Source organism: Helianthus annuus, chromosome 11 (genome assembly GCF_002127325.2).
Source record: "Helianthus annuus cultivar XRQ/B chromosome 11, HanXRQr2.0-SUNRISE, whole genome shotgun sequence".
NCBI classification, from domain to species: domain Eukaryota; kingdom Viridiplantae; phylum Streptophyta; class Magnoliopsida; order Asterales; family Asteraceae; genus Helianthus; species Helianthus annuus.
In genome coordinates this window covers 176546695-176690873 of record NC_035443.2, presented here as the reverse complement: position 1 = coordinate 176690873, position 144179 = coordinate 176546695, and the positions used below count along the sequence as shown (strand labels likewise).

The 144179-nt window shown below is 36.3% G+C and overlaps 7 protein-coding genes, 4 long non-coding RNA genes and 1 pseudogene across 31 annotated transcripts; 3 read left to right on the top strand and 9 right to left on the bottom strand.

The window, feature by feature from the left end:
* Positions 1–24995: 24995 nt before the first annotated feature.
* Positions 24996–40547, bottom strand: LOC110891200. 5 transcript variants are annotated; one of them, XM_035980120.1, is made up of 4 exons: positions 40206–40545; positions 30810–31229; positions 26451–30718; positions 24996–26240 (listed from the first exon to the last, which is right to left on the bottom strand). In XM_035980120.1, exon 3 carries the CDS (start codon positions 27556–27558, stop codon positions 26482–26484), a length of 1077 nt encoding a protein of 358 aa, XP_035836013.1. In that variant the 5' UTR covers positions 27559–30718; positions 30810–31229; positions 40206–40545; the 3' UTR covers positions 24996–26240; positions 26451–26481. The 5 variants fall into 5 exon arrangements, 3 of the variants coding, with proteins under 3 accessions (XP_035836013.1, XP_021994588.1, XP_021994587.1); XR_004873010.1 differs by lacking the exons at positions 24996–26240; positions 26451–30718; positions 30810–31229 and adding exons at positions 35426–35939; positions 36081–36701; positions 36791–36936 and having other exon boundaries at positions 40206–40540; XM_022138896.2 differs by having other exon boundaries at positions 24996–30718.
* Positions 40548–42553: 2006 nt separating this feature from the next.
* LOC110891205 lies at positions 42554–45525 on the top strand. The gene is made up of 3 exons (XR_002565134.1): positions 42554–42681; positions 43865–43948; positions 45390–45525. It is a non-coding gene; the product is annotated as an uncharacterized LOC110891205 (long non-coding RNA).
* Positions 45526–65607: 20082 nt separating this feature from the next.
* LOC110891206 lies at positions 65608–68302 on the top strand. The gene is made up of 3 exons (XR_002565135.2): positions 65608–65758; positions 66756–66844; positions 68145–68302. It is a non-coding gene; the product is annotated as an uncharacterized LOC110891206 (long non-coding RNA).
* Positions 68303–77177: 8875 nt separating this feature from the next.
* LOC110891204 lies at positions 77178–77613 on the bottom strand. Its single transcript, XR_002565133.2, has 2 exons — positions 77503–77613; positions 77178–77413 (listed from the first exon to the last, which is right to left on the bottom strand). It is a non-coding gene; the product is annotated as an uncharacterized LOC110891204 (long non-coding RNA).
* A 5071-nt stretch (positions 77614–82684) lies between these two features.
* Positions 82685–89978, bottom strand: LOC110891203. 6 transcript variants are annotated; one of them, XM_022138900.2, is made up of 6 exons: positions 89593–89978; positions 86425–86467; positions 84961–85023; positions 84786–84874; positions 83474–83615; positions 82685–83353 (listed from the first exon to the last, which is right to left on the bottom strand). In XM_022138900.2, the coding sequence occupies exons 1-6, from the start codon at positions 89625–89627 to the stop codon at positions 83297–83299; spliced, it is 429 nt and encodes a 142-aa protein (XP_021994592.1). In that variant the 5' UTR covers positions 89628–89978; the 3' UTR covers positions 82685–83296. The 6 variants fall into 6 exon arrangements, 3 of the variants coding, with proteins under 3 accessions (XP_021994592.1, XP_021994593.1, XP_021994591.1); XM_022138901.2 differs by having other exon boundaries at positions 89608–89976; XM_022138899.2 differs by lacking the exon at positions 86425–86467 and having other exon boundaries at positions 89608–89976.
* A 4514-nt stretch (positions 89979–94492) lies between these two features.
* On the bottom strand, positions 94493–114026 carry LOC110891198 (WAT1-related protein At2g37460). 12 transcript variants are annotated; one of them, XM_035980118.1, is made up of 11 exons: positions 113719–114026; positions 112563–112589; positions 111582–111735; positions 100173–100199; positions 99191–99344; positions 95904–96001; positions 95809–95831; positions 95621–95719; positions 95292–95526; positions 94949–95223; positions 94493–94881 (listed from the first exon to the last, which is right to left on the bottom strand). In XM_035980118.1, exons 5-11 carry the CDS (start codon positions 99231–99233, stop codon positions 94653–94655), a joined length of 1002 nt encoding a protein of 333 aa, XP_035836011.1. In that variant the 5' UTR covers positions 99234–99344; positions 100173–100199; positions 111582–111735; positions 112563–112589; positions 113719–114026; the 3' UTR covers positions 94493–94652. The 12 variants fall into 12 exon arrangements, with proteins under 12 accessions (XP_035836011.1, XP_035836012.1, XP_021994575.1 ...); XM_035980119.1 differs by having other exon boundaries at positions 95904–95992; XM_022138883.2 differs by lacking the exon at positions 95904–96001 and having other exon boundaries at positions 95809–95871; positions 113704–114026.
* Positions 104462–106390, bottom strand: LOC110891538 (annotated as a pseudogene).
* On the bottom strand, positions 109839–111385 carry LOC118484162. Its single transcript, XR_004873014.1, has 2 exons — positions 111152–111385; positions 109839–110496 (listed from the first exon to the last, which is right to left on the bottom strand). It is a non-coding gene; the product is annotated as an uncharacterized LOC118484162 (long non-coding RNA).
* Positions 114027–117862: 3836 nt separating the features above from the next.
* On the bottom strand, positions 117863–121050 carry LOC110891199 (WAT1-related protein At2g37460). The gene is made up of 7 exons (XM_022138890.2): positions 120794–121050; positions 120631–120693; positions 120432–120548; positions 119285–119528; positions 119039–119200; positions 118359–118510; positions 117863–118279 (listed from the first exon to the last, which is right to left on the bottom strand). The coding sequence occupies exons 1-7, from the start codon at positions 120988–120990 to the stop codon at positions 118081–118083; spliced, it is 1134 nt and encodes a 377-aa protein (XP_021994582.1). The 5' UTR covers positions 120991–121050; the 3' UTR covers positions 117863–118080.
* Positions 121051–132948: 11898 nt separating this feature from the next.
* On the top strand, positions 132949–133539 carry LOC110887390. The gene is made up of 2 exons (XM_022135056.2): positions 132949–133127; positions 133190–133539. Exons 1-2 carry the CDS (start codon positions 133035–133037, stop codon positions 133427–133429), a joined length of 333 nt encoding a protein of 110 aa, XP_021990748.1. The 5' UTR covers positions 132949–133034; the 3' UTR covers positions 133430–133539.
* Positions 133540–133843: 304 nt separating this feature from the next.
* Positions 133844–137627, bottom strand: LOC110888863. The gene is made up of 5 exons (XM_022136363.2): positions 137282–137627; positions 134886–137186; positions 134748–134813; positions 134312–134652; positions 133844–134236 (listed from the first exon to the last, which is right to left on the bottom strand). The coding sequence occupies exons 1-5, from the start codon at positions 137331–137333 to the stop codon at positions 133907–133909; spliced, it is 3090 nt and encodes a 1029-aa protein (XP_021992055.1). The 5' UTR covers positions 137334–137627; the 3' UTR covers positions 133844–133906.
* Positions 137628–138844: 1217 nt separating this feature from the next.
* Positions 138845–139582, bottom strand: LOC110888862. The gene has a single exon (XM_022136362.1). The coding sequence runs from the start codon at positions 139580–139582 to the stop codon at positions 138845–138847; it is 738 nt and encodes a 245-aa protein (XP_021992054.1).
* Positions 139583–144179: the final 4597 nt, after the last annotated feature.

Below are 144179 nucleotides of genomic sequence, written 5' to 3'. Positions count from 1 at the left end.
TAAGATAACTAAACCCTTAACTAAGCTAACCTGTAAAATAGTTAAGTTTGAGTGGACCTAGACAAGAAGAAGCTCTTAAGATATTAAATCAAAGGTTAACAAGTGCTTCAATTTTTGCATTGCCAAAAGAAACTGAAGATTTTGAAGTATATGGTGATACTTCAAAATTAGGAATAGAATGTGTGTTGATGCAACGCAAAAAGGTAATTGCGTATGCCTTCAGACACTTGAAAAAGCACGAGGAAAATTTTACAACTCATGATTGAGAATTAGGAACTATAATTTTGCCCTTAAAGATTTAGATACAAAAGCTAAAGGTACGTATTTGGGCAAAACAAACTAAACATGAGGCAAAGAAGATGGATGGAAATCCTAAATGAGAACAACTGTGATATCCAGTATCACGAAGAAAAGCAAATGTAGTTGCAGATGCTTTAAGTCATAAGTATCATAAAAAGCAAAGGCGAGTCCACGCTCTTAGATTAAATCTACGATTAGATTTAATGGAGCAACTAAAGAAAGTTCAAGAAACAGCAATCGAAGACGATGCTGAAGGAATAAAAGGACAAGCCAAAGAATTAAAACGAGGAAGTGATAGAATTTGGAGATTCCCTAAGAAAACAATTGGGTACCTAAGCAGGGAAAATTAAGAAGTAAGATCCTAAAGAAATCCCATAGATCTAGGTATACTATGTAACCAGGTAACAATAAGATATACCAAGATTTAAGAAATAACTTTTGGTAGATAGGAATAAAAAAATGGACATAGCCAGTCATGTATCTAAGTGTCTTACTTGTTCACAAGTTAAGACAGAGCACTAGAAACCTTCAGGATTACTCCAACAATTAGAAATGCCTATATGGAAATAGGAACTCTTAACAATAGATTTTGTTACTAAGTTACCCAAAACCAGAAAAGGTAATAATGCGATTTGAGTAATCATGGATTGATTTACCCAAATCAGCTCATCTTCTAAACTATAAAAGAAACCTTTAGCATGGAAAGGTTAACCAAGTTGTACGTAGATGCAACAGTATCCTTACATGGAGTTCCACTCTCCATTGTATCGGACAGAGATAGTCGTTTCACTTCTCATTTCTGGACAAGTTTCCAAATAGCAATGAGAACACGACTAAATTTAAGTACAGCTTATCATCCCCAAACAGACGGACAAAGTAAAAGAACCATTCAAAACCTTGGAAGACATGCTGCGAGCATGTGTGATAACCATTCAAGTAGGATAACCATTTACCCTTAATTAAATTCTCCTATAACAATAATTATCATTCAAGTATCGAAACTGTTCCATTCAAAGCACTGTACAGACGCAAGTGCAAAACTCCAGTTTGTTAAGCAAAAATAGGAGAAAGTTAATTATCAGATCCTAAAATTTTACAAGAAACCCCTGACAAAATAACCCAAATCAAGAAAAGACTAAAAACGGCCCGAGATCGCCAGAAAAGCTATGCGGACAATCGCTGCAAGCCATTAAAGTTTCAAGTCGGAGACAAAGTACTTCTGAAAGTTTCTCTTTGGAAATAAATAGTACGATTCGGTAAGAAAGGAAAACTGAGTCCAAAAGTACATAGGACTATTTCCAGTAATTCAACGTATAGGACCAGTTGCCTATCGTTCACGACTACCAGAAGAATTAGCCAGAATACATGACATATTTCATGTCTCCAATCTCAAGAAATGATTAATCTCTGGTAGTACCTCTTCAAGATATAGAGGTAAATGAAAAGTTAAACTTTGTTGAGAAACCCCTTCAAATGAAAGATCGAAGGATGAAATTTCTCAAACACAAACGCCTAGTATTAAGTCAAAGTCAAGTGGGACCCCAAGGGAGGACCCTAATATATTTGAGAACTGGAAACAGAAATGAAGTGGAAATACCCTCATCTTTTTCAGTGAAATCTCGAGGACGAGATTTTTCTTAAGGTGGGGAGGATGTAACAACTGTCACGAAAATCCATAATTAGGATGGTAATTAGGTAATAAGGAAACCCTAATTGAGAAACCCAAGTAATTTCGCATAAACCCTAAAATTTTCATGACAATCAGAATCAGGATTAGGGCCCCTAAAACTCAAGGGGGTTAAACCCTAAATGATAGTTATCTTCGAAAATACGTTGTCTAAATATGATTTTCGTTGAACGTCGACTCAGCAGACCTATACCCACAGCAAGGCTACTCTAGGCTAGGTGGGTTTCCCAGGCGAGTCGCGACAGGGATCACAGCTTCTTCCGCGACACGCGGGGGAGTCCAATTTCACCTATAAATACCAGGCCTTGGGACTTGAAATCTGACACTAAAACGACGTAAAATTTCTGTTTGTACGTCGAGTTAAGACTGTTATATCACAATTAAACACACACTAATCGCGAGGTGCTGCCACAATCAGGGTAATAACTCGATCGCTATTACGATTCAACGTCCGATCGATTATAACTATCCAACGATAGTCCGGGTGCTGCTCAATTGAGCTTATACTTTGATTATTCGTCGTGATTTCGACTTGAATATTTGAGTGTTGTTCGAATTCGGACTATGCTCTGTTATTCGTTGTGAATCCGATTGAATTATCAAGTATTGCACTGATTAATCGTTGTGAGGGTTTAATCTCGTGAATTAACGTAACTGCTGTATTAAGTTACCTACCTAGTTGTGTGCACTAGGTTACAAAGCTAACTCAATAGGCTAAGCTCTACCTGTATAAATCTGCAATATATCAAGGCTTATCTGTAGACTAAACTTTGGCCGTATGAATCTGCATGATTATAATGTGAGTCATTCTTCTTTTTAAACTGTTTTCTCACAGTTTGTGAATAAGTATTACAATACCTCAAATTATTTTCAAGGTTATAATTACAGGGATTAAGTCTTTGTAATCACCAAATTACAGCTGGTATGTGGGGTATTGTGCACATTACTGTTATTATCACTCTATGTGAGTGAATATTACTCTATGTGAGTTATTATTACTCTGTGTGAGTACACCGTCACTATTTGGGCAACGAGACCCAATAGTGGTATGACCACAGTCACAGAAATGAATCGAGTGACAAATACCCATTCTTGATAATTGGTTGATAGAAACATTGTAATCGCTCTTAATACTGTGAATTATAACAAATCTGTTTTTATAAAACCTGAATGAACTCACTCAGTATTTCCCGCTGACAAAACCTTTTTAAAACGCTTTTCAGGTAATTACAGTAGATTGGAACAAATGATGAATCCGGCACAGAAAGGCATCAAGAAGTGGCTTATTCTTTTAATTAAATCAAATTAAGAAATATTGTTTTTATTAAAAGCTACCTTTGTAACAATGGAATTTATCCCATCTATTTAATAAATAAAATCCGGTGTTTCTAAACTCTGATATTTTTCCTAACTCACGATCCTGATGAAATTTCCGCTGCAATGATTTTCAAAATAATCACCGGTACCACGGGACTGCTCGCGGCTCCCGATTCCGTCCAGGGTGGGTCGGGGGTCGTGACACTCTCTCCTGAATAACACAGCCGACCACCACCGTGAACAATGGTGGCGCTGGATAATACCCCAACAGCCAGAAACCAGTCAACAGCTCTTGGTGGCGGCGGGAAACGTCACTCTGATGACACAGTGGTGTGGCGGTGGAGAACGGTGGCAGTGGAGGTCTCCGGCACCTCAATTCAAGCTGTATCGGTGGCAACATGGTATCTCTTCCCCCTCCCCCTGTCTCGAAGCCACTCGGTCAGCACATTTTGGTCAGTGTTTAGTGGTTCATAATTTATATGTGTTTTTGTTGCTTTATGATTTAGTTAATGTGATTGTAACCGTTTTGTGAATAGAGTAGGATTTTCTTTATGTGATGTTGTGTGTTTGAATTATGATAAGGTCAAATACATCTGCTGTTCATAATATGTTTGGTAGTGTTAAATGAAAACTGTCATGTTCATGATATTAGGATAATATTCACAAGAACAATAAGTAGAGGTTTAGGGAGTTGTGGGGTTATTGAAAACTGATGAATATACTAAAAGGGTGATATTGAGATCCGATGTAGATATATAAAAAAAAAATATAGGAGGTCCTTGTAACATGATATTGAAACATTAAATTGTGTTAGATGGTGCACATGATTCGGTGATGATGATGATAATAGGATGTATTCTTGTATTCTTTTCAGATCTAAATATAAGTGTGATGATATTGCCTTTGAGTTTCTCATATGTTGTACATTGGTTGCTAGAAAGGAAATTTAAAAGCATGATCAAAATGACCTGGCACCAACTGTCTTGTATACAGATTCAAAAGGAGGATATAAAGTGTATTGTTGAGATAGGTCTATGACATTTATGAGGATTCTTAATAGTAAATTGCTTATTGTTAGGTTAGATATTATATCTTCAGTGTTTTGAAAAGCATGTGTTTCTTCCTCAAAATCGATAAGTATGATGATTTAACTTAGTGCTTGGTAATGAAAACCTTGATGAATTGTTGAATGCTCTTGAGATATTTGAAATAATATGCTGTTGATCTGAATTGTGGGTGCACGATACATGAAAACATGTTAGTAGAATTTGATTGGATAGTACAGAGTTATGAAATCAGATTTGGGTAGTACTATTTCGTGCATTCTAGAAAGATTCCTCCATGGTCTCGACTCAATAGATGTTTCATCCCAGTTGCGACTCGAGATCAGCATGGTTTCGACTCGAGATCTCTTGATCTCAACTCGAGACCGGACTCGAAACACTGCTTGGTTGTGACTCATATGTGCACAACTCGAGACCGGGCCCGAGACCTAAGGGTCTCGACTCAAGAATGCACTACTCGAAATCTCCGGTTGCGACTCGAAAACGCTTGGTTGCGACTCGAGACCTCATAGTATCGAGTCGAGACTACCTAGTTTCGACTAGGCTGTTTGACTCCGTTATTGGGCCGCACTATGTGATAACCTGTTTTGGACTGTGTATTAATTGCCACTGCTTAACTGGATTATGTGCTGCTAGTGTTTAACTGCTCATATGTTAGGATAGGCCCAATAACGTATATGCTAGTGTGACTTACGTGCTATGTGTTAGATACGTGTAGTTTGTGCGTGACACTACTTGCATACGAACCTAATAAATATTTAATAACCATAATAGGGTATGGTTGACCAACGTAACACAAGTAAATTGACTACCGAGCAAAGCAAAGGTGAGTTCACTACTTTTTACTTAAAGCATGCGTTCCCGGTGGTTGGGAAACGGAACGAAACAACTTTTCCTGGTTTGGAATTGCTTACTATCTCCTTGTGCGGGATGCGGTATTTCTATCTCCTTGTGTGGGATACGGGTAACAACACTATCCCCTGTGAGGGATACAAACCTACTTTTCTTCCCTTGTTATTGGGAACCTTTAGTTAATTACTGTTTATACGGATTGCAACAAACAGCACTAAACGAAACTCTATCACTCAAGTCCCTACTACATAATACCGATTAGTCGCCGGGGCCAGGCGAACGGGTTATTAGTTGATAGCGCTATTTAGGTTTTACTAGCCTCACACCGTGCCCGTGTATGGGATCGGGCGTGAACTAATGGACTCAGGCATCCGTCAATGATGATAGAACATTGACATCGGGGCATTCTGCGGAAACGCAACGGTTACCTAGTGTTCGGTATTGGAAAAACAGTTTAGTCGCTTACTTATGGGGTAGCTCCCCATGGCATGTATAAACGAGTAAATTAACTGGTTAAAACAAGTTTTTGGAATTAAAACTGGAAAACTGCAAACACGTGAACTCGCCAACGTTATGTTGACACTCTACTGCATGCTTTGCAGGTTGCTCGATACAGCTTTGGACGGACATTGCAATCGGATGGAGTGCGTGGTTCGTAAGTAACATATTAATAAACTTGTGGTTTCGATTATGATGCGTTTTCTTCTCCTTTCCGCTGTGAACTTAAACTATGTTTTGAAAAATTTAAATTAGGTCACTAATTATGCTAATGTTTTTAACAATAACTAATCCGATCAAAATAATTAGTGGCTAAGATACTGGTCGTCACACGCCTCGCGGTAATACTCCGCGTGTGGATTTTTGAGGGTGTGACAGTTTTGTTTTAATATAGATAATAGATTAGTTTACTTACACGTATACATTCAAACAGAATTCAATTTCAATTGAATTTGTAAGTGGAATATTATTATTATTATTATATAATTATTATTTGGCTCATTTATTATTATAATTAATTCAGCTGCTTCATTTATTTGGCTCTTATAGCTTCTAAAATATGATGTTTTATAAAACAGTGAATATGTCTTTAGAATGAGAATAATCTTATCTACATTTTGAACCAGGTTTCATTAAAAACGGAGTAAGTTCAAATATAATTTATTTTTATTACTATAACTATTAAACGGTTCCTATGTTAAAATACATTCTATTTCTATTGGTCAACTTACCCATGACCTACTAGTGTAATACTTTATTTTAAATTTAGAAATTTTGGGAATGTTACAATGTTGCTCCAAGTGACTTGATTTTAGTTAATTGGAAATTTAAACACCCGAATTGAAGCGTCGTTTACATCGTTTGGAGCACCGTTTCGAGGCAAGTTTTACATCAATGGACTCGTATCGTCGTTCTAATCAAAAGCGATAAAAAATCTGTTTGTAATTTGGAAAAAAGCTTAACTCCATTAAGTTTTTGTAACAGGGGACTATTCTAGAAAAAATAGGTGAAAGGTGGGACTCGTGGAGGGAATATTCTGAGGTGAGATTATTAATGGCCAATAAAGTCTAGGTGGGATAATTACAGACCAATTTCCCTTATTATGGTGTAGAACATTTGGCAATTTTTATTGCACAGAGAAAATATAGAATATATTGACGTATGAGTTGGTACATTGATATTTTTTTATGTAACACAGTTTTGAGATTTTGAACCAAACACACCTTAAGAGACCGAAAAGTCTTTTTTATGATAGTTATATATTATTGAGTCAACGTTAGTTTACAACCCTATATTTGACCTCACTGACATTTAAGATGCCCCCAAGAAACCTTTGTCAATTTACACCATCAACATTTCCAGCACACTACACTTTACATCCTTCTGTTAGTTGACCTTCTTGTTGACCGATGTCTTTGTATTACCCACAGGGGTATTATCGTCCTTTCAGTACACCAAACCCTATCTTTTTCAAGAAGCTCCCAATCTGACGTTTGACCGGATGTATGCGACAGGGAATGTGGAAGCAGTGACTAGCGAAGAAGCGGGTAACGATCAAAACAATTTAAACCTTCGGACGAGGAATAACATGATCCGGCACGTCCCAAGTCAACCGAGGCCGTTTTCGCGGTCGTTTATCCAAATTTTGGTGCAGAAACTCGAGGATCCTTTGCGTCTCCATCACGTAACTTGATATAAGATGCTAGGGTTTGAAAACATGTATAGATACATATGAATTTAAGAGATTTGTGCAGGATTTGTTCGTTTGAGTTGCAGAAACCCTAGATTTAATTGAAATTTGGGGAAGAAAGGTAACAACGGAGGATGAGGCAGAAAGTAACCATGGTTAAACTAGTCTTAACCCCGTGTTACGGGGCGGGGCGTAAAAGAGTGATACCAGGCTTCCGGTGCGGGAGGTGTAAAATTGTGCTAACGCTAAGTAGTAATCAAATGACGACTAAAACCCAGGGTCGGCCCGAGCATAAGCGAAAACAAGCTAGGGCTTTGGGCCACTAAATTTTTAGGGTCTCATTCTAAAAACAATCAAAGCGTATAATGTGTATATTAATCTTGTTTTGACAATAACAACAATAAATTTGAATGTAGTATGGTGGAAAAGTTGCTTTGTTTTCCCACATAGGTCTGGGTTCGAATCCCAGGTTTGAGTACTGTGGCTATAATTTTTTTTTAATTTTCCTACATATGCATTAAAGTCCTTAAATTTTGAATTCTGTGTAAATTTCAAGAGCCACTGGAAATTTGGATTTATTCTTTTTTTTTGTCATCTATCCAAATTTCAATAATAAATTTATTTTATTTTAGTTTAAAACATTGGTTTTTCATCTGTTCAAGTTTCGATAACAAATTCATGAATATTTTAACATTACTTTAATAAATATTAATATTGTTTGTGTTAATTATAAAGAACAATAAAAAATGTATGAAAATATATAAAATATCAGACCACCCGTAGTAGGGCGTGGTTTTAAAAAAAATTGAAAAAAAAAACGCCCCAAAACGCCCCCTCCCCCACTAACCCGACATTATCCGACGTTTTTTTGGAAAAATTTGTTGTTGGCGTTTTATTTAAAACGCTGAATTTGGTTTGTGGTCTCTGACAATCACTTTTGTCCACCAATCACTTTTGAGCTACCCACATGGTCTCTGACAACTTTTGAAAATGGTTTGGAGTAGTGTGTATTTCGTGTGTGTTTTTTTTTGTATTAAAAATAATATGGGCGTTATTGGAATAATGCCCCACTACACCATTTTTGCAATAATGCCCCATGCTGACTGGGATGACACGTGTCGAATAATGCCCCATGGTGGGGGCATTATTTTGTTCCACCACTACACATGGTCTTAGAGAATGTTTATGTGTAGCCGGTTAAACCTATGATCCTCGTAGACTATAGCATATTTCGAGTAAGCGATTTGAATAACGTAAATAAAATAGTCTCTTAATACCTCTAAGTTTCCTCATACATAGTAATATTATCAAAGAAACACTCATAAGTTTATTTGATAAAAAAAACACTTAGTTTATAAATTCATTAGTAAGCCCAAAATATAAGTGAAAAAGGGGCCTCGGTTTTTTATTTCGTTCTAGGCCTTCAAATTGATTGAGCCGGCCTTGCTAAAACCGTAAAAAAACGTTAAAAAATCTCGAATTTTTAACGAGTGACTCACATGACGTAAAACATTGACGAAGTCGAATATATACCGACACGAATTAAAATTTTAAGAGGGTAAAAAACCTGAGGGACCAAATATGACATCAAACACCATGCTGATTAGCACCCAAACGATGACCAAACCTGAAAAAAAAAAAAAAAAAAAAAAAACTTAAAACAAAAACAACTGATTTGACTTTTCAAAACCAAAGTTTTATTTATAAAAATTAAAAATTTTAAAGCTTACTATATATGGAAATAAATAAATAGAAAATCATAAAAGACAAAACCAAAGGAAAACAAAAAAGATTACCATTCCTCGTTGTGTTATGTATTGTTATGAACTAGTAATGTTTCCCGTCGCGTTGCGACGAATCAAAACAAAGTAAACTTGTAATATACTATTGTGCTTTTAACAGTAACATTTGTTGCTTATATTTGCTTAATATAAATTCAAGGTAACAGAGCATTAAAGCAACCAGAATCACATAATATTAGTTAAGTTAACCAATATCACCGTCCTCAATGAACATACGACGCACGACTGATGTTGCTAAAGAAAACAAAACAAAACACAAATGCATATTTTCTTTCATATAGTTATGAATATACAGAAACAAAACATTATATGGCGGTCATGTTTGTGCAAAAAATAATTCCTTCAAATTAAGAATCACATTTGCTACACATTCCCAAACTGATGACCCCTTTGCTAAAGAAAACAAAACAAAACACAAATGCATATTTTCTTTCATATAGTTATGAATATACAGAAATAAAACATTATATTAATCTTCCATTTGTGTGTTTGATGAGAGATTATAACAAAAATTTCATCATGACAGGTTTTATGGCGGTCATGTTTGTGCAAAAAATAATCCCTTCAAATTAAGAATCACATTTGCTACACATTCCCAAACTGATGACCCCTTAAGGATACAAAGTATGCCTAATGTACAATGCTCGATACATAGAGTTCGACCCATATATGCTTCTAGCCTCATGAATCCATGATCTTTACAAAAGTTTGCATCTTTCCCATCAATCTATCTGTGTTTTCATTTTCCAAATATCAAAACTTTATTTAAGAAGGAAAACAAACACAGAAGGAAAACCACCCTAGAAAAATGCAACCTATCGAAACCCACATAAAGATACAACCTCGAGCTCTTAGATGTCATCATAGAGCATAAAATTGAACAATCAAAACGGAAAGTCAACAATCACAGTCACCGTGAAAAACATCTGTTAACGGTAGTTCCCGGCAACGGCTATTAACTGCCACCACCATGTGAAACCACACAGAGGATATTCGACTGGTGGCTGCAGGTGGCAGCAGTTCCGTATTTCTCAAGTAAGCAAGTGGTCATCATCATCGAGCCTTAGGGTGAAGTAGCGATTCAATCGGAGAGGCACCGCCTTCTTCACCGAGAGGCAAGGAGACGGTTGACGGCCCAACTTAAGCGTATACCACCGGAAACGCGATAAGGATACACCTCCACCATTGTCACCGGCAATGGTGGAAGAAAACAGAGCGACACAAATGAGAGCGATGTGGAGGAGAAGAGTTTCAAAACCCTAGGTGGGAACGTGTTAAGTAATTAAGAGAGGCAGAGAAACGTGTCTTATAAACACCAAGGGGCAAATGTGTACAACAAAGCAAACTCCGGTGACAAATCCCCAAATACCAGAATGTTGGTAGCCAAAACCAAAAGATCACAAAAGTTCCTGACGCAATACCCCGTTATCATTTGATATATAATATAATATAATATAATATAATATAATAATAATAATAATTAATTATAATATGAAAATAAATAAATAAATAGAAAACCATAATCTGTTTGGTATGGGGTAATGGAATGGACGAAGGAATGGAATGGACGAGGGAATGCAATGGATCATTACCATTTCATGTCTTGTTTGGTTACCATGTGAATGGAATGAATTATTTTTGTTTATTGTTCGGTAGGCAAGAAAAACGGAGTAATAAAATTAGCGGTGAGTGGTGGTGGTAGTCGGTGGTAGTGATTGTGGGTGGTTATAGGTGGCGGTGGTGGGTGTCGGCGGCGGCGATGGGTAGTGGTGGTGGCGGCGAGTGGCGGTGCGGCGGTGACGACGAGTGGTGGTGGCGACAAGGTGGCCGTTGGTGGTGGGTGGCAGCAAAGGTGGCGGTTGGTGGTGGTGGCGTCGACGATGGTGGTGGGCGGCGGCGACGAGTGGCGTTGGCGGTTGGTCGCAGCTGTGGGTGATAACGGTGGCGAGTGGGTGACGGCGGCGGCGGTGGCTATCGGGGTGAGGTGGTGGCAGGTGGCGTCGGTGGTGGGTGGTGTGTGGTGGTGGTGGTGGGTTGTGGCGAAGGTCGTGGGTTGTGATCAATGTTGTAGAAATCGGTTTTAGGCGGCGCCTAGGCGGCGATTAGTCGCTCTTCGGAGGTCTGCCGCCCATATTTTCCAAAATCGGTCTAATTAGGCGGTAAAAGTCAACATCGGTCAAAAGTCGGGAAAATTGGTGGAAATCGGCTGAAAATCGGACCTAGTCGGTCAAAATTAGGTCAAAACTGGTAGCAATTTAATCAGAATGGTTCAAGATTAGACCAAATCGTTCAAGGGAAGGGTGTTCTTACTAGAATTCGAACCAAAATCGGACCATCGAGTAAAAAATGAGCCTCCATTGTGCGAAATCAACATCAGCCAAGCGAGCGAAGAGATTCCTGATATGTCGCTGTATGAATGAAGGAGAATTTTGGGATTCTGATGAATGAAGGACAGGCGACGGCGTATGAAGAAGGATGGTGGGATTAGGGTTAATAAGGTTTGGGTGTTTTAACATTTAACCCCCTCTCTATTTTCACTAGTTTACACTTGGGCCCTAAACTTTCAATTTTGTAGATAAAAAGTATAAAATCAATGTTTTTTTATATATAAATTTATAAAATTATACATAAAAACTCAATCCGATTAATCCCTATTAATCCCGATTAATCCCTAGGCGGTACCCCACCGCCCGACTAGCGCCTGGCGCCTTCTACAACATTGGTTGTGATGTTGTTGATGATGATGCAAGAGGGGGTGAAATGGAAAAAAAACATGGGGGTGGAAAGAATGATTTTGAGGGAATGGAATGCCTTTTGAATTGAGTGATTCAATTCCATTAACAACCAAATACTGTTTTCTTCATTCCCTCGTAATCACTCATTCCATTCCACCTCTCATTTCTGCATACCAAACACTACCTAAAAGACAAAACCAAAGGAAAACAAAAAAGGAATTACCATTCCTCATTGTGTTATGTGTTGTTATGAATTAATTAATACATGTACAGAATTTAAACACCCTTTATAAAATAACAAAACACAAGACTTACGTTTGCATGGTTTGATTTGGCTTTATCTATTGCCAAATTATTATCGGAAGTTTTGGCTATTGAAAATGGACAACCAATTAGTTCAATAAATTTTTGGTTCCGTTGTGGTTCGGTTCAAATAGTTTAAAATATATTTGAATTCGACAAAAGTAGAATATTCTAGCGTATTTAATACATGCTGAAGAAATACTAAACCAAATGGGTTGTTTGTGTCAGTTTTGGAAAAGTTCTCCGTTGCTTTCATTCCTCACTGTTTGTTACAATATATAGAATACATAGGATCCTTAAAACTAGGTCAAAGCCTAACCGTATGCTATTGACTAGATACAAAACAATATATTCTGTTGATGCAACAAACACGAGACCAAAGATGGTAGCTGAGTTGGTTAGGCAAAGAGGTTGAAGGGTTCAACCTTGCCTAACGCAGGTAGCAGGGTCCCCCCACGTTTGCAAAACGTGGAAGGAGGTTCACTAGTATGTAATTGTTGTTTGCTGAGAGTTCTTTCTCCGAGACGTGCTCGAATCCAGAAGTGAAAGCAAACAGAATGTGTGTGGTGGATGTGATAAGGAGTAACTTGAGAGTGAGCAAGTACTCCACGAATGACCAGAAATGAGGGAATCTCAACTAATCGAAGAATGTCTTTTGGGGTGAATGAGTTGTCTTCTTATAGGGGAAGACATCTCCTCAAATAGTATGTACAAAACTAGTAAAACCTGTTTGCAGTGGAGGGTTTCCCCTTTTGGGGTTGAAGGCTTTTGTCCCCTGGATTATAGCATGTATTGTGCAGACCTGCTTTGCTTTTGCGAGCGTGGGTTGGTAAAGCGAGCTCGGATGTGATTGATTACTGTTCCCTCCTCGCTTTTCCCATTTCACAGCTTTTCAACCATTGAACCGTTTAACCCTTTAAGCACTTGCATGTTTAGTCACTTTATTTAGTCTTGGGCTACCCCCGTCATCAGCCCCCCAAGTCAGAGGCTTTTGGGTAGTATACTCAAAGACTTCTGACTTTTATGCATGTGTGTTATTGCTTGAAGGTTTCAATGGCTCGTTGCTTGATGGGTTGAAAGGCTGAAGGCAGTTAATATTTGAATTTGAATTTTAAATGATTGACAGTTGATTTGATTGATGTATGGCAGTAGATAGGGTGGCGGTTTTGCAGAAGACATTAATTACTTTTTTGCCCCTATATTAACTCGTTTTATATTTTCCTTTACTGCCGTTTCATTTTGCATCAAGTGTTTTCTGCAAATCTCTCCCCTTTCTTTCAAGGTTTAGTGTTTATTCATCCTTTGCTTTACTTTTGCTTCATAATTTTCTTTCAAAAATGGGTGCCCTTAAGGATTTAGCAAGATCCTTTTCTCGGTTAACCCAAGAGGAAGTAGAGTTGTTTTGTAAAGATTATGGCATTGGGACTGAATTTACACCTACTGCTCCTGCGTGTGATGCTTCGATTGATAAATGTCCGGCTGGTTCCATCGCCCTTTATTGCCGTCACTTTGAATTTTCAAACCTTCGCTATCCGTTTTCTCTGTTTGTTTTGAATTTGTTAGAGTATTATCGGGTTTCCTTTGGTCAGATTCATCCGAAGGGCATGGCTAGGGTTTTACACTTCGAGGTTTTGTGCCTTGCCCTCGGATATGATCCCTCTTTATTGTTATTCCGTCGTTTTTTCCGACTCGCCAAGAATGGTGATTGGTTTACTTTTGAAGCATCTAAGGTTGATTCTGGCCTTATTTCATCGATGGTTACCATGCTTGGAACTTGGAAGAATCGTTTTTTCTGGGTTTCAGACACTATTGTTCCGTTTAAAACTGTGTGGCGTCACCCGGATGCTGTTCTCAATGAACCGGAACCCCTTGAGTCTGATTTAAACGATGCTTTTCTGCAATGTATTCGTAAATGCCCTGCGAGGGTTCGTCCCTTTCCTGAGCATTTGCTGGTTCTATTAGGGGTTAGTAAGTTGTGGGAAAAAGTTGACCGAGATCCGGTTCTGATGAGAGATGGCACGGGTATGCATTTTTGTTTTCTTTTTTCTTTTATCTTTCAAATTTTTGTCTCATGTTTTGTCCGTTTGTTCTTTGCAGTTATGTCTGCCTTGGATTTCATCAAGAGTGATGACACTTCGGACGTTGTGTTTGAGGATGCTCCATCTGTTCCGGGTGAGAATGTTGTTGTTAGGACTGCTGAGCAAAGGTTTGAGGGTGGTGGGTATGTTAGTGTGTCGACTGTGAAAGGTTTATCTAAGCCTCTTGCTCCCAAGGCTTCAACTCGACGATCTACTCGTCGTTTGAAAGCTGCTCCTCAATCCACCTCTACTGAACCGGTGGATTTGAGTGATGATATTGAAGAGTCTGAGGACCAAGGTGTTGAGGCGGGTTCCGAAAGGGAAGGGAAGTTAGTTGTTCGTGACAAAAAGGATTCGGCCAGAAAGGTTGCTGCTACACCTGTTCAAGGTTCTTCGAGTATGGACGTTGAAGGGTTGAATCCTGATGCCGTTTATATGCCAAGCTGGTCGGTGAAGGTTGATGATAGCTTTAAAGATGCTTCTGTCTGTGAAGAGGCCCTTAGTCATATTGCTCCTCCTTCGGTTCACAAGACTATCTCTGAGATGGACGATGATGTGATGCTATCCCGGATGATTCTTAGTACTTGCAACCTTGCAGCCATGCTTCCTCAGGGGGTTGCTCGTTTTCGCCAAAGGATGCGAGAGTATGAAGACTTTTCCAAAAAGAAAGATAAAATGAAGTCTTCAATGGCGTCAATGAGAAAGGAGATAAGCAGCTTTGCTGAGAAGGAGGAGGCTTGGTCTAAGAAGGTTGAAGGCTTATCCAGGCAGCATGAAATTGAAATGACTGATTTTAAGAAGAACTTCGAGGCTGATCGGTTGAAGCTAAAGGCGGACAGGGAGGCTTTGTCTGTTGCCCAGAAAGCCTTTGATGAGGAGAAAAAGAGTTTGAAGGCTTCAGTGTCTCGTGCCACTAGCGATAACCAGTGGTTGATTGAGCAGGGCTTTCAACAGGTTGTCACTTACCTACTTCACTCTACTGAGTTTAATTCTGCTCTTGGTGAAGTGTATACAAAATTGCTCAACTTGGGAAAACACCAAGGTCTTGTTGCTGGTTATAAACTGCATGAAGCTGGGCATGCTCTGGAAAAGTCTCCCTTATTTCGCCCGGATTCTTCTGATGTATTCAAGAGCTCAGTTGAACAAATGGAGAGGCTAATCTATCCCTATGTTCATCAGGTTTCCTCTTGCTTTGGTAAGCCTTTATCTGTTTTACAGGATATGAAACCTGAGGGTCTGAATGAAAAGGTGTGTGCTGAGGTTTTGGGCTCCCTTTCAAAGAAGAGATCTTATTCCGGAGATAGTGATGATACCCTTTCCAGTCTGCCTGATGCTTCAAAGGATGTTGGTTTAGAGGCCTCCGCGGTTGGTGGTGGTGATGGCGCTAAGGCCAAGAAGTCTAAGAAAGCCAAGAAGTCCAAAGCTGAAGGTTCCAAGCCTTCTGCCATCTGACATTTATTCGTAGCTTTCTTAGCAAAACACTTTATGTCTGTAATGTTTTAAACAATATTAGGTTTTCAGGAACCCTTAAGGTTCCTGTTGGTGGTTTGTTGGGCCTGTATGGCCATTTGAACAATAGTTTCTCTTGCAAGTTACTAGAACTTGCTTTAACTCTTTTCTGAAGGTCTCTTATGACCTTCCTAGTTATGGTATGATGGTTATTATGTTACTTGTGTTATGTTTGTTTACTTGCTTTGCTTGATTTGTTCAGTAGGCTCTTAACCCTTCAAGCCTTTTGGTTAGCTGCTTTTGGGTTGAAGCCTTCAACGTTTCGAGCTTATTATCTGGGTGGCTTGAAGCCTTGATAGCTTTTGGTTTGGTTTGCATGTTTTATTGATGGGCCTGCTTATTTTCCCTTTGTCAATTATCATTCTTTCTTAGCCTTGTCTTTTGTTGAGTTTACTTTGTCTTTTGTTTTTTACACTTTAAAGGGTTCAGTGCTGCAGACACTTAGCCTTAGTGTTTATGAACAAGAAGACGTAGTATCTATCCTTTTCATTATTTCTTTGTGATTTACTTGATTTCGTAAGCCTATTTGTTGATTGTATTTCTAAGACTTAAGGAACGATTGGTGTAGGCTGTTCAAACCTGTCTATGAGACATTGTTATTTTCGCTTAATAAGTCTCATGGAGTTGTATTGATTTAGGAACTCACCCCTTATATAGGTTCATTCAACCCTTGAACCTATTGAGCGATATGGCCTGGGAGCTCATTCCCTTACATGGCCCTTGCCATGGAGTTTTTTGCTAGGTTCTCAACCTGATATTAGGATAGAAAGACAAGTTTGATAAATCAACTTCATTCATTCAAGCAGTACCTGCTTTTTACAAAAGGTTTTCATTTTGATACAAACTAAACTTTCTGTCTACACATAGAATTTTCTCAGGGTTTTTCCGTTCCAATGCCTTGGAAGCCTTTTGCCTTCTGAGTCTGCTAGCTTGTAGGATCCGCCCTTGTGTGCTTCGAGGATGGTATATGGACCTTCCCATTTTGGGCCTAGCTTCCCTTGATTTTCCTTTTTGCTAGCTTCATTGTTTCTGAGGACTAGATCCCCTGGTTTGAATCGTTCATTCTTAACCCTCTTGTTGTAGTAGGCTTCCATCTTTTGTTTGTATTTGGCTTCTTGTATTGCCGCTTGATCTCGGGCTTCCTCTAGGAGTTGTAAGTTCAACATGGTCTCATGTTGATTTGTTTCGGGATCCATGTTGACAATTCGTTGGGTTACAACTCCTATTTCAGCAGGGATTACGGCCTCGGATCCAAATACCAAACTATAAGGTGTTTTCTTGTGACTTGTTTTTTCGGTTGTTCTAATTGCCCATAGAACGCTAGGCAATTCTTCCAGCCAATTGCTTTCATATCTTCCCAATCTCGTCTTGATGCCTTCCACAATACTTCGGTTGGCTCTTTTGACCTGGCCGTTTGACTGCAGGTAAGCCACTGAGCTAAAGATCTGGTTGATCCTGTATTCCTTGCACCAAAGGCTGAAAGGTTTCTCAGCAAATTGCTTTCCATTGTCGGTGACAATTACCCCCGGCAACCCATAGCGGCAGATGATGTGTTCCCAAACGAAGTCTATGACTTGTTTTCCCGTGATCTTGGCAAGGGGTTTAACCTCTGGCCACTTGCTAAAGTAGTCGATTGCTACTAACAAGAATTTTACTCCCCCTTTGCTTGGAGGGAATGGCCCAACAATGTCCATTCCCCATTTATGGAATGGCCATGCCGAGATTATTAGAACAAGATCATGTTTGGGACTTCTTGGAATTGGGGCATGGATTTGACAGACATCACATTTCTTTAATTGTTCAACGGTGTCACAATGCATCGACGGCCAGAAATATCCAAGGTTCATGAGCTTTGCGACCACCGACCTAGCTCCAAAATGAGCTCCGCATATTCCTTCATGTATTTCCTTGATCAAATACTTGCTTTGTTCAGGACCAACACATCTTAGCAAGGAGGCAAGGTAACCTTTTTTGTAGAGGGTTTCTCCTTGCAACACATATTGTCTTGCTTTGATTTTAACCCTTTCGGCTTCTATTTGATCATTGGGTAGTTCATTACTTTGGAGGAATTTTTTGATGGGAGTCATCCAATTTGGATCTTCCTCGGTGACCACATCTTGTACTTCCAATTCATCGATCGATGGGGCCTTCAACACTTCAACCAACACCTTTTGAGTGAGGTGGGCGAAGGTGAGGGATGCTAATTTACTCAAGGCATCGGCCTTTTTATTTTGAGACCTTGGAATTTGCTTGATGCTGCATGTTTGGAAGGTGTTCATTAACTCCTTGGACTTCTCTTTATATCTCCTCATGTTGGGTTCTTTAGCAATATAGCTGTCGTTAACTTGGCTTGAGACTAGCAATGAATCTGTGAACACTTCAAGCTTCTGAACTTTCATTTCGTTGGCCAGTCTTAAACCAGCGATCAATGCCTCGTATTCAGCCTCGTTATTGGTGGTCTGAAAATTAAAACGGAGGGCATATGTAGATTCTAACCCTTCAGGGTTGATTAGAACTAAACCGGCTCCTGACCCTTCAACGCTTGAAGCCCCATCAGTGAATAATTTCCAGGCTTCAGGGTTGGAGGGTTCAGTGGTTGTGGTGTTTACTTCGTCAACTGTTTGGCTTGGGACTTCTACCAGGAAATCAGCCAGAACCTGAGCTTTAATGGCTTTTCGTGGGACATAGGTGATGTTGTGTTCACCTAGTTCCACTGCCCATTTTGCTAGCCTTCCAGAGTTTTCAGGTTTTTCAAGCACATTCTTGACAGGTTGGCCAGTGACCACTTGTATAGGATGTGCTTGGAAGTACCTCCTAAGCCTTCTAGCTGTTTGAACCAGAGCTAGGGCAAGTTTTTCGAGGGGAGGGTATTTGGTTTCAGCTAATTTTAGAGTTTTGCTGAAAAAATAAACGGGTACCTGAGCCTTGTCTCTTTCAATGGTAAGGACTGCGCTGATGGCTTCGTCAGCAATTGAAAGGTACACCGATATTACCTCCCCGGTTTCTGGTGCTGCAATATCTGGTAGGGAGGCCAAGTGCTGCTTCATTTGATTGAAAGCTTCTTCAGCTTCATCAGTCCATTTGAAATCCTTCTTGTCTGAGCAGTTCTTGAGCGTTTTGTAGAAGGGCAGAGATCTTTCGGCCAATTTTGAGGTAAAACGCTTCAAGGCTGCAAGCTTCCCATTTAAGCTTTCAACCTCTTTCTTGGTTCTTGGTGGTTTAGCTTCGAGGACAGCTTTTACCTTGTTAGGGTTGGCCTTGATGCTTTGCTTTCCGACGATGTGACCCAAGAATTTTCCTTCCTCAAATCCAAACGAGCATTTCTCCGGATTGAGCTTCATGTTTACCTTTCTGAGGTTCTTGAAAGTTTCTTGAATATCGTCAAGCATTTGGTGTTCCGTCTTGCTTTTAATAACCAAGTCATCAACGTATGCCTCCATGTTTTTGCCGATTTGGTTTTCGAAGGCCTTGTCGATGAGTCGTTGATAGGTGGCACCTGCATTTTTGAGGCCAAAAGGCATCTTTTGATAACAAAAGATACCTTTGTCTGTGTGAAAGGCTGTCTTTTCTTCATCCTCCTTCTTCATGAGGATTTGGTGATACCCTTTGTATGCATCAAGAAAGCATTTAAACGAATATCCTGTGAGGGAATCGACCTTGAGATCAATTTCCGGTAGCGGGTAACAATCTTTGGGACAAGCTTTGTTAAGATCTTTAAAATCTATGCACATTCTCCAAGAGTTGTCGGGTTTCTTGACCATAACCGGGTTTGCAACCCATGATTGGTACTTGACTTCTCGGAGAATGCCGGCCGACACAAGTTTTTCAACTTCTTAGCAAGCTGCCAGGCTTCTTTCGGGTGCCAGGCTTCTTTTCTTTTGGACCACCGGTTTGACATCCGGTGGTATTCTTAACTCGTGCTCGGCAATGTTCCGAGGGATCCCAGTCATATCTTCAGGACACCAAGCGAATACATCACTGTGATGTGTTAGCAGCTTTTCAAGGTATGAAAGGGTCTCCTGGGAAAGGTTTGGGTTGACCCTTATTCGTTGCTCAGGGTATTTAGGGTTTATGACCAACCCTTGCCTGTCTTCCTCACTGTTCGAGCTTTCACCCTCAATTATGTAAGCTTCCTGCGAGGGTTGAAGGGTTGCTATCCCCCTTTCAGTAGGGAATTTGACTGTGCCATGGCCAACAGACACTGCCATGTAAAATGCACATTGTCCGGGCCTCCCTTTGATTACGTCATAACTTGAGGGGATGTTGATAACCACAAAGGTTAATGATTGGGTTCTCTCTTTCGATCCTTCGCTGAAACGAACATCAAGGGTTAGCTGCCCCAGAGGCTTGAGGGGTATATCGGTGATACCCTTTATGGAGGCTCCGGAAGGTTGAAGCCTTGAACGTTCTTCATTGCTTAAACGGTTGAAGAACTTTTCGAACATGATTTCAGTGGCTGCCCCTGTATCTATGTATGCTTTACATGTTTGCAGTGTTCCCACTGTGGCTTCTACCACAAGGGGACTGGGAAGCGGGTTCTTCTTCGTAGGGGGGAAGCAAACACACTGAAGCTCCCAAGCTTCCAACCGCTGCCTTTTGTGAGGAACCTTCTCATCAGAGTACACCATATTGACTTCCTTCCCTTTGCTTTCAGCCATCTTGTCTCGAACTCCTTTTACCAAATGGGCGAGTTCTCCTGACTTAACAGCCTCTTCAATTCTCTTTTTTAGTTGGAAGCAATCGTTGGTGTCGTGTCCCTTTTCTTCATGAAACTCGCAGAATTGTGTGGAGTTCTCATTTTTTCTGCTTTTGGGGAGAGGCCTGGGGGGTCTAAAGTTTTGTTTAACTTCTTCTGTTGCCAGGATTTCCTGAGGGGTCTTGGTGAGGGGAGTGAAACTTGTGCCTTTGTCTCTGCTTGGAAGGTTTCGACCTTCAGTCCTTCGTGAGTCTGAACCCTTTAGGCGCCTGTCGTAGGAGTTGAAGTTTCCCCTTTTTCTAACCGGGCTATTGCTTCGCCAGCCGGACCCTCTTTTCCTTTGTTCCTTGATGTCTATAGCTTCCTCTCCCCGAATGTGAGATTCAGCCCTTTCAAGGGCTTCTTCCAGGGTTTTGGGCAGAGATTTGTTGAAATCTCGTGTGAGGTACTTAGAGGTTATGGCATTCATAAAGCCAGCCACTCTCATTTTCTCATCTGCCCCTACATAGGTCAGACCTTCCTTCTTATATCGTTCAATGAAGGCTTGAAGACTTTCATCATCACGTTGTTTTATCTGGAAAATTACTGTTGCGTCTTTGACATATCGCCTTTGCTGGGAGAAGTTTGCCAGAAAACCCCTGCTGAGATCATCAAAGCTTCGAATGCTTTGAGCAGGTAGGTCGTTGAACCAAATTCTGGCGGATCCAACAAGAGTCTGTATGAACATTAGGCAACATTCAGCGTTTGACCATTTTTCTATTCGAGCTGCACCGGTGAAGATCTGGAGATGGTCCTCGGGATCTTCAGTCCCATCATACGTCCTGATGTGGGTTGGCATCTTGATCTTTGATTGAAAATCATAATCGGCTATCTGCCTTGAGAAGCATGAGAGGTTGCTTGGCTTATAGGGTTTAGCCAAGTCCTCTTCAGGCCTTGTATCCACGTTGTTACTATTGCCGTGATTCCCCTGAGTGGCTAGCACTTGATTAATGAAGTGTTGCCACGGGAAGTTGGCCATCATCTGGGACATCATATTGGGTATGAGGTTGAAGCCTTGAAGGCTTCCTGGACCACCCGAGCAGTTTATTCCAAGAGGGGTGCTAGTAACAGCACTTCGTGCTAAAGGAAGCACGGACAGAGCTTGCTCCCATGTGGTAGTTAAAGAAGCTGGATAGCTTGTCACCGGGGACTGTAGGAGCTGGTCAAGCGTTAGCTCATGTCCCAGAGGAGTACCACTAGTAATTGGTTGGGAAGAGAGGATAGGATGTACCGTAGGATTTGTCATAGTGGACAGATAAGGGTGAGGGTTTGGAGGGTTGTTGGGACCAGCCTCACTTCTTGTGGTAAAAGGAGGTAGGGGTGGCCCGGGAGACAGCGTTGGCTCAGGTTTGTCATAATCTAAACGAATCCTTATACCCTTTTCCCTTTCTTTACTCACATGTTGGTTAAGAAGTGACCTTAACTCGAGGAAATTATTAGCGACCCCCTCGGGGGTAAGTTCAACACGCGACGGGGTGTCAGATACACCGACATTGGGGGATGGAGCCCCGGATCTGGATGGGGTTGGGGTGTTGAAGGTAAGGAACTCGGGTGTGCTCCCCGGAGTCGAGAAAGGTGTTGTTATAGTCGTATGAGCTTGGCCACTACCCGGGGTGGAAGTGTTAGGGATCTGGTTCACTTCTCCCGGAGATCCACTTTCAGACATGGTGACTTTGAGTGAAGAGAGCTACACTACTAGGTCTTTTTTGAGAAGAAATAGCGGTGTAGCCCCACAGTGGGCGCCAACTTGTTGATGCAACAAACACGAGACCAAAGATGGTAGCTGAGTTGGTTAGGCAAAGAGGTTGAAGGGTTCAACCTTGCCTAACGCAGGTCGCGGGGTCCCCCCACGTTTGCAAAACGTGGAAGGAGGTTCACTAGTATGTAATTGTTGTTTGCTGAGAGTTCTTTCTCCGAGACGTGCTCGAATCCAGAAGTGAAAGCAAACAGAATGTGTGTGGTGGATGTGATAAGGAGTAACTTGAGAGTGAGCAAGTACTCCACGAATGACCAGAAATGAGGGAATCTCAGCTGATCGAAGAATGTCTTTTGGGGTGAATGAGCTGTCTTCTTATAGGGGAAGACATCTCCTCAAATAGTATGTACAAGACTAGTAAAACCTGTTTGCAGTGGAGGGTTTCCCCTTTTGGGGTTGAAGGCTTTTGTCCCCTGGATAATAGCATGTATTGTGCAGACCTGCTTTGCTTTTGCGAGCGTGGGTTGGTGAAGCGAGCTCGGATGTGACTGATTACTGTTCCCTCCTCGCTTTTCCCATTTCACAGCTTTTCAACCATTGAACCGTTTAACCCTTTAAGCACTTGCATGTTTAGTCACTTTATTTAGTCTTGGGCTACCCCCGTCATCACATTCAAAATATTTACTAATACTCCCCCGTAGTCGAAACAGGCGGTTCACGGATGTTGAGAGTGGAACGGAAGTCATCAAAAAGAACCCTGGGTAGACCTTTTGTGAATATATCGGCTATTTGGTAGCAGGAGGGAACGTGCATAACTCGAACGTGACCTTTTGCAACTTTTTCGCGGACGAAATGTATGTCCATCTCGATATGTTTCGTACGCTGGTGTTGGACGGGGTTTCCAGCCAAGTAAATGGCGCTGACATTGTCACATTTAACCAAAGTTGCATGGTTTGGAGAATGATGCAGTTCTAGAAGTAGATTCCGGATCCAGCAGACTTCGGATACGACATTGGCAACGCCTCTATATTCCGCCTCAGCGCTCGACTGGGACAAGGTGGGTTGTCGCTTGGATGACCAAGATAAAAGGTTATCTCCCATGTAGACACAGTAACCCGAGGTTGAACGTCGTGTATCGGGGCAGCCGCCCCAGTCGGCGTCTGTGTAAGCCACTAAGGATGCTGTTGAAGATTTGCGAAGATGTAAACCAAAGTTCAATGTTCCCTTAATATATCTTAAAATCCGCTTCAAGGCATTCATGTGAGACGACATCGGGAAATGCATATGCAGGCAAATTTGTTGGAACGCATAAGAGATGTCCGGTCGTGTAAAGGTTAAGTATTGAAGAGCTCCGGCTAGACTTCTATATTCGGTGATGTTTTCCCAAGGAGTGCCCGAGTTCCGGCTCAGTTTTTGTTGGGTATCTACTGGTGTAGTTGCTGGATTGCAATTCGAGAGACCCGCTTTCTCGAGAATTTCACGTGCATATTTTTCTTGAGAAAGAAAAAGAGAGTCTGCATGTCGTGAAACGGATATACCGAGAAAGTATGTGAGTGGACCAAGGTCCTTCATTGCAAATTCCGTAGAGAGAAGAGACATGAACCGGTGGCGTAATGCATCTGATGACGTGATGAGAAGAATATCAACATAAAGTAAGATGAAAGCCATGTGAGAGCCACTATTGAAGATAAATAAGGAGTGATCGCATTGACTGTGTTTAAACCCGATGCTTGAAACGTAATCTACGAATCGTTGATACCATGCTCGCGGTGCTTGTTTAAGTCCGTATAACGACTTCTTAAGAAGGCAAACATGGTTAGGGTGTTGTGGATCCCTAAAACCCATGGGTTGGTGCATATAAACCGTCTCGTTCAAGTGGCCATGAAGAAAAGCGTTTTTAACGTCGAGTTGATGAATTGGCCATTTGTTTGTTAAAGCGATAGAAAGCACCGTTCTGATGGTGGTGGGTTTAACAACGGGGCTAAAGGTTTCCCCACAGTCAACTCCAATATGTTGAGAGCGACCGTCGCAAACAAGGCGTGCTTTGTATCTTTCTAGAGAACCGTCCGCTTTCTTTTTGTGCTTAAAAATCCACATGCTTCTTACTATGTTCATGTCCGGGTTTTTTGGTACTAAGTCCCACGTCTTATTAGTAATAAGTGCTCGGTATTCGTCAATCATGGCGTTTTTCCAGTCCACGTTGGAAAGTGCTTCAGTTGGGTTTTTGGGAATAGGAGAAATATTAGAAGATGTGGTGGTGTTAAGGTTGAAGTGAACTTTGGGTTTGACTATACCAGACATAGAGCGAGCATGGATAGATCTAGTGGGATGTTGTGGAGATGTATGATTAGGTGGAAGGTTGGGAGAATGTGATAAGTGAGGTATAGATGATGATGATGTAGAGGATGTACTGTGCGTATTAGGAAATGGGGAGGGAGGTTGGGAAGTAGGAATAGAAGGTGGGTCAGTGGAGGGGGAATTAAGTGGGGTAATGTTTGGAGAAGTGGGGTAATTTTGTGGTTGTTGGTGAGATGTAGGTGTGGAGGGGGAATTAAGTGGGGTAATGTTTGGAGAAGTGGGGTAATTTTGTGGTTGTTGGTGAGATGTAGGTGAGGAGGGGACATGCCAGAGAAGTGGATGAGGAGAATTAGTTAAAAAGTCATAGGAGGGTTGGGTAGTAGATAAGTTGGAAAAAGGGAAAATAAATTCATCAAATATAACATCACGAGATATAGAAATTTTGGAGGAGTTGAGATTGTAACATTTATATCCACGGTGACTTGATGGATAGCCAAGAAATACACAAGGAGTGGATCGATCCGCCAACTTATGAATCATTGACGAAGGTACTAATGGATAACAAAGACAACCGAAGATACGAAGATGATCATAAGTGGGTTGGCGATGATATAGAGAAAGAGTTGGGGTAGAATGATTTAAAACTTTGGTGGGTAAGATGTTTAGCAAATAGGTTGCATGTTCAAGGGCATGATGCCAAAAATTATGTGGGGTTGAGGATTGTGATAAAATGGTACGCATGATATTATTAATTGAGCATATTTTTCTTTCCGCTTTACCATTTTGAGAAAATACACAAGGAGTGGATCGATCCGCCAACTTATGAATCATTGACGAAGGTAGTAATGGATAACAAAGACAACCGAAGATACGAAGATGATCATAAGTGGGTTGGCGATGATATAGAGAAAGAGTTGGGGTAGAATGATTTAAAACTTTGGTGGGTAAGATGTTTAGCAAATAGGTTGCATGTTCAAGGGCATGATGCCAAAAATTATGTGGGGTTGAGGATTGTGATAAAATGGTACGCATGATATTATTAATTGAGCATATTTTTCTTTCCGCTTTACCATTTTGAGAAGAAGTATAGGGGCAAGAGAATCGAAAGGTGATGTCATGGGTTGCAAAATAATTGTGAAAAGAGGTATTGTTATATTCTTTTCCATTATCACATTGTAAGCATTTAATTGAAGCATTAAATTGGGTAGAAATGAGTCTGTGGAACTCTTGGAATTTAGAAAATACTTGTGCTTTGGATGACAAAGCATAAGTCCATAAAAATTTGTTTTGTCATCCAAGAAAAGAAGGTAGTAGCGATGTCCGTTGGAAGATAAAACTGGGGACGTCCACAAATCGCTATGTATAATGTCAAATGGTAAATAAGTGCAAGTAGTAGACATAGAAAAAGGAAATTTAATATGCTTGCCAAAAACACATGGTTCACATACATGAGACTTGGTTATATTACTGGAAATACTAGATAAACAAGGTTTCAAACAACTCAAAATATTATTAGAAGGGTGCCCAAGACGTCTATGCCAAGTGTCTTGAGACACTGCCAGAAATGTGGAGGCGGGAGAAGTGAAAACTTGAGCTGTTGAAGTGGAAGGTAGCGTCAATGGATAAAGGTCACCAGTGCTATCACATCGGAGAAGTGGCAGCCGTGTTTGGAGATCCTTCACATGAAAACCAAAGGGATCAAACTCAATGGAAACATTGTTGTAGGTGGTGAAACGACGTACCGAAATAAGATTTTTAACCAGATTAGGTGCATAAAGAATGTTTTTAAGTTTGAAATTAGGAAAGGGAGAGGGTAAGGTATGATTTCCAATCGCATGTATTGGAATTTTAGTGCCATCACCGAAGATAATGTTTCGAGCATTAACCTTATTAAAACAAGACGTAAGATTAGTAGGGTTATGCGTCATAATACATGTAGCACCGGTATCCATGTACCAAGTGTTGTCTGGAGGATGCAAAGATAAAGTGTTGAATGCTTGGTCTAATTCCGTTGGTGTGTAACCGGTGGCTGATGCATGGTAAGCCTGTGGAGTTTGGGGCTGCTGAGGACGTGGTCCTAACAGACCTGGTTGAGCGTTGGGAGGGGTAGGGCGAGGTGGTTGTGATGTGGGGTAGGGGCAAGGTGGAGGAGGCCAAAAGTATGTGGGAGATGATCCAAACCAAGGAGAAGATTGGACGGCAGAAGTTGGTTGAGGGTGGGCAGTCCACGGGTATTGAGGCCATTGTGGAGAAGGAGAAAGGGGTCCATGATGGGGAAGGGTTTCTGCCCCGGCCACGGCCGTGACCACGTCCGCGACCACGACCACGACCACGGGTGTAGGTGTGAACGGGAGGGGGTGAGGGGTTTGACGGCAATGATGGAGGAGAGGATTGATGAGAGGTATTTAAGGCTGTGTCATGAGAAACCCGGTTAGCCTTCGTGGTTTCTTCAAGAATGAGTTGAGATCTCGCTTCGTAAAAGGTTGGAAACGGTTTGGTATTTTGTAAAATGGAGGCAATACCACCGTATGCTTCATTCAAACCAGTAAGAAGTTGTATGACAAGAGTATGTTCAGTGACCGGCGATCCAACGTTCGCCAGTTGATCGGACAGAACCTTGACTTCTTGAACATACGCAGCCATGGATGGAAACGAGTCAAGTTTGACATTAACAAACTTCTGATGGAGAAGCACAGCCCGGGTGGCCTGGTTGTCGTGAAAGATGCTTTTCAGGGCAGTCCATGCATAGTGAGCCGTTGAATCTGGACGGATGATGGTGCTGAGAAGATCGGTCGATATGGTTCCGTAGATCCATTGTAGAACGATGGCGTCAAGCCTTTTCCAAACGTCGCCAGTGACAGGGGATGAAGACTGGTCATCGGGTTCTTTTCCTGCTTCTGTGGATGCAGCAGGAGGTTTGGTTTGAAGGCGAGGAGACAGGTGATCGATGACTTCATAAGCGCGGGAGTTTGAAGAGCTCAGCCCAAGAGGCATATTGGCTAGTTTCTACTTCAAGAGTGATGGGGATGAGGTTCTTTATGTTGTTGACAGTGATTGCTGGGTAAAGCTTAGGATCCATTGGAAGAAAGAAAGCAAGAATTGAAAAAAAAAATAGAAGTAGAGTAGGTTGCCGGCGCTGGAGAAGATGGTTACACTGATACCATGTCAGTTTTGGAAAAGTTCTCCGTTGCTTTCATTCCTCACTGTTTGTTACAATATATAGAATACATAGGATCCTTAAAACTAGGTCAAAGCCTAACCGTATGCTATTGACTAGATACAAAACAATACATTCAAAATATTTACTAATAGTTTGGACTAGGTTCAAAAAGTTGGGGAAACTTTTGATCACCGTGAGTTCTTGATAGTGATTCATTCTCAAAAACTGAAAACAACGTTAGGCTCGTCATGAAAATGAGAGATTAGGGGTTGTTTCTCGTAACTACCCTCCGGCGTGAGAATAACAATCTCTTTAGTGAGTAAAAGTGAGAGTGGGAGCACCGAGAATTGAATGAATTCACCTAATGGAGAACTGTGATAGCTGGGATAGTGAGAAGGTATTGGATGAGAAGTCGCTTTCAGGATATCCCTTTTGTCCCCCCTACGCTGGTCGTTAGTGACAGCAAATGAGGGTGTGTATTCGCGAAACGTCATTGGCTAGAAATCGCTATCAGGGTGTCCTTGTGGTCTCTTCTATAATAAGCGTTAGTGGAGGTTAAGAGGAGCAGGAATCCGTGAAACGTGATTGGTTAGACATTGCTATCAACTGTCCTTTTGTCTCTCATGCGATAATCACTAGTGGAGATTAAAGATGAAGTGATCCGTAGAACATCATTGGTCAAACATCACCGGATGTCCCTTTTTGTCTCCAATGTCTTGGTGTATGTGACGTGACGTGTGGTCGGTGGTCCCCGTGGGTTGTTTGTCCTTACTAGTTTTCTTGGTAAGTTTGGATTTGCCCTGAACCCACAAAGGATCTGAGCCCGTATCTCTTCACATGCATATTGATATTTCATGATCCCTCCCTTGTGTTACTAAAAAGATATGATACGTAGCTTGATTTGGTTACTTTTGTTTTGTAAATGTATATAACTAAAACCAACATTATATGATTGATGATAAAAAAAAAAAAAAACAATCTAAAAAAAAACATAACCGAACCATCAATTCTATTTTTTTAGTATCATATGTGGCGAGTTATCAAAATTGGTTGGTGATTGACTTTGCTTCAATGAATATATCCGATTCGGATGGTGTACATTGTTACTATTTCCTCAGCTTTGTAATAACTGGTGAGATTTTTAGTTTTGAATGTAGTGTAAAGATCAAATATAAAATACCTTTAACGTGAAAAGTGAAGGTGACTTTTTTTTTTTTTGACTTTTTTTTTCACATCTTATTAATCACTAAATAATGTCATGGGATGGTGAATATATGGTATAATCAACACGACTAACACCCTTATCTTCCATTAGGAAGCACTGAATAGTGGCTCTTAATGACCAATTGTGCACGCATTGCTTTTTCCAAATTCGTTAATGACCTATAGTAAAATGTGGTGTATAATATAATGTTTGGATGTGCTTTCACTTAAAATAATGACAAGTTTTGATCATATAAAGAAAATATAAAATTTATTTGTGTGACACATTTGAGAGACTGTGAACCAAGCACACCTTAAGAGACTTGACGCTCTCATGTTTATGAAAGTTATGACTAATGTTGAGAAGCAAGAAGTTATTTACACTCGGTTTGAAAAAAATTACATGTTTTGTCATTTATGTTGATGCCATGTTTCAGCGGTGTCCTTTTGCACGAATTCAATTGATTAGTTTTGTAGTTAATTATATAAATAACTTAAATTTCTAGATCGACACTACATGGTTAGGGTTAAAAATCCGTTTTTATTTTAACGGTTAGGGTTATAAAGCGAAACATGGTTGGTGAACAAAAAATAAAAACCATGTAAAAACCTGGTCCGGGTTATAAACCGGTTCATGAGGAAAATGTTTGAACTGGTCAAATCGATCGGGATTGGGTTATAAACCGGTTCATGAGGATGTCATTACGTCAACATGCAAAACTGATAGTAGCGGTTTATCTATGAGAGTTCCGTTTGTGAATAGCGAAAACAATATCACATCTTCTGGTGGATTAAATGATGATACAACATTATTATGATACGAACTGAATCGTAATCAAATGATCTAATAAATAACTGTATGGATCAAAGTTACACTCTGAATGACTTTTACTTTTGTTTGATGATTTTCCTTTAAGTAAATTTTGATTTCACCCGTTTCAAAAGATGAAGATTACCTAAATCAACCAATTAAAAACACAATGTTTCTACTTATAAGTAGCAAGAACATTACCAAAACCAACATAACCAACAGCCAAAACATTACTCAAATTGACCCATTAAAAACTAAAAAAAAAAAAAACTTTGCGCAACTTTTGCCTTATTTGACCCGTTTGGAAAAATAAGCATTACCCAATTCGACACAATATTAAGTAAAGAGAACATTACTCAAATCACACTCTTTGAGCGACTCTTACCCTCTCTGCCCTGTTTGAAAAGTCGGCACATTTTCATAAAAATAAAAAATAACATGTAAATCAAGTAGAGATGAACATTTTGGTACCGGTACCAAATGATACCATACTATTTAAAATTCGGTATCAACTATTTGGCGTTTCGGATTGGATCGGTACTTTCGATTCGGTACAGTACCGGTATTTTACCTCGAAATACCGTACCAATCATTTTTGGTACCGGTACCAACATTCGACAAAAAAGTGTTTTGGGTCAACCCAGCTGTATAAAATATTTACCATTTTTTACTTGTTACACGAACTGTCCAACCCGCCTATTTCACCATCTCTAGATATATGGATAGCAAATCGGTGTGCTGCCAAGCGCTTCCATGAGATATTTATTTAGCCTTTTGATATTGATAATTATGAACTTTTTATTTATATGTGTGTGTTTGTATTAATGTAATTAGAGATCGTTACACAGTAGAGTAGAGTGTTGCTAGAAATGTGGTGTCCGCTCCATGATCAACGCCACTATAGCGCCCTCAACTGTCGCCGACAAGCATATCCAAGTAGTCATAGCCAGCTCAGCCGGACATGGCTTTAGCGTAATTCCCTACATAGTACAAACAAACACATTTTATAATTTAAAATAATTAATATTATATAATCATTTCTAATAAAGTATTAAACTTATAAATTCTTACTTGTAGAACCATGCAGCAAGACCAACTGAAACATCCGACTACGATCATAATAGCGCCCTTGACGAAGTGTCGCAGATCTAACCCATTGTACATTTCAGAAATAACGATGAAATCATGTGAGGGAGGGAGGGAGAGAGAGACCTGCCCAGAACAATGGCGAAAGGGGCCATAACAATGAAGGCGATAAACAACAAATACATAGCTACTATCCCATCATTCAAAGCAAGAACATCCATTCCCGCAAACCCGAATTGCAAACATATAACAAGAATAAGGGACTTCCCCTTTCTAAACATTTCACTCATTTGTTATATGTCTGCAACTGGGATATGCAGGATTAGACGTTCTTGCTAAAGTTTCTTTAAATGAAGGAATGAGTAGCTACGTATTTGTTATCGCCTTTGCTCAAGAACTTGAATCCTGCATTTGCAAACATATAACAAGAATAAGAGATTTCCCCTTTCTAAACACTTCACTCATTTCCCCTTACACCAGTTATATGCATCTTTACCCATCCCCACTATATATATATGTAAATGTATTTTATGGTTATTTATATAAATGTATTTAACGGGAGAAATTTCTAGGAAGCTTCATTTGTCTACCATTGGTAATGCGTTAAATCGAATATGAATGGTCCAGTTGTTTTCTACCCGAAAAAGAAAGTGTGAGGTATTTAAAGGTCAGGGATGGATGAAAAAAACGTTAAGGTTAAACTTGTTTATTTTTTAACGGCGAACAAAATTAATCCCGAGAACTCTCGAGAGACCCACTGGATCAAACAGAGTACTCTGAGAGTAATCTTAGTCCACCACCAATTTCGGGGAAAACCCGGTAACGCACCCGCCCGTAGGCACGACGGTGAAAATACCGGTAAAACTCATTTGGCTCAAGGATCGAACCCAGGTTGTTTCTCTGAGTTTCCTATCATTGTCCACAAGTGCCTCACTCTGCTACAAATGAGAGTTGAACTTGCATCTCCCAAAAGAAATGCAAGCCTTCACCACTTATCTAGAGATCATTGGCAAAGGTTAAACTTGTAATTCTCTTTTTTTCCTAACTATCATTGACCGGTCTACATTTACTACTAGAAAATAAACAAGATCTATCTTGACATGCAGACAATGACACACTTATTTTATGACATTTGAAAACGTGTGTTATGAAAAAACAAAATTCAATAGAGTTAATTGCACCGTTAGTCCTTGTGGTTTATAGAAAGTAACGGGTCAGGTACTAATAGTTTAAAATCACATTACGAGCTTTTTACTTTTCATTTTGTATCAGAGGTATTAACACTAACTTTTGTTAACTTTTCTGTCAACTTTGAATGAAATTACTAAAACACCCTTTTTCAACTACAAGGGTCATTTATGTAATGAGTTTTTTCTTGATCTAGGGACCATTTCTGTAATTAATCTCTACCAAAACATTCCACACGTTCAACATTTCCCCTAATTAAAGACACATAAATTCACCAATCAATTAACACAACAGATTAGAAAATAACTCACTTCTAATGTGTCGCCGCCACTTCTAGTTGCAGGTCTGGATGGCTAGCAGTGGTGGTGTCGGTTTGGGGTGAGATGGGCGGCGATAAGAGTAGAGGGGTGGTGGCCAACGGTGGTCGAACGCTTGTGACCATCATCATCATCATCGGCTATGGGGAACTGTAGCGATGAAGTTGCAAGGGGTTCGGATCTCAGGGGGTGTCGTGAGGCCGGTGGTTGTTTGGGTTGTGTGAGAGGAACAAGGTGGGTGGGGCTGGTTTGGGTTGGGTTTTAGTCAGGTGTAAAGTAATTACAGAAATGGTCCTTGAGTTAGTTAATTACATAAATGGTCATGCAGTTATTAAAAGTTAGTATTAATTACACAAAGGGTATTTTAGTAATTTTATTCTAACTTAACAGAAAAGTTAACAAAAGTTAGGGGCTGTTTGGCAACATCTGAATCAATAAGTGCTGAATGAATAAGAGGTCGGGTAAGAGGCTCTGAACCAGTAAGTGCTGAACCAGTAAAGTGATGTTTGGTTGCACCTCTGAATGACCGTGTAAAATTACATTTTTACCCCTCTGAATTTCTTTGTACAATTCAAAACCTCAAAACTACTGCATAAGCCACACAATTTGTACAATTCAAAACCTACGAAATTTCTAATTTTCAACTATCATAAGCCACAAATTCTCAATAAACAAACCTCAAAAACGATGAAACCCACAATAAACAAAACCATAAACCTGCTGCAAACATGGATGGACGGTGGCAGTGTGGAGGAGGCCGTCGGCGGCGCTGTGGAGGAGCAGAGGCGGAGGAGGCTGGCGGCGGCGCTATGGAGGAGTAGAAGAGGCGGTTGCGTTGTGGAGGTACAGAGGAGGAGGAGGAGACGGTGGCGATGTGGAGGAGCAGAGGAGGAGGTGACAGTGGCGCTGTGGAGGAGCAGTGGAGGAGGAGACGGTGGCTATGTGGAGGAGCAGAGGAGGTGACAGTGGCGGAGATTTGTGGATGAGAGGAGAGGAATGGGGCTGCGGAAGAAGATGGGTTTTTTGTTAGGGCACAACTGTCACAAGTATCATTCAGAGTTTAGTCAGACTCCACCCCATGTATGACTCGGTCAGACACAAATAAGAGGCTTGGTAAGTTTTAAGAGGGGTGAAACAAACAATCTGAAATCTGACTCAATCAGATATGGGGTATTAAGAGGCTATTAAGATGCAAACAAACAGGGCCTTAGTATTAATATCCCATGTTGTTAAAAAATGAAAAGTTAGAACCTGATAATGTGATTTTAAAATATTAGTACCTGACCTTGTTATTTTCTATAAACCATAGGGATTAACGGTGTAATTAACTCAATTTCCATGAAACTATGACATTCTTTTTTTTGTGTCATCTTTTTAACTTCATTAAACTCTTTTTGTGTCATCTTTTTATCATGTCATGTTATATTTTTTAAACACTAGGTTATAACCTGGTATATTATATGGGTTAAATTAATAAAAATATCAAATAGTTAACAAGGAAGATTTAACAATTATAATACAATATTTTTTGGAAGCTTTTCAGATATAGATATCCGAACAAAATTTTGTGTCATGTATCACTACTAAAAAAGACTTTTCATGACACGCGAACCATGTGATATAAGCAAAAATGCACATGTTTTTATAATCAAATTAAACCCACTTTTTCATTGGTTTTGTTAAAATATATTTGAAATAGATTTATTTTGGTTTATTTTTTATTTTCAGGATTAAGCGAACCCAAATTGAACAACGGAAGCAATTTGGTCAGTGTGAGTTCGGTTTGTTACAATATCGCTCCTTGCTATAGTAATCGAAAGAGAAAACCTTACATCGATCGAAAACAATAAGAACAAATATCAATACCGGTACCGAATAACATCGGTAAAGATACCTACAGTATATTTATTTTTATGGTTTTCAGTTTCAAAAATCTTTTCGTTTATACAACTGTTTCTTCGACGATAATTGAATACTGGTACTAGTATCATGACAATATGAATCGATCGACACCGTTCAAACAACATCGGTGTCGTATCAGTGTTCGCTTTTATCGTTTGTATTCGATGTAAAACACGTGTTGATTTCTATAGCGAGTACATGTATCATACCGGTACTATAACGAACCGAACCGATACCGATCCAATTCATGCGGAAACGTACCGTCAAAATGGGCAGAGATATAATTTGGAATGTCAAAAAAAACATAGATATGGATGGTAACGTTAAATATAATTTTTGTTTTAAAGCACCCGTGTTTAACATAATCCTCAGCCAAGAACAAATTTCTGTTTAAATTTCCGCTCTTATTTTTTCCTTTTATTTAATTGTAATAGTTTGTAATTTATTGTTTTCCTTTGTTTCTATATTGTAATTGTTTAACAAAAGTGTTTATTTATTATATATGCGAACGGAATCCTACAGAAAACTCGCATCTAAAACCCCACATTTGACTAATCTCATTCTTTGTGTTTCAAGATAAAAATAATTGTTTGGGAAGATGTCCTAACATTGTATTTCCGTGTTTAGGAAATAATATTGGAAAAAATAATGGTCTTTCTCGTATCTAGAGTAGAAAAAAAAACATAAAAAATCTCATAAATGTTAGGTAATATTTTAATCATTAAGATCATTAACCTTTTTTATTTCTATCTAAGAGACCAACTGAAACATCTGACTACACTCATAAAAGCGCCCTTGAGGGAGTGCTCTAAAAGTAGGGCTGTTCAAAAAGCCCGTGGCTCGAGGCTCGCTCGAAGTTTGCAAAAATCTCGGTTCGAAGTCAACTCGGTTTTAAACAAGCTGGCTCGGCTCGGTTTGTAAACGCGCCGAGCCCGAGCCAAGTAGGTTCGATTCGTGGCTCACTCATTTGGCTCGTTTAAATTAAACCCTAAAATATATGTGTATGTATTCTAATATATATTTAAGAAATGTTGTTTAGTTAGTAACATGGTTATTTTTTTATCGAAAGAAATAGATTCTTAAGCTATAGTCGTAATATTGGTTTAAAAGTATATATATATTAAGGTAAGTAACAAAGAATCTTTGTTTATTTTATTTATAGTTTGCCCAAAATTATTATTCTATTAGCTTAGCTTAAATAATGTTTTGTTTATTGTTTTTTGGTTTTATGTACAACATTATGTGAAAAAAAATACAAAAATATAAACTTTTGTTAAACAAACGAATCACGAGCTAGCTCGAGCTTTTGACGAGACGAGCCGACCTGAGCCCAACTTTCCGGCTCGTTAAGAAAAAATGAGCCGGCTCGGCTCAATTTTTAAACGAACCGAGCCTGAGCCCACCTCAGTTCGGTTCGGCTAGGCTCATTTACAGCCCTATCTAGTGTCCCGTTAACAGTGTCATAAGCATGGCTACTGCAACCCTGTTGGGGTTTGCAAGACTCGATGTTCTTGCTAAAGTTGCTTTAAACGATGGAATGAGTACGCCCCAATGTTGATGTCCAGATTTTCTACCGCCTATCAAACATCCGCCGTTAGCCTATGTTTATCGCATACTTCATACTTCATCTGATGAATTGATGGTAATAACCTCGTCACCGCAAACAACCATATAAAGGCCTGCAACTATGACAACTGCTCCAAGAACCCTATGACAACATAAAGTTAGCGGTCGTGGTTTTTGTTACTTATTTTTGAACCTTCTTTACCCCATAGAGATATTGAATACAGGGGGTCGTCGTATGTTTGGGTAAAATGGTAAATAATTAAGAACTGTTATATTTTTTTACCTTCCTAGATATGTTTTCTCGGCTAGAAAAATCGATCCCATGAAAGCTACAATTATCATACATAATGGGTTAAATGCAGTCACAAAAATCGGCACATTTTCATAAAAAATAACATGTAAATTAAGTAGGGATGAACATTTTGGTACCGGTACCGAATGATACCATACCGTTTAAAATTCAGTATCAACTATTTGGCGTTTCGGACTGGATCGGTACTTTCGATTCGGTACGGTACCGATCATTTGTGGTACCGGTACCAACATTTGACAAAAAAGTGTGTTGGGTCGATCCAGCCGTATAAAATATTTACCATTTTTGAATTGTTACCCGAACTGTCCAACCAGCCTATTTCACCATCTCTAGATATACGGATAGCAAATTGGTGTGCTGCGAGGCGCTTCCATGAGATTTTTATTTAGCCTTTTGATATTGATAATTATGCAACTTTTTATAAGTGTGTGTTTGTATTAATGTAATTAGAGATCGTTACACAGTAGAGTGTTGCTAGAAATGCGGTGTCCGCTCCATGATCAACGCCACTATAGCGCCCTCAACTGTCGCCAACAAGCATATCCAAGCAGTCATAGCCAACTCAGCCGGATATGACTTTAGCGTAATTCCCTACATAGTACAAATAAACATATTATAATTTAAAATAATTAATATTATATAATCATTTCTAATAAAGTATTAAACTTATAAATTCTTACTTGTAGAACCATGAAGCAAGACCAACTGAAACATCCGACTACGATCATAATAGCGCCCTTGAGGAAGCATCGCAGATCTACCCCATTGTACATTTCAGCTTTTTTATTTGTTTTTCCTTTTGTCCAAAATAGCTCTAGTAGTGGCCCTTTAACCAGTGTCATTAGCAATATAACAAATAATAGTAATAGTATTAGTAGCAATAGTTGTTGTGATAACTGTAATACGAATAAGATTATACATAATGAAAAAAATAAGAAAATAATAATAAGATCTAAATATTTTATAATATATTGTGGGGTGTCATGAAAAATTAGTCAAAGCAAATATCGTGAGAAAAAGGAAGTCAACGCAAAATCTCATGAGAAACTGTGTTTGTGAATTGATATTCTAGGAGAGTTCTAATTCTTCCACTAGACTGTTTGAACTTGTTGTGTTAGTTATTGTAACTAGGTGTTTGATGAGTACTGAGTGAGTAGAGGTGAAAAGTAGTGAACTATATCAGAAATAACGATGAAATCATGTGAGGGAGGGAGAGAGAGACCTGCCCAGAACAATGGCGAAAGGGGCCATAACAAACGATTCTATACTCGTTACTAGTTACTACTGATTAGCTTGTAACCCGCTGATCCGTAAAACAAACGATTAACCCAACACAAAATTGGAATCATTTCTTAACTGGGCATGGTTCTTGTATGTGAGCTAGCTAACATGAACAACTTGCATTGTTGCCTTTTATTAATATTTTGTACTTTCATCTTTGTTAGGTTATCTTTGTTAGGTTACCTGATTTGATCAGCTGTTGATTGTGGTTGGAGATGTCGTTTTCAAAAAATGTAATTCCCATAAGCATCCCATATGAAGAGATTGAATCAGCCACCAACAACTTTGCCGACGAGAATCTCCTCGCACAAGGTTCCTATTTTAATGTTTACAAAACACAACTCCTGCACTCAGGTGACATGGTCGATATTGTTGCACGCAAATCTCTGAATGATTGCTATACTGATTACGAGTTGTCTATGTCTAAGAATCTCAACCACAAAAATATTGTTTCGGTTTTCAAGATTTGCGTGAATAAAGGTGAAAGAATCATCATTAACAGGCATTATGCGAATGGAAGTCTTAGTAAACATTTAAGTGGCCCAACCTCCCTCACTTGGATGCAAAGATTGCATATATGTGTGGGGGTTGCAGATGCCTTGAAATACATCCATTATGATGCATTTGAAGATGAGTATATCATACACAATAACGTCAACTCCTCAAAAGTTTTACTTGATCAAAATTGGGAACCTAAGCTACATGGTTTTAGATCAGCTAGTAAAGTTAAAAAGCACCATCTTGACCTTACTAATAGCTTTTATGGCAAGTTAGAATAGAAGGATCCAGCATATGAAAAAACCCGGGGATTTAATCACAAGTCAGACGTCTTCTTCTCATTTGGTGTTTAAATCCCCGGGTTTTTTCATATGCTGGATCCTTGTATTCTAACTTGCCATAAAAGCTATTAGTAAGGTCAAGATGGTGCTTTTTAACTTTACTAGTTGATCTAAAACCATGTAGCTTAGGTTCCCAATTGTGATCAAGTAAAACTTTTGAGGAGTTGACGTTATTGTGTATGATATACTCATCTTCAAATGCATCATAATGGATGTATTCCAAGGCATCTGCAACCCCCACACATATATGCAATCTTTGCATCCAAGTGAGGGAGGTTGGGTCACTTAAATGTTTACCAAGACTTCCATTCGCGTAATGTCTGTTAATGATGATCCTTTCAGCTTTATTCACGCAAATCTTGAAAACCGAAACAATATTTTTGTGGTTGAGATTGCTAGACATGGACAGCTCGTAATTAGTATACCAATCATTCAGAGATCTGTGTGCAACAATATCGACCATGTCACCTGAGTGCAGGAGTTGTGCTTTGTAAACCTTAAAATAGGAACCTTGTGCGAGGAGATTCTCGTCGGCAAAGTTGTTGGTGGCTGATTCAATCTCTTCATATGGAATGAGCAGCTATGTATTTGTCGTTTATTGCCATGCTTCTGCCTTCCTTGTTATCATCACCTTTGCTCAAGAACTCGAATCCTGCATTTGCAAACATATAACAAGAATAAGAGATTTCCCCTTTCTAAACATTTCACTCATTTCCCCTTAAAGCAGTTATATGGAAATATGCATCTTTACCCATCCCCACTATATGTATATGTAAATGATGTATTTTATGGTTATTTATATAAATGTATTTAATGGGAGAAATTTCTAGGAAGCTTCATTTGTCTACCATTGGTAATGCGGTTAAAATGTATTTAAATCGAATATGAGTGGTCCAGTTGTTTTCTACCCGAAAAAGAAAGTGTGAGGTATATTAAGGTCAGGGATGGATGAGAAAAACGTTAAGGTTAAACTTATTTATTTTTTAACAGCAAACATAATTAATCTCGAGCACTCTCGGGACACCCCACCCACTGGACCAAACGGAGTACTCTGTCTAAGAGCAATCTCGAGTACTCTCGGGACGCCCACTGTAAGCCTTCCACCACTTGATCTAGAGATCATTGGCAAAGGTTAAACTTGTAATTCTCTTTTTTTCCTAACTTCCATTGACCGGTCTACATTTACTACTAGAAAATAAACTTGACCGGTCTACATTTACTACTAGAAAATAAACAAATCTTGACACACGCCCATTTTATGACATTCGAAAGCTTGTGTCAAAAAATAATGTCATGATTTACAAAATTCAATAAACATATGACACTCTTTTTTGTCTACAATCTTTTTAGTGTAACAAAAAAAAAAAACAAGATCTATCTTGACACGCAAAAAAAAACAAGATCTATCTTGGCATGCGGACAATGACATAGTTATTTTATGACATTTGAAAACGTGTGTCAAGAAAAAAATTGTCATGGTTTACAAAATTCAATAGAGTTAATTACACCGTTAGTCCCTGTGGTTTTGTAACAACCTGGGTATTAACACTAACTTTTGTTAACTTTTCTGTCAACTTTGAATGAAATTACTAAAATACCCTTTTTCAACTACAAGGGTCATTTATGTAATCAATTTTTTCTTGATCTAGGGACCATTTGTGTAATTAATCTACAATGTTTAAACCATCCTGTCCATTCAACATCTTCAACAGAGTACAAATGGAAAAAGATTAATTAACCATAAATCGAAATTGAGAAAGTAATCTCCACAAATAAAAAACCTTTCTTAGAATTTTGATCGAACAATTGGTGTGCAAAGTTTCATCTCAGATTTTAGCAAATAAAACGCTTCTTTTTTGTTTAATTCTCGCCCAAATGTCTACAAAACATTCCATACGTTGGTTCAACATTTCCCCCAAATAACGAAACATAAATTCACCAATCAATTAACACAACAGATTACAAAATAACTCACTTCTAATGTGTCGCCGCCACTTCTACTTGCGGATCTGGATGGCTACCAGTGGTGGTGTCGGTTTGGGGTGAGGTGGGCGGCGATAAAGTAGAGGGGTGGTGGCCAACGGTGGTCGAACGCCTGTGATGAAGTTGCGGATCTGGATGGCTACCACTTCTACTTGCGGATCTGGATGACCATCATCATCATCATCGGCTATGGGGAACTGTAGCGATGAAGTTGCAAGGGCGTAGGGGTTCGGATCTCAGGGGGTGTCGTGAGGCCGGTGGTTGTTTGGGTTGTGTGAGAGAGAGGAACAAGGTGGGTAGGTAGGGCTGGGTGAAGTGTAGAGTAATTACACAAATGGTCCTTCGAGTTAAAATAAAGTTAGACAAAATTACAGAAAACAACCTTTATGTTTGCCTCAAACTGCACTTTATATCTTTCACAATGAAATCGACAAAAACCAAAATTTATGTTCATTTTTTGTTACATGGTTCAACCTTTACCACTAACCCCATTAGATTTCTTGGTTAAGTTATCTCACATGCTTTGCATGTGAGGGTATGCTTTGCATGTGAAGGTATTTTAGTCTTTTTAAAATCCTTATTTTCTTTTCTATTTTTGTTTCATCAGTCAAACAACAAAGTCAACACCCCACCCCACTCCACACCTAGATCACCATCTCAGCCACCTTTCTCAACCACAACCACCTACACCATCCCCACTCGCCACACCAAGATCACCCATCTTATGAAATTTTCAATCTTGTCATTCGGTATTAATAAATCTTCAATATTCCATCCGGGTATCAACAAATTTTCAGTTTTTCTTTTTTTGGGTAAAGGGTTACCCCGGTGATTCTATTAAAACAAACCGCAAATAAGTACAAGTAGTGAGGATGAGTTCCACACTAGTTCATATATAGGACATGCCCCATATATGCAAACCAAGGAAAAACAATGTAACAATGACACCACATAACCTAGTCTACTTTACATCAAGAAAATAAAAGTAGACATGAAAATGTCATCAAAATCAATTTTTCTATCTGGGTATTAATAAAAAAATCAATTTTTCCATCTGGGTATCAAGAAAGTTCCAATCTTTTAATATGGGTATCAAGGAATTCACAATCTTTTCATCTAGGTATCAAGGAATTCACAATTTTTCCGTCGTTAGTCAACCTAAACGTCGATGACAGAGTATTCAACAGCTGACCAACAACACTTATACCTGTTAATCCGATATAGTAAAACGTGTCAAGCTTTGAGTTACATAACAACGGAGCGGTTATCGCGTCATGAGGAATCGGTGAGTTGAACTCGAGAGTTGACGCCGAGTCGGAATCGCGATCCACAAGGCAGTAAGAGTATGACGTGGCGTTGATTCAGATGACGTCAGCATTTGCGATTGTAATTGTTGAGGTAAGAATGAGACCACACTGAGAGTTTTTTTGGACTGAGTCGGTGACGTCGAGCTCAGCTGTGGATACGGTGGTGGTTGGTGAACGGTGGAAAGTGAGAAGGTGAAAAGGATACAGAGAAGATGAAACCCTAATTTCGCTATTGGAGAGTGTGGAGTGAAGAGTGAAGAAGGGGAAAGGTGGACATACAGTGGTGAAATCTGATTAATTATGTTTTTGATTAAAAAACTAATATTAAAAGAATAAGTAAAATGACTAAAAACCCTTCACGTGTTTTGCATGTGAGGTGACTTAATCGAGAACATTAACAGAGTTGGTGTTAAAGGTTGAACCTGTAGCAAAACATGAACATAAAGGTTGGTTTTTGCATATTTCATAGTGAAAGGTACGAAGTGCAGTTTGGGTATAACATAAAGGTTGTTTTCTGCAATTTTGTCTAAAGTTAATTACATAACGTAAAAGGGTATTTTTAGTAATTTTACTCTAATTTAACAGAAAAGTTAACAAAAGTTAGTATTAATACCCCATGTTATTAAAAATGAAAAGTTAGAACCTGATAATGTGATTTTAAAATATTAGTACATGTCCTTGTTATTTTCCATAAACCACAGGGATTAACGGTGTAATTAACTTAAATTCAGTAAATCTATGATACTCTTTTTTTGTGTGTCATCTTTTTTGTAACACCCCAAATTTCGTAAGATATACTAAAATGCTTTAATCGTAATATTTAGCGAAAAGAAATGATAAATATAGAATTCTACTATTAGTAAAGTTTTATAAACTATGGAAAGTATAAAACACATGTGCACATGAAGTTAACCAAGTTTGTATGTAAAATGAAATAAATTGCCATGTTATAAAAGATAAGGGGGTTAAAATGAAAAATGTATAAATAAAACACTTGACCAAAAGTTAGTCAGTGTTTGGTGATGGTGTGCGATCGAGAGAAAGGGCAGGGGAAGAACAAAAACCCTAATCAGCCTAAATTCTTCAAATTGAGGGAGGAATTTGGCTCAAAACTAATGCATGAACCAAGATTCTTGACCACCCAAGTGTTCTTCACACCAAGTAAGTCGAATTTTATGTTTTGATGATGTTTGACAAGATGGGTTATGATCAATTCGTAAATTGATATGAAATTAAGCAAGATTGTGAATTAGAATCACCAAGTAGAACTTGTGTTGTGTGTGATTTTGAGTAATTTCATGGTTTGAAGCAAAACCCACTTGTTCAAGTAGTATGATGTTATGTGATGATCTTGTAGTTGTGAAATTTGTCTAAATATTATGAACTAGTTAGTGTGTGATGCATGAATATAGGTTAGATTGAAGGATGGAATGAAATTAAAGAAATTCTTAGTGGTGATGATGAAGGAAGATAAGAAATAGGAATGAAAGCATGATTTAGTTGTACATTGTGCATCAAACGGTGTACGCACACCAAGTGTTTGATGAAATGCCTAGTGTAGGATAGTGTGGGAAATTTCATGCTAACTAATGAATGAATATGTGTTGAGTATGGTAATGATATAATTAATGATTGTTGAATATAAGAGACGCGTAGTAGAAGGAATTCATGAGAAGGTGTTGTTGATGATATCATTTGGGTGGAAATGTGCATTAGGAGCTTGTACCATATGCTTGAACGAGGAGGATGCACATCATGTATTGGATCAATTTCTTATTGGTAATGTAGGATTTGATGTACACTAAATACAAAACATGTGAACTTGCTAGTAATGATGTTATGACTTCGTTTAAATAGGCTCACCTTGTATGTGGTGGTCAAATGTGAGATAATGAAAGCATTAACATGTGAAAGTATGTGTATGTAGTTAGGTGATCGTGTGGATGTAAGCATATTTCATCATGATTGTTATATATATATATATAGTGATGCTTGTGTAGCCTAAAATAATAATACGGATATATGGGGTTATGTCATAAGTTATATGTTAAACCGTTGACTTCCGAAAGTCAACAACGCGTCTACGCATAGGAAGCATGATTTGATTTGTTGTCTTAAAGGTAGGATCATAGGAAGTCGCATGGTACATGTTATGTTAATACGCGTTATTTGTGATGACATGATGAATTACATTAGTTTGAAAGGATATGAAATTGATTATATGTCTTATGCTTGTTAATTTTGACTAAAGAAAGTCAAATGTGAAATATGCGGTTGATATGATCGTTAACATGTACAATGATGTATGCTAACGAAAATGTGATTTGGTGACATGAAAGTATAGGAATCATGTCAAGACGGACTCAAGCATGAAAGGCTAACGGGTCAAGAGGAGACAAGGAATCGGATACGAACCCGGATGCACGAGGTAAGTAATTTCTATGATTACTTCTTAGTTGTTTATGTAAAGTCATGTGCAATCTAATTATTATGATAATTGAGGTCATAGAGGAATGAATGGGTATGATATCAATGAAGTATTAAACGGATCTTAGCAACTATCCGAGTATGATATGTGCGATTAAGAATGATAGCTAAGTAGTAGGATTGGTTACTTAGGCAAGAAAGTCCTTTGTTATTAAGGATAGGGCTAAATTGACAAAAACGCCCTTGATGGGTATTTCGGCCAAATGACCTTAAAAGTCGTTTGGAAACAAACTATTTGATTCGAGTAGTGTCTTGGTCAAGTATAAAAGCGAAGTATAGAGTTTTATATGCCATAGACCATTTAATGCGCAAATACCCATAACGGGTCAAAATAAGCCTTTGAGCGAAAGTGAGTTAAGAGGATGCAAGGCAACCGAGAATTTAACCTTTCATGATAGTCGAAAATAAAATTATTAAGTCCATATGGCATTGTGGTCAAATAAACAGATTATGTTGGTAAAAGCACGAACGGGTCAAATAGTTAGATAAAGAATAATAAGGCGGAAGCGTGTAAGATAGGAATTTCCTTAAATCGGATATGGGATTCCAAGTCCATATGATAGAATGTGAAATTAGAAGCATGTAGGAAGAAACGGGAGGTTAATCGGATAAACGGATCAAAAGTTACGCAAGTTTTAGTGCGTACGATCGACGAAAACAACACAGCAAGAAAATGGCAAATCTAGAGGCCGTCGCCGACGCCCATAGGGGCCGTCGCCGACGCCTCATGGAAAATGCAGTTTTGCCGACGCCTTATCTTGCTGTCTACGGAGAGTTTGGGCTACGCGTAAAACCAAGGGCCGTCGCCGACGCCCCCTAGGGCCGTCGCCGACGCCCTCCCCATGTCCAAAATGCTGTAAATTGTTATTTAAGTCAATTTTTGGAACATAGGTTCCAGTATGTTAAACGTGGACTACGGTGGATCTCCCAAGCATGGTTTTGATCGTGCCTTTAATGTTTTTGGGCTATAAATCTAAGTTTAGGTCCCATGTGATTAATATACGTGTATGTAGTGATATGTAAGATCTTGAATGTGTAAGTAGGGATGTAGGTGCGAATGCGAAGGTGTATATAGGTATGTATGAAGGTACGTATAAGTGTACGTATGTACGTAGAAACATAGGAAGGCGTGTATGTACATAGACGTGTATGTATGCATATAGGAATATATGCAGCCATGATTTAGATGTGTTAAGTAATAACGTTATTAACAGCGTGCCTTGAGAATGAAAAGCATTGCAGGTACATTATTGAAGCCTCATTTGGTAATGCATACGCGTATGGAATGTTTAAAGTTAGGAAGACAACGAAATGGGAAGCGTACGAGAATGAATCTAGTTATATAATGCGTGCTAATGTTATGAATGTATGTGTGGATGCAGGTTGTATGAGTCACGGAGGATTACTGAAAAGTGAAGATCGAAGACCGAGTCTTAAGTTATATTGTACGGGAGTGTTTGAATAAGTAATGTCATAAATATAATTTATATTTCTATTTGTAAATAAGTTCAAGGGGAGTATTCAGTGTAACAGTGTCATTTTAAAAATTTACTTCAAGTAAGTCAAGACGTTTAAAAAGAAAGAAATTTTAAAGCTCCTTTTTCCGCTGCGTTATCTTTAAGGTTAAACGTGTTAGGGCGTAACATTTTTAACTTCAGAAAAACAACACAATCAAAATGTGTATGTCAAGTTTAAACTCTTTTTGTGTCATCTTTTTATCATGTCATGTTATATTTTTTAAACACTAAGTTATAACCTGATGTATTACATGGGTTAAATTAATAAAAATATCAATTAGTTAACAAGGAAGATTTTAACAGTTATAAAACTATATTTTTTGGAAGCTTTTCAGATATAGATATCCGAACAAATTTTTGTGTCAAGTATCACTACTAAAAAAGACCTTTGATGACACACGAACAATAAAATATAAGCAAAAATTCACATGTTTTTATGATCAAAGTAAACCCACTTTTTTTGGTTTAGTTAAAAATATTTTTGAAATATACTTATTTTGGTTTATTTTTTATTTTCAGGATCAAGCGAACCCAAATTGAACAACGGAAGCAATTTGGTCAGTGTGAGTTCGGTTTGTTACAGTATCGCTACTCGCTATAGTTATAACAATCCTCCTAAAACATTCTCGACACCCTAATATATTTTAAAATGTCCCAATACGTCTTAAAATACACCCCGTATGCGAAAACGGACCCCGAATACCTTTAATTTAATAAAATAAAAATAAAAACAAAATTTACAGGGCTGTCGCGGGGCGCGTAACCCTTGGCTACCTTCTACGCGGGGCGCGACAGACCGGCTACGAGGCGACACCCGGAAGCCACCACGTGTCGACACGAGGCGAAGCTAGACAGGTGACAAATCAAGGCTAGGGCCTACTTACCCTACATCGCGGTCCGCGTAAGCCCCTGCTTACTCTTACGCGGGACGCGAGGGACTCAAATTCAGCCCCTATAAATTGGGAGCTCAGGCCTTCAGTCCCAACTCGCACCACACTTTTCCTCTCTCGAAATTCTGAACAATTAAAGTTATTCTCGGGTATAATACCCCTCTTAATAACAAAGTTCTGCCCCGTTGTAAGTATCATAACCCCGGTTACGTATTAGATACGTTGCCCGATTGATCCAGGGTTCCGTAACGGCTGTCGTGGTTCTGCCCGACGTAGCCGTTGGAATGTCGTCTCGGGGAGGGTATTACTAATGTAAATATTAGGTTATTATACTAACGCATCTGCATTTGTGTAAATTATAGATAATCACCAGGAAATACTTAAAGGAAACCCTAAGACAGCAATGTGAGTAATCTCGTTTTTGCAAATTGTTTTTACAAAACCTCACCTAAATTAAATTACATTAAACAGTGATTGAGTATTTGTATTCTACAATTATCATCGGTATGTTGGGGTTTTGCATACAAAATTTGTTACTACCTTGCGAGGAGTAACATGACCACAAGTCGGGTTGACAGTACCGTGGGTGGTAATTAAGTAGATGGAAACAAATGTAATTGCGTGACCGCCCTCAATACTGTACAATGATTTTTATTAAACTTGATTAAACTGGGATTCACTCACCAGTATTTCCCTCTGACAAATGTTTTTAAACGCGTTTCAGGTAACAAAATGTGAAAGCCAAATAGAAGCCAGCTGGACAGCACTGAAGGCTTGGAAAAGTGGCTATAAAGTTACCTAAAATAAAGAGATGTTTTATTTAAATAAAATAGGGTTTATCCCTATGAAAATGCGTGTACTTAAAACTTGGGATTATTCCCACGTGTTTAATATTATAAAAGTGTGGTATTTTACTCTGATAAATATTTCCTAACTACGGTCCTGATGTAATTTCCGCTGCCAAAAAGGACAAACACAGATACCACCAAAACTGGTCGCGGCCGCCCGTTCCCGTGTAATTAGGGGACGGGGGTTGCGACAATAGTAATCGAAAGAGAAAACCTTACATCGATCGAAAACAATAAGAACAAATATCAATAGCGATTCTTGACTGTCAACTTATTCAATTCCCGGTAGTCGATGCACATCCGAAACGACCCATCCTTCTTTTTGACGAAAAGGACTGGTGCGCCCCAAGGAGAGGTGCTCGGGCGAATAAAGCCTTTATCAAGTAATTCCTGGAGCTGACTCGAGAGTTCGCGCATCTCGGATGGAGCGAGTCGGTAAGGAGCTTTAGCAACAGGGTTGGCTCCAGGAATGAGGTCGATACGTGTTAGTACAATAACGTCTGTAGCTTCCGTCAGCATGTAGTCATGTTTTGTATATTTGTGAATAGTTTATGTTTGTATGTATGTTTGTAAAGCAAGTCAGGATATGGCGCGTTATTTTTGTTAAGTGCTGACTTTTGTTGACCATGCTAACCGATCGACTAGCCCAACCGATCGAACAGGCAAACCGATCGAACAGCATGTTCGATCGAACAGCAGGTCAGCCGATCGGCTAGCCCAGCCGATCGGCCAGCACTCATTCTATCCTGACTGTGCCTATAAATAGCTGCTCGGTCAGCTCATTTGTAACTTTTGACACTTTCACTCTCTGGCAAACTCATGTCCGTCTGAACTCTCTAAGGAGCTTGTACACTTTCATATTCAATCAATAGAAGATCAGACAGTAATTCAGAGTTGAATTTGTTCTCGTAAATCTGTTGTGTGATTCAATGAATTCCGCGCATTAATCATATCCGATTCAACTAAGTTTCCGAAGAAGGAGATCCTATCCAAGGGACCAACAAGTGGTATCAGAGCATAAGGAAGCTGAATCGAGATCTACGAAGACGAATTCACCGGAATTCGAGCTGTATTTGCTGATTTAGAGACGAATTCACCGGAATTCGAGCTGTGTTTGTTGATTTGAAGACAAATTTCACCGGAGATTTGCCATTTCTGCCGATTCGACTCAAATTTCACCGGAAATTTGACAGATTCTTCTACTTTCTACTCAGATCTAGCTTTATTTTTCATTTTGTCACCATAAAATCCGAAAAAAACTTAAAATTGAAAGTGATTTTACGGTTAAAATTTGATAAATCTGCTATAGATCGATTCGCAATCATCAGAAGTATAATCCTTCAAGTTTTCATAACAAAATTCGTCCAAAAACTTGTTCAAATTCATCAAAAAATACTGTTCTTGTTTGTTGATGTCAGCCGTTCAGACGACCTAGCTGTTCTTAGACTTGCTGACATCATCAACTTGTTTATATAACCGTTCGGACAATTTCAGTTAGATTGCATTCAGAGAGTGTTGCTGACATCATCAGTGTTAGTCGATCGAACAACATTGTTGATACTTGATATCTTTTGCTGACGTCATATTGCTAGCCGATCGGACAACCCCACCGATCGGATAGTAATTGATTGCTGTTACATTCATTTGACATTCAATCGAACAGGTCGTTCGATCGAACAAGCCGATCGATCGAACAAACTAACCGATTGAGTGTATACCGTTCGATCGAACAAGTCATTCGATCCAAGTGCATTTGTGTTAGATTTTTGAAAATCACAAAAAATTTTCTAAGTGTTTGATAAATTGTTTCAGGTACTTAAAAATGGATGAATTCATGAATCCTTTTAGTGAGATGTATGCATTCACTGGAAACTCTGGAGATGACACGTCAAATCGAACTAATGAAAACTCTCCTAGCGCGAAGAAAACGTTATCCGACGCCTTAAGTGTGGAAAGCGCGTATGGAACATATAACAAACCACCAAAGCTGATGGCGATCGAAGAGTATAACAGGTGGGCCAAAAGATTCGATGAATGGCTGAAAGCTTTCGCGTACCCGAGTTGGAAAAGTTTAAAGAACGGGTTCAACAATGGAAGAGTAGACTTTGAAAATTTGACAGAAAGTGAAGACATAGAAAATTTTGTGGCTGAGCAGAAGTGCATAGCATTGATACATCAGTCAGTGAGAGAAGACATAATCTCATTGATTGAATATTCTAACGCAAAAGATCTTTGGGAAAAATTAAAAGTTAAATGTGTTGGTACTGCTGAAATAATCAAAAACAAAAAGAAATTACTGAGAAAAGAATTTGATCTGTTCGGATGTCTAAAAAATGAGTCTGTTTCTAAAATGATTGAGCGATTTGGGCATCTAAAGCTAGAGCTGGCAAGACATGGAGTGATATATTCTCAAGAAGAGATAGTTGACAAGTTGTTTGACTCTTTGCTAGATGAAATGGACTGGCAATACCTTGCATTGATGATCAAGAATACAATCAAGTCTGAAGAGCTAATAGTTGATTTGCTGATTGAAAGGCTAGAGAGTCATGAGCTGGAGATAAAGAAAACAAATAAAGTCAATCATTCTTTTTATCAACAAAACGTGGAATTGTATTATCCAAAGAGCATGATTCCAAAAAGCGTGTCTCCTAAAACAGCCTTCACAGCAGAGAGTTCACAACCAACGAATCAAGAAAGCTTAAACAGTGGTTTTCATGGAGGAATGTCATTAAATGCTTCAAGTCAAGGATCATCTTCTAGTACTTCAAGTCAACAGCAATCTGTACCAAAGAATGTATTTCAATGCAATATCGCTGTGGATTTGAAAAATGGTCAAAATTTCAGTGAGGAGTCAGCAAAGCAACAGATGGTGTTCTTAGCCTCTGTGCTAGAGTCTTATGAGAGTCTCGTGGCTGGAAAGATAGGCAACACCAACCTTACGAAAGAAGACTATGATCAAATCGATCCAGAGGAGATGGAATTGATAGACATAAGGTGGTGTATGGCCAGTGCTGTTAGAAGGGCTCAACGTTTCATGGAAATAACCGGGAGAAAGTCTATTGGTGGACCAACCACCAAGTTAGGCTTTGACAAGACAAAGGTGACATGTTTCAAATGTAAGCAGAAAGGTCACTTTAAACACGAGTGCAGAAACGATTATGCTGATGATTCTGCTAATCTGTTCCGAGAGAAATTTCTGCAGAAGAAAGAAAGAAATGGTTCAAGAATATGCCTAAAGAAAGAAAGACTCTCAGAGCTCTCCAGTACTTCACTCACATCAAAAATCTGTCATGGGGAGATATTTTATCATGGGGATATCTTGAAGATCTGAAAGTGTATGCCATCAGGAGAGAAGAAGGAGTTCAATACTTTGAGTTCTTATCTGATATTGCTTATCTACCATGGTGGGATATGGATGAATTGGTAAAGACAAAGAACATTAAACAGTTCTACTTTGGTCCTGAAGTTCGTCTACATGATCAAGATCTGTGGAACTACATCAAGTTGCAAGCAAAGAATGCTTATCCTGATTGGAAACCACAGTATCCGAAGCAGATTGTAAGAATTTTGGAAAACGGAGAGAAAGATATAACTCTGGGTGTAAAGCTGCCCAAGTGTTTGAAAAACATGCCTCTCAGAGCCATCGAGCAAGATTTTCATGATATATTTCAAGGATGGTTTTACAATGAAAAAACGGCTGAGGCAGTGATATCTCTTTTTGACAAGTTCACCGGAGAATCTAGAAGAATCAGTATTTTGGATCCAATGTGGCTTGTTAACTGCTCGAAGAAAGACATTGATTGCTTATTTCTTAACAAGATTGTTTACGAGAAGAGAGACAAAGCTCAAGCAATGCAGTATCAATCGATAGTGGATGTTTGCTTCGCTCAAGACATCAATTCTGGTAGATATTGGAAGAGCAAATGGAGAAACATTGAAATTGATGAGTTCTTGAAGAGGTACAAGCGAAGTCAAAGATCAAAGGAGATAGCAAAGAGAGCTGCTGAGCTGGGTAGACGAAGAATGGGGTATGTGCCACCAACAGATCAGACGCCAATTGAATCTGAAGAAAACAAAATTCCAAAACGGGATCGAAAGCGTGATGGTGACCCAGAGTACAGGAAATGGTGGATGACTGAAGGTAGACACAAAAGACAAAAGATGTTAGAAGAAAGAGAAGAAAAGAGGAGGCAAAAGGCCAAAGAAAGAAGGAGGAACAGGAAGAACTGAAGACTATGCTGGAAGGAACTACAGCTACATCCGATGGGGAGTCTGTTAGTACAATTACGTCTGTAGCTTCTGTCAGCATGTAGTCATGTTTTGTATATTTGTGAATAGTTTATGTTTGTATTTATGTTTGTAAAGCAAGTCAGGATATGGCGCGTTATTTTTGTTAAGTGCTGACTTTTGTTGACCATGCTAACCGATCGGCTAGCCCAACTGATCGAACAGGCAAACCGATCGAACAACATGTTCGATCGAACAGCAGGTCAGCCGATCGGCTAGCCCAGCCGATCGGCCAGCACTCACTCTATCCTGACTGTGCCTATAAATAGCTGCTCGATCAGCTCATTTGTAACTTTTGACACTTTCACTCTCTGGCAAACTCATGTCCGTCTGAACTCTCTAAGGAGCTTGTACACTTTCATATTCAATCAATAGAAGATCAGACAGTAATTCAGAGTTGAATTTGTTCTCGTAAATCTGTTGTGTGATTCAATGAATTCCGCGCATTAATCATATCCGATTCAACTAAGTTTCCGAAGAAGGAGATCCTATCCAAGGGACCAACAATACGAAAGTCGATATGACGACTTGGCGGTAAACCTGGGAGATCTTCGGGGAATACATTCGGAAATTCACACACAACGGGGACATCGCTTACTCCCGGACTACCTTTCTTTTCCTTCTTCGCTACTACAATGTTTGCCAAGAAAGCTCTGTATTCCTTGCGGAGATACTTGCTAGCTTGGATACACGACATAAGTTTGAGTCCTTTTGAAGGAGTTTCACCGTAAACACACAGAATATCACCGTTAGCGAGCGCGAATCGAATCATCTTATTAAAGCACACAACTTCAGCATCGTTTTCACGAAGAAAGTCCATGCCTACTATGATATCAAAGCTTCCGAACGGCGACAGTTCTTCCGGCGATTTCGACATCGAATGTCGAGGGGAGATGGGAGCGCTTACGATTTAGGAGCTTCTCGAATTCAAACGACACAAAACAGTTATCGGCTCCAGTATCAAATAAACACGAAGCATAAATATCGTTCATGAGAAACGTACCATTAACCACATTGTTGTCGGCTTGGGCTTGGCGCGCGTTGATGTTGAAAGTTCTGGCGCGTGCTGCTTGCTGTTGTTGCTGCTGAGGCTATTGCTGCTGCTGAGGCTGCTGCTGCTGCTGGGGCTCTTGTTTCACAACCCTGTTCGGGCACATGTTGGCGAAATGGTTAGGATCGCCACATGCGAAGCAGAACCTGGCGTTGACCGCGGGTGCCTGCGCCGCTTGCTGGCCTTGAGGGGCTGGGACAGAGCTTGATGAGCAGTGGCTTGAGCTGGGGCTTGTCGAGGACCAATACGGCAGTTGGCGGTAAAGTGGCCGTACATATTGCAGTGTACGCAGAATCGACAGGCGATACCCACCAGGTGATGATAAGTACACGTCGGGCAAGCAGGGTGGGGGCCAGTGTATGCACGCTTTGCAGGCGGTGCATAGGTGACTGGTGCTGGAGCTGATCGGTGTTGTTGTTGCTGAGCTGGTACCGCTTGAAGTGGAGCAACGGTAGTGACAGCGCAGTTCTTGTTGCTGGAGCTGCTGTTGTTGTTCTTCCTCTTGCGACGAGAGGACTTTGATGACTGCGATGTGGTGACGGTATCGGCAGTTGGTGTGGCGGTAGCTTGGTGCAGGTTCTTTGAAGCTTTATCCAAAAAACCAGCTTTTACCCGCTTGTCGTTGATTTCAACGGCAAGCAAGTAAGTTTCTTCGATTGTAGTTGGCTTGGAGGCATGCACAAAATCTGCAACACAATCCGGCAGAGCGCGGATGTACTTCTTGATTGTCATGTCGGTAGTCTTCACTTGATCAGGGTAGATAATACTGAGCTGCTTGAAGCGAGCAGTCAAAGCAGCGTTGTCACCTTCCTTCTGCTTCAGGTGCCAGAATTCATCCTCCAGCTTTTGGCGCTCATGGGAGGGCAGAACTCTTCGAGCATAACGTTATTCAACTCATCCCATGACAGACCATAGGCTGTATCATTTCCGCGTTTGTTCCTTTCGGCTGTCCACTAGTCTAATGCGCGGGACTGGAAGACGCCGGTAGCATTCAGGGTGCGGAGATTGTCAGGACATCCGCTCTGTCGCAGGGTGACTTCGATTGAGTCGAACCATTGAAACAAGGCCGTAGGGCCATCTTTGCCACTGAACTCTTTCGGTCCGCATGCCTTGAACTGTTTGAAGCTGAAAGCAGCTTTATGGGTAGCCTTAGGAGCTTCGGTCATGGACTTTTCGGACGATTTGCTCTTGTTTTCGTACAGTTCACTCATGATCTGAGGAACAGTCTTTGCTACTTGCTTAGCGACCATGGCAGCGAGGCGTTTGTCTCTCTGTTCTTGATGAGAAAGTCGTGGGTGACGGGGTCCAGACGAGGGTCCAGATGACGACACTGTCTGCAACAGACATCGCCATAGGGCTTAATTACGACAAAATCGAATCTCACCTCACACACCTAATACTACTAAAGCTCAGGAACACATTCAATCACATAGTCACATAAGCACATAATCACAGAGGCACATAAACACATAGAAGCATAAAATCACGTAGAGCACAGAAGCACGTAATACACAGAACCCACACTATATTTTGCACGCATTCACCTTGAAACACATAGAAGCAGTCAGAATACAGAAACCTATCATTCAAAGTCTACGAGCGTTCGCGAATAACGTAGCGAGTAGTATACAACATGATCGAATAACATAGCAAACAATATGGCGTGAGGTCGTTCCACGAATGGTGGCGATTTGTTAACGTTTTGAGATAGGTGTAGTGTGAGTCGTGTTTGCCGATCAAAGCGATAGCGAAAAGCGAATAAATCACAAAAATTGTAACATATAAAAGATAAATCACGTAAAACACATAAAATCCATATAAAAAATGGCAAATATCAGAGTGGGCAGTAGCGAGTTCAGTATCGAAATACATAAAAATTGAGAAATAGATTGTCTCGGCTAGATAGACATTGACTACCCAAAGTGATTCGACTATTCACAAGGACCTGCAGTACCCACTGCGATCTTCGGGACTGTGCTCTCGCCTCGATTCTGGGCTAATGGCACGCATCCTTTTAGTTATAGTGTGACTTCAAGTCGTTGGAATCCGTCGAGACTTTGGTGAGAGTTTTGTAAAACCAAAATAGAGAGCGGAATAGTCGTCAAGGTTCGGGTTTCACCCCTGACTTCACAACTTTGTTCCTGTTTTGATTAAAAAAAGAGACGAAAATCTACGTTAAAGTATGGATTTCACTCCTGATTCAACGCAAATTCTCGTGTGTATAGATAAAAATGCGGGTTGGACAAGCAATTTAGTAAAGAGTTTGCGGTTTTCACACCTAATCTCGACCTAATCACTTGTTCATTTTCGAAAATTAGAGTGCAGTGATAGTGTAACGTGCGCGAGAATAGCGAGAAGTAGCAAGTATGCTCGTACACCACCCTTACAGGGTATGTACAAGTCGGTCTGTTGGTACCTAACTATGGACTAGGTCGTTTCTAAGACATCGACCCGAACTAGGTCGAGTCTTGCCTAATTCCCTATAGTTATGGTTCTGATACCAATCTGTCACACCCCAACCGATGGCGGAATCATCGGGGCGCGGCACTGAGCGAAACAGATTGTCTAGGAGTTTCCATAACAACTATATTTACCAATTATTTAAAACAACACGTCCCATACCATGTCATTAAAGATAATACAATTATTACAGAAAAGATCTAGTCAAATTGTTCTGTTCCGACAACTCAGATTTTTATTACAGACAATTGTTTATTGTTGACCTAGGTCTTTCCTAGCCTCGATTTCACAGCAAGCTAAGCAAATAAGCATCCTAAGCACCTGTCACATACATTTAAAGTAAAGGTCAATACACATAGTGTAAAGGTGAGCATACAAGTTTAATAGATATAATAGAGTTCGAAATCGTTACGCATAACCAGCACGTACACAGTGTAAAATGAGGCATGTTAGTTATCGACATGAACCTATCGATACCAATGACTGCGAGTTGACTGCCCAAGGCAGTTCGTAATACACACTCACCACAGTGAGCCATGTAACAAATTGTCCTTAACAACCCCTGAGAACAGGTGCTGAGTCCAAACAAATAGTACTATCGTTGCTAAGGCAGGTAGACAACATTCCATGTGTAAACATAACAAACAAGCATTCATTAAGTCCCGTATAACATGCGGTATCGGCTAGCGATAAAGTATTGCGTAGTGTGATTGATGTGATTTAGAATAAGTAACGTATGTAATACCCAAAAGTGCGTAAAGCAAAAAGGGATCGGGTATACTCACAGCGATGATAGATTGAAGGGAGCGCTAGAGAGTAAGGTTAGCCTGATCAGAACGATGGCATAACGATAAACGATGCGTAAAATGATACAAGTGTCAGTGGGTCGGACATCAGTTCGATCGGATGGTAGTCCGATCGGATAGCCGGTCGTTCGGGTGACAGTCCGCTCGGATGGTCATCCGATCGGGTGACCTTTCGAGTGGATTGTTCCTTCCTTTGGGAAGGATGTGTTCGTGTATGATGGCTTGACTTTTGAAGTTTTCGTTGTAGTATTTTGAAAACAGAGAAGTATCTCTACCTTTCAGGTCGGTCGATCGAACGGCTGTTCGATCGGTCAACAATCCGATTAGCGAGGCTTCTTAGGTTGAGAACAAGTTCACAGCAGGACGGTTACTCGATCAGATGATAATCCAATCGGGTGGCATCCTAGTGCATTGAACATGTTGAAAATTGTTTAAGTGTGGAAGTCAGAACATTACATATTCAAGTAACAATCCAATCGGATGGTAATTCGATCGAACCGCATCTCGTTCAATGTTCAAACCCCAATTGTTTGAAAGGAAAGTTGGATGTGGGACCTGTAACGCCCCAAAATCCCTATTTTGACTATGGGCGTATACTTAGATAGTATGGCATGATGTTGGGTATCAGGGGAACTTAACCTAGTTAAATGTAATGTTAACTTTTAAGTAAAATTATGTGGTAATGGAAAACATGTAAACTAATAAAACTATGAGGGTAGGAAGTGCACATCTAGAAAGATATATTTATATAATCAAATAAAAGAAAGAAATAAAAAGGAAAAAAGAAAAGGGGTGCTAGTGTGTGCGTGTGTGGGACGAGTTCAGGGGGAAGAAAGGGAGGCCATGCTCCCTTGAAGCTTCAAGGGCAAATTCAACAAATTGAAAAGGAAGATTGGTGATTTTGTCCATGCATGAGTCAGATTTGTGATCATCTATGCCTACTAAACACTAGGTAAGTTCCATATTGTCTTTTGATGAACTTCTAGCACAATAAGAAAGATGAAAGTATGAAATTGAGATTGATTTTGTTGGGTATGATATGATTTAAGATGGAGATTTAGTTTAGAATCAATATATAAGTGAAAGTATGACTAGAAATTTGTATGTGTTGGTAAAATATGAAAACCCCATGAAGGGTGAAGTGGGTTTTCAAAATAAGGATGAAACCATGGTTGATTCTAGTAAATTCGGCTATTTTGTTGTATATGTTTGATTCCTTTAAGTTAGGTTAAGTATGGTAAGAGACTAATGTGATTCTTAAATTGTTAATTGATGAAATGACAAGAGGTAGGGGATGAACATGAAGTACTTGTACATTGTGCATAAGTTGTGATACGCACACCAAGTGCTCGATGAAATGCTTAGGTGAGCTTAGTAGATGAGATTGTATGCATTAATGGATGAATATGCTTAGAAGGTGTTAGTAATGTAATTGGTAGTGAACTAATATGAATAATGTGCTTTAGATGAAATTCATATGAGAATTCGGGTTGAATGCATGTTTGGATCAAAAACATGCATTAGGGGATTGTACTTTGTGCTTGTATGGTGTGACGGTCACCATAGATTTGATGAATTGTTTAATGGTGATTGAGAAGTGAATGTGTACAAAATGTGAAACACAAGAGTCTACTAGTGAAGAATAATGTCGAAAAAAAAGCTAACCTTGGATGACATTACCTATTGGAGACTTACAAAGCACTAGTATGTGTAAAAATTGATTGTGAGAATAAGGAGATTATGTGAATACTTGCTAGATTCTTATATGACGTAAATGATGGTAAGATTGAATTGATTGTATTATAAATGATGTGGTAATAAATCGATGTCTTACGTATGTTAATAGTTGCCCAATAAAAGTCAATGTGATATTGGAATGGAATGATTGATAAGATGAATAATCATGTATACTAACAATGTTGTAACAAAATGGAATGAAAGGATATGCATCGCAATAGCAAGGAATTAAGCAAGGAAAGCTAACGGGTTAAGAAAGGACAACGAGTGAAAGCGAAACACGGACGCTCAAAGTAAGTAAACTTCCAAACTCCCTCTTTAGTAATATCTAGTAAGAAAGATTAATTCTATAAAAACTATTAGATGTTATGTGGAAATATGCTATTGATGACGAAATCAAGTAAGTAGCATTAAGTAAGTTATATATAATCGGGAATATTTGGATAAGTTGAAAGATGCTTAGATGAATATTAAACGGGTCAAGAGTAGAAAATGTAATGTAGAAGGGTGTTATTCATAACACCTCGATAAAACATGTTGGTATGATTTAGAGACTTTGTGTAATGATATTTTATGTTTTGGATGGCCCGAGAACTCGTCCGGAGGGTCAAAATGGCTGGAAATAAGTAAAATAATGAGGAGATGCAGGTTTGGCGTCGCCTACGGCGGTTCTGGGCGTCGTCGACGCTGCTTGGAACTCGCAAAAAGCTCCGACGCACAAAATGCATGTCTACGTGAGTGTTCTGCCGACGCTGCTTTGCAGCTGCCGTCGCCGACGGGACAAGGGGGCGTCGCCGACGCCACCCCTAAAATGCATTTTTCTGGTTTTGTTGTTTCGTTATCCGGTTGATCTTAGCTTCGTTCCGGAACCCCGTAAGCTGAAGTTTAAGGTGTTCGGTCATGTCTAACTTATGAAATTCATAAGCAAGTGATAGTGTAAGTCTTGAAGCAAGTAGAAAGATTACGGTTTGTGTTGAGAGTGTCAAGTGGTAACTAGGTAGGTGTGTGATTGTAACTTTAGACCGGTCAGATATAATATTTATGTACAGAATGAATATTTACAAATATGGTCATAGATAAATGGTGGTTATATACTTTAGAAGGGTGTTTGAATATGAAGATATATATGTACGAAATGTATAAGTAAGTATTAGGAATTGAGATAAATGGTGGTTATATACTTTAGAAGGGTGTTTGAATACGAAGATATGTATGTACGAAATGTATAAGTAAGTATTAGGAATTATATCTGTAAATAAATAATCATATTGGTAGCAATTACACATAATGTTATCCAATGGATACGGTAGCTTCATATGTGTTTATGTGAGGATGTAAATCTAGAATATCTATAGTTGTGTGTGGATAACCACGTTGTTTCAGAGAATGAACCCGGAAATGCAGGAAAGTGAATGTTGTGCTCTCGAACGGATGAAGCTTGAGGCAAGTGCGGAAGTCCAAATGAATATCTTTTGGAGTATATACATCATTGGACTTTCTTGAAGGGGTTATGGATTTTATTTTATGAATATATGTAATTGTTAACTGTCGTTATTTGCTAATATGTTGGTTATGAATGATGACCGCAGGTTACATGAATACCGTTATCGTTGCATAGGAATATACGAACGAAGATCGACACAAGTAGCTTGGATTGTACGGAAGGGGATTTATGTAAATAATTTTCTTACGCTAATCTTGTTACGTCACTATGTAAAAGTTATGTGATGGTCTTTATGAATGATGTCTTAAGAGCTTTATAAGTATGTTAAATTGTTTTAAATAAAGAAATTTTATAGTTCACTTTTCCGCTGCATCGTTTTGGTCAAAACATGTTTAGGATCTTACAAGTTGGTATCAGAGCCATGGTTTGAGTGAAATCAAGTATGAGGAGATGAATACTTGAACTCAAACCTATGTGCTCTTGTAACGAGAAACCCGTACAATCCGAGACTCGATCAGATCTAAAGGTAGAAGCAAAGGTAAGTATGTATTAGATTATGAATTTGAAGGGAACTAATAGCATGTTATGTGAAGGGTAAGCGCAATTCTTCAGAAGGAATGATCCGTGAATGCGGTCTAGGACCGGCATCAAGGCAAGTATTAGGACGAATTGACCCCAGGTACGTAGACTTAACGTGTGGACGTATGAAATGGTATAGTGAAAGAAAATTTTAAATGAATATAATAACGACATGGTAAAGAAGTTTTAAAAATGTTACACGTGCCGAAACTTAATTCTTCGGACATAAGGTGGCGATTACGCAAGGACACGAAACTAGTACGTGGATTGTGTACCTGGCCAGTACGCAAGAAATGTATGACGTTCGCAAGACCGCGATAATTGTTACAGGTATGTCCGTTAGAATTGAGTAACAGGTGAGCATATGGGTGAAATGGGTAGTAAGACTATCGAGGGATTGAGAGTACTACGTAAGTGTGAAAAGTGCGAATGATAATGAAGAATGTTGAATCCGTAAGAAAGTACGGATCAACAATGTATGAATGAAATGTTTGAATCCGCGAGACGGATTCAAGGAAGAAAGGCGTGAATGAAATGTTTGAATCCGCAAGACGGATTCAAAGAATGAAAGATATGAATGAAATGTTTGAATCCGCGAGACGGATTCAAGGAAGAAAGGCGTGAATGAAATGTTTGAATCCGCAAGACGGATTCAAAGAATGAAAGATATGAATGCAATGCTTGAATCCGCGAGACAGATTCAAGGAAGAAAGGCGTGAATGAAATGTTTGAATCCGCAAGACGGATTCAAAGAATGAAAGATATAAATGCAATGCTTGAATCCGCGAAACGGATTCAAGGAATGAAAGGCGTGAATGAAATGTTTGAATCCGCGAAACGGATTCAAAGAATGAAAGATATGAATGCAATGTTTGAATCCGCGAGACAGATTCAAAACATAGAAGGTACGAAAGGTATGAATAATGTGTTCGAATCCGCGAAACAGATTTAAGTTATAAAAGATGGAACTAGTCTACATAAGAAGAAGTCGACAGCCTGACCATGTATGCGTTAAACAAGTCATATAAGTAAATGCAAAACAAATGAACAAAAGAATGATAGGAATGAAAATATCCGAATGTGTAAGTAATTACGGACCAAACAAGTAAATATTCCTTAAGTGATATGACTCGAAATATATTTAAACTTTCATATATATATATATATATATATATAGATATATATGGATATATTTATGCAAATGTGTTGTATGCAAGAATGGTCGAAAGGATAAATGGGTCATACGGGTCTGACGGCGATCGCCATTAGAACTCGGTAGTTAATGTTTGACATGTTAAGTTTTGTACTCATAGGTGAGCTTGATGAATGGACACGCAATGTCACCAATCGGGAAGAAATGATCATCGTAAGATAAGGATAACGAATCAATGGAAGCTACTTCCGTCAGGTATGTATAAAAAGGGTTGTAACTTAATAGGAGGTTATGACTCGACTAGAGATGGACGCGTTAGAATAGAATGTATATATATACAAACTGTAATGCAAAATGTGGAGTGAATTTCAAAATGTTAGTAATGATTGTCGGGTGGTATCGAACTTGAATGCTCGTAAACGTGGAAATTCTGATATAAAATAAGAGACGACAAGTATCGTTAAGAAATGCTAACTTTGATGCTCGGCTTGTTGGCCACGTTCATTTGAACAAGATATTGTAGAAAAGATACGCATGACATAAATAACAATAGTAACCATGGAAAATAATGCTTAGTCTTCGTGAATTAAGTGCGGATAAGTAAGTTTAAGAAGGGTGATTATAGTTGTAAAAATAAGTCCCTGAATGATTATAGTATGCGTATGGTAATATATCGACCCCTCCTATGAGCTTAGAGGTAAACGGAAGTAATGATAGTAATGGAATGTTTAGGATGGCTCATAGTGAACAAAATGATAGATAGCATATGGTATATGAGTAGTATGAAATAAATCGATTTATTTCAATTAGTAAATATATGAATGTAATATGCTTAAATAGGAAGTCAGAAACAAGCCATAGACTTGGGTTTGCACGATTAATAATTGTATACAATTGGAATAAATTCGATGAATGAAACGCTAGTGATGGTATGCGCTAAGAGCTAGCATTATAAAGTAAAAGACACTAATAAGAGCTCTGGATCAGACCCTGATACTGGTGTGATTATGAAAGTAAATTACTAATTTAAGAAGATAGGAACAATGCGTACGATTATATTTATTCATGAATAAGACTTTTGCAAAGACCCTGAAAGAATTATGTTGTAGCGTGCCCTTTCAATGAGTACATGAGAAAGATAAGAGTAAGAATGAGCAAGGTTTCGGGGACGAAACCTCTTTTAAGGGGGGTAGACTTGTAACGCCCCAAAATCCCTATTTTGACTATGGGCGTTGTAACACCTCGAATTTTTGTGTCCAATGATGTGTTAACACGTGTCATTTGTTTACACGTGGCATCTATAATAAATAAAGGACTAATTTTGACAAACCTTGAAAGTATATAAATTCGAGGGTTATAAATGTCAACAAGGGTGAATATACTGTATAGTACCCCTAAATAATGCTTAAACCTTCAAGCGAATAAATTATAGATCGTACAAAAATAAAACGCGGAAGAAAGTGAGAGATTACAAACTACAGGGGTTAACTGTGTCAACATGTTTAATACTACCTCTGAGTGACCCTTTAACGTTCCCAAGACTTTGTAACGGTATTATACCCTCACTAAAATAATATATATGAATTACGCGAAGTTTCGATATGAAACGAGAAAGTTACGATCAAATTCGTAGAAGAAGGGTTAAAAGCGTCAACAGTGAAAGTTAAGGCTTTCCAATATAATTAATAAATAAACCGGGGACTTAATAATGCGGGTAATTAACACGAGGCCACCGAGGGCCAAACCGCAAAGTTACCCCTTCAAAACCGAAAGGTCAGGTGAATCATTACGAAAGATTTCGTTATTAATGGCCAGATTCAGTAATCATTACAAAAAGATTTAAAAATCCTGAAATCTTAACCTTAGGCGACCCGCGTGAAGTTTAAGCATTAGTTGAGGCGGGCCGCGAGCCTCTTAAATAACGCGTCTGTTATATGAACTTTAGGCGACCCGCGTAAAAGAAGCATGGAATGTCCATGCGGGCCGCGTAAAGTGCCCAGATGCAGAATTGTAGTAACTACTTGGCTTTTGGACCATTTGAACGATCAAACCTTAATCAAAGAGGCATGGGCACCCTACAATTGACCCATATCACTCAGGGGACATCTACCCATCATCATGATCAGTAGTAGCATGTTGTGTAATGATTTTAGGCCTTGTTCTTGGCTATAAATAGCACCATTGTGCTCATAACATTCACAACACCAAAACTCACTTCTCTGATCATTCTAAGTGCTCCCAAGCATTCTCTTCTGCTCTATAATCAAGAAACAACTTCTGTAAGTCGTTCATAACCATTTTGGTTTCACATTTCCATAGTTATAGCTCATAAACGCAACCGTCGTAACTAACGGTTGTCATTACAATAACTCGCAAATGATTCAGTCTTATGACGAATCAAAAATGGTTATGAGTTGGTATTTATGTGGGCAATAAACCTCTAAAATGGTTCCCCCTGATCACCACTCTAACTATGTCAATTATCGAGTCAAACGTGCGGTTAAAAAGTCAACAGAAAGCTATTTTAGCGATTTATGCATAATCTGTAATATATATGTTATGGAACCTGTTTTGACAATCATAAAACATGATAATAAGTATATAAACATGTTTGCGCTCGTTTGAATCGATCATTTGCTATATAGAACCGGTTCGGAGCCGAAAGTCGCAAAAGTTTGACTTTTGCTTTGACTTCAGTTCTGACCCGTTTTAGTGAGGTATAAATATACCTTAGGACTCTCTTAGGACCAGGTCACATTTTGGTATACGCCTCTGTGGTCGGTTCATGAGTTATCCGAGTCTTTTACATATTTCCGTCATTCGCCTAAAAGTTGACCGTAACGGCCTTTTAAAATTAAAACGAGTATTTCGGACACGTGAATGGACCAAAACCTTGCTTATTAAATTATAAGCATGTCCTTAAAGTTTCACGTCAATCCGAAGTCTAGAATGAGAGTTATGCTAAAAGGCGCACTTTTAAGAAAGTTTTACAATTGACGGCGCAATTAGCATAACGCCCATCTAACCCAAGTTTTCGTCACCAAAACTTTTACCCACTGTGTTAAAATAATATTTTGGGAATTTTAAAGATTTTTAATAATTTTTACCTTGCTCATAACCTGCGGTTATGGCTACGGTTCGGTAAATACCGAATATGCCCTTTTTGGCCAAAACGGGAGTTCTACAAGGTCTTTTGACCCGATTCCAATTGCCACTAGTTTTAAATAATAAATAAAGTATTTTAAGCTTTATAAGCTGTTCGGGAAACTCAGATTTCCTGTAGAACTCGAAAAGCCCTTTTAAAGTCTTTAAAATGACCGAAAAGCCCCTACGGGGCATATTACCAACTTAAACTCGTTACGGGCGTCACGGAAGGTATCCCTCTGATACCACAACCCATTTAAGGCATATTGACTTGGGAAATAAGCGTACGACTCTCATGGTTAACCGTTTCGCCTATTGCGCGCACGGTTCGGCCTATGAAACTAGTTTTCATACATTAGCCGATACGGGTCAAATTATATTATTTGAACCCCTAAAATCCAGAGTATGAACTATAAACCCATATAAAACAAGTCACTGAACTTGTTGGGTCCAAATCATACTCCATTCTCGGTTTTCGCCTTTTTCGTGCGAATTAACCATATCTATATATCGGAATCAACCGGTTTAAGCTACGGCTAATATAAGGACCGTTAGGATTCTAAGAGGTTAATTAAAACCTTCGTTCCAGATTAGGAGCCCCAGTAAAAGCTATCGGTGACTTGATCTAAATTAAGGATTAATACTTGCAAAGGTAAATACTTTTGACTTATTTCCCCTATATGGGCTTGGGTTACGGTATATTAATACCGCTTGATTGAGCATTATATACTTCCATCGCTTAGGTGGTTAATTGATTAAATATGATTGGCTCATTTAAACAGTTTTGTTGCTTATAAGCCTTTGGGGGGTTTAATGACCGTTGTCCCGGATATCCTCGGCATCACTTTACGAAATGGCCACGACCATCGACATCCCGGTGTAGGCGTACACCCGGTATAAAGTGTCGACATTAAAACTAAAAGACGTAGCCGTTGGTTTCTGTACTACGGTTTTACGCAAACGTGGTGTGTCTATAAATCTTTAACCCGGCACGACCCGGGCTACTGAACGCATAAAAGAACATGTAAAACGTTCACAAGATCATTATGAATTTTCCCAAGTTATAAAAGAGTTTGTGCCTTGTGCATTCAAATCAATTTTAATAAACATTTTCAAATGTGTCAGTTGAATGTATTTACCAGTGTAAACTGACGTATTTTCCCCAAAAAGATTAAGTGCAGGTACCTAAACGTAATTGGCTGGTATTAGCTCCCTAGCGTCGGGATAAGCCTCGCAAGCTTGATTGCAGTATCTAATGGAACAATATTTTATCTGTATTTACGATCCACTGTGGATATTCAACTTCTGTAATGCATTCTGATATCACAATCAGAGGTTGAAATTATATATTTAAATTATGCTTCCGCTGTGCATTATATAATTGTGTGGTTTGACTATATTGTTGCCAACATCGTCACGGTAATCCCCCACCGGGCCCACCGGTGAGACACGTGGAAATCGGGGTGTGACAGGCGTATACTTAGATAGTATGGCATGATGTTGGGTATCAGGGGAACTTAACCTAGTTAAATGTAATGTTAACTTTTAAGTAAAAGTATGTGGTAATGGAAAACATGTAAACTAATAAAACTATGAGGGTAGGAAGTGCACATCTAGAAAGATATATTTATATAATCAAATAAAAGAAAGAAATAAAAAGGAAAAAAGAAAAGGGGTGCTAGTGTGTGCGTGTGTGGGACGAGTTCAGGGGGAAGAAAGGGAGGCCATGCTCCCTTGAAGCTTCAAGGGCAAATTCAACAAATTGAAAAGGAAGATTGGTGATTTTGTCCATGCATGAGTCAGATTTGTGATCATCTATGCCTACTAAACACTAGGTAAGTTCCATATTGTCTTTTGATGAACTTCTAGCACAATAAGAAAGATGAAAGTATGAAATTGAGATTGATTTTGTTGGGTATGATATGATTTAAGATGGAGATTTAGTTTAGAATCAATATATAAGTGAAAGTATGACTAGAAATTTGTATGTGTTGGTAAAATATGAAAACCCCATGAAGGGTGAAGTGGGTTTTCAAAATAAGGATGAAACCATGGTTGATTCTAGCAAATTCGGCTATTTTGTTGTATATGTTTGATTCCTTTAAGTTAGGTTAAGTATGGTAAGAGACTAATGTGATTCTTAAATTGTTAATTGATGAAATGACAAGAGGTAGGGGATGAACATGAAGTACTTGTACATTGTGCATAAGTTGTGATACGCACACCAAGTGCTCGATGAAATGCTTAGGTGAGCTTAGTAGATGAGATTGTATGCATTAATGGATGAATATGCTTAGAAGGTGTTAGTAATGTAATTGGTAGTGAACTAATATGAATAATGTGCTTTAGATGAAATTCATATGAGAATTCGGGTTGAATGCATGTTTGGATCAAAAACATGCATTAGGGGATTGTACTTTGTGCTTGTATGGTGTGACGGTCACCATAGATTTGATGAATTGTTTAATGGTGATTGAGAAGTGAATGTGTACAAAATGTGAAACACAAGAGTCTACTAGTGAAGAATAATGTCGAAATTATGTTGTATAAGCTAACCTTGGATGACATTACCTATTGGAGACTTACAAAGCACTAGTATGTGTAAAAATTGATTGTGAGAATAAGGAGATTATGTGAATACTTGCTAGATTCTTATATGACGTAAATGATGGTAAGATTGAATTGATTGTATTATAAATGATGTGGTAATAAATCCATGTCTTACGTATGTTAATAGTTGCCCAATAAAAGTCAATGTGATATTGGAATGGAATGATTGATAAGATGAATAATCATGTATACTAACAATGTTGTAACAAAATGGAATGAAAGGATATGCATCGCAATAGCAAGGAATTAAGCAAGGAAAGCTAACGGGTCAAGAAAGTACAACGAGTGAAAGCGAAACACGGACGCTCAAAGTAAGTAAACTTCCAAACTCCCTCTTTAGTAGTATCTAGTAAGAAAGATTAATTCTATAAAAACTATTAGATGTTATGTGGAAATATGCTATTGATGACGAAATCAAGTAAGTAGCATTAAGTAAGTTATATATCTTTAATCGGGAATATTTGGATAAGTTGAAAGATGCTTAGATGAATATTAAACGGGTCAAGAGTAGAAAATGTAATGTAGAAGGGTGTTATTCATAACACCTCGATAAAACATGTTGGTATGATTTAGAGACTTTGTGTAATGATATTTTATGTTTTGGATGGCCCGAGAACTCGTCCGGAGGGTCAAAATGGCTGGAAATAAGTAAAATAACGAGGAGATGCAGGTTTGGCGTCGCCTATGGCGGTTCTGGGCGTCGCCGACGCTGCTTGGAACTCGCAAAAAGCTCCGACGCACAAAATGCATGTCTACGTGAGTGTTCTGCCGACGCTGCTTTGCAGCTGCCGTCGCCGACGGGACAAGGGGGCGTCGCCGACGCCACCCCTAAAATGCATTTTTCTGGTTTTGTTGTTTCGTTATCCGGTTGATCTTAGCTTCGTTCCGGAACCCCGTAAGCTGAAGTTTAAGGTGTTCGGTCATGTCTAACTTATGAAATTCATAAGCAAGTGATAGTGTAAGTCTTGAAGCAAGTAGAAAGATTACGGTTTGTGTTGAGAGTGTCAAGTGGTAACTAGGTAGGTGTGTGATTATAACTTTAGACCGGTCAGATATAATATATATGTACAAAATGAATATTTACAAATATGGTCATAGATAAATGGTGGTTATATACTTTAGAAGGGTGTTTGAATATGAAGATATATATGTACGAAATGTATAAGTAAGTATTAGGAATTGAGATAAATGGTGGTTATATACTTTAGAAGGGTGTTTGAATACGAAGATATGTATGTACGAAATGTATAAGTAAGTATTAGGAATTATATCTGTAAATAAATAATCATATTGGTAGCAATTACACATAATGTTATCCAATGGATACGGTAGCTTCATATGTGTTTATGTGAGGATGTAAATCTAGAATATCTGTAGTTGTGTGTGGATAACCACGTTGTTTCAGAGAATGAACCCGGAAATGCAGGAAAGTGAATGTTGTGCTCTCGAACGGATGAAGCTTGAGGCAAGTGCGGAAGTCCAAATGAATATCTTTTGGAGTATATACATCATTGGACTTTCTTGAAGGGGTTATGGATTTTATTTTATGAATATATGTAATTGTTAACTGTCGTTATTTGCTAATATGTTGGTTATGAATGATGACCGCAGGTTACATGAATACCGTTATCGTTGCATAGGAATATACGAACGAAGATCGACACAAGTAGCTTGGATTGTACGGAAGGGGATTTATGTAAATAATTTTCTTACGCTAATCTTGTTACGTCACTATGTAAAAGTTATGTGATGGTCTTTATGAATGATGTCTTAAGAGCTTTATAAGTATGTTAAATTGTTTTAAATAAAGAAATTTTATAGTTCACTTTTCCGCTGCATCGTTTTGGTCAAAACATGTTTAGGGTCTTACAAGTTGGTATCAGAGCCATGGTTTGAGTGAAATCAAGTATGAGGAGATGAATACTTGAACTCAAACCTATGTGCTCTTGTAACGAGAAACCCGTACAATCCGAGACTCGATCAGATCTAAAGGTAGAAGCAAAGGTAAGTATGTATTAGATTATGAATTTGAAGGGAACTAATAGCATGTTATGTGAAGGGTAAGCGCAATTCTTCAGAAGGAATGATCCGTGAATGCGGTCTAGGACCGGCATCAAGGCAAGTAATAGGACGAAAGTTAGAAACCATCTTTCAATCCTTTTCACCTTGGATATGTTCAGATCTACGCCAGATCTTTGTTTATTTGTGTGGAAATCGTTCAGATCTAAGTTGTTCTTGGTGGATTGAAGCCAAAACATGAAATTCTCAAGAACACCATGATGACATCATCCTAGAACACCTTAAATCTAGTGATTTCTCGGTTAAAAGTTAAGATTCAAAAGATAGAAAGTTGTAGGAGTGCGTGTAGATCAAGAAAGTACAAGATTTAGGATGAGATCTTACCGGAATTGCGAGAAATCGAAGAAAAAGGTGAGCAAGAGCGCTGGTCGGACGTCAGAGAGCAAAAGTGGAAAGTTTGTGATGTTGACAGGGGTATTTATAGGGTTTCCCAAAATGGAAAGGGCTGGTCGATCGGGTGGCAGCCTGATCGAATGGCTGGTCGATCGAGTGGTAGCTCGATCGAACAGCTGGTCGATCGAGTGGTAGCTCGATCGAACAGCTGGTCGATCGGCTGGTCACTTGATCGATTAGCCACTTGTTCGAGTGTTCGGTGCGACGAGTTTTGCCGTTTCGATTGCGATTGCGAGCGTTGCGATGCGATAGAGTTCCTATTCAAATTACTTTTAATCCCAACTACTATATCTAACATACAATCATCCTAATTCACTTGCATTTAGCGTTTGCGATTCGATTGCGATTGAGTTTCGATTGCGATTGATTAGTCACCATAACATAGCATAAATAACATGCACAAGTAACACATAAAAGGCACACACACGTATAAACAATAACCAAAATCATAATTCAAGTTGCGAGTGCGATAAGCGAATAAGTGATCAAATATGTGATAAATATCGAATAAACCTCGATTATTAATAGATACTCCACATAATACAACTAACGTAACAAAAATAGACTATCTACGAGTCAAAGAAGTCAAAACAGAATTGAGCAAGGAGTGACAGATCGCAATTAGCAATCTTTTCTTCCTTTGACTTAAATCTTGACTTTGACTTTGACTTTCGAAACACGGGGTGTTACATGTATCGTACAAGTACTATAATGAACCGAACCGATACCGCCCAAATTCATGTGGAAACGTACCGTCAAAACGGGCGGAAAATAATTCGGAATTCATATATGATAATAGGCAAACAGAATGAACAGTAATTGTATATATATATATATACTATTAATAAAAAAAGTAAATACAGTAATTATTATTATACTATTAATAAGGAAACTAAACAAACAATAATTATTTGTTTTAAAGGCTTTTTTTATATGTTTTGTTTAGTGGTTTTTTATATGTATTATTTGGTTTTTTATATATCTTATATAACTTGCGCTTTTTTTTATCCATGTAAATCACGTGTCGGTATTCTTTGGTCATATCAAGATTTTTTCTTTATGGGTTGTTGTAACGAATCTAGGTGGCCTAAAAAAACAAACCAATACCGATCAAATTTCTGGTGTATTGGTATATTTTTGGTCATATCATGATTTTTTTTAGTTTTTTCTCTATTGGTTGCTATAACAAGTGTTAGTACCGAAGTTAAATGAACTAATACCCACCCACGACGCAACACGAGGATTTCCGGCGCAACACGCGGATTTAATAGCTTGTATACTATTAATAAAGAAACTAAATAAACAGTAATTATTTGTTTTAAAGACTTTTTTTATATGTGTTGTTTAGTGGTTTTTTATATGTATTATTTGGTTTTTTATATATCTTATATAACTTGCATTTGTTTTTGATCCATGTAAATCATGTGTCGGTATTCTTTGGTCATATCAAGATTTTTTCTTTATGGGTTGTTGTAACTAGTGTAGCTGGCGTAAAAAAATAAACCAATACCGATCAAATTCCCGCTGTGTTGGTATATTTTTGGTCATATCATGATTTTTTTTAGTTTTTTCTCTATTGGTTGCTATAATAAGTGTCAATACTGAAGTTAAACGAACTAATACCCACCCACAACGCAACGCGAAGATTTTTGGCGCAACGCGCGGATTTAATAGCACTAGTTTAAAAAAACATAGATATGAATTTAGAATTTATTTCTAAAAGTCAACAAACGCAATTTATTACGAAAAATTCAAATTAAATGATAAATAAAATACCTTTAAAAATCAAATACTGATCCGAAATCTCCAGCTAAACTTAAATAAAATACCTTTAATAATATACCTTAGGACGGAGCCCATACCGAGTGGTCTAAGTAAAATGTAAACCAATTTGAGTTTATATTGCCGACGTTCATGATTCTTGTAAATATCAAACGCTTGGGTCTTCGCTTGCCTTCTAAATAACGGTCCACGTGCGTTCAAAACATTGAAAATACGTGTGATAGTAACAACGATTATATGAAAATGATTATTTTTGGCTTGTAAACTAAACTTAAAAACACATGGTTGATAGTTAGAGGGTCATATGGTAGAATGTCTGATCTTTTAATTAATATTTAAAGTAGAATGTCTGATCGTTATATGTAATTTATGTTTTAAGGGACCCGTGTTTAACATGATCCTCAGTCAAGAACAAATTTATGTTTAAATTTCCGCACTTGTTTTTTCCTTTTATTAATTGTCATAGTTTTGTAACTTATTGTTTTCCTTTGTTTCTGTGTTGTAATTGTTTAATAAAAGTGTTTATTTTCAACATATACAAAGTCAAGTGGCAGTAATAGTACCTTTTACTTATTGGGTGAAATGTGCGGTGCTGGCCATCTATTGGCTCATGTGAGCGGCAAAGGGAATAGTGCCAGGCAGCTGTCTGGCACTCCTCTATTGGCCCAACAAATTTACGATTTTATCCTGCTTAAAATTTACGATTTTACCATCAGTTCAAAATTATGCTTTACCCTCCACTAAAAAAAATTTACGCTTTTGCTCCTAGCTAAAAATTTCAATTTTGCCCGCGGTTCAAATTTACGATTTTGACCCGTTTAAATTTACAGTTTTGCCATTAGTTTTTTCCCCTTAAAATTACGATTTTGCCATCAGTTCAAAATTATGTTTTTACCCCCATTTAAAAATAAATTTACGCTTTTTCTCCCCACTAAGAATTCCAATTTTGCCATCCGTTCAAATTTGTGATTTTACCCCGTTTAAATTTACACTTTTGCCATTAGGTTTTTTTTCCTCACAGCCAAGTTACGATTTTGCCTTCAACTTAAATTTACATTTTCTTCATCGTTTTTCTTTGATTTCCTGGCTAGAATTACAATTTTGCCCCCAGTAAAAATTACAGTCACGCCGGCAGCTGCCTGACACTCCCCCATTGGTCCATTTAATTTACGATTTTATCCCTGAATGAAAAATATGATTTCGCCCTCAGTTGAAAATTACGTTTTTCCCATCGTTATAGTTTTTTTAGCCAAACTATAAAAGTTTTTTGTTTTAATTGTTTGAGTCCGTTTATTTTTTTTTCGGTGTCAAGGAGCTACCTAACACTCGCTCATTAGTCCTGAAAAATTACAGTTTTGCCCTGAGTCGAAAATTACGGTCTTATCATCGTTTTAGTTTTTTCCTAGCAAAATTATCATAGTGTTTTTTTAATTGATTGAGACTTATTCGGTCATCGCCCCGCAACGCAGACGGGGAAACTACTAGTTTATTATATATGGGAACGGAATCCTACAGAAAACTCGCATCTAAAACCCCACATTTGACTAATCTCGTTCTTTGTGTTTCAAGATAAAAATAATTGTTTGGGAAGATGTCCTAACATTGTATTTCCATGTTTGTAAACCGGAATAAGAGGGAAATAATAAAAGAAAAAATAATGGTCTTTCACATGTCTAGAGTTGAAAAAAAAAACATAAAAAATCTCATAAATGTTAGGTAAAAATAGAATTTTAGGATTGACATTTCATGTGTAAGATATATTATTAAAGAATATTTTAATCATTAAGATCATTAACCTTTTTCATTCCTTTGAAGACAATTTGTGGCAACTCTTTTTAGAGTTTATTGAAGAAGCAAATTCTTAGGCTGTGGTATTGCGTCACCTCGCTACATCATCATTTTTGGCGCCCAATAGCGCCCTCCCCCATCCCATGCTCACTAACAAGGGGGCGCTATCCCCTCTCCGCTAGCACGTTAACGACCATATTTTGGCTTGATCGAGGCAATTGGTCAAGATGAGGGGGTGCTACAGCATCGAGGGGGCTTTAAACCATTGCATGCAAGTTAAAGGAATGAGCTTTAAAGCCCCCTATGTGACGTGGCATTTGTTGGGAATCATGGTATCAAAATATTAGCGGAAGCGGTTTATATAATTTACCAAAAGCCGATTATATAAATTTGATTTATTAATCCGATTAATAAATATTCCCAATCAGGATCAAGGTTAAACGCGTATAAACAAGTAAACGGAATAAACAACCACAGAGGGTTTTAGTAATCAACCTTTGACGACTACACCGGAATTGTAACACGCGGGTTACAACGAATCCTCGCTAGTAGGAAGTTCACAACCGAGCACAAGATACCCGAGAGTAGAACCGGCCAAGAAGGAGGCGGTGGCAATGCTTGGTCGACGGCAAGAGGATGGCGGCCAAGCTAGGAGGGTGGCTAGGGTTTTATGTTTTTATAAAAGTGTGTCTAGGGTTTCCACCTTAAACATCCTTTTATAAAACCCAATCTTACATTAAGACCCTTTAAGATTATACAATTATAATCCTCTTAATAATAATCTAATTAATATTAAATCCCTCAGGTTTAAATTATTATTATTTCATAAATAATAATCTACATACTCGTGAACATATACAATTCGTGTACCAACGTGTAACTCTTCGGATCGTACCGATTTAGTTACGTTGACTTTAATTAAGGTTGGACATACATATATCCAACAATCTCCCACTTGGACTATTTTAATTAAATGAGTCAACGTGTGCAGAGTTGGACGCCTAGCTGCATCGCACTGCTCTTAACACGGCATGACACTTTACAGTCGTCAACTAGTTCTTTGCGTTCAAGTAACACTTTACTTAACCAAATACTATAGCCCTGATAATTCTATCAATAAGTCCCTTCTGTATAGAACATTCGTTGATCATAAGACATGGATCATTCATTCTTATATAGTGATCAACCATTCTCTATTCTCGTCTTTAATTCAAAGTGGTCTAACGAACTACTTTTAGTCCGAGCGTGGCCAGCGTTTATTCCAGTTTGAGTTAACGAGGGCGCCAGAATGTCTAAACTTCTAATCCCATAGAAGTATAGAATTCCATCAGCATCATACAACTCCCACTTAACCTTGGATTCCTCCCAACGCTACCCAGATTACTACCCATATTTCAGGACAGTGTTAGATAACATCAAAGATTGTCCTTGATCAATGTAGTTTAATATGTGCCTAAGGAAAAAAGACAGACTGAACATATCAATATCAAAACATCTCATGACTTAGATCCATGGAGATCGTTTTGAAGCGAGTCACATCCAATATCATTCCCTAGTGATATATGTGAATTTTGATTCTCAAACTCTTGAGTTATTCATCTCATGAATACAATCATCTCAATTCACAATAGTCTTACATTCAAATTCATTCCCATGTAATTTGATCGACTACGGATATTTTAGAATACGCTTATTCAAGGATATAAACATACAAATAACGAACACAGTTACAAAATAATTAAACTTGCATTTAACCAATAAATCAAATAACTATTTCAATGTAACTGTTGTAGTTCAAAATTAAAACACCAATACTAACTACAGATCATGCCCACTGTCTAGCAAATCTAAGCCCTATTTTTTCAGCATGCTCCTCATGTTTAGCTTGAGGTAGAGGCTTAGTAAAGGGGTCAGCCAGATTTAGATCCGTATGAACTTTTCTTATTACGATGTCTCCACGCTCTATTATCTCTCTAATATAGTGGAATTTTCTGAGTATATGCTTTGTGGTTTGATGCGACCTTGGTTCCTTTGCAAGAGCAATGGCACCAGTATTGTGACACAGTATCTCGATTGGTTTCTTTATGCTAGGCACAACGTCGAGTTCAGTAATGAACTTCTTCATCCAAGCAGCCTCCTTAGCAGCATCTGATGCAGCATTGTATTCTGATTCACAGGTGGATTGAGCAACCACACTTTGCTTCGAGCTCTTCCAAGTAACAGCCCCACCATTCAGAATGAAAACATATCCCGTCTGTGATCTTGAATCATCACGATCAGTCTGGAAACTTGCATCAGTATAACATTTAACTGATAGCTCCTCATCCAGTCCTCCATATATTAAGAACATGTCCTTAGTCCTTCTTAAGTACTTAAGAATGTTCTTCATTGCAGCCCAGTGACTCTCTCCTGGATTCTGTTGATATTTACTCGTCATGCTAAGAGCATACGAGACATCAGGTCTGGTACATAACATGGCGTACATGATGGAACCGATAGCAGAATCATATGGAACTCTTTCCATTTTCTTCTTTTCCTCTTCGGTCTTAGCACACTGCTCGCCATTAAGAATGGTTCCATGTGCCATGGGCAAGAGCCCATTTTTGAGTCTTGCATTGAGAAGCGTCGTATGACCTTATCAATATATGTACTTTGACTTAAACCTAATAACCGCTTTGATCTATCTCTATGAATCTTTATTCCTAGAATATAAGGGGCTTCACCAAGATCTTTCATTGCGAAACATTTTCCCAACCAAGCTTTAATATATTTTAGCACAGGGATATTGTTTCCAATGATTAGTATGTCATCTACATACAGAATTAGAAAAGTGACATAGCTCCCATTAGATTTCTTATAAACACACGGTTCATCTTCGTTTTTAATGAAGCCAAATTCTTTAATTTTCTGATCAAAACGAAGATTCCAACTGCGAGATGCTTGCTTCAATCCATAGATGGATTTATTTAGCTTGCACACCTTATTAGGATTGTTTGGATCGACAAAACCTTTAGGTTGAACCATATAGACATCTTCAAGTAAGTGTCCATTAAGGAACGCGGTCTTGACATCCATTTGCCAAATCTCATAGTCATAATATGCAGCAATGGCAAGTAGAATTCTAATAGACATAAGCATGGCTACTGGCGAGAAAGTTTCCTCATAATCAATTCCTTGAGTCTGAGTGAACCCTTTTGCTACAAGCCTTGCTTTATAGGTTTGCACATTTCCATCCATATCGGTCTTCTTCTTGAAGATCCATTTGTTTCCTACAGTCCGACCTTCGGTAGGAAGATCAACCAAATCCCAGACTTGGTTATCATACATGGATTGCATCTCTGCATTCATGGCTTCTTGCCATTTCTTGGATTCTGAATCCAACATTGCAGCTTTGTAAGTAGCAGGTTCAGCTTCATCAATCATGAAGATATCGTCATACCTTTCAGGGGCACGACGATCCCTAATACTTCTTCGAACACTTGGTGTTTCTGTTGTTTCTTGAGTCCTCTCAGGCTCAACTTCAACAACTAGATCAGTTACTTCTGGTTCTGTCTGAACAACTAGTTCAGTCACTTGTGATTCTCGAATTTCTTCAAGATCCACATAGTTTTCTCCAATCCCTCTTGCCAGAAGCTCTTCCTCCAAAAAAGTGCCTATGCGTTTACTGAAAATCTTATTTTCAGTGGGGTGGTAGAAAAGGTAACGATCCTTTTAGCGTATCCGACGAAAACCACTTTTTCGCCTCTGGGATCTAGTTTATCCGAAGATTCTAGAGTGACATAAGCGTTACATCCCAAGACATTGAGATAGGATACTTTTGGTTTCTTTCCATGCCATATCTCATAAGGCGTTTTGTCAACCTTCTTCGTTGGAGCTATATTCACAAGTTTTGCGGCAGTTTCCAGAGCATAACTCCAAAAGGAGCGTGGGAGGGTTGTTCGACACATCATTGATCGAACCATATCTAATAGAGTTCGATTTCTCCGTTCAGACACACCATTATGTTGTGGCATTCCAGGTGGAGTGAGCTGTGAAACTATTCCACAATCCTTTAGATGGTCGATGAACTCCTGACTAAGATATTCACCGCCTCGATCTGATTGAAGCATCTTAATAGTTCTATTTAGCTGATTCTCTACTTCATTTTGGTACTCATTGAACTTTTCAAATGTCTCATGTTTATGCTTCATAAGATAAACATAACCATATCTACTGAAATCATCAGTGAATGTAACAAAGTATCTTTCTCCATGTCTTGACATTGTTCTGAATGGACCACATACATCTGTATGTACAAGTCCCAACAGATCATTAGCTCTTTCTCCAACATTTGAAAAAGGTGCTTTTGTTAACTTTCCACTTAAGCATGATTCGCATTTGCCAAACGTTTCCGAACCCTTAGAATCTAAGATTCCTGCGGTTTTAAGTTGTTTAACACGGTTCTCGCTTATGTGACCAAGTCTACAATTCCACATATACGTATCGTTAAAGTCCAACTTATTACGTTTATGGGAGATGTTGCATAATATGTTATTGTTTTGGATTTCTATCTCATAGATTCCATTGTTTGGTTTTGCATCAAAGTAAAATACATCATTAAAATAAGCAGAAATAAATTCACCATTAAAATGATAATTGAAACCTTGTCCATGCAAAGCAGAAACCGAAACAATATTTCTAGTAACACTAGGAATAAAATAAACATTGTTCAAAACAAGTTCTAAACCAGAAGGAAGTAAAAGTACATATTCTCCAATCGCCTTCACAGCAACTCTTTGTCCATTGCCAACATGGACCTCCAAGTCGCCTTGTTTCAGCTTCTTAATCTTTCTTAGTCCCTGTAAAGCATTACAAATGTGAAAACCACATCCTGTGTCAAACACCCATGTTTTGCCAGAAAAAGAAAAGATTTCAATAACATATATACCTGAGGACTCTCCTCCTGAAGCCTTGGCTTGCTTCAGTTCAGCTAAATACTTAGCACAGTTCCTCTTCCAGTGCCCAATTTCATTACAATGAAAACACTTGGCATCCTTCTAAGGCTTCTTGTTTGCAACTAATTTGCCTTTGCCCTTCCCTTTGCTCTGATTGCCCCTTTTCTTGGTGTTAGGTTTCTTAACATGACCTTCCTTGATCATCAGCACTGGTGCAGTCTTGCTGGGTATATTCACCTCAACAGTTTTGAGCATCTGATGCAGCTCTGCAAGTGTCTTCTCCATCCCATTCATATTGTAGATTATAGTGAACTGATCATATGACTTAGGCAATGAGTTGAGGATGATATCCCCAGCTAATTCATCACTCAAGGGGGATTCCAGACGAGCCAAGTGATCAACATATGCCTTCATTTTTAGCACATGAGCGCTAACTGATGTACCCTCTTGCATACGAGTGGTTATGAGTGATCTCATCACATCAAACCTCTCATGATGAGCCTTCTGTTGGAACATTTCCACCAGGTGCTCATTCATCTCATATGCCATCATGTCATCCATGGTCCTTTGAAGTTCAGGAATCATGGATGCTAACATTAAACATGAGACTTTCATGGAGTCATCAAAGTGCTTTGCATAGTTTCTATATGCAACAGTTTGTTGATTGATGGGTTCATCATGGACTGGCGTTTCAAGAACATACAGTTTGTTCTCCGCCTTGAGAACAATTTTCAAGTTGCGGTGCCAGTCCATGAAGTTGGAGTGGTTCAGTTTGTCCTTCTATAAGAAGGACTTGAGAGAGAATTGGGAGGAATTGTTTTCAGTTGACATCTACAAAATTCAAAATTAATTAATTAGTATTTTATGTTTTTAATATCTTAATTTAATATTATGACCCAAAAACAAAATTTTAATTAAGATGAGATCCCGATTCATCATATGACAGTGAATTGGCTTAAGCACTATCCACTGGTATGATTATGTAGGTAAACAACGATTGTTAATTGTGTCCACTACACAACTCTTCATTTGGGGTTATCGCTTAAAACGATGTATGTTTAACCCCAACTATACCCACTTGATGAACAAGCGATGTTTTGTCCTTTACTGTTAACTGTAACACCGGCCTATGTTACACAGGAAACACGATGATTACCTTCTTTCATGATGGACGCCCAGATGCAGGGTATAACACTAACATCTGGGTTCGATTTAGAATGAAGCGTTAACTCGTTAAGGGTGGCATAAAACATCAATTTAAAACTTTGGGATTTATTTTAATATTTACAAAAATATTTTGAATAACTCGTAGCATGAGGCGAGTCACACAATTATTTATAAAATCCGATTTTATATAATTCGTGATAATAGAAACTCCTTTCAACGCTCGCACGATATAGTTTTAAATACCCTATTAAACTATGTCGGTCGATTTATCGCGAATGATCTTGTTTTAAATATTAATAAAAACCTTTTATTAATTATACTTTTCAGTTTTATAAAACTTGTTTTAATAAAACCGTTGTCTTGATTGTGAAAATTTTATTTATTTTGGGTTATCTAGATTATTTACAATAAATAAAACACAACCACAAAACACAATAAAAAATAAACGAATCGAGCCCCTAATAGGTTGGCTGTTTCGTTTTAGCCAGAAACGAAACGAACTAGTCAAAAAGGGTTTCAAAAGCTAATTTTTGAAAGCTCCCACTTGACCCGCGATCTCTATCTTCATGGTACCTGTTCGCCATTTATCTTGATCTTGATCTTGTACTCGAAGGATTACAATAATAAATTTGAAAATACAATAAAACCAAATCTATTCTAATTCTATCTATTACATCGGACCCAATATCCACAACAAATTACAAATCAAAAATACTATTACATCGGATCCAATATCCAAAAAAAAAAAAATACAAATCAAAATAAAACCATAACCAACACAACCATGACAAAGGTCATAACCTAGGGCTCGATTCACATCACAATCCATAGACAACCAAAAGCTTTTGATCTTTTGTCAAAACAAATAATTTTTTGACAAATAAAACATAGATCAAAATTGTAACTTTACCATCTATACGCGTGTAACCTGGCTACCACTGTTGGGAATCATGGTATCAAAATATTAGCGGAAGCGGTTTATATAATTTACCAAAATCCGATTATATAAATTTGATTTATTAATCCGATTAATAAATATTCCCAATCAGGATCAAGGTTAAACGCGTATAAACAAGTAAACGGAATAAACAACCACAGAGGGTTTTAGTAATCAACCTTTGACGACTACACCGGAATTGTAACACGCGGGTTACAACGAATCCTCGCTAGTAGGAAGTTCACAACCGAGCACAAGATACCCGAGAGTAGAACCGGCCAAGAAGGAGGCGGTGGCAATGCTTGGTCGACGGCAAGAGGATGGCGGCCAAGCTAGGAGGGTGGCTAGGGTTTTATGTTTTTATAAAAGTGTGTCTAGGGTTTCCACCTTAAACATCCTTTTATAAAACCCAATCTTACATTAAGACCCTTTAAGATTATACAATTATAATCCTCTTAATAATAATCTAATTAATATTAAATCCCTCAGGTTTAAATTATTATTATTTCATAAATAATAATCTACATACTCGTGAACATATACAATTCGTGTACCAACGTGTAACTCTTCGGATCGTACCGAGTTAGTTACGTTGACTTTAATTAAGGTCGGACATACATATATCCAACAACGTTGAGGTGGCACTTATGTGTCGTGATAAAGCCCCTAGGGGCTTTATACCATACCCTTCAGCCTTAACGTGATTGATTCCAGACAAATAATTCAAGATGAGCGTGAAAGTGATTGATGTTCACTGTCACCCGTACACATGCTAGGTATTGTTTTCATTCACTATCAAGGGTAGTGGTGAAAGTGATTGATGTTCATTATTAACATGTATTCCATACAACTTACCATGTAGCAAAGTACTATGGATTCTATACAACTTATCATGTAGCGAAGACCATGGTCCATGGATAGACCCTATCCAATTAAATAAGTTGATAAAGAAATTCGTTGGTATTTTAGATAAATAAAGACATTGTGATTTTGAAGATAAAATAGTGAGACTATTTTATGTATTTTTCATAAATATGTTGTTTGGAGTCCACAAGTTTTAAAACGAATTTATTTTTAAAATGTTCTCCATGGTGTAAGTATTTGGACAAAACTCTAAGCTTGGAAACTCTCATATTACATGTTTTTAAGAGTTTTTGAGAAAAACAAAACAAAAAACAAAAAAAACGCTAAGAGGATATTTAAAAATAATAATAAACAAGTTTTGCTCAGCACGACTGTAAATGTGTTACATATGACTGTACATATGTTACACAACAACTTGTTTATTTTTATCTTTTTAATTTGGTCGGCGCTTTTTTTATCTTTTTCGCTCAAAATCCTTAAAAACATGTATATTACATATGTGATTTTTTTTTTCAAAATAAAAAAATGTCGGAATGTTAGAATTTCCTAGGTTTTCTCAATAACTATGGGTTTCCTAAATAACCTTTCCTGCTCTCCATAAATATCAAAGAAAAGATTTATTAGAAATTTAAGTTGTTAAAATGATTGTAGGCTACGTTCACGAATCATTACGGTTTCGCTTTCGTGACCAAGGTACGGACTCTATAACAATTATACATGACTTAACGAACTACTAATTACAAGACACACCGGATATGATTATGTGACTTAGCGAATGTGATTATATGAATTAGCGGACATGATTATGTGACTCGGCGAATATTATGTGACTCAACAAATTGTATGACTTAGCAATTACGTGACTCAGCGATATAATGTGACTCAACGAATATTATGTGACTCTGCGAATATTATGTGACTTAGCGAATTATATGACTTATCGAGTTTTGATTTACCGTATAAGAATTAATTGATACAATACTTTATAATAGGGTAAATTACACTTTTCGTCATTTATGTTATTAGATTGCAATTGATAGCCTTTAACTTCAATAATTATAGTCACAGTCTTTTATTTGGAAAACTCATTACTAGCTACTCATTGTCTTGGTTTACAAGAACATCTAATTATTGTCATGGTTTACAAAATTTAATAAATCTATGACATTCTTTTTTTGTGTGTCATCTTTTTAACTTCATAAAAACAACACTATCAAAATGTGTATGTCAAGTTTAAACTCTTTTTGTGTCATATTTTTATCATGTCATGTTATATTTTTTTAACACTAGGTATAACCCGGTGTATTACACAAGTTAAATAATAAAAATATCAAATAGTTAACAAGGAAGATTTTAACAATTATAATACTATATTTTTTGGAAGCTTTTCAGATGTAGATATCCGAACAAAATTTTGTGTCGTGTATCACTACTAAAAAAGACCTTTGATGACACGCAAACTATGTGATATAAGCAAAATGCACATGTTTTTATGATCAAATTAATCCCATTTTTTATTGGTTTTGTTAAAAAATATATTTGAAATAGACTTTTTTTTTGTTTTTTTTTTTTTCAGGATTAAGCGAACCTAAATTGAACAACGGAAGCAATTTGGTCAGTGTGAATTCGGTTTGTTACAGTATCGCTACTCGCTATAGTAATGGAAAGAGAAAACCTTACATCGATCGAAAACAATAAGAACAAATATCAATACTGGTACTAAACAACATCGGTAATGGTACCTACAGTATATTTGTTTTTATGGTTTTCGTTTCGAAAATCTTTTCGTTTATACAACTCTTTCTTGGACGATAATTGAATATTGGTACGAGTATCATGACAATATGAATCAATCGACACCGTTCGAACAACATCGATGTCGTACCAGTGTTCGTTTTTATCGTTTGTATTCGATGTAAAACACGTGTTGATTTCTATACCGAGTACATGTATCGTACCGGTACTATAACGAACCAAACCGATACCGATCCAATTCATGCGGAAACGTACCGTCAAAACGGGAGGAAAAATAATTTGGAATGTTAAAAAAACATAGATATGGATTTAGAATTTATTTTTAAAAGTTAACGAACACGAAAAATTCAAATTAAATGATCTTTAAAAAGATATACTGATCCGAAATCTCCAACTCCCACTCTTAAAGCATGGTTAGACTTGGTGGGTCATAATAAATATAACGAATAGTATTAGTAGCTGTAATAACTGTAATATATAAGCCTTCAAATACTTGCAAATTTCATTCCATCAACATACAGAATCAAATGAGTGAAATGTTTAGAAAGGGGAAATCCCTTATTCTTGTTATATGTTTGCAATTGGGATATGCAAGATTCGATGTTCTTGCGAAAGTTGCTTTAAACTATGGAATGGGTACGCCCCAATGTGATGTCCTGGAATGTTGATGTCCAGATTTTCTACCGCCTATCAAACATCCGCCCCGTTTGCTTATGTTTATCGCATACTTCATACTTCATCTGATGAATTGATGGTAATAACCTCGTCACCGAAATTTTCCTCAGACTTGTTACCCACGATTTGTTTTTCCCGTGCTATATGCTCATGGATAGAAATGGACGGAAGTTTGTGACTAGACCTGGCAAACGGGTCGGTTCGGGTTGGGTCGGGTCATGGGTCAAAACGGGTCAATTACAAAAAAGGGTTGTTTTGGTTCGGGTCAAAACGGGTTCGGGTCGGAACAGGTTCGGGTTGAAACGGGTTCGGGTCAAAACGGGTTTCGGGTCGTGTCGGGTTGGTTAAAAAGAATTGAACTTTTGGTTCATCACCTAAGCCACTGAACCTCAAATGGAAAACAAAAAAGAAATGAACTTTCGGTCATGGTTAAGATAGCGATCAACCTAATGCAAAACAGAGGAACATCAAATAACTTATATAGTCTTAAAATGTTGGAAAAAAATAAGTTTCCGCTCGTGTCAACTCAATTTGACCGTATTCATTCTTGCGGGTCAAAGAATTACTTGTTTTTGACCCGTCCCCAATATCCGGGTATGTTTGGGAAACGTCCCCAGGTCGTCCCCTACGCGTTTCCGTCCCCGAGCCGTCCCCGGGACAGGTAGTCGATGTAAGATGTCGTCCCCGTGCTTCATAGTATTCAAGAACCTGAGAGGTTGAACAATCAGGTAAAATCCAAAATAATTGACCAACAAATTACCACAATCAAACATGGAAATCACTGTCTAGAACATCAAATACACATATATAGCATCAAAGTCCAATCAAATCATAACAAACCAACTCATAATGTGGGAATATTGTAACTGCAACAGTTATGAGCTTCGAAGATGCAAAATCAAATAACCAAAACTCACATTTCATCTCACAATGTAAAATCAAATAACTGCAACAATCAATAGGTTCAAACTCACATTATAACTCGTAAACTGATTAAAAAAACACTTTCAAATACATTTAAGCAATTCAACAAACACTTGGTGAGCAAGGATGGTGGGGCATAAACAGTGAAATAAACTGCTACAAATATTATTGAAGAAGATGATTAATTGATTGAAAAGTTTACCTCTAGGGTTTGAGATGGATATAGAAGATGATTAATTGATTATAGATCACAGGGTCTAATGGATTGTTTCAACACAAATCTACAAATGAACAATTGTTTATCTGAATCTAATCATCGAAAATATGATACGAAATCTGGTTCGGATTTTACTGATGAAAGGATACTGTGTCAGCAAACTAAGATTTTAGATATGAATCGAACAAGAGACCCAATGATTTCAGAGATGAATTGAACGATTTCAGATGCTAGATTGAGCAGAAACGATTTCAGTCATTACTCTTCATTCGTTCAAATGTGATTTCAAAGACCCGCTTGATTTCTTATTCAACCCTGTTTCACCCGTTCTGATTTTTCTCTTGACCCGTTCTAACCCGTTTCAGCCTTTTCATCTTTTTAATTTCACCCATTTTGACCCATCAAAAATATTATTAAACCCAAAACAACCCAGTAACCTAATATTCTGACCCAAAAGGACCCAAAATCAACTTAATGGGTTACTTTTGCCAGGCCTATTTGTGACCATTGCTTTTACCCCAAACAACCATATAAAGGCCTGCAACTATGACAACTGCTCCAAGAACCCTATGACAACATAAAGTTAGCGGTCGTCGTATGTTTGGGTAAAATGGTAAATAATTAAGAACTGTTATATTTTTTTACCTTCCTAGATATGTTTTCTCGGCTAGAAAAATCGATCCCATGAAAGCTACAATTATCATACATAACGGGTTAAATGCACACAAAAACCGGACCTCTTTCTTTCATAATGATCCCTTGGACGTAGTAAGCAACACCTGAACATATTATCCCCTCGCATATTATCCCCTAACCAATAACCGGCCTGCCCAAAAAAAAAAAACATAGATTAGTTATCTAACCATAACATCGTATTACTTGCCCGTTGTTATCGAGAAAAGAAAAACTTACTCCAAGAGTGCAAGTAGCATAAGCTTGACGAAAATAGAGACTGTCATCTTTGGCCATGTTTTCCTTTAACAAGACTAATAATTAGCGAAAAGTAGTGAACTATAACAGAAAGAACGAAGAAATCATGTGAGGGAGGGAGGGAGAGACCTGCCCAGAACAATGGCGAAAGGGACCATAACTATGAAGGCACTAGCATGGCAATAAACAACAAATACATAGCTACTCATTCCATCGTTTAAAGCAACTTTAGCAAGAACATCTAATCCTGCGTAACCTAATTGCAGACGTATTGTTAGAATAAGGGATTTCCCCTTTCTACACATTTCACTAATTTGTTTCTGCATGTTTTGTTCTTCTAAGGCTTGTAGGAAATAGCTTATCTATCCACCCTCTTATGTCTATATATAAGCTTTCAAACTGCTGGTTATCTTATTCCATACCAAACATGCCTTAAATAGAATAGCATCCAAATAACAAACTAAAAAGACTCCCATAGCTATTACCTTACTGATTCAATAGGAAACTCTCTAACAAACTAATACCAAGTCCATGAACATGTGCCTAAAACACTAAACTAACAATAACTTGCTAAAACACTAAAAACATGTGCCTAAAATCAAGACTTCTGCTGACCCCTGTTGACCCGAATCGACTTCTAACCCGCTACTCATTTGACCGAACAATCAAGATTACACCCAACATACCCTCCACTTCTATCTTGGCTTTTTCTTTTTCTGTTTCTTTTTTTAGGATTCAGCAAGTAATCCAACAGTTACTGAAACTTTTTGATAAAATCATTTTTTAATGTAAACTGACGCCTAGGCTATTAACATTGATTAAATTGAGAAATTAAGTTAATTATTTATTTTTATTATACTCTGATAGGTTATTAGAATTTATAATAATGATATTTTTTTCCGTAAATACCATAATTTAGAGATATATAAAAAACTAAATTATATGTGTGTGTATTCTAATATATTTAAGAAATGTTGTTTAATTAGTAACATGGTTATTTTTTATCGAAAGAAATAGATTGTTAAGCTATAGTCATAATAGTAATATTGATTTAAAAAATATATATATTAAGGTAAGTAACAAAGAATCTTTGTTCATTTTATTTATACTTTGCCCACAATTATTATTCTATTAGCTTAAATAATGTTTTGTTTATTGTTTTTTGGTTTTATGTACATCATTATGTGAAAAAAATACAAAACTATAAACTTTTGTTAAATAAACGAGTCGTGAGCTAGCTCGAGCATTTGACGAGCCGAGCCCGAGCCCAACTTTCCGGCTAGTTAAGAAAAAATGAGCCAGCTCGGCTCGATTTTTAAACGAGCCGAGCCTGAGCCCAACCTAGTTCGGTTCGGCTAGGCTCATTTAAAGCCCTATCTAGAAGTGTCCCTTTAACCAGTGTCATAAGCATGGCTCCTGCAACCCCGTTGTGAGCGTTCCGATTACTTTAGCCTGGCTCCGGATACTCTTCGGTTTCACCACCTCAAGCCTGAGTCAACCACAATTCACCAATATTTTGTCAATATCCTGATAAAATCGTAAACCTATCTTTCTTTAGTTATAATAAATATAACAAATAGTATTAGTAGCTGTAATATATAAGCCTTCAAATACTTATAAATTTCATTCCATCAACATACAGAATCAAATGAGTGAAATGTTTAGAAAGGGGAAATCCCTTATTCTAGTAATACTAATAGTAATAGTAATAGTAGGAGAAAGTCAATTAGTCAAAGATCTGTTGTATAAATAGGAGAAGTTGTATTGTAAGGAGGGCATTCAGAAATCAACCATTGAAGATTCAATCTTGAACACGAACCCACATCAGTAAGCTATTTCCTTCCTGCAAGCCTACTTACAAGAACAAAATATGCAGAAACAAATGAGCGAAATGTGGAGAAAGGGGAAATCCCTTATTCTAACAATATGTCTGCAAGTTACTTATGCAGGATTAGATATCCTTGCTAAAGTCGCTTTAAATGAAGGAATGAGTACGCCCCAATGTTGATGTCCTGATTTTCTACCGCCTATCAAACATCCGCCAAGAACATCTAATCATGCGTAACCAAATTGCAGACATATTGTTAGAATAAGGGATTCCCCTTTCTACCACATTTCACTAATTTGTTTCTGCATGTTTTGTTCTTCTAAGGCTTGTAGGAAATAGCTTACCTATCCACCCTCTTATGTCTATATATAAGCTTTCAAATACTCTATATATTATTATTATTATTATTATTATTACTATTATTATTATTATTATTATTATTAATTATTATTATTATAATAGACATATAATGACCGACTAGTAGGGGGCCCGCGCGATGCGGCAGGGCATCCTTTTGCATTGTGGTATTCGTTTATGTAGTTTACTTATTCGTATAATGTATAATATGTTTACAAAATTTTATTATGTATTTTTTCTAAAAGATTTCAGGTTAGTAGCGTCAGTTGATGGATAAACGTCATAAGCATTACACATTTCTAGTAAATAATAATAATACAAGAAATCGGAACATAAGTCATTTGTAAATTTGTTGCATGATTAAGAAATTCTTTGTAAAGACGTTAACATGAACAAGGAACGTAACGACCCATCCTTCTAATATCATGCGTTTCATGTTTGCTTCATAGGCAAACACGCGTTGTTCATTCTTACCTGTCATACCCACAACATGTCATTGTTTCTATTTTCACAATAAAAACGGAATTTATTTTTTTTTGTAAAAATATTTATATTGATTTAGGCATTTATTTCTTCATAAAAATTGAGAGACCAGAAAATCATTTTTATTTTCGTATTAGTCAATCAACTGACTAAATGAAGATACATTTAGACCACGCATTAGATCGATCCTTGTCTTGCAACTTACATATTACATAAATTTTAAGTCACTTTAGTTAACAAATATAAATATAAATACAATACAAATTTCTAACAACCAAACAACTTAAGTATACACCCAAAAACATAAGTTAGATAATAGCTACTACCCAACCTAAGACACTTAAAAACAACTTCAAGGAACTCTTAAGATGCTTTGGGTAATCACAACCCAAACCTAGATCACAAAAAGAAACTTAAATAGCCAGATTATACTCTCAAAACCTGCACACATGTTCTACTATGTGAGAAATTTCATTGATATACTCCACTCAGGTAAATCAAACTTAACTAAATGATAAGAACAAGATCATCTTTATCACTAAAAAAAGGATCTCCATTTCCCGTATTCATCCTCGACACGCATTTCCAATGAAGTCTATACAAAGTTTTTTTAAATTATCAAGAAAATGACCACTAAATGAAGTGATGCTTTGTGCCATAATCAGATGGCATTCATAGCCAATCTAAGTACCTACACCAAATCAATATCTCATAACAATTATTCTCTTCCCCAAGGGTATTATTGTCTTTTTACACTTGCATACCAAAAACTAAACACAAATGCATTGGTGACAAGATTATACTTCAGTATTTTGGAAATCATCTGAGGTTTTGGCTCGATACCTTCGTGGACTTCTTGAAGTATGTCATGTATGACTATATCCAAAATCCTAATCTCTTAATTTTTCAATTATTTAGATGATGTCATGTATGACTATATCAGATGTATTTATGAAAGTAAATAAACACAACAGGAAATCAAATTAAACAATTTCTCTATATGTCTTAACTATATAACATCCATAACATATTACTCAGTTAAAATCACATAAAAATCTATATTTCTGGAATAACCTAACAACATCCATATCCAACAGACTTCTACAAACAGAAACTATAAACAATATCAAAATCAACAACACAAAAAGATCTCAAAACTCAAAAACTCATCGTTTCTACAAAAACAGAAACTAAACAATATCAAACTGCTGGTTATCTTATTCCATACCAAACATGCCTTAAATAGGGTAGCATCCAAATAACAAACTAAAAAGACTCCCCTAGCTATTACCTTACTGATTCAATAGGAAGCTCTCTAACAAACTAATACATTAAATAGAGTAGCATCCAAATAACAAACTCAAAAGCCTCCCCTAGCTATTACCTTACTGATTCAATAACTCTCTAACAAACTAATACGTTAAATAAGGTAGCATCCAAATAACAAACTCAAAAGACTCCCCTAGCTATTACCTTACTCATTCAATAGGAAGCTCTCTAACAAACTAATACATGAAATAGGGTAGCATCCAAATAACAAACTCAAAAGACTCCCCTACCTATTACCTTACCGATTCAAAAGACTCATCGTTTCTAACTAATCAAACAACATATAATCAATCAATCTATATACAAATTCACTAAAAACACAAAATATAATAACAATTTAAACCTTCGGATCCATAATCAACAAACTTCTGCAAACAAAAACTATCAACATCAACAACACAAATCACAAAAACTCAACGTTTCTAGCCAATCGAACAACATATAATCAATCAATCAATCCATACAAATTCACCAAAAATACAAAATATCATAACAACTTAATCTGCAAACAAAAACTATCAACACAAATCACTCAAAACTCATAAACTCAACGTTTCTAGCCAATCGAACAACATATAACCAATCAATCCATACGAATTCGCTAAAAAACAAAATACCACAACAAATTAAACCTTCGGATGAGGAATAACATGATCCGGCACGTCCCAAGCCGATCGAGGCCGTTTTCGCAGTCGTTTATCTAAATTGTGGTGCGGAAATTCGACAGTCCTTTGCGTCTCCATCACGTAACTCGATCTAAGATGCTAGGGTTTGAAAAAATGTATAGATACAGCAGATGAATTGAAGAGATTTGTGCAGATTTTGTTTGTTTGAGTCGCAGAAACCCTAGGTTTAATTGAAATTTGGGTAAGAAAGGTATAAGCTTCGTACATTTTTTTTTCTAGTTAATCAACTGTATGTATTTCGGTTGTGGTTTCACTTTGCTATTAAGTTGTGTATACTGTTCAGTTGTGTATATTTTGTTATGGTGTTGCAGAGCATTTGGCAATTTTGGACTGCACAGAGAAACTATAGATTTTTTTAACCGTAAATTTAGATCACTAACGGACCACTGGAATATCATTGTGTCATCAGCGGAACCATCCGATCATATTCATCTCTACTAGACCATAATGCTTATACACCAATTCAGGAGGAAACCCAATAGATAAATATGGGTTTATGTGTTTTTTTATGTGCTTAGGTTACTAAAACTCCTTTTTGTGTATAGTGAGTGTTTGGGATGGGTGCTACTTTCTACACCCCCCTAATTACTTTTTACACCCCCCTCCTCTCACATACTTACAGGTGGGGCCCGCATGGGACCGGCAGTTTTCCTCTCACAAGGGAGGGTATAATCAGGAGGGGGTGGGGGTGTGTTTAGAATCAGCCTTTGGGATTCCTTTTGAAAATGATTTTTGGAGCTAAGAAGGACTTTTGAGAAGAAAAAGAATCCCAAACACCATGAAAGAAGGATTTTTGAAGCTGATTATGACTTCAAAAAGGAGAAAAGAAGAAGTCAGGATTTCTTACTTATTGCTTTTGAGAAAGAATTTTAAGAAAGAGAAGTTGAAAAGGAATCCCGAACACCCCCGTAGTTTATATTATATTAAATCGGGCAATGTTGGTTTCATCTTTTATTGTGTCTTTCGTCTTAAACATTATTGACCTAATCAAGTTTTTAAGATTGAAAATCTTTATTGATCGACTAAACTTTAATAAAGTACATTAGGCACTATCCTCAACATATGTGTGCACACATCACATGGTGACCGTGACATATTTATATGAGAGAGAAATCATCCAATCACCTAGTCACTTGTAGTAACCATGTATGTAATAAAATTAACTCTAATTTTAGTTGTTTAGTAATTAGAATCAGTTCTGGATTTTAGCATGTGCAAGAGGTGTGACTGTATAGGATCCATTACCCTAGGGGCCAAATTTTGTATAAGGAAGCTACCACAAAGTTGTGGTATCAAAAACAAACTATTTGTAAATAGAGTAGTAGTTAATCAACTATATTTCGGTTGTGGTTTCACTTTGCTATTAAGGGGCTGTTTGGTAGACTCTTAATGACCATTCAGATGCTACCTCTTAATGGTTTAAAACCTCTGAATGAATAAGAGGTAACCTCAAGTCTGAATAGTTAAGAGGTAACCTCTGAATGGTAAATCATCACATGTCACATTCTCCTTCTTTCTCATAGGTAAAATTCTTAATGGTTTCATTAAGAGGTAGCCTCTTAATGACCATTCAGATGCTACCAAACAGCCCCATTTGTGTATACCGTTCTCTTGTGTATATTTTGTTATGGTGCAGAGCACTTGGCAATTTTGGACTACACAGAGAAACTATAGATTTTTTTAACCGTAAATTTGGATCACTGACGGATCACTGGAATATCATTGTGTCATCAGCGGAACCACACGATTGTATTCACATCTACCAGACTATAATGCGTATACACCAATTCAGAAGGAAACCCAATAAATAAATATGGGTTTATGTGTTTTTTATGTGCTTAGGTTACTAAAACTCCTTTCTGTGTATGGTGGATGTTTGGGATTCCTTTCGAAAAGGACTTTTGGAGCTAAGAAGGACTTTTGGAGCTAAGAAGGACTTTTGAGAAGAAAAAGAATCCCAAACATTATTTGAGAAGTACTTTTGAAGTCAAAAGAAATCCCAAATATTATGAAAGAAGGACTTTTGAAGCTAATTATGACTTCAAAAAGGAGAAAAGAAGAATTCAGGATTTAATCTTTTATTGTTTCTTTCGTCTTAAACATTATTGACCTAATCAAGTTTTTAAGATTGAAAATCTTAATTGATCGACTAAACTTTAATAAAGTACATTAGGCACAATCCTAAACATATGTGTGCACACATCACATGGTGACCGTGACATATTTATATGAGAAAGAAATCATCCAATCACCTAGTCACTTGTAGTAACCATGTATGTAATAAAAATTAACTCTAATTTTAGCTGTTTAGTAATTAGAATCAGATCCGGATTTGGGCATGTGCAAGAGGTGTGACCGTATAGGATCCATTACCCTAGGGGCCAAGTTTTGTAAGAGGAAGCTACCACAAAGTTGTGATGTCAAAAACAAACTATTTGTAAAATAGAGTAGTAGTTTAGGGACTAAATTTATCATTTGTAAAATAAACTAAACTTTGCTATGCTGATTCTTAATTGCTTGCTAAATGGTTCTAAGCTTTAAATCGTGATTACTTGATCTTGAATCCCCTTTTTTGTAGTATTGGTTTAAGTTTATTTCTAAACAATATAATAAAGATGGTCAACAATCCATTTATCAAGGACACCCATGAGTTTATGTTTTTATCGAGCTTCTTGTAAAGCCTCTAAGACAATCATGTGTATATTTTACATTTTTACTTATCAAGTCAAGTGTTACGTTTGTCATAGCTTAATATTATTTAAAAGATGAATAAATATTATCTAATAAGATATCAAATATTGGCAAACATGTATATCATCAATGAGAATAAAAATAAATAACATTTTGATCACATCAAAAGAATTTAAACTCGAAAAAATGAATTGCTCGAGTAGAAGAATCATGAAAGAAAGAAAACATAACACTGAAAATTTTGGATTGGCTGAGGGGAACGTGTGACATAGGATCAAAATTTAATTAATGTATTTAAGGTTAAAATAAACAGTTGAATTTAGAAAAATAAATTTAATTTAAATATTGTTTTTCAATAATCACAAATCCTTAAAATCTACTTATAAAATCCATCTAATACTTATTTTGTGGCCTATTGGTTGAGAGGCTTGGGTTCTCTGTTCTCCAATGGAGACCCAAGTTCAATCAGCACTTGTGTCACTTTAATGGATTAGACAATGATGGATAGAGTCTGGCCTTCTTGCCGAGGTGTCAAGCTCTATCCTGAGCCCACCTGGGTTTTCGTCCCACCATACGTTATACCAGAGAGTATTCAACTTTTGTGATGACATAACGTCTGTCAAGTGTTGTATAATTGGTCTAGAACAAGTAATTTCAAAGAAATTAACAAACCTGGAACCCGAATTGAAATTGCAAAATTATGATAAAACCTGGATTAATCTCTGAAACGTATGAGAACTATCAGATAAATCTATTTATGGGTTACACGCAATAATTTATCAGATTAGACAGAGATCACTCTTAAAGAAATTAGATTTGATTGAGACTTGTGAAGAATTGTAACCGTATGCCTTTTCTTCTTTTTGCATTCCACTTTTTCCTTTTTGATCAAGAGATTTTAGTTATCTGCCAAGACTTCTTTTTGGATAAAAGTTGAGTGTGAATTTGTATTTCCAAACTCCAGTATAAAACAATATAGCCTTATGTTTTCTTGAGTCTCCTTTTAACTATAATGTCCCTCTTCAATACTAATTTTTATTCACAAAAGGTGTTAGAGACATGCTACATGTGCTGAAAAGATATTGCATGCTTGATGATGAATATTAAATGTTATACAGCCATTTCCACTTTAACAAAGTTTCCAGTTAGAACTTGTGTATGAAAGAAAAATTTAATGAAGTGTCTATTGTGTTCTATTTGAATTTAATTTATGTCTTTTTTTAATCTTTTTTTCGTATTTTTAATTCTAAACTATTCATGGGCCGATTTAGATAATTACTTTCCTAAATGGGTTGAATAAGGCTACTCGAGTTATACAATGCATCTGAATTGGTCACTCATAAAACCAGCTTAGTTAGGTATTATTAATTATTATTATTATTATTATTATTATTATTATTATTATTATTATTATTATTATTATTATTATTATAACATACATATAATGACCGACTAGTAGGGCACCCGCGCGATGCGGCGGGGCATCCTTTTGCGTTGCGGTATTCGTGTACGTAGTTTACTTGTTCGTATAATATGTTTACAAAATTTTATTATGTATTTTTCTAAATATATACATAAATAAACGGGTATATATTTATTTCGCCAAAAAATATATATACAATATATAAATGGGTCCCATGACTTTCCGCCCCTCCGGAGCTTTGGGTCAAGCTCAGCTGTTTCTTAGATGCATATGTCATTGCGCCCATCGCCGTTTTATACACCGTTCGGCCATAACTCATCCCGAACCCACTGCATTACTACACCCATCAACATCCGTTTCCTCTTGTTGAACCGTGACGGTTGAGAACTTGAAGATCAATTTCGAAACCGGCACTGGAAAAGTTAGTGTTTTGACGGTTGAAGTTTGATTGTCCGGTTTACTAAAATTTTGTTTCCATATCAACCATATTGATAATTTCGATTGAAGGTTTCGTGTTTACTAAAATTTTGTTTCTGTAGCATCATCAAATATTGATAGCAATTCAAGAGTATGAAATTAAAAATTAAACCTAAATGTATTTAAAATAATCACCAAGAGTATGAAATTAAAAAATGAACCTAAATGTAATTCAAGTTGAGCGAGTGTGATTCGAATCAAGTGATGGAAGTGGTTTCAAAGAAGGGAAGATCGATATGGTAAACATATAATTGTTAAATCATAACTAACAAACAAAACTACTATGATTAACAATAACTTGGTAAACATATAATAAATAGTCACACACTTAACTAAAAGAAACAAAACAAATAATAAAGATACGACCCAACCCCATGCATGCCGAACCCAAACACGCCTATCAAACATCAGCCGGCTGAATCTCATCATGTTCATCGCAAATTTCATCAGATGTTTTGATAGCAATAACCTGGTCGTTGCAATTTGTCTTAGACTCTTCACCCAATATTTGGTTTTCGGGTGTTGTATGCTCATCCATAGAAAGGGACGGATCTTTGTGCTCCTGATCCTTGCTTTTACCCCAATCGACCATATAAAGCCCCACAACTATGACAACTGCTCCTAGAACCCTGGAGAACATAAAGTTAGCGGTTATGGTAAAATGGTAAATAATTAACAACTGTTATATTTTTCTACCTTCTTCCTAGGTATGTTTTCTCGGCTAGAAAAATCGATCCCGTGACAGCTACGACTATCATACACAATGGGTTAAATGCAGTCACAAAAACCGGACCTCTTTCTCTCATAATGCTCCCTTGGACGTAGTAAACAGCACCTGAACATATTATAGCCCAAACTGCAGGGTTCCCCCTCTCCATGATCAACGTCGCTATAGCACCCTCGATTGTCGCCAATAAGCATATCCAAGCGGTCATAGCCAGCTCGTCCGGATATGACTTTAGTGTAATTGCCTACACATTACAAATAAACACATTAATTAATTATTAATAATATTTATATTAAACATATATATTCTTACTTGTAGAATCACGAAGCATGACCAACCGAAACATCCGATCACGATCATAATGGCGCCCTTGAGGGAGAGCTGTAGATCTACGCCATTATGCATTTCTTCCTTTTTATTTGTTCTTCCCTTTGTCCAAAACAGCTCTAGAAGTGGTCCTTTAACAAGTGTCATTATCATGGCCGTTGTGAGAGTTCCTGCAACTTTAGCCTGGCTCCGGATACTCTTTAGGTTCACCACCTCAAGCCTGAGTCAACCACAATTCACCAATATTTTGTCAATATCCTGATAAAATCGTAAACCCATATCTTTCTTGTATTTTAAATGTTTTTTTTTCTTGCCTTAGAATCCAAGCAGGAAGAACGTTGGACATTGAAACTGTGAATGTTGCTGTTGTAGCCCTCATTCCGAGAATATAGAGATTCTGACCAATAACCGGCCTGCCAAACAAAAAAAAAAAAAATAGATCAGTTATTCAGTTATCTAACCATAACATTGTACCATTGTTATCGAGAAAAGAAAAACTTACTCCAAGAGTGCAAGGATCATAAGCTTGATGAAAATAGAGACCGTCATGTTTCGCCATGAATTCCTGCCAAGAACAATGGCAAACGGGGCCATAACAACTAAGGCACTCGCATCATGGCGATAAACAACGAAGACGTAACTGCTCATGCCTTCATTTAAAGCCACTTTAGCAAGGATATCTAATCCTGCATAAGCTACTTGCAGACATATTGTTAGAATAAGGGATTTCCCCTTTCTCCAGGAAATAGCTTACTGATGTGGGTTCGTGTTCAAGATTGAATCTTCAATGGTTGATTTCTGAATGCTCTCCTTACAATACAACTTCTCCTATTTATACAACAAGATCTTTGACTAATTGACTTTCTCCTATCACTATTACTATTATTATTATTATTACTATTATTACTACTACTACTGATTATTATTATTATTATTATTATTATTATTATTATTATTATTATTATTATTATTATTATTATTATTATTATTATTATTATTATTATTCATACGCTTCAGTTACTTAAAATACAAACATAAGAAAACAATATACAAACAGTAGAAGTGTTTTTTTCCTAAAAAGGTGCAGTTGGAAAAATTATTTATCTAAATGGGTACTTTGAAAAGTATTTACCGATGTTTTTTAAAAACTTGCCTTTTCTAACTCCTAATCTTATTGGGTAACATAATTTCTATTTAAAAACAATGTTCTTTAACAAGAGTTAAGAAATAAGCTTCTAATAAAACTAAAAACATACTGCTGGATCATGAAATTTTATGAAAAGGTTCCTTTTCATAATTTCTTTTGTTGATTTAAGCGTTTTCTTTTGCTTTTATTAAAGCGTTTTTTAATATAAAAGTCTATATTCTTTTATAAATATTCTATTAGTTTTCTTATAAATACTTTTTTTAACAAATTTAAAAAAAATTATACCTAACTTTTAAATACATTTTTAAATTATTAATATTATTATTATTATTATTATTATTATTATTATTATTACTACTACTATTACTATTTCTATTATTATTACTATTCCTATTATTATTATTATTACATACATATAATGACCGACTGGTAGGGGGCCCGCGTGATGCGGCGGGGCATCATTTTGCATTGCGGTATTCGTTTATGTAGTTTACTTATTCGTATAATATGTTTACAAAATTTTATCATGTATTTTTTCTAAAAGATTTCAGGTTAGTAGCGTCAATTGATGGATAAACGTCATAAGCATTACACATTTCTAGTAAATAATAATACAAGAAATCGGAACATAAGTCGTTTGTAAATTTGTTGCATGATTAAGAAATTCTTTTAAGTCACTTTGGTTAATAAATATAAATATAAATACAATACAAATTTCTAACAACCAAACAACTTCGTTATACACCCAAAAACATAAGTTACATAATAGCTACCACCCAACCTAAGACACTTCAAAACAACTTTAGGGAACTCTTAAGATGAATCACAATCCAAACCTAGATCACAAAAAGAAACTTAAATAGCCAGATTATACTCTCAAAACCTGCACACATGTTCTACTATGTGAAAAATTTCATTGATATACTCCACTCAGGTAAATCAAACTCAACTAAATGATAAGAACCAGATCATCTTTATCACTAAAAAAAGGATCTCCTTTTCCCGTATTCATCCTCGACACGCATTTCCAATGAAGTCTATACTCTATACAAAGTTTTTTTTTAATTATCAAGAAGAAGTGATGTTTTGTGCCATAATCAGATGGCATTCATAGCCAGTCTAAGTACCTACACCAAATCAATATCTCATAACAATTATTCTCTTCCAAAGGGTATTCTGGTCTTTTTACACTTGCTTACCAAAAACTAAACACAAATGCATTGGTGACAAGATTATACTTAAGTTGCTTAAATGTATCAGCCTCTCCATCAAGATAAGATGGATCTAGTATCTTTAATTATACAAATTCAGTATTCTGGAAATCAAATATTTTCGCTTAAATTTATAAAAAAATGTACACACCTAGGCCAAGATTATATATGTGGTGGCCAGTTGGCGTAAAAAAAAGAACAGTGCAATTATCTGAGGTTTTGGCTCGATACCTTCGTGTACTTCTTGAAGTATGTCATGTACGACTATATCCAAAATCCTAATCTTTCAATTTTTCAAATAATTAGATGATGTCATGTATGACTATATCAGATGTATTTATGAAAGTAAATAAACACAACGGGAAATCAAATTAAACAATTTCTCTATATGTCTTAACTATATAACATCCATAACATACTACTCAGTTAAAATCACATAAAAATCTATAAACAGACTTCTACAAACAGAAACTAAACAATATCAAAATCAACAACACAAAAAGATCTCAAAACTCAAAAACTTATCGTTTCTACAAACAGAAACTAAACAATATCAAACTGCTGGTTATCTTATTCCATACCAAACATGCCTTAAATAAGGTAGCATCCAAATAACAAACTAAAAAGACTCCCCTAGCTATTACCTTACCAATTCAATAGGAAACTCTCTAACAAACTAATACATTAAATAGAGTAGCATCCAAATAACAAACTCAAAAGCCTCCCCTACCTATTACCTTACTGATTCAATAGGAAACTCTCTAACAAACTAATACATTAAATAGAGTAGCATCCAAATAACAAACTCAAAAGACTCCCCTAGCTATTACCTTACTGATTCAATAGCAAACTCTCTAACAAACTAATACCAAGTCCATGAGCATGTGCCTGAAACACTAAACTAACAATAACTTGCTAAAACACTAAAAAGATGTGCCTAAAATCAAGACTTCTGCTGACCCCTGTTGACCCGAATCGACTTCTGACCCGCTACTCATTCGACCGAACAATCAAGATTACACCCAACATACCCTCCACTTCTATCTTGGCTTTTTCTTTTTCTGTTTCTTTTTTTAGGATTCAGCAAGTAATCCAACAGTTACTGAAACTTTTTGATAAAATCATTTTTTTTTAATTTAAACTGACGCCTAGGCTATTAACATTGATTAAATTGAGAAATTAAGTTATTTATTTATTTCTATTATACTCTGATAGGTTATTAGAATTTATAATAATGATAATGTTTTTCGTAAATAACATAATTTAGAGATATATAAAGAATTGATTCTGTTTTTAATTTCTTTCGCATTTTTTTCTTTCACTTACTTTTTCTAAAAATCCAAGCATGACGATGACGTGGCGGCATCATTGCCAATTGCCACTAGTAAATACTTACAATACATATATGATAACGATAGTCAAACCAATTCTGTATTTGCACACAACTGCAAAAATTAAACACGCTTACACCACAATCACTTTAGTTTCTACAACCACATTAAAGAAAATAAAAGATTAAAACCTACCGTGACCCACCAACATCATGGCTAGCAAGCGTCTGTAGAACATCCATTTCAATCATGGCGGCTTCACGATACTTGTTTATTGAACGGACAGCTTTAATTGCTACAGGCTCTTTCTTTTCGTTGTCCAAACACTCCAAAACTTGCCCGAAAGTACCTAAGTCGGGTTCATTAACACAATTTCCAAAAGAAACAAGTTAAGTTATTGATCAAGACAGAAAAATAAACAGAAGAGTGAAGTACACGGATGGTCCCAGTGGTTGACCAAAATTTTGGATTTAGTCCCAGCTTTTTTAAGGTACACGGATAGTCCCCATTTTTTGCCAAAAGTACATGGATTGTCCCAGTGGTATGCATGGTTTTAAAAAACGCTTGAGGCGTGCGCGGCCAAAAAACAAGTCTGAGGCGCGCCTCATGGGGTTTTTACTGCATATGCGCCTCAGAGGGGTTGAGGCGCTAAGAAAGGCTGTGCCTCAGGTGCGCCTCATGGGATTTTCATGGTTGTTTTTGATGTTTTTGACTTTTTGTATCAATTTCAAGCATTTCATGTCTTTTTTATGTATGTTTTTGATAATTTTAATGAATCTGATGATGAAATTAGTTAGTATTATTATTTTTATAATATATAATTTTTATATTTATTTATTAGTACCGCCTCGGCCTTACTTCTCGTTTCGCCTCGAGGCTTACGCCTCGTGAGGCGAAGGGAAAACGCCTCGAAACTCGTTTCCGTTCTTTTAAACCTTGGTGGTATGCACTTTGTAACGCATTTAGTCACTAAACGTTGGGGACTAAATGCGTTACGAAGTGCAATCCACAGGGACCATCCGTGTACTTTTGGCAAAAGTTGGGGAGTAGATACGTTACAAAGTGCAAACCACAGGGACTATCCGTACTTTTGGAAAGCTAGGGACCAAATCCAAAATTTTGGTAACCACAAGGACCATCTGTGTACTTTACTCGAAACAGAAAGAAGATAGCTAACCTTCACCCATTTTGCTCGATATCCGATCTGTAATTGAGAAGTAAAGTATCATTAACACACATTGAATTTCATGCACATAAAGTTGAAACAAATTACGAGTTACATTAAAAGTTCATCATCAGTTAATATAGAACATGAAATACACATGGATTATCTCTGAAAAGACTACACGCTTTCAATAAGAATTATTTATAACATGAACTCAAAAGGGTTATATATGTCATGCATATCTCATAAGAATATTACATACAAGTCAAAATGTTTAAATCATTCTTGATTCAGACAGATCCATATAAAATAACTCTTGATTTAGACAGATCCATATTAACTCCCCAACTAGAATTTTTTTTTATTTCAAAAAGTGCGCCTAAGGCATGAGACAATAGAGGCTGCAGCGAAAAAAAAGCTTCTCGGGGTGTTGACGGCTTGACGCAACGCTTTATGCACGTGTCGGTCAGGTATATTGCTCTAGAAAATAGGGACCTTTGCGAGGCGTATATGTATAAACAATCGGAAGGATGAAAACATTATGAATGGTTTACAAGATAAAGAAGGTTGATATCCAACAGACTTCTACAAACACAATATCAAAATCAACAACACAGACATCTCAAAACTCATCGTTTCTAACTAATCGAACAACATATAATCAATCAATCTATATACAAATTCACTAAAAACACAAAATATAATAACAATTTAGACCTTCGGATCCATAATCAACAAACTTCTGCAAACAAAAACTATCAACATCAACAACACAAATCACTGAAAAACTCAACGTTTCTAGCCAATCGAACAACATATAACCAATCAATCCATACGAATTCGCTAAAAACAAAATACCACAACAAATTAAACCTTCGGATGAGGAATAACATGATCCGGCACGTCCCAAGCCGATCGAGGCCATTTTCGCGGTCGTTTATCCAAATTGTGGTGCGGAAATTCGACAGTCCTTTGCGTCTCCATCACGTAACTCGATCTAAGATGCTAGGGTTTGAAAAAATGTATAGATACAGCAGATGAATTGAAGAGATTTGTGCAGATTTTGTTTGTTTGAGTCGCAGAAACCCTAGGTTTAATCGAAATTTGGGTAAGAAAGGTATAAGTTTCGTACATTTTAATCTAGTTAATCAACTGTATGTATTTCGGTTGTGGTTTCACTTTGCTATTAAGTTGTGTATATTTTGTTATGGTGCAGTGCACTTGGCAATTTTGGACTACACAGAGAAACTATAGATTTTTTTTAACCGTAAATTTGGATTACTGAAGGACCACTGGAATATTATTGTATCACCAGCAGAATCACCCGATCATGTTCATCTTCACTAGACAATAATGTCTATACACCAATTCAGGAGAAATCCAAATAAATAAATGTGGGAAAAACTCGTTTGTAGGAATCGAACTCATTACCTTATGCTCATAAGCCTTATCCCACCTAAGATGCCAATAGGTGTGTCGTACATTTTTTTTTTTCTATGTGACACATTTGAGAGATTGTGAACCAAGCACACCTTAAGAACCTGAATGCTCTCATTTATAACTGAGATACTATTACCTCAGAATGTGACTATGTGAGGCTTAGGAGATGGTTAATTACTTAATTACATTTTGATTTTGATATGACTGACAAGAGAAGTATGCACGGCCCGTATACACCATGTTAAAACAAGATTTTACCATGTGTTAATATTAACACCCAATCAGAATTATAAAGGAAATAGTAAATAGTTAGTAATGTAGATTTAAGAAGTATAAAATGATAAGTTGAGACAAGATTTGATTGATATTAAGTGTTTTAAATTATGAAACACGAAGGGGTGAAATGACAGAAGGTGGAAAAAGAATACTTAGCTCATAGAATTGTGACATGTGGCGCGTGGTGCAACCGGTTACTTATTTATTAGGTATAGATGTTAAGTTGCTAGTAAGAAGATCTATGCAAGAGATTTTTTACTGGCTTTTAAGCAAATTGTTTGACTAGATATGCTAATTGATGGTTGTTATTCTCCTTTTGGTAAATCTGAGTCGTTAAGATCGACTCTAGAGCCCAAACACACTCGACGCTGGTTCATGGATGACGATGAAGCAAAGTTATTTCTCAACAAGAAGCAGGCGGTTGAAATTCTGCAGTATTCATAGGGGTGAGCAAAAGGAAAAACACGACCCTACCCGACCATTACCCGACCCGACCCGAGAACCGATCAAACATAAAATACAGAACCGATTCACTACCCTAAATATAGGGTCGGTTCTGGTCCATAGGTCCAAGTCGGGTTTCACCATGAAAAGAACCGAGAACCGACCCGACCCTATTTTATATGAAAAATTGGAACCGATCTAAATACCTAGGTACTTGGGTTCGAGTCGGGTTAGGTATATTTTCGGTTTGGTTCTCGGTTATTTTCGGTCCGGAACTAAACTTGATCACCCCTAAGTATTCATACACTGAACTTCTAAGTTTAAACATTTATTGTGGAAATGCTTCTATTTGCAGTCAGTAACAGGTCAATTCACTAAAAGGCTCTTTGACAATGAAACACTAACTTAGTTTGGGATTGATTTCATATTTAGGGGCCCTGATCCTGATTCCGATTGTTCTGAAAATTTTTGGGCTAATGCAGAATTACTTGGGTGTCTCAATTAGGGTTTTCTTTTTGTCTAATTATTATCCTAATTATTGATTTTTGTGAGAGTTGTTACACATTCGGTACTGGTACCCACTTTTGGGGATTTTTGGTAACGGTATTTTCGGTACCGGTTGGTACCGAGGTCATCAAATCCCGCAACAACGCAAGTAATTGCACCGTTTAGATTACTTTTCATACACACTGTAAGTATACTGTATTTCATTTGAATGAGGTTTTATATACACAACTTATTTTGTTTTTTTTTTTTTTTTTGTCTTTTTCTATAATGAATGAATTGTTGCATGTAAAATTAACTTGGATATTTAGATTATTGATGAGCAAATCATATTAACTCCTGTAATCAAACTGGTATCGTATCGGTACCAAATTTACTATACCAATCATTTTCGGTACCAATTTGGTACCCACCTTTTAGTGTTTTCAGAAACGTTACTTTCGGTTCGACGCCGGTCTAGCACCATACCTGTATTTACTGTTTTTTACTTTCAAATACCATACCGAATGGTACCAAGCATTTTTGGTGTCGGTACCTAAATTCGATGATTTTCCAGATCGGTACTTTCGGTGTCGTTACCGGTACCGAGCTCATTCATATTTTAACGTGTTAGCACCGTAATAACTAACTGAAAACAACCGAATTTTCAACGTGTAGGACGTGTGGGTCCTATTATTATATATTAGATTATTTAAAATCACTTTTTTAGGACAAAGTGACTATCGTTACCACGTCATTTTTATTTATGTTTTGATATTCGGTATCTGCTTGCCGTTGCTGACACGCATTTTGCAGACATTAGGTCCCCGCCGCAACGCGCGGGCGGAAAATCAACTAGTTATTTTTAAACAATACAATTATTTTAGAATATTTATTGTTTTGATTTATGACAAAAGATCAAATACAAACACCTTTAACGTACAAAACGTACGAACAGAAGGTTTTTCTGAAAAAACGCGGTGACATTTTCATAATTATTTTACTCGTAGAGTAATTATCAAAATTACTCTACAAATGATCTTGTAGGGTAATTTTGTAGAGTATCATAATTACTCTACAAATGATCTTGTGGGGTGATTTTGATCTTGTAGGGTAATTTTGCAGAGTATCATAATTTCTCGAAAATTATCTTGTGGGGTTAATTTTGATCTTGTGGGTAATTTTGAACTGTATGTTGTTTGATACACTTGTAGAGTTATTTTGATAATTACCCTACGAATAAATAATTACGAAAATGTCATCGCATTTTTTTTATTTTTTCATGCATTTCGTACATTTTGTATGTTAAGAGTATTTATACAGGAAGTTAACTCTTTAGTTTATTTGGTTCTTGATGCAGCAAACAGTTAGCATTGTCAATTAACCGAAACTATGCCCTTAATCTATTATAACACCATCTCTTACTCAAAATATGTAGAGCAATATTCCTTAATGAAAACAAAATTTCTGTTAGTTATATTGTATATAATATTCTCTTAAGAAATTACATTAGACTGTAAATACAAGAATTTTAAAAGTTACCACACAACAAAAGAGTAGAGTTGGAAGTTTCGGCTTACTTATGAACGGGTCTATTTGAGTTATGTTTTTAGTTGAGTTATGTTTTGTTTCAAACGGGTCAAATAAAAACCTTTAGCTGAAACGGGAACCCATTAAACGGGTTGAAAATCGTCCAAAGTAGTATGGGCGTCCATATCATAGTATACAACTATACATATAATATATTAAGAAACATTTGTTAAAAGAAAACTCTCATTTCTAAGAAAAATCCATCTCTCATACACCAATGTTGATGTCCTTATTTTCTACCACCTATCAAACATCAGTCGTCTGACTATGTTTATCGCATACTTCATCTGATGATTTGATAGTAATAACCTTGTTGTTGCATTTTGTCTCGGATTCTTTACCCAATATTTGTTTTTCGGGTTCTAGTGGCAGAAGTTTGTGACCATTGCTTTTACCCCAAACAACCATGTAAAGCCCTGCAACTATGACAACTGCTCCAAGAACCCTGGTAGAACATAAAGTTAGCGATCATCATATGTTTGGGTAAATAAGGAGAACATAAAGTTAGCGATCATCGTATGTTTGGGTAAATAATCAAGAAGTGTAATATTTTTTTTTACCTTCCTAGGTATGTTTTCTCGGCTAGAAAAATCATCCCATGAAAGCGACAATTATCATACCCATGGGATTAAATGCAGTCACAAAAACCGAACCTCTTTCTATTATAATGATCCCTTGGACGTAGTAAGCAGCACCTGAACATATTATGCCCTGCATTGCATAGACACGAGTAAAAGTTGGGGTTAAAATATTAAATAGCACACACCATAATCATCTGTTTACAATTTTTTTGTTTTTTTATTTGGCACAACATCCGTGTTATCTTTGGGTGCAAACGAGCCGAGCGGCTCGCGAGCTACTCGAGATCGGCTCGAGAAAAAGCTCGAAACGTGCCGAGCCTTATCGAGCTCGAGCCGAGCCTAAAATAAAGCTCGTTTGTTTATCGAGCCCGAGCTCGAGCCTCGCATGTGAAGCTCGTTAGGCTCGTCGAGCCTTAGTGTAAACGAGCCGAGTCGAGCCGAGCTTATTCAAACTTGTTTACAAGCCGACCTCGAACCTAAAAATAAGCTTATTTAGTAAACGAGTCCGAGCCCGAGCTTCACTTATCGAGCTCGCGAGCCTAAAAAGTCTATTATTTATATTATTTTTATTTAATATAATAATTAATAGATAATAAACGAGCCCGAGCCGAGCTCGAGCTTAAGAAAATACAAATGAGCCGAGCTCGAGCCTTGAAAACAAAGCTCGAATCGAGCCGAGCTCGAGCCCGAGCTCACATAAGTTAATCGAGCTCGAGCCTGGTCAAGCTCGGGCTCGGCTCGTTTGCACCCCTAGTGTTATCCGCTAGATATATGTAGAGATAGCAGATCCAACCCATGTTCTAATTATAACGGGTCAAACGGGCAGAGTTTAGCTATGAGGAAACAGGCTAAATGCATTGAGCGGGTCAAAAATTATTAGAATACCATCTAAGCAATATATAATTTTATATAACCACACTATTTTTTTATAAAAAATGTAGAAATTTTGGACGATTCCAGCTTGCTGAATCCGACAACAATATATAGCGCTTGCATGCGATTTTTATTTAGCCTTTTGATCTTGATATATATGCAACTTTTATATGTGTGTGTGTTTATATATAAATGTAGTTAGAGTTGGTTACACAGTAGAGTGTTGCTAGAAGCGTGGTGTTCCACTTTATAGCCCAAACTTCAGGGTTCCCCCGCTCCATGATCAACGCCACTATAGCTCCCTCAATCGTCGCCAATAAGCATATCCAAGCGGACACAGCCAGCTCGTCTGGATATGACTTTAGTGTAATCGCCTACATATTACAAATAAACACATTATAATAAAGTTATCAATAATATATTGTTATCATTTCTATCAAGTATATAAATTCTTACTTGCAGAACCATGAAGCAAGACCAACTGAAACATCCGACTATGATCATAAAAGCGCCCTTGAGGGAGTGCTCTAGAAGTAGGGCTGTTCAAAAAGCCCGTGGCTCGAGGCTCGAGGCTCGATCGAAGTTTGAAAAAATCTCGGTTCAAAGTCAACCCAGTTTTAAACAAGCTGGCTCGGCTCGGTTTGTAAACGAGCCGAGCCCGAGCCAAGTAGGTTCGATTTGTGGCTCGCTCATTTGGCTCGTTTAAATTAAACCCTAAATTATATGTGTGAGTATTCTGATATATTTAAGAAATGTTGTTTAATTAGTAACATGGTTATTTTTTATCGAAAGAAATAGATTGTTAAGCTATAGTCGTAATATTGATTTAAAAAAATATATATTAAGGTACGTAACAAAGAATCTTTGTTCATTTTATTTATACTTTGCCCAAAATTATTATTCTATTAGCTTAAATAATGTTTTGCTTATTGTTTTTTGGTTTTATGTACATCATTATGTGGACAAAATACAAAACTATAAACTTTTGTTAAACAAACGAGTCGCGAGCTAGCTCGAGCTTTTGACGAGCCGAGCCTGAGCCCAACTTTCCGGCTAGTTAAAAAAAAAAATGAGCCGGCTCGGCTCGATTTTTAAACGAGCCGAGCCTGAGCCCAACCTAGTTCGGTTCGGCTAGGCTCATTTAAAGCCCTATCTAGAAGTGTCCCTTTAACCAGTGTCATAAGCATGGCTCCTGCAACCCCGTTGTGAGCGTTCCGATTACTTTAGCCTGGCTCCGGATACTCTTCAGTTTCACCACCTCAAGCCTGAGTCAACCACAATTCACCAAAATTTTGTCAATATTCAGATAAAATCGTAAACCTATCTTTGTTTAGTTATAATAAATATAACAAATAGTATTAGTAGCTGTAATATATAAGCCTTCAAATACTTACAAATTTCATTCCATCAACATACAGAATCAAATGAGTGAAATGTTTAGAAAGGGGAAATCCCTTATTCTAATAATACTAATAGTAATAGTAATAGTAGGAGAAAGTCAATTAGTCAAAGATCTGTTGTATAAATAGGAGAAGTTGTATTGTAAGGAGGGCATTCAGAAATCAACCATTGAAGATTCAATCTTGAACACGAACCCACATCAGTAAGCTATTTCCTTCCTGCAAGCCTACTTACAAGAACAAAATATGCAGAAACAAATGAGCGAAATGTGGAGAAAGGGGAAATCCCTTATTCTAACAATATGTCTGCAAGTTGCTTATGCAGGATTAGATATCCTTGCTAAAGTCGCTTTAAATGAAGGAATGAGTACGCCCCAATGTTGATGTCCTGATTTTCTACCACCTATCAAACAGCCGCCAAGAACATCTAATCATGCGTAACCAAATTGCAGACATATTGTTAGAATAAGGGATTCCCCTTTCTACCACATTTCACTAATTTGTTTCTGCATGTTTTGTTCTTCTAAGGCTTGTAGGAAATAGCTTACCTATCCACCCTCTTATGTCTATATATAAGCTTTCAAATACTCTATATATTATTATTATTATTATTATTATTATTATTATTATTATTATTATTATTATTATTATTATTATTATTATTATTATTATTATTATTATTATTAATTATTATTATTATAATATACATATAATGACCAACTAGTAGGGGGCCCGCGCGATGCGGCGGGGCATCCTTCTGCATTGCGGTATTCATTTATGTAGTTTACTTATTCGTATAATATGTTTACAAAATTTTATTATGTATTTTTTCTAAAAGATTTCAGGTTAGTAGCGTCAATTGATGGATAAACGTCATGAACATTGCACATTTCTAGTAAATAATGATACAAGAAATCGGAACATAGTCATTTGTAAATTTGTTGCATGATTAAGAAATTCTTTGTAAAGACGTTAACATGAACAAGGAACGTAACGACCCATGCTTCTAATATCATGCGTTTCATGTTTGCTTCATAGGCAAACACGCTTTGTTCATTCTTACCTGTCATACCCACAACATGTCATTGTTTGTATTTTCACAAAAAAAACGGAATTTATTTTTTTTTTATAAAAATATTTATATTGATTTAGGCATTTATTTCTTCATAAAAATTGAGAGACCAGAAAATCATTTTTATTTTACGTTTTAGTCAATCAACTGACTAAATGAAGATACATTGTCTTGCAACTTGCATATTACATAAACTTTAAGTCACTTTGGTTAATAAATATAAATATAAATACAATACAATACAAATTTCTAACAACCAAACAACTTCAGTATACACCCAAAAATATAAGTTAGATAATAGCTACTACCCAACCTAAGACACTTAAAAACAACTTCAGGGAACTCTTAAGATGCTTTGGGTAATCACAACCCAAACCTAGATCACAAAAAGAAACTTAAATGTATCAGCCTTAATCAGATGGCATTCATAGCCAATCTAAGTACCTACACCAAATCAATATCTCATAACAATTATTCTCTTCCCCAAGGGTATTATTGTCTTTTTACACTTGCTTACCAAAAACTAAACACAAATGCATTGGTGACAAGATTATACTTAAGTTGCTTAAATGTATCAGCCTCTCCATCAAGATAAGATGGATCTAGTATCTTTAATTATACAAATTCAGTATTTTGGAAATCAAATATTTTTGCTTAAATCTGTAAAAAAAATGTACACACCTGGGCCAAGATTATACATGTGGTGGCCAGTTGGCGTCAAAAAAAAAAAAAAAAAAACCCGGTGCAATTATCTGAGGTTTTGGCTTGATACCTATGTTGTCAAAGACGCAAGGCGCATGCGAGGCGCATCGGTCTCGCCCGGAGCCTAGGCGCAAGGCGCAAAAAAAGCATACATAGAGAAATAAAATATAAAAAATATGTTATGCTTTGATAATAAATAAGATTCCACATATAAAATTAAAAAAACTATTATATATGCCATTTAAGATCATGTAGCTAATAGTTTTGCACGCGTGAGGCAGTTTTGCACGCACTCGGTTTCGTTTTTAATGGTCATTTGTGCTGTTTTACCTTTTTCCCTGCGCCTCAACAACGTTTTTTGCGCCTAGGCGCGCGCTTTTTGCGCCTCAGCACCGTTTTTTTCAAAAAAATCCCATTTTTGTGCCTAGGCTACCACCAGGCGCTATAGGTGCGCCTCGCTGCGCCCGGGCGCCTAGGCGCGCGCTTTTTGCGCTTTTGACAACATGGCTTGATACCTTCGTGGACTTCTTGAACTATGCCATGTATGACTATATCCAAAATCCTAATCTTTCAATTATTAGATGATGTCATGTATGACTATATCAGATGTATTTATGAAAGTAAATAAACACAACAGGAAATAAAATTAAACAATTTCTCTATATGTCTTAACTATATAACATCTATAACATATTACTCAGTTAAAATCACATAAAAATCTATAAACAGACTTCTACAAACAGAAACTAAACAATATCAAAATCAACAACACAAACATCTCAAAACTCAAAAACTCATCGTTTCTACAAACAGAAACTAAACAATATCAAACTGCTGGTTATCTTATTCCATACCAAACATGCCTTAAATAGGGTAGCATCCAAATAACAAACTAAAAAGACTCCCCTAGCTATTACCTTACTGATTCAATAGGAAGCTCTCTAACAAACTAATACATTAAATAGGGTAGCATCCAAATAACAAACTCAAAAGACTCCCCTAGCTATTACCTTACTGATTCAATAGGAAGCTCTCTAACAAACTAATACATTAAATAGAGTAGCATCCAAATAACAAACTCAAAAGACTCCCCTAGCTATTACCTTACTGATTCAGTAGGAAGCTCTCTAACAAACTAATACATTAAATAGAGTAGCATCCAAATAACAAACTAAAAAGACTCCCCTAGCTATTACCTTACTGATTCAATAGGAAACTCTCTAACAAACTAATACATTAAATAGAGTAGCATCCAAATAACAAACTCAAAACCCTCCCCTAGCTATTACCTTACTGATTCAATAGGATACTCTCTAACAAACTAATACATTAAATAGGGTAGCATCCAAATAACAAACTCAAAACCCTCCCCTAGCTATTACCTTACTGATTCAATAGGATACTCTCTAACAAACTAATACATTAAATAGGGTAGCATCCAAATAACAAACTCAAAAGACTCCCCTAGCTATTACCTTACCAATTCAATAGGAAACTCTCTAAACAAACTAATAACAAGTCCATGAAAATGTGCCCAAAACACTAAACTAACAATAACTTGATAAAACACTAAAAACATGTGCCTAAAATCAAGACTTCTGCTGACCCAGAGGCATGAGACAATAAAGGCTGCATTGAAAAGCGTCTCGGGGTCTTGACGCATCGTTTCATGCACGTGACGTCAGGCATATTGCTCTAGAAAATAGCAACCTTTTCAAGGCAGATATGTAAAAACAGTCGGAAGGATGAAGAGATTATAAATGGTTTACAAGATAAAGAAGGTTGCTATCTTAAACACATGCAACTTTTGGTTGTACATAGAGCAACGCCTCACATACATGAAGCTCTAGCCTCACGCCTCCGCTTTAGGGAAGCTAATCGCCTCACGCTTTTTAAACCAAGACAACGATATGATCTGGCAAAAACAGATCCATTTCCTAAATAATATCAAACTGCTGGTTATCTTATTCCATACCAAACATACATTAAATAGGGTAGCATCCAAATAACAAACTCAAAAGACTCCCCTACCTATTACCTTACTTATTCAATAGGAAGCTCTCTAACAAACTAATAATTAAATAGAGTAGCATCCAAATAACAAACTCAAAAGACTCCCCTAGCTATTACCTTACTGATTCAATAGGAAGCTCTCTAACAAACTAATACATTAAATAGGGTAGCATCCAAATAACAAACTCAAAAGACTCCCCTAGCTATTACCTTACTTATTCAATAGGAAGCTCTCTAACAAACTAATACATTAAATAGGGTAGCATCCAAAGAACAAACTCAAAAGACTCCCCTAGCTATTACCTTACTCATTCAATAGGAAACTCTCTAACAAACTAATACCAAGTCCATGAACATCATTGCCAATTGCTAAATCATAGATCTCAAGTTCTCAACAAACACTAGTAAATACTTACAATACATATATGATTACGATAGTCAAACCAATTCCGTATTTGCACACAACTGCCAAAAATTAAACACGCTTACACCGCAATCACTTTAGTTTCTACAACCACATTAAAGAAAATAAAAGATTAAAACCTACCGTGACCCACCAACATCATGGCTAGCAAGCGTCTGTAGAACATCCATTTCAATCATGGCGGCTTCACGATACTTGTTTATTGAACGGACAGCTTTAATTGCTACAGGCTCTTTCTTTTCGTTGTCCAAACACTCCAAAACTTGCCCGAAAGTACCTAAGTCGGGTTCATTAACACAATTTCCAAAAGAAACAAGTTAAGTTATTGATCAAGACAGAAAAATAAACAGAAGAGTGAAGTACACGGATGGTCCCAGTGGTTGACCAAAATTTTGGATTTAGTCCCAGCTTTTTTAAGGTACACGGATAGTCCCCATTTTTTGCCAAAAGTACATGGATTGTCCCAGTGGTATGCATGGTTTTAAAAAACGCTTGAGGCGTGCGCGGCCAAAAAACAAGTCTGAGGCGCGCCTCATGGGGTTTTTACTGCATATACGCCTCAGAGGGGCTGAGGCGCTAAGAAAGGCTGTGCCTCAGGTGCGCCTCATGGGATTTTCATGGTTGTTTTTGATGTTTTGACTTTTTGTATCAATTTCAAGCATTTCATGTCTTTTTTATGTATGTTTTTGATAATTTTAATGAATCTGATGATGAAATTAGTTAGTATTATTATTTTTATAATATATAATTTTTATATTTATTTATTAGTACCGCCTCGGCCTTACTTCTTGTTTCGCCTCGAGGCTTACGCCTCGTGAGGCGAAGGGAAAACGCCTCGAAACTCGTTTCCGTTCTTTTAAACCTTGGTGGTATGCACTTTGTAACGCATTTAGTCACTAAACGTTGGGGACTAAATGCGTTACGAAGTGCAAACCACAGGGACCATCCGTGTACTTTTGGCAAAAGTTGGGGACTAGATACGTTACAAAGTGCAAACCACAGGGACTATCCGTACTTTTGGAAAGCTAGGGACCAAATCCAAAATTTTGGTAACCACAAGGAGCATCTGTGTACTTTACTCGAAACAGAAAGAAGATAGCTAACCTTCACCCATTTTGCTCGATATCCGATCTGAAATTGAGAAGTAAGGTATCATTAACAGACATTGAATTTCATGCACATAAACTTGAAACAAATTACGAGTTACACTAAAAGTTCATCATCAGTTAATATAGAACATGAAATACACATGGATTATCTCTGAAAAGACTACACGCTTTCAATAAGAATTATTTATAACATGAACTCAAAAGGGTTATATATGTCATGCATATCTCATAAGAATATTAAGTCAAAATGTTTAAATCATTCTTGATTCGGACAGATCCATATAAAATAACTCTTGATTTAGACAGATCCATATTAACTCCCCAACTAGAATATTATTTTTTTTTTTTCAAAAAGTGCGCCTAAGGCATGAGACAACAGAGGCTGCAGCGAAAAAAAAGCGTCTCGGGGTGTTGACGGCTTGACGCAACGCTTTATGCACGTGTCGGTCAGGTATATTGCTCTAGAAAATAGCGACCTTTGCGAGGCGTATATGTATAAACAATCGGAAGGATGAAAACATTATGAATGGTTTACAAGATAAAGAAGGTTGATATCCAACAGACTTCTACAAACACAATATCAAAATCAACAACACAAACATCTCAAAACTCATCGTTTCTAACTAATGGAACAACACATAATCAATCAATCTATACAAATTCACCAAAAATACAAAATATCATAACAACTTAAACCTTCGGATCCATAATCAACAAACTTCTGCAAAGAAAAACTATCAACATCAACAACACAAATCACTCAAAACTCAAAAACTCAACGTTTCTAGCCAATCGAACAACATATAACCAATCAATCCATACAAATTCGCTAAAAAACACAAAATATAATAACAAGTTAAACCTTCGGATCCATAATCAACAAACTTCTGCAAACAAAAACTATCAACATCAACAACACAAATCACAAAAACTCAACGTTTCTAGCCAATCGAACAACATATAATCAATCAATCAATCCATACAAATTCACCAAAAATACAAAATATCATAACAACTTAATCTGCAAACAAAAACTATCAACACAAATCACTCAAAACTCATAAACTCAACGTTTCTAGCCAATCGAACAACATATAACCAATCAATCCATACGAATTCGCTAAAAAACAAAATACCACAACAAATTAAACCTTCGGATGAGGAATAACATGATCCGGCACGTCCCAAGCCGATCGAGGCCATTTTCGCGGTCGTTTATCCAAATTGTGGTGCGGAAATTCGACAGTCCTTTGCGTCTCCATCACGTAACTCGATCTAAGATGCTAGGGTTTGAAAAAAAAGTATAAATACAGATGAATTGAAGAGATTTGTGCAGATTTTGTTTGTTTGAGTCGCAGAAACCCTAGGTTTAGTTGAAATTTGGGTAAGAAAGGTACAAGTTTCGTACATTTTAATCTAGTTAATCAACTGTATGTATTTCGGTTGTGGTTTCACTTTGCTATTAAGTTGTGTATATTTTGTTATGGTGCAGAGCACTTGGCAATTTTGGAGGACTACACACAGAGAAACTACAGATTTTTTTTAACCGTAAATTTAGATTACTAACGGACCACTGAAATATTATTATGTCATCAGCGGAATCTCCTGATTATATTTATCTCCACTAGACCCAATCAGGAGGAAACCCAATAAATAAATCTGGCAAAAACCCTCTTGTAGGAATCGAACTCATAACCTTATGGTCATAAGTTTTATCCCACACTCAAGATGCCAATAGGTGTTTCGTACATTTTTTTTTCTATGTGACACATTTGAGAGATTGTGAACCAAGCACACCTTAAGAACCTGAATGCTCTCATTTATAACTGAGATACTATTACCTCAGAATGTGACTATGTGAGGCTTAGGAGATGGTTAATTACTTAATTACATTTTGATTTTGATACGACTAACAAGAGAAGTATGCACAGCCCGTATACACCATGTTAAAACAAGATTTTACCATGTGTTAATATTAACACCCAATCAGAATTATAAAGGAAATAGTAAATAGTTAGTAATGTAGATTTAAGAAGTATAAAATGATAAGTTGAGACAAGATTTGATTGATATTAAGTGTTTTAAATTATGAAACACGAAGGGGTGAAATGACAGAAGGTGGAAAAAGAATACCTAGCTCATAGAATTGTGACATGTGGTGTGGCGTGGCGCAACCAGTTACTTATTTATTAGGTATAGATGTTAAGTTGCTTGTAAGTAGATCTAGGCAAGAGAATTTTTACTGGCTTTTAAGCAAATTGTTTGACTAGATATGCTAATTGATGGTTGCTATTCTCCTTTTGGAAAATCTGAGTCGTTGGGATCGACTCTAGAGCCCAAACACACTCGACGCTGGTTCATGGATGACGATGAAGCAAAGTTATTTCTCAACAAGAAGCAGGCGGTTGAAATTCTGCAGTATTCATACACTGCACTTCTAATTTTAAACATTTATTTATTGTCGAAATGCTTCTATTTGCAGTCAGTAACGGGTCAATTCACTAAAAGGCTCTTTGACAATGAAACACTAACTTAGTTTGGGATTGATTTCACATTTGGAGGTATTAGTTATGATGGGATTGGGATTAGAAAAATCAAAGTCAGTCAAGTATTTGTCTGAATCAACCATTGGTGCGATTATTAGTGGTGTGTTACATATCAAACAAGAGAATTTAACCCAAAGACTAGTCTAGTGAGTGAGAAAGCCCATTTGGTATATAAAACTCACATTGGTTGCCCATACAACCGATGTGGTACAGAGGCAGAACCAATGAGTAACTAGCCGTAGCAGGAGCTACGGCTCAACCCCGTATTCGCAGTGTATTTTTTCGGTTTTATACATAGGATACCCCTAAACATATACGAGGATACCGAAAAATATGAAACTTGATGTTATTCCTTTAGCCCAATACTTGTTTAACAATTAAGTCCAAATAATAAGTTATATGATAATTAAGCCCAAATAAATAAAATAATCCATTGATTATGGGCATGGCCGGCAAATTGCAATTGGAAGTTCTAGTGATCTTACTCGTCTTATAGTGGAATCAAGAACACATAGTGCTTGTCCTTTGTTTTATCGGGTAGTGAAGCTAGTTTTGGTTTTACCGGTTGCAACCGCAACCGTTGAAAGACGTTTTTTTTTTCTTCTAAATTGAAGCTTTATTTTGCATAATTTTAAATTCCATGTCCTCAAACAATTTAGGAAAAAACAAAATAACGGCACATGTAATCTAAGGTTAAATCTTTCACAACAAACTTTTAGCAATGCACACATCAAAAGTTGTAGTTTACATATCACCTCTGCCAATGAATGGTCCTTCTCATAAAGTTGAAGAATTTATTTGTGTAAAATGATGAATTTTTGTTTAACTTTAAAAAGTTTTGAAGGATTTTAATCATGCAAAAGGAACTTTTGTATCATGTTAAAAAGTAGAAGAATTTAGTCACACGTGACAAAGACCTTATAATAAATTCCATGGACCATATTGTTAAGTTTTAAAGTTAAGGGATTTAAAGAAATCCGTGGACTATTTGACGGACTCGACGAAAGTCTCCTTTTTTTTTATTACAGTTTTCCTATAGTTTTGCTTGTCTAAGAGGACACGGCGTGGTCCGTTATACCACCCCATAACGCGTGAAACATTAACCAGAACACCGCCGCCGCCTTATGTTTAACGCGTTGAAGTATCACGGCGTGGATCCGAGCACGCGTTGAACTTTGAACTTGTTTGTTGTTTTGTGAATGATTGAATGAATGGTATCTTGTACATTGTGCATTATAACTTGTACATTGGAATCCCATCACTAGTGATTCCACCCCTCCTACATTTCTATCACTAGTGATAGAATATTGGTTGTACACATGGCATGACTTGATTGGATAGTGGGAGTGATAGATTATATCACTAGTGAACCACCCCTAGTCCCCTAAAAAACAATACATTCCATTAAAAAACAACTCCTATATCAATATATTTTCACTAAAAACAAATACTTTTTCTCTCTCCTTTCAATTAAATAATATTATCATTATCATTTTCTCTCACTTCCACTCACAACCACTTTCAAAATATATTAAAAAATTATAACGGGTGAACAGTGTCCCCCCAAATATACAGATGAACAGTAACATTTTATCTCTCCTCTACTCACAACCACTTTTTATACCCTTTATAATATAAAAACCCCTCCTCACATAATTGATTTTCATATTAGAAGAAGCTCTTTGATGTCATCAAGGGTTGCAGCCTATCACTGTGGCTGTCAGTCATGTACCTTTTCTAAGGTGAGTTTGTTGCATAAGATCTTGGGGTATGATGGGACGGGGTTTGGGTGGGCTTTGCTGGGCTGACCCACATTAAATACGGTATGGTGGGGCGGGGGTTTGGGGCGTGTCCAGCCCAAACCTCCATATTTATATTTTTTATAAACAAATTTATATAATAAAAAACATAAATATTAAAATAAAGGCTACTTGTCTTGGCCAATGAGATCCCGCAATGTCATCTTGATAGCCCCGCCCAACGCCCGGGCTGAAACCCCGTCCAAGGAGCCACGCCGAAACCCAAGCCCACCCGGGGTGGTGACTTGGGCGTTTGTACCCAACCCACGCCACAACCCCAGCCCCATACCCCATAGTCTAAGGTGTTACTTATGTAAGTCACTTTCTAAACCATTTTGGCTCACCTCACATACACATTTTTGACATTTTATGGTGATAAGCATATCTACTTTGCGAATGGGAAGACAATTACTGGATGACAAATCAGCCCAAAATCTTTTCGGCTTTGGAAAGGTGCATTATGTTACTTAATTGCCATGTAATTTGTTTAGAAAGCCTACTTGGGTTTTAATTTATTATTTTTAATTATTCGTTACCATATAATTTTTGCTCTTCGGAATCATTAGTAGCTGCTAGTTAGAGCTTCAAAGGATATGTGGTCAGGAAGAAGAAAAAAACTGTGTCATAGAGAGTTGACTTGGTCAAGGTACCACATGTTTCATGCATGGTTTTATACTTTTAAACATTATTATTTTAGCATTTTTATTGTTTTGGTTTATTTGGTTTTTGATGCCGCAAACTGTTCGCATTATAATTTACTCAAGATAGGTAGAGAAATTTTCCTTGACGAAAACAAAATTTCGGCTTGTAAGGTTATACAATATTCTTTTAAGTAATTCATTTGATTGTAACTTTCTTTTCCTCTGTAAACTTAAAATAAAAGAAATTCGAAAGTTACCACACAACAAAAGAGTAGAGTTGGAATTTTTCGGCACTTATAAATGGGTCTATTTGAGTTATGTTTTGTTTCAAACGGATCAAATAAAAACCCTTATCTGAAACAAGAACCCAATAAACGGGTTGAAAATCGTCCAACGTAGTATGGACGTCCATATCATAGTATGCATAATTACATAAAATGGATTAAAAACATTTGTTAAAAAACTCCCCTTCAAGAAAAATCCATGTCTCATACACCAATGTTGATGTCCTTATTTTCTACCGCCTATCAAACATCAGCCGTCTGACTATGTTTATCGCATACTTCATCTGATGATTTGATAGTGATAACCTTGTCATTGCAATTTATCTCAGATTCTTGACCTAATATTTGCTTTTCGGGTTCTAGGTGTGGAAGTTTGTGATCATTGCTTTTACCCCAAACAACCATATAAAGCCCTATGACTATGACAACTGCTCCAAGAACCCTGTGAAAATATAAATAATAAAATTAGCGGTCACGTATGTATGGGTACTTGATAATCAAGAAGTGTGTTATTTTTTTACCTTCCGAGGTATGTTTTCTCGGCTAGAAAAATCGATCCCATGAAAGCGACAATTATCATACCCATGGGATTAAAGGCAGTCACAAAAACAGGACCTCTTTCTTTCATAATGATCCCTTGGACGTAGTAAGCAACACCCGAACATATTATCCCCTGCAGAGACATGAATACAAGTTGGAGTTAAATAGAACACACCATAATTATTTGTTTTCAATTTTCTTTGTTTTTTTGGCACAACATGCTTGTTATACGCCTGATATATTAAGAGATGGCAGATCCGACCCATGTTCTAATTATAGCGGGTTAAACGGGCAATTTAGCTCTAATGAAACAGGCGAAATGCGTTGAACAGGTTGAAAGTTACCCATTTTACTGATTTTACCGCATAAAACCGCCTAAATCATTTACAAAAAAAAAAAAAAAAAAAAATAGAATACCATCTAAGCAATATATAATTTTTATAACTACACTAGTTTTTTTTTTCTATAAAAATGTAGAAATTTGGACAGGAAGTGTTTTGGGTCGACCTGGCCCTATAAAATATTTACTAGTTTTGACTTGTTACCCAAATTGTCCAACCCGCCTATTTCGCCACCTCTAGATGTATGGCAACTTTTATATATGTGTGTGTGCGCGTGTGCGCGCGCACGTGTTTATGTAAATGTAGTTATAGTTGGTTACACAGTAGAGTGTCGCAAGAAGTGTGGTGTTCCACTTTATAGCCCAAACTTCTGGGTTCCCCCGCTCCATGATCAACGCCACTATACCTCCCTCAATCGTCGCTAGTAAGCATATCCAAGCAGTCATAGCCAGCTCAGCCGGATATGACTTTAGTGTAATCGCCTACATATTATAAATAAACACATTAAAGTTAAAAAATATTAATAACATTTTATTATCATTTCTATTAACTATACACATTCTTACTTGTAGAACCATGAAGCAAGACCAACTGAAACATCCGACGACGATCATAAACGCACCCTTGAGGGAATGCTGCAAATCGACCCCATTGTGCATTTCATATCTTTTATTTGTTCTTCCTTTTGTCCAAAACAGCTCTAGAAGTGGCCCTTTAACCAGTGTCATTAGCATCGCTCCTGCAACCGTTGTGAGAGTTCCGATTACTTTAGCCTGGCTCCGGAGACTCTTTAGGTTCACCACCTCAAGCCTGAGTCAACCACAGTTCACCAAGATTTTGTTAATATCCTGATAAAAATCTCCTTAACCCATATTTCTTTTTTTTTTTATAAAAATTTTCGTTTATTAATATAACCAGAAAACTTGTTAAGTTACATCAAAACAGAAGGTAGACGGGCAACAAGCCGCGCCGCCAACCCTTTCTGAATAATAAGTGTATTAGTAGTAGTAGTTGTTGATGTAATAATAGTAATAAAAATAATGATCATAATAAAAAGATTAAACAAAATGAAAAAAAAAAAAAACAGAAACAAAAAGGATCTAAGTATTATGTATAATATATAGTGGGAATATTGTTGAAATGAATATGTCATGAGAAATTAGTCAAAGCTAATATCATGAGAAAAAGCAAGTCAACTCATAATCTCATGAGCAAATGGAGGTTGTGTTTGTGAATTGATGTTCTAGGAGAATTTAATTCTTCCACTAGACTAGGTGACGGGTTTCTTGATAAAACAGGCCGGGTCGAGTTGGCTTGTAAACCCTTTCTCTATCCTTTTTTTATAAATAATTAGTGTGTTACTTATGATTACAAAACACTATTATTACACGTATAATCTAAATGCTGAATAAAACAAATTAGGAGGTTGTATGCATGAATAAAAGAGTTTTGATGGGTTTCAATATGTTCCCTTTTTAGTTTACTTTCTATTCTGACACGTTTGAGATAAAACACAAGACAAATCAACCCGTTTAAGAGTAAATGGATCAAAATTCAAAACTTTGCCACTTCGAAGAATGATGAACCGAATTGGTAATATCGGTTTTATGTGCATGAACTTACTGGACGGTGAAACATACATATACAATGACTCATGTCATGTACATGTTATATTCATGCATTCTTATGCATGTTAAATGTTTTTTTTTTTACCTTAGAATCCATGCTATGACAAAGGTTATAGCAGGAAGAACATTGCACATGGAAACCGCAAATGTTGCGGTTGTCGCTTTCATTCCCAAAATATAGAGATTTTGATCGATAACCGGCCTGTCAAACAAAAAACATAGATTAGTTATCTAACCATAACATCGTACCACTTGCCCGTTGTTATCGAGAAAAGAAAACTTACTCCAAGAGTGCAAGGAGCATAAGCTTGACGAAAATAGAGACCGTCATCTTTGGCCTTGTTTTCCTATTACAAGACTAATAATTAGCAAAAACGAAAAACAAAAACAAAAACCGAACAAAGGAAGAAATGTGTGTGCGCATGTGAGAGAGGGGGGGGGGGGGACCTGTCTAGAACAATGGCGAAAGGGGCCATGACAATGAAGGCGGAAGCATGGCGATAAACAACAAACACATAATTATTCATTCCATCATTCAAAGCAACTTTCGCAAGAACATCCATTCCCGCAAACCCAAATTGCAAACATATAACAAGAATAAGGGATTTCCCCTTTCTAAACATTTCACTCATTTGATTTTGCATGTTTTGTTGTTCTTCTAAAGCTTACACCAGTTATATGGAAATAGCTTACCAACCCACCCTCTTATGTCTATATATAACCTTTCAAAATTCAATTACTCTATGCATCTATACCCCATCCCCACTTTTTATCTTGAAAGCAACCTTTTTTCTTTTGACCCATATTTTGGTGGATAGTCACAACATTCTAACATATATTTGCCTGTTTCTCAGGGGGCGATTTTACAAAACTCGTGTCCGATTGTCTAGCTACCTTAAACTTAGGAAACAAAAAATAACTGCAATATGATTACGCTACGTTTTTTTATTGACCAATGTAACTAGTTTTCGTGGTCATTTCACCGCAAACTAACATTAAAGGCATACTATTCAACAATGATCAAGTTGGCATAAAAAAGTAACAAAGTTGGCTGATTTCTATTTTGGGTATCCTATCTTTATTTTCACCCATAAAAAGGTTTTTAAAAATTTCTGATTTAAGATAATGTGCACCCATAACGCGTTGAAATGATGGCACCTCACACGTGTTAACGTTATAAGATAGTAAATAGTAACGCGATTGAAGTTGGTTCCTTTTTTATGCGATATACGCACTTAGAAAATATAGTGCACATTACATGTAGTTATTCTCTAGATTCAAAAGCATACTGGTATAGTATAATTCCACAGTTTGTTATATGTGCTTTCATAATAAGCATTGCACCATTATAGCTTTAGCTCTAATCATATCAAGAATCTACTTTAATGTTGTCTGGTATCCTTGCATTGTGTTTAATTATAAAATAATTGGTTATATAAAGTTATATAAAAACGTTAGGAAAATATGTGGCTAGTATTTTGTGACATAAAGAAAATGACGAGTTACATGAGTTGCATCTTTTATAAGTAAGGTTAAATTAGTTTGGTCTATCATGAAGAGTTTTGTTTGCTACACACTTACAAAACGTGACATATACACAAGTTTTTTGGTGCGTTTAATCCTTTAAACATATAAGTTTTTTCGAGCTTTATATCGCTAAGCTTGGAGGTGGCTCCTAATAAACAATCATTCTACTAATATGTTTGTATATTTAAAATTGTTTTAGGGTATTTTTTTATCATTTATTATGATTCCATGTGTGTTAAGAGTAGTTTTATCATTTTTTGCGTATGTAATTTTACAATTACATATACGTAAATTGGCTCCTTTACACATATGTAAATTAGTTCCTTTACACATTACACATATGTAAAATGTTTGTTATACATAAATAATTTGGTTTTTCATATATGTAATCATAATAAATACATATAATATATCATTAAATAATGTTAAATATAAAAATATATAAAGAAAATAATTATTTATTAGTAGCTCTGAATTGAACTCAACCCTATATATATATATATATATATATATATATATATATATATATATATATATAGTGGGGATGGTTCAAATGAAAACCACTTTTATTGTGAAAACTCGAAAACTAACTAAAAAAAGCCTAAAAAAACCTAAAAAACATACAAATTTTTTTTTTTTAATTTTTTTTAGAAAAATCGCTACTTTTTATATATGGAAAAAAAATTTAAAAAAAAAAAAAAATTGGTTGTACTGCACATGTGCACTAATACGGAAAGCCTAAACCACTTAACCCACCCCCCCACCGACACCCCCCAAAAACCTAAACCCCCCACCCCCCACCCCCCCACCCCCCAAAACCTAAATTCACCCTCCCACCAAAAGCCTAACCCCCCCTCCCCCCAAAAAAAACCTAAACCCCCCCCCCCCCACCCCCCCCACCCTCCCGAAAACCTAAAACTAAACCCTAAACATAAACCCGAAAAAAACCTAACCCCCCCACCCCCACCCCCCAAAAACCTAAACCCCCCTCCCCCCCACACCCAAAAACCTAATCCTAATCCTAAACCTCCAAAAAAACTAACCCTAAAAGCTAAACTAGAATCAAAAACTAATTTTAAGCATGTAATGCACATTGTAGTACATGTTATATTGCACATGTGCACTATTATAATAATAGTATTGAAAACAAGACGACACCATAAATCTTTTTTTATGTCATAAAAAAAATGCTCGAATATACTTGAATGAAAGATAAGAAAATTTGTGATCTTATGGTGCCATTTTTGTTTTAAAATGATAACGTATGGAGAAATGAGAAATGTTTGAAAAGTTATATATTTTTTGTTCCAATTTTACCCCTCCTTCATTAAAAGTCTTCCCTCCCTCCTTTTTAGTGGGTTTTAGAGCATTCACATTCAATCCACTAAAAATATACATACATTCCACTAGAAAACAACTCCTATATCAATATATTTCCACTAAAAACAAATACTTTTTCTCTCTCCTTTTCAATATATATTACATTTTCTCTCTCCTCTACTCACAACCACTTTCAAAATATATTAAAAAATTATACAGAGTGAACAGTGTCCCCCCAAATATACAGATGAACAGTAACATTTTCTCTCTCCTCCACTCACAACCACTTAAACCACTTTTTATAATTTAAAAACCCATCTCTCAAGATTTGGTGGATAGAATGTGAATGCTCTTAGTTAGTTTTCACAATAACTAGTGGTTTTCATTTGAACCTTCCCCTATATATAGTTATTACTTATTGTTATTATGCAATCTATATTTATTACATTATTTAGTTATTTTATCATAATTATATATATAATTATTGCTATTATGCAATCTATATTTATTACATTAAATTTACATAAATAATGGAGGCTTGTTAGGGCTTGCGAGTATAGTTGAGTGTATGACGCTCGGGTTCGTTTATCAAACAAGCATGTTTTGGTTTGAGCTCGTTTAAGCTCAGCTCTCTGTTCGGGATTTAAGCGAGTTGGTCTGAAGCAACCCATATCACTTGGCTTATTTACATCCCTAAGTTTCTTATTTCATAAAGCTTGAAGCAGATATAGTTTTAAGCGCGGCTCACAAAACCTATATTGGGTTTGTGTGATTTGTTGATGGGCAATGGTGACAATAATGCAAAGTGAAAGTTACGTATGAAAGCACTAGTTTCTGTTTCGAGCAAAAGGCCACTTCTTTTTAAAGTTATCTATGGGGAGTAATGATGTTGTAGGACAATCCTATACCATAATGTGGTAATTTATATGTTTCACGCAACCTACTTTAAGATCAATCCGGTTATGTGTTTTCTAGTTTGATTTGGTTTCGTTCCATTCGGTTTACGTTTGTTGGTGTCATTCGTAAATAAAGAGTGTGATACTGTGATTAAGGTCAGTTAGATGGATTAACGGGCTAAAAATGTAACTTTTCATATGGTTACGTGGTACCCACACTTAGACTTAGTGCGATAAACATATATTTCACGTACTTGCTTTGCTTTTGATGCATATGTTGCCGATTTAGGATCATAAAGATAAGCTATTAATTTTTAGTGCCCAACACTCTTTAATTACACATACATGTTAAATTGTTATTTGTTATCAAATGTAATTAATACGTATATGCTCCATTTGGACATGACATCTTACAATTGACATGACATCAAATGTATTGTTATTGTGTTTCAGTTTTAACTTTTGGAATAAGAGAAAATTATAAATTTAGCAATACTTAGAAACATATTGTATAGAATAACATAAAAATATATCTAGAACACTAATAAGGATCCACTAAAAAGTGAATTTTACCTAAGTAGCCTAAGTATAGAATAACATAAAAATATATCTAGAACACTAATAAGGATCCACTAAAAAGTGGATTTTGCCTAAGTAGCATAAGAAGGATTGTGATGATGACATGTGGCACTCCTAATAAGTAGCAATAAAGGGCATTTTGGTTCTTATAAATAGGAGTGAAAATGACATGTGGCACCCCTTTTGTTTTTTAAAAATACAACAAAAAAAAATCTAGTAAAAAAAAATCTAGCATACAAAAAATGTAGTACAAAAAAATATAGTACAAAAAATGTAGTAAAAAAATATAGCACAAAAAAATCTAGTACAAAAAAATATAGCACGAAAAAATTCAGCAAAAAAAAATTAATACAAAAAAAATCCAGCACAAAAAAATTGAGAAAAAATTTTAAGATAAAAAAGTCAACACAAAAATATAGTACAAAAATTCAGCACAAAAAAAATGTTATACAACATAGAAATACAACACATTTTAGTGGGTTTTTTTAGTCTTCATATTTTATATAGCAATATGGTACTCAAATTAAAGATAAAAGGACGCTCGATTTTACGATGAAATTTTTATGAAAAAATAATGCCGTATAAAAAAGTTATGAATATTTAAAAAATGATGGTGAAATATGCATATGCCTTACATGTGGAGAGAGAAAGTCCACAAATAGAATTTTCTCAAGATACCCTTTCACTTCTCTTCATCTTAACCATTGATTTGAAAAATGAAATGTTAAGATTTCTTCTCGTACTAATTAGACAAAATAATATTTTTATTTGATGTTACCCCATGTCTATATAGTCATGAAAATTATTATTATTATTATTATTATTATTATTATTATTATTATTATTATTATTATTATTATTATTATTATTATTATTATATAATTTAAACTTGGCAAATTGAATTTAAATAATCTCAACTCATTTTTATTGGCCAATAATAATCCCAACTCATTTAATCACCAATAATAATCCGAACTATTCACTTTTGTTTGTAAAATACTCTCAGTTAAAAAAACACTAACTAGGTTAAAAAATTGCTGACGTGGCAGGTGACATGGCATGCCACATCAGCAAATTTGCTGACGTGGCAGTTGATGTGGCATTTTTTGATGACGTGGCAGCTGACATGGCTGTCTACATGGCATTTTTGATGACGTGGCAACTGATGTGGCAGGTGACGTGGCATGCCACATCAGCAATTTTTTAACCTAGTTAGTGTTTTTTTAACTGGGAGTATTTTACAAACAAAAGTGAATAGTTCGGATTATTATTGGTGATTAAACGAGTTGGAATTATTATTGGCCAATAACAGTGAGTTGGGATTATTTAAATCTAATTTGCCTTTAAACTTTTATTTTATGTGTCAGAATTACACACAACCTGTTTTTTTTTTCGCTTTTAGATTTCACGATCTTGATTGGGTTTTCTTAGATTACAAACCTTTTAAAAAGGAATTCTAACAATCCTACCTTCTTTCTAGAAAGAGAAGTTTTCTAAATCACTAAATAAATAATATCCATGGTTAAAAGGTATAACCGGTAGTTGTGTTAAATTTTTCTAATGACAACTCAAACTCCCGTCTAATCTATTTCACGATTTATAACAGGACTCGAACACTCAACCTTTAAAGGAGGGGACACCATTTAACACACCAAAATACCATTGAACTAAATGCCCTTTTATATTGTTGTGTTTAATACACTATATAAAGTGGTTTTATTTTCTTTAAAGTTTACATATGTAAGTATAGCTGACTAACAATCAGTGGCGGATCCAGGAATTTTTCTATGGGGGTGCGGAACATTTTTAAAAATTTTAGGCCCCTAGGTATATAAGTAAAAAAATCGGTTCGTATCGGGTCGGGTCGGGTCGGGTCATGTAAAACAAACGAACATCAAACTAAATTTATATAATCATCAAAAACATGTCAAACCTTGTTACAAACATAATTAAAACGTCGACGCCCTACGGGTTTTCATTTTTTGAAATCTATCCAAAACATCATCTAAAACTAATTTCTTAAGCAATTCTTTCTCTATATAACATAAGTTCATCGCTCCATAACATAATGTTTCAATTTTAATTTTAATTTTCAACTTTTCAAGCCCTAGAAATCATAACGTAAGTTGTAATCACCCTAAAAATATATAAACAACATAATCACCCTAAAAAATATATAAACAACATAATCACCCTAAAAATCATCTAAACAACCATAAACAACGTCAAAACACACAAAATTTCAAACCTATTTAACAACTTTATTACACTTTTTTCTCCTATAATATCAACCAAAATCATCAAAATAACAAAGAAACTTACCCGTGTTCGGATTCCGGTTAGATTTGGTGTCAAACGACGGTGGTATGGTGGCTGATTACGGTGATCGCCGGCTGCTGGACTATTGTCGTCGGGTAATGTTGTTCGTTGGCAATGCAGGGACGCAAGAGAGAGAGAGAGAGAGCGGGAGAGAATTTCTAAAGGTTTTAGGCTTTAATTATTTTATTATAGTTTGAAATATTTTTGGGTTTGGTTAATGGGCTAAGACTTAGTGGGCTAGCTAGTTAGGAATTATAAGTGGGTAAAGGTATGGGTATTTGGGTTTAGTTAGTTAGGTATTAAAAATTATATAATTTAGGTAGTATTTTTTTTTAAATAAGAGTTTACTAAAAAAAATTTAAAATATAAATTGATAACACTTTTTACCTAAGGGGTGCGGACGAAAAATTTCAAGGGTGCGGTCTAAAAATTCCAAGGGGTGCGGACGAAAAATTCCAAGGGGTGCGGAGAAAAATTCCAAGGGGTGCGGACGGGATTTTCGACGAAACTTAGCACTAAATTTTTTTTCCCCGAGGGTGCGCCTGCCCACCTTAGGCTGGGCTTGGGTCCGCCATTGCTAACAATGTAAAGAAGCTGACATCGAACTCTCTATGTTCAAGCTCAGCTCACTTTCAGTTCTATGTCTAAAGCCCTAGCTTGGATTGTTAGTAAATTTTGAAGCTCTATCTGAGCTTGGGTTAGGTTCTTTTATTATTTATCCGTTATTCAAATTAGTTTATTTATACGCAACTACGTGTACGCAACCATACACACATATACATATACATATATATTTATTCATAATTCAAATTTTATATGGAAAAGATATACTTTTAGTTACTTTTATCATAATTACTAGGTTATAACCCCGTGTGTTACACGGGTTAAATACATGTAATTTTGTATAATAAATAATTAAAAAGTTATATCTTTAAAAATCTCGGTTATTATACGGGTTGAGTAAATTTAATTTTACATATTAAATAATAAAAATGTTAAAAGTTAGGTTTGTTTTTATAAACTAAACTAAATCAAAATAAAACGGCTTTCTCAAAGATTATAACACCTGACTGATAAGAGCTGGTAAGATATATATCATCACATTTTTTGTATAATACCATATTTATTATATTAAATATAATATCATTATTTATATTAATACTAAAGCATGTGAAATATTAATTGACGAAATGTTATGTTAATATTCTTTTAATTTTGATTAATATATTACTTACCGTGTGGATATTATATTTATCTAACAATATTAAGTTTGGTTTTCATGATAGATAATTTGGTTTATTTAAAAACGTCTTATCACAAATTAACAATTTAAATTTGAAGATAATATTTTATTAGAAAATATAAGGATTCTATTTCAAATTCAAAGTTGGATAAGATTTATTATATTAACAATTTAAATTTGTAGATAATATTTTATTAGAAAATCGAAGGAATTTTATACAGTTTGGTAGATAATTTGTAGGAACACATTTTTCACACGTCATGATAGCGCTAGGCTATAAGTCGGTTATCTTTTATGTAGTTTTTTTTGTGTAACATTATGATTATAGAACCACATAATAATAATGATAATAATAATAATAATAATAATAATAATAATAATAATAATAATAAAATTATGAATGAATTGAATTTTCTTTAGGTTGAATTTTCTTAAGAATATTATTAATATTATGAAATTTGTAAAGTAATCAAATGAATTCAGCTAGAAATATAAATAACATTTGAATCTAAAGAATACGTAAAAAACTTATCTATAATTATGGCTTATCATTTATCAATTAGGAAATATATAAATAATATTTAAACATAAAGAATACGTAAAATAAAACTTATCTATAGTTATGGCTTATCACTTCCCAGTTCGAAAATATATAAATAATATTTCAAACCTCAAAGAAATAAACTAAATTAGAGATTAAAAAAGGTAGGAAAACAATTCTGAGAATATGTAGTAATACGACATTTGACCCCTATAGGTTTACTTTATTATATAGTATAGATATTAAAACAGTATATCTTTAAAAACCTCATTTATTATACGGGTTAAATAAATATAATTTTATATATTAATAAATAAAAAGTTATATCTATAACAACCATATTGTATGGGTTGAAAATTTTAATTTTATATACTAAATAAAAAAGTTATATCTTTAAAACCACGTATATTATACGACTTGAATAAATGTAATATTTTTTACCAAATAATAAAATAATACATCTTTAAAAAACCTCATTTATTACAACGGGTTGAACGAATGTAACTTTTTATACCAAATAATAAAAAAATTACATCTTTAAAATATGCGCATTACACGGTTTGAATAAATGTAATTTTCTATACTAAACAATAAAAAATATATATCCTTAAAAAAACCCGTGTATTGTACGAATTGAATAAATCTAATTTTATATATCAAATAATAAAAAGTTATATTTTAAGAAACCTCATGTATTACATGGGTCGAGTAAATGTAATTTTGTATAGTGAAAATAAAAATATTTAATATATTAATACAAAGTTTGGTTTTCGTGATAAAAATAGATTATTCTGTTGTTGCAAAATTTGTTAACGAAGTCTCAATAAATTTAACCCTTTATTTAAAACTCCATAAATGTATAAATGATAAATAATATTAGTTAATTTATTTTAAGTTTCGTAAAATCTATTTGATACCAAACTAAAAAAACGTTCAAATATAGTTAATTCAAATAAATAATGCTAGGTTATAACCCCGTGTATTACACGGGGTTGAATAAATAAATTTTATATACTAAATAATAGAATAATATATCTTCAAAACCCCATTATTGTACAGGTTGAATAAATATAATTTTATATATTAAATAATAAAAAATTATATCTATAAGAACCATATTGTACATGTTGAATAAATATAATTTTATATACAAAATAAAAAAGTTATATCTTTAAAACCACGTGTATTACACGGGTTAAATAAATGTAATATTGTTAATCAAATAATAAAATAATACATCTATAAAAAACCTCATTTATTACACGGGTTGAATAAATGTAATTTTATATACCAAACAATAAAAAAAATTACATCTTTAAAAATATGCGCATTACATGGTTTGAATAAATGTAATTTTTTGTACTAAATAATAAAAAATATGTATCCTTAAAAAACCTCGTGTATTCTACGAATTGAGTAAATCTAATTTTATATATCAAATAATAAAAAGTTATATCTTAAAAAACCTCATGTGTTACATGGGTCGAGTAAATGTAATTTTATACAGTGAAAATAAAAATATTTAATATATTAATACAAAGTTTGGTTTTCGTGATAAAAATAGATTATTCTGTTGTTGCAAAATTTGTTAACGAAGTCTCAATAAATTTAACCCTTTATTTAAAACTCCGTAAATGTATAAATGATAAATAATATTAGTTAATTTTATTTTAAGTTTCGTAAAATTTATTTTATACCAAACTAAACAAAACGTTCAAATATAATTAAGTCAAATAAATAATATTATAAATGAGAAGGAGATTACACTAAATAATAATTATTCATAAGATATTAAACTAATAATATTTAGTAGGAGAGTTATCTATAATATAAGATATTAAATTAAGTAATATTTTATTGAAGGATTATCTATAATTAATTGGAAGAGATTAAATTAAAATAATAATTATCTATAAGAGATTGCCTAATATGATGACAAGTGTCCCTAAATGGTTTCTTTTATTATAGTAGTTAGATTAGATTATAAATGAGATGAAGATTAAACTAAATAATAATTATCCATAAGATATTAAACTAATAATATTTAGTAGGAGGTTTATCTATAATATAAGATATTAAATTAAATAATATTTAGTAGAAAACCCCGTGTATTACACGGGCAGATAAATAAATGTGATCTTATAACTAATAATAAAAAGTAATGTCATATAAAAACATATTTATGAATGAATAATAATTGAATGAAGTATAATGTAAGTTGTTAACATATACAATTGTCAAGATATGTATTTAAAAAAATGAAGATTAATGTGATAGTTATAAAGTATATACCGGTGGTCGTATGAGTTTGTATCGGTTTTAGAAGGAGGTTGGTATCAATCAAAGCTACTAAATCTCTTTAATTCTTTTTTTATCCTCCTTTAAAAAGCTACTAAATCTCTTTAATTATTTTGTTTATCCTCCTTTAAAAACAAAACGGTTACAATTACAAAAATAATATGAATATTCGTATTCTTTGAGATCTGACTCCAACCTATAACCTCCACATTGGAAGGTCATGAGTTTACTTCCTTCCATATCAATTGATCTTGGATTCATTGCCTGATTGTGATGCTTTTACCGTAAGAAAAAAAGTCTTTTTCGATCTAGTTTTTTTATCAATCTAAAAACACAACTAATATGTTTAGCATAAACATGGAGTAACAAATAAAGGTAAATTCAATCGAGTATTAGGAATATAGTTCTAAGAAATATATTATATTATTAAAAGTGATATGCTTTGTTGAGATTGAAGATTTTTAAAAGTATTTGATATAATTTTGAAAATCGAATCTATGATATAACAGAACATACTTTTAAAATATAATATTTACAAAATTACATTTTAGATTAAACTAAAATAATATTATCTATAAGAGATGACTTGATATGATGACAAGTGTACCTAAAGTGGTTTCTTTTATTATATAGTATAGATACGTAATAATAGTTACTATGTAATTATGTATTTATCATTTTAAATTAAAAATTAATAAATTTAGAGAAATGTATGATCATTTGGCTTGCGAGCCTTGTAAAGCGTGGTATATAAAGTTTGAGGCTTCAGCTTGTTTAATACAGCTTTAATCAGATTCAAACTTATATAACCTCGGCTTGATTAAAATTTATAAGGCGATTTCGAGTAGCTTACGAGTGACGTGACTAGGGTTGTTTGGATGCATGTGACAAAACCTGTGGTTTTTAATGAATGAGTTAATTTCTTAAATATATATATATATATATATATATATATATATATATATATATTTAAGATGTAAAATACATTTTCTACGGACCTGATTTTCGTTCGAGGTTCCCCATTAATTGTGAACAACAATTAATTAATAGAATTCTGAGGTAAAAAAATCTTTTCTTGGGAATATTTTTAACTATTGAGTAACGAGAAACATAATTCTACTTATTCCTAAAAACTTATATATCCCAAGAATATAAATATACTTATCATGAAAATCTTGAGAATAATATTAATGGTTTTTTATTGTCAGAATTTTCTTTTAAAGGTGCATAAAAGTAGTGTACATAAAAGAAAAATGTGGTATGAAAAGATATATGTGTCTAAGAATAATTAGATTCGCATTTACCGACTAAAACAAAGTTAATGGGTGTTATTTTTGCCGACCAAACATTGAAGATATGCGCCCAACTCTTAGGGTTTGTTTGGTATGAAGTAATGGAATGAAGAAGAGAACGAAATGAATTAAGAAATAAAATGGACAACGGAATGAAATAGATTATTCCATTCCGTTGCAATATTTGGTTACCTATATACGAATAGAATGAATCGTTACTTTGTACAGTTTTATAAGCAAAATAAAACGAGTAATGAAATACAATTAATAAAAACGACAATTATATAATTTTCTAAATAATAATAAAATATGTAATATAATAATAAAAATATATTAATAGTAAAAGAAATAATAATAATAATAATAAGAGTTAATTACACAGTTAGTCCCTGTGGTTTACACTAAATAACAATCTAAGGTACTAAGAGTTTAAAATCACGTTTTAGGGTACTAACTTTTAATTTTTTAACAAAGTAAGGTCCTAAGGTTAGTTGGCTGTTAAATGCTAACCCTGACACCCTCACGTGCAATAAACGTGAGGGTAAAAATGTCATTTAATCCTAATGAACTGCTTTCCCTCCCAATTTATAACCCTAAATCTAACATGCTCTTCCCCCTTTCCTCATCTGTGAACAGAGACATCGAAGATACATACTAAACCCTAACAGCCGTCATGGTGATGTGCAAGTGTGGTAGAGCAGCATTGATGAAGACATCGAAGACCTCCAAAAACCCTGAACGGAGATTTTATACATGCCCACAAATGGTAAGTATTTGAATCCCCTTATCACCTAAATTCGTGTGTTTACTGAAATTTTTTATTTTCAGAGATCAAAATGTAAGTTCTTTGTGTGGATTGATCCTCCTGTGAACTCTCCTCCATCCCCAGAGTTAGGGTTTCATAAAGCCCCAAATCACAGTTCGAGCATTGAAGTCAGATTTGAAGAATTGAAGCATGAAATTAGAAGAAAGGATGCTGCATTAGTGATGAGTTGGTGTATACTTGTTGGCCTTTTAGTGTTAATCCTTGTAGTTGTTTTGATCAGTCTTCTCTTGAAGCCTTCATAATGTTATTCCAGTAATGATTCATAATGTTAGTCCAGTAATGAAATGTGAAGGCTGTGTTTTGTTTGTAATAAAGTGTGTTTTGTTTGTAATAAAGTGTGTTTTGTTTATAATGAAGTTGTTTATAATGAAGTTGACCATAATATGGCTTTAAAACCTGACAAGTAAACCTGACAAGGCAAATTGACCATAATATGTCTTTAAAACCTGACAAGTAAACCTGACAAGGCAAATTGACCAAACTGATAAAACCAAAGTCTTACAAAACTGAACATAAGATAAAACTGAACATAAGATAAAACTGAACATAAGATAAAACTGAACATATCCCAAACTGGTAACAACAGTTTTACAAAAACCATATCCCAAACTGTTTGATAACATATCCCAAACATCCTAATAACATCAAAAAGGATAACCAGAAGTTTTAGCAGCCTAATAACATAAAAAAGCATCAAAAAGCATAACCAAACATCCTATTTAACTAGATTGAGCAGCAGTTGAGCCTTGTCCGGTGCACCTTCTTTTATTGTGACCTTTTCCTCCACAGCTTCCACATGTCACTGTCTTCCATTTCCTACTCAACTTGCCATCTTTAACCATGCTATCTTCCTTCTCCATTTCATCCTTTCTTCTCATCTTCCTGGGTCTGCCAACAGGTTTGTGGTACATTGGTTCAAGGAGTTTTGTACTACAGTGTGCCCTAGGCCACATGCTTCTTCCATTGATTGGGCCTATTTTGTAAGAGTATACCTTCTTCCATGTAGACAACCAGTAGCACTCATCCACCCATCTCTCTGGTATGTCAACCTGTGCAAACAAAAAAAAATACATTAATTAACTTTAAACCATTTGCAGCCACTTCAGTTGCAGTAATGAAATTACCTTCAAACCATTTGCAGCCATATCCCAGTTGGTGGCAACAGCATGTGTACAAGGCATGCCCCTTATTTCCCATTTCCTGCATGTGCAGGTCCTCTCAATGACATCCACAACAAACTGCTCTCCATATCTTTCACCCAAATAACAACTAACTTGATACTTAGGACCACCATTCCACTGGACAATTAAATTGGCTGCATGTTTTTTGACAAGCTCAAAATGCTCAGCAGCTTTTGGAGTCAGCACACCATCAGTCTTAGCAATAACCTTCAGCACATTGACAATCCTTTTCATGCAATACTCTCTAACATATTCAAGAGCACTGATAATGGGCTTATCCCTGCCTGTTAACATAATCAAATATAATCACATGAATTGATTAAACACATATAATAACATAAATATAATAACATAAATTCAGTTAAGTAATCATACATACCATCCACCAATCTTGCATTAAACACCTCACACAAATTGTTTAACAACACCTCAGTCTTAGCCCTACCTGTTAACAACACAAATTGTTATACAAACCAACAATAGTGTTTAAACAATTGAATTACAATAAATATTATACCTGAAAAGTGACTTCTTGTCCAATGAACTGCTGGAATTTGGCTTAGATAGTGATGAGCATCAGGGTTCATCAATCTCATTTCCTCCATTTTGTCTTGGAACTGCTGAACTGTATTGGCTGTAGCTATGGCCCACAACATGTCCTTGTATGCCTTTCCCCTCCATTGTAACCTGAAATTCTGATGAATGTGTCTAACACAATATCTGTGTTCTGCACTAGGGAAGACAGCAGCAATGGCTGGGATGATTCCTTTCTGCCTATCTGAGATGAAAGTGAAATTGGCATTCACAGGTAATTCAAGATCATCCCTTAAAAGATCCAAGAACCATGTCCAGGAATCTTTTGACTCTGCCTCAGCTATAGCATATGCCAGTGGGTAGATCCCATTATTGGGATCCATAGCCACAGCAGTCAACAGTTGACCAGGGAATGGCCCCTTCATAAAAGCTCCATCCAAACCAAGGATTTCTCTTTTGCAAGCCTTAAATCCCTCCTTCAATGGACCAAGACAGATGTACACCCTTCTGAAAACCCTGTTACTTGAAGAAGCATTAACACTGGATGGTTCAAGGTCAATTTTAAAAGTTGTGTTAGGGTTTGTTCTTTGTAGTTCAAGGCCATAATCCCTTAGCAGCCTGTATTGCTTTGTATAATCACCAATCACATGCTTTGCAGCCATATTTTTGGCCCATAATGCCTTCATTGTTGAAACTTCCATCATGAATTTCCTCTGCAACTGATCCTTGATAGCTTTGATTGGGATCTTGGGGTTTGATTCAATATCCAACATTATCTCCTTGGATATCCATTCAGATGTGAAGTGTCTTGAAGTTCTTGTCTGAAAACACTTATGTTGTGGGTTATAGGTTTTAACCACCCAGGTAGGTTCATCTTTAAGCTTAGCCACATACACAACCCAAGGACATTTATTAGGGTTTTCTTTTGTTAACCTACCACCATCTTTCTGACTTTCATTTGGGCCATCTTTTTGACTTTCACTTGGGCCTTCTTTTTCTTGGGCCATTTCAAAATCAGGAATTCTCCCTTTGCAATGGGCCCTTATCCTTTCCTGATCATTCATACAGAAAAAAATCTCCCTTCTTGTTTCAATTGCATGTCTTCTGATGAGGGTCTTCACCTGTGAATTATCACCAAATGTTTGACCTACATAAAATGCACATTTTTCCTTACTAGCTTCTTGTTGTTTCCTAATCCTCCTAAATGCTTTTTTCCTATGCTTTTCAATGGTAAGTTCTCCTTCAGATTCAGATGTGCCAAGGGAATCATTGCTAAGATATTCTTCTTCTAAGGGATCATGTTCAGTATCATCCACACTTGTTTCAGTAGCATTATCAGTTTCTTTTTCATTGTTCATCTGATGCTTAGCCTGGAACTTGTCATTAAACTGACTCATATCAACTTCTACCTCAAACACCTCATTTTCCTCATCGACAATGTCCTCATCACCACTATCCTCATTATCATGTTCAACCCTTTCACTCTGTTTAGCCTTTTCAGTCTCCTTACCATTTTCATTCTCATTACCCTTTTCAGTCTCATTACCCTTTTCAGTCTCATTACCCTTTTCATTCTCATTACCCTTTTCCTTCTGTTCAGCTGGCCTTACATAAGGTTTTAAAACATCACCAAGTGTGTTGTGATCACTAAACAGCTCATTAAAACAAGCATCAACAACAGTCTGTCTTAGGATATTCTCAACATCTTCATTACTAAACTTCTCAGTCCTATTTTCAACATCATTGATATCAAAGTCTACATTCACTGTTACCTCTTCATCTACTTGTGCATTCTTTGGTTCATCTACATTACCAACATTGACTGTCACATCTTCATCTACTTGTGCATTCTTAGGGTCATCTACATTACAAGCATTGACTGTCACATCTTCATCTACTTGTGCATTCTTAGGGTCATCTACTTTACCATTATTGACTGTCAAATCTTCAGTTGCAATGCCTAAACCATGCTCTACATAAAGACTTATAACTTTGGAACCTTGTAGCACATATTCACTCATGACTCGTACATCATCATCAGTGCTTAAAGACATAAGACCACTATGTATCTCACTACCAGGAACCACAAAATAAAAATGATGAACTTTATCTTCTGAAAACCCTAACAACCTCATAGCATCGTTGACATCATGGATACAAAACATGTCCGTATCCATGAAATCAACATAGATTACCTTACCAGTTATGTAGCAAAGATTTTGATTTTTGATTCCAAATTGCCCATTGTAGTGTATCTTCAGAGAAAATAATCCTGTTTGTGTACCTGAAATCAACATTGATCATCTTTTAGAACAAGAAAATTATGCAAAATCCATTGCCTTTAGCATCCAATAAAGCATTATTGAGTAGGCGACTTACCGTATTTGCCAACGTAGTCAAATGGTTCATCTTCTTGTCTCAAAAGATCCATCGCTCAACGCTAAAACCCTAGAAATCAGGGTTTACTCGATTTGGGTTTACAGAGTATATGGGGTGAAGATGAATAGACTGATGTTGAATGAAACAGAGTTTAATTAAAGCAGGAGACCTTCATTTAAATGACATATTTACCCTCACGTTTATGGCACGTGAGGGTGTCAGGGTTAGCATTTAACAGCAACTTAACGTTAATACCTTACTTTGTTAAAAAATTAAAAGTTAGTACCCTAAAACGTGATTTTAAACTCTTAGTACCTTAGATTGTTATTTAGTGTAAACCACAGGGACTAACTGTGTAATTAACTCTAATAATAATAATAATAATAATAATAATAATAATAATAATAATAATAATAATAATAATTGTAGATGTCTTTCTATTCCTTGAAGGATAGAAAAAAAACAACCCCTTCCTTAGGAATGAAAATTCTTATATTTGAAAGAAATCACATTCTTATGGAATCATCCATTTTATCCATTTTATTGAAATGATTCATTTCATTTCGCCTTAAATTCTATCATACCAAACACTACCTTACTCTCTCAAGCATTACCGCCAAACTTTTACTATAAATAGGGGAGGATCTTAATTAGGGTCAGGGGGAGCTCCGCCCCTACCCCCTTGTTTTTCGTTTCGAAAGTGTAAATTTTATTGAAAATTTTACATGTATTAAGTTCCCCCAACTTTTTTTAGAACACCCCCCCCCCAATCGCATTTAAAAGTTCAGGATCCGTCACCAACTATAAAGCATGAGTAATAGTGTTATTGACATATCACCAACTGATGTTCAACGATGGATCAGGATCACATACGGATGTTTAGCGACGAATTGCTAACATGTTTTTAGCGGCGAATTAATGATAAATAGTGATAGATTTATAAAACGATTGGTTTTCCAACTACAAATATCTTTTCTTTTCTTTTTTTCATTTTGGAAATTCATGTGACCCGTCGGTAAGTACTAATGGATTCCCAACAACATTGGATGAAATTGACAAATTTTTTGGTCGTGAATTTTCATCGGAAATGGCAATTTTTTATTGAGTTTAAATACAACACTTTTGTAGCAAAATGTTCTCTTAAAGAAAACCAAAGCTTGTATATTGTTACTAAATATTAGAAGTGTTCTTAATGTTTTCTTTTGTTAAAGAAAACCAAACTTGTATATTGTTACTAAATATTAGAAGTGTTTTGAATGTTTTCTTTGGTTTTAAAATTGGAGGAAATGAATTACACGTAAGTGAAAGAAGGAGGATAACTTAACCTACAATGACATGTTTCTATAATTAATTTATTTCTTTTTCAAAATTTATTAGGTTATAGAATTTGAGACGATTCTTGTTTCATCCATTTTTTGATACCGTCGATAACTTTTCCGTCAAGTAAAACAAAATCATTTTGCATTTATAAGAACTATATTCCTTTCGCTTTTCTATTTTTTTTTTTTTTTTGAACTGCTGATTTTATTAAAAAGAAGAAAGAGCAACAAAAAACTTACAAGCTTATACAAAATCAAACTCTAACCAATTTACCCATTCAACAGAAAATAATTTTGCTCTATTTTTTACCCAAAGGTAACTAGATGCCTTGATATCCGCTATAAGTCTTGCTATATCGATTCTCTTACTTGAAAAGACAACCTCATTTCGAAGTTTCCAAATTCCCCAACATGCTATTACCAAAATAGCGTGAATGATCATTTTCTTCGCGTCTAATCCGGCCATATCTTTGTGCAAACCAAGTATGTCTCTGACTGTGTATGCGTAAATGGGTGGAATTGATAACCAAGATGATACCATGTGCCAAACTATAGAGCACACGAAGCATGATGTGAACAAATGCTCAACAGTTTCGTTAGCTTCACTGCAAAGAGGGCATAAAGTAGAAGGTATAGGTATGTGTCTTTTCTCCAAAGCGCATCTGGTGGGTAGGCGATCCAAGTTCATTCTCCAACCAAAGATGTTTACTTTACGCGGTATCCATCTATTCCACTTAAAAATAATATCACAAGGAACCGTGTTAGTATTCGATATAATTTTTCTTACCGATTTAACTGTGAAAATCCCCAAGTCTTCTGCTTGCCATGTCCAACTGTCTTCTTGATTCGTGATGGAGATTTGAGCCAAGATAGCTACAATCCCATTCAGTTCCGTTAATTCTGCATTTGAAGAAGGTGCTCGATGCCATTGCCACTCAATTCTATCAACCGGACCCGGTGCTCTCAATCTATCGCTAACCATGCATCCCTTGTATTTTTCTAAGGAAAATAAAGCTGGAAAAAGGTACTGAAATCATATATTTGAAGCCCAAGTGTCCGTCCAAAATTGCACCTCTTTTCCATTGCCTACCGAGCCTTTCATAAGCCGATTTAAATGGATGTTATCTTTCTTGAGTGCTGCCTCCTTCCTTACGATATTGTTCCACACGCACGATAGGCCTTTTTTTGAGGGCAAAAAGTTACCATGCTTTGGATCGAAATGTATACTTGATATGACCTTTCTCCATAGCCTTCCTGCCTCTGTCTTGTATCTCCACGCCCATTTTGCTAATAGTCCGCTGTTCATATCTTTTAAAGAACCCAAACCCAAACCCCCGCTTGCAATTGGTTTAGTAACATTTTCCCACCGAACCCAATGCATTTTGTTAATTGCATCTGATCCACCCCACAGAAAGTCTCTCCTTAGTTTCTCAAGTTTATTTAAAACCGTATTAGGTGCTTGAAAAAAAGAGAAATAATATAAAGGGAGTGAGTCAAGAACCGGTTTAATGAGAGTTGTTCTTCCCCTAATTGATAAAGTTGAAGCTTTCCATAAGGATAATCTTGAAGAAAAAGTATCAATTACTGGGGTCCAATTATTTACTAAGTTCATGTTTGCACCCACTTTGAGGCCTAGGTAAATAAAAGGTAGTGCCCCGAGATTGCAGTTTAAGAGGTTAGCCAAATCTAGATTTTCCTCAATAGAAATCCCAACCCCAAAAAGTGATGATTTTTGTAAATTAATTTTCAAACCCGAAACAAGGTAAAAACATCTCATTAGTCGCCTAATATTAGAGATGTTTTGCCTCGAACATTCCCCTAAAATCATAACATCATCCGCAAAGATGAGATGAGTTAAGTTTGGTCCCTCATTTGGAAGTTTAATGCCTTTTATTATTCCAGCATTGGATGCGCTAATCATGAAGCTAGATAGTGCTTCCATAGCCAAAATAAATATAAAAGGAGACAGGGGATCACCCTGTCTAACTCCCCTAAGGCATTGAAATTCGCCCGTGGGTGACCCATTTACCAAGACAGAAGATCGAGCTGAAGAGAATATACCTTTGATCCATAACCGCCATTTGTCTGGGAAGTTCATTTGGCTAAATACTCGATCCACAAAACCCCAGTTAATCGTATCAAAAGCCTTTTCAAAATCAACTTTGAAAAATATGGCTTTCGATTTTGATTTTTTAACCCAAGAAATTACCTCGTTAGCAATGAGGGGCCCATCAAGTAGATTTCTATCGGATAGATAGGCCGATTGCTCTTCTGAGATTACCGATCCAATAATCCCTTTGAGCCTGATTGCAAGGACTTTGGAAATAACCTTGCTGATGCACCCAATAAGGTTTATCGGCCGAAAATCATTGAGACCGGAAAGATCATTGACTTTTGGGATGAGAGTGATAAATGAGGAACTACACCCATTAGATATAGTACCATACTCGTGGAAATGAGTCATAATGTTGAAAAAATCATCACCCAAGATATCCCAAAAATGTTTAATAAAAGCGAAGTTGAACCCATCAGGTCCCGGTGCCTTATCCCCACCGCAATCCCACACCGCGTTTTTTACCTCATTGAAAGAGAAAGGAGAAATGAGAGACATACCTTGCTCAATTAAGAGCTTTTTTAAGTGATGACATGTAAAAGCAGGTCTCCCGGGCATAGGTTCTTTAAATTTTTCTTCAAAAAACCTGCACACTTCTGTCTTCACAACCACGGGATCTGTCACCCATTCTGCATTTATTGTTAACCCGTTTAATCGACTTCTAGATATCCTGGCTATTGATAAAACCATGAAAGAATGCAGAGTTTTCGTCGCCCTCAATTGCCCATCTATCCCGAGATTTTTGCTTGATTTCTTGCAATTTTTTATCTTTTATCTCTGAAACCTTGCTCTTATGTTCTAGGTACGATTGTGCTTCCAAATCTGTTAGATCCCTTGCTTCATTAATTCTATCCAAATCTTCTAAGATAACTCGTGCCTTGTTTAAGACAGCCTTTCAATAGCTTTTGACTTCACAAGAACTATTCCTTTTATGTTTTCTTTATTTTTTTCTTCAAAAACATGATGTCATGCGCATTGCTCTACAAAATACACAATCACAACACATAATGTCAAATCAAAATGTGCAAAACAACTCATACGACTATAAATGAAGTTGAACGTTCAGCGAATAGTTCGTGAATCGTTCAGTGGGAAGTTTGTTTATATTCGTTCGATTAGCTCAACGAACGAACACGAACAAAATATTTCGTTTGGTTAGGTTAGCTTAGCGAACGAACACGAACAAAGGTCGCGTTCGTTCGACTGCGTTCGTGAACGTTCGGTAATATGTTCGGTTACGTTCGTTCATGTTTGTTCGTTTGATTATATTAAAAAAATTAATAAATAATAAACCTTTTATGTAAACATATTGAAAACTTAAACCTCTATTTTTTTAAGTTAGCTAAAATTTGGACATTCAAGACAGTTTTTGAGATAATTATGTCTAATACTATGGGGTATGGGGCGGGGGTTGGGGCTTGGGTTGGCTGAAAACGCCCAAGTCACCACCCCGGGTGGGCTTGGGTTTGGGCGTGGCCCCTTGGGCGGGAGTTTCAGCCCGGGTGTTGGGAATGCCTAGCGGTCCTACGTGGCCGTCTCATATTCGCTTGTTGGCTAGGTCATAGCGGGCCATGTTTAAATTTTAAAATATAACCGTTTGGCCAAGCCAAACGGTTCACCCACCCACCTGTCCACATCGCTATATGACCCCAAACCCCACCGGCTGGCCACATCGCTACCCCAACCCAAGTCACATACCCGAACCGCTACCCACAAACACTTGATCGATGGAAGCCGTTTGACAAGCTCGCCCTTTTCGAAATCTGTCTAACGCTTTAGGGTTTTTTTTTATTTTGTAATCTTTTTTTTGGTAGAATTTTGTAATTTTTAGGAAATTTTAATAAAATTTTAGGCTTTTAAATGTTGTGTGTATTTTTTTTAATTTTAGGTTTTTTTTTTTATTTTAATAAAGTTGGCCAAGCCACGCGGGCTAGCCACGCCCCGCCATACCCCACGGACACGTCACTCACCAGCGCGGGGGGGGGGGGGGCTCGAACTCCACGTGTCAACCCATGCCCCAAACCCCCGCCCCACCATACCCCACGGTCTAAGTTAGTTAAACTTTGAATAATTATATCTAAGTTGGTTAAGCTTATTTATCAGAGATAATTATGTCTAAGTTGGTTAAACTTTTTTATTTTCTACTTTAGTCCCTGTATTTTTTATATTTCATAAAATTTCTACTACGTTTTGTACTTCTGTTCTAAACTAGTTATATGTAAATCATAACACTACAATCCATTCAACCCCTAAAGATCTTGTAAATTACAACAATCAAATCCAATAAATCTTACAAATTAACATTGCTACTGTTAGGGTCTGTAATCTTGTAAATTAATTATTTAAAAAGAAATGATTTAATCAAAAACTTGTTATAAAATAATCAATAGACTAACAATTATCGATCAAATCAGTAGATGTATTTGTGTTATTAGCGACTATAATTCACAATTAAACAAATCTGATTTGTACGGCAAATTACAATCATATGTTTCGAAAAACATGTTTTTATCACTAATCTAGATTGGATGAGTCGGACTATTCTTAGACACACCCAAAAAAGTTTGAATAATAAATTCATGCACACTCTCTTTAGTTGAGGTTCAAATAATTTTAATCAAATATAAAAAGATCACCTACAGTGTATCTCAATGGCAATGATAGACTAAAGTTAAAGGATGCCCCTCACTATTAAAGTACAATTTATTTTTTAAAAAACTTAAAAACTCTATATAAAAATGTATAAATTTATTCACAAGTTATTAATTTATTATTAGTTAAAAAGTTATATTATATTAGATATTTTATCAAATTATGAATATTAAAGGTCCGGTCTATTCAGAACTAATATTTCATTATCTTTACTTCTAGTATATTTAACAAAAACTGATTATATTTATTTGCATAATACTAATTTCAAAGTTTATTTAAACAAATACTTTAATTATGAAATATTAGTGTAAAAGTGAGACAAGTAAAAAGAAGTACACGAGTGATTGTAAGAACTAAGTTAATTGGTGGGGAATGAGGTGGATTTAAAGAAATAAAAAGATATTTAAAGATTAGAGATACATATAAAATTATACAATCATAAACATACTTGGTGTGACTAAATGGTGGGCACACCCAATTAAGTATGTGGCCACTCACCTCAACATGATGATATCTCTTTAACAAGGCTAATATTCAAAGAAAAGTACTATTTATGCTAGGTGTTTCTATAAGTTGATAAATTTTAGGGGTATGAACTATTGAAAGAAACGAAAACTTAACACAAATCTTACACGAAATTTGTGATTTTGGGTTTAGTCTAAACAAGTTGGGTTTACGTTAAACCGACAGATTGACCCGTTTAACTCATTTATATTTCATTTTATATTCCAAAATGTGTTTTACATCAAAAATTAAATTGGTTAGGTAATTTATTTCATAATTATATATTAAAAGAGAAATTGACATAATATTG

Bases quoted from the DNA above. Each gene is read 5' to 3' on its own strand.
- LOC110891200 (XM_022138896.2), bottom strand. From the start codon at position 27,558: ATGCCTCTTGGGCTGAGCTCTTCAAACTCCCGCGCTTATGAAGTCATC.
- LOC110891203 (XM_022138899.2), bottom strand. From the start codon at position 89,718: ATGGAGACGCAAAGGACTGTCGAATTTCCGCACCACAATTTAGATAAA. The intron at 85,024-89,607 runs GTTTAATTTGTT...GTCTTGTTAAAG, and splicing joins ATGTTATTCCTCATCCGAAG to GAAAACATGGCCAAAGATGA. The intron at 84,875-84,960 runs GTAAGTTTTTCT...TTTTTTGGGCAG, and splicing joins ATGCTACTTGCACTCTTGGA to GCCGGTTATTGGTTAGGGGA.
- LOC110891198 (XM_022138880.2), bottom strand. From the start codon at position 101,085: ATGGCCTCGATCGGCTTGGGACGTGCCGGATCATGTTATTCCTCATCC. The intron at 99,345-100,172 runs GTTAGCTATCTT...AACCCGACTTAG, and splicing joins ATCGAGCAAAATGGGTGAAG to GTACTTTCGGGCAAGTTTTG. The intron at 95,872-99,190 runs GTAGGTTTTAAT...TGTTCTTGGCAG, and splicing joins CATGATGTTGGTGGGTCACG to GAATTCATGGCGAAACATGA.
- LOC110891199 (XM_022138890.2), bottom strand. From the start codon at position 120,990: ATGCAAAATCAAATGAGTGAAATGTTTAGAAAGGGGAAATCCCTTATT. The intron at 118,511-119,038 runs GTAACCAACTAT...ATGTCTCTGCAG, and splicing joins TTCTTGCGACACTCTACTGT to GGGATAATATGTTCGGGTGT. The intron at 118,280-118,358 runs GTAAAAAAATAA...ATATTTTCACAG, and splicing joins GAGAAAACATACCTCGGAAG to GGTTCTTGGAGCAGTTGTCA.
- LOC110887390 (XM_022135056.2), top strand. From the start codon at position 133,035: ATGGTGATGTGCAAGTGTGGTAGAGCAGCATTGATGAAGACATCGAAG. The intron at 133,128-133,189 runs GTAAGTATTTGA...TTTTATTTTCAG, and splicing joins TTTATACATGCCCACAAATG to AGATCAAAATGTAAGTTCTT.
- LOC110888863 (XM_022136363.2), bottom strand. From the start codon at position 137,333: ATGGATCTTTTGAGACAAGAAGATGAACCATTTGACTACGTTGGCAAA. The intron at 134,814-134,885 runs GTATAATATTTA...TGTTGTTAACAG, and splicing joins GACAAGAAGTCACTTTTCAG to GTAGGGCTAAGACTGAGGTG. The intron at 134,237-134,311 runs GTAATTTCATTA...TTGTTTGCACAG, and splicing joins TGGCTGCAAATGGTTTGAAG to GTTGACATACCAGAGAGATG.
- LOC110888862 (XM_022136362.1), bottom strand. From the start codon at position 139,582: ATGGTTAGCGATAGATTGAGAGCACCGGGTCCGGTTGATAGAATTGAG.